Below are 144179 nucleotides of genomic sequence, written 5' to 3' on the forward strand. Positions count from 1 at the left end.
GCACAATGCCAATTGGCGTTTAGCAGCTGTAGTACCGCTGCACAAGGACGTAGCAACGCTTACGCCTGCCTAGTGGCACATCTCCATCCCGACGACTAACGTCCATGACCTTGACTTCACGCATGTGGTAGCTGAAGCAGTGAACATGTACACGTACATAGGGTGAATCCCACGTAAATATGCGATCAACAAAGACGTAATGAACACTTGCACTCGATATACACCCATTCAAAGTGTCCTCATCTGAGGAGAAAAAACGCCAAAACGCGAGGTCCAGAGTAATAGGATAACCTACGCCTGCACTCGTGCATATACCACAATTCGCTCCAGGAACGCGAGAGGCCGAACTTGTAGCTTGAGCTGTAAACGGGGGAAGCATTACGCTAACTGCTGGCGTCTCTCTCGCTGTCATTCCTTGCGAAGCATTCGCCCGTCGATTTCATTGCCTTCCTGTGCAGCTTATTGCAGCAGTTTTATCAGCTGTGCTAGCGCACTCCAAACAGTTAGCCGCGGAGAAACGTCGTTGGTGCACGTGGAAGACGCACTACTCTAACAAAGAATTGTCACGCTAACACGACGCGAGAGGCAGAGCGCGTACTGCGTCGTCACCCAACAGAATCATTGAGTACGGCGCATTGCACAGACCGTATAGTTTCCTACGATAATACATTAAAAGCTTCCGTTGCGCGGAAACTACGGAAGCCGTTCCTATCGGCACTCGTTAATCTCGCGATGCAGTGCTTCACTTCACCGCTTCTAGACGGCGACACCGCCGAGCCGACGAAGATCACTGAGAGGAAGGGGTGTGAGAGATATAAGGTGCGCTTGTAAGGCCTCGTGCACGTGTGTCGGTGGCGCAGCGGGCTAGGCACCGGGCTCTTGTCGTCGCCAACCGAGTGGTCATGGGTTCAATTCCCAGGTCATTCAAATCAGCCTGATTTTTTCTCGTTTTTCTTTGTCTTCTGTTCGTGTACATTTTACCCACGTGCCTTCCGTGACGAAAATACTGTCAGTGAAATCTTTGTGGACACGGGTATAAAACACTTCCACGTTAATATAAATGTGATGATTTGGACAGCCAAGTAGTCTACTTTTCTATTAAATTGGAGGGATGTTTTCGTGTTAATGACACAAGGTGAACGATTGATGGTGCTATGTAGCGCTCATCCCAGGGGCAGCACTGCAAATGGAGCCAGTTCATAATATTTCCAACAGAGGCTTCTTCTTTTTCAGCAGCACTAACAACACAGGTATCACCTGTATGTTGATAAGTAATACTATCATAGGATATGATTACTTTGTATATTTACCTTACATGCTGGCGATTTTGTAATAGACGCGCAACATCTTATAATAATCTCCTAAATCTGAGGAAAATAAAAAGGGATATTCCTTAAATGCAGGAATAGGGGAGCTGTCGGCACTTTTTTTGTCCTGTGCAATAAAACTCACAGTGTCTCATGCATTCACTTAAGACGACTTCAAGGCGAAAGCCATCTTAAGAAGGAAGTGTTTTATGCCGAAGTCCACCAAGATTTCAGTGATGTATTTCCGTCACGGAAATGACGTGAAAAAATACACGTGATCGAATGGCAAAGACAAAAGATGGTTGATCCCTGTGTCATAGGAATCGGTACAACACGAAAGTGAAACGTGTCGTCACAGAAGTAGTATATTCTTTATAGTGCATTAGTATATGAGAGCTTGTACAATGTCTACTGTTATTGGGCAGATATACCACTGCTTGATGTGGACGCCTAGTGGCACATCTCCGTACCGACGACTAACGCCCATGATCATGATTTAACCCTAGCGGTTGCTGAAGTTCTTAACATATACGTGGACACCGCAGATGGTAAATCCGGCGCAAATATGGGATCAACAAGCATATTTTTTTTTCATTGCCATTTGATGGCGTTCATTTCGCTGACGGAAAATCTTTGTGGACCCCGGCATCAAACACTTTCGGGTTAAAATGGAAAACTGAGCGCCTTTTTCTCTCTTAGCGTTTCTTGTCTTTTTGGTGCACTTCGTGACGCCAGAACGGTGATCCACGTGACATCATAAGGGCACATACTCTCCATTGGTCCATACACGAGAAATATTAGTTGTGAACTTTCTCCCACTCTGCTTTGTCATGCAGTCGCCCACCCGTTCTTTCTTGTCTCACGTGACTAATGTGCGCAACCAACTGATTTCGCTCCATTTTCTGCGTTTCCAACTGCGCATGTGGAGATAACAGGGTGTAGCCTAAAAGCGCGAAATCCTGATAGGCTCCACGCTTTGTGCTGACATTGTACGCGTGTTTTATGAAGAAACATGCGGCGAGGAGATATCGACTGTAAGACGGGTAGTGAAGGCGAGAACGAAACCAATGGAAAAGGCGTCGGCAAATTTTATTCTTCCAAAGGAGGAACTCTTTACAGTGGAGACGATGCAGCTTCCCAGAAAAAAGGCACGCCCGCTTCCACGGTTTTTGTACATTTTTTATTGCGATAACAAAAAGATTGTTGATCCCTCTGTCATAGAAATCGGTATAACACGAAAGTGGAACGTGTCGTCACAGAAGTAGTTGATTGCTTTAGTGCATTGGTATATCAGAGCTTGTATAATGTCTATTGTTGTTAGGCAGATGTAGCACCGCCTGATGTGGACGCACCCACGTTGACGCCTAGTGGCACATCTCCGTACCGACGACTAACGCGCATGATTATGATTTAACCATTGCGGTAGCTGAAGTTCTTAACATATACGTGGACACCAAATATGGTGAATCCCGCCCAAATATGGCATCAACAAGCACATAATAAACCCTGATACTCGCCATGCACTCCTCCAAAGCATCGTGAAACGCGAAGACAAACGCTACGCGCGTTGTGTCTTCCCTCTAGCCTGGCAGTTATATCTGACAGGACGAGCGGGGAACGCGGTGCGACAGCCAGGCGAGCGTCGGAGAGCTATTTTTCGATATGAATATATGCTATGAGCGAGGGTTGAACTAAAGCCACCACCTCGCGGTGTGTTAAACGAAATTGCACTTCCAATGGAAACGCGTCGAATGGAACGGTCGCAGCAACGGGTCGTTTTTTAACACGAAAGTGTTTTATGTCGGGGTCCACCAAGACTTCAGTGACGTATTTCTGTCACGGAAATGACGTCGAAAAAATATACACGATCAGGTGGCACGGAAAAAAAGTTCCGCCAACAGGCATCGAACCCACGGCCGCTCGGTCCGCAACAACAAATGCTGGGCACGCTATCCACTGCGCCACGGTCACAGACTCTAGAGGCTTTACAAAGGCGCCTTTTATATCTACCATTCTCTCAGTCGTCGGGGTGGTGTGGCCCTCTGGGAGCGGTAAAGGAAAGTAATTCGTCATTACTATGGCCTCCGCAATTAGCACCTGCAACGCGTTACACGTCCGTACCATTCGGCGCGTTTTCAATAGAACGTCAATTTTGTCAATGCCTTAACACACCGCAAGGTGGCGACCTTAGCCAAGCGTCGTAAAAGCGTCGGCCTCGCTCATAGCTCTGCGACGCGCGCCTGCCTCACCTGGCTGTAACGCCGCGTTCCCCGCTCACGCGCTCGCCCCTAAAAAAATCGTGGCCGGGCTACCGGGGCTGCACGACGCACTTTGCGTTTCCCTCTTGTCCGGCCGTGGTGATCAATCACATTTTAGCATGCCGCGGGACGGCGACCAAGTTCTGCGTCCAATATGCGACGCTCTTCTGGCTATCACACCTAGTTCTTTGATTACGCTTTCACCGTTAACTGTTACAGCTAACACGAGGAAAGACAGGGAGGTTAGCCAGGGTTTATTTAATCATTTAGCAGGGATGTTAGTCGTCGGGATGGAGATGTAGCACCAATCATCAAAGTGGGCACATCCATGTGAAACGGTGCTCTAGCTGCCAGAAATCAATGTACATTGTGTAAACTCTCTTATATCGATGTGCAGTAAACATTCAGTTACTTCTCTAAGGGCACGCTTTACTTTCGTGTTATTCCGATTCCTATGACGGAGGGATCAACTATGTTTTTTTTTTGTTTCTCGAGCCTGGTGGCACACATAGCATCCAACCATTCAACCATCCATGCAAGAGCACTGTCAGAGGAAAGTGTGAAATATAAAAGGTGCGTTCATGTAGCCCCTGTTATGTTTTTGGCGGTAGTTCAGTGGGCGAAACGCCCGCCAGCCATCGCCGCGGACCGAGAGGTCGTGGGTTCGACTCCTGTCAGCAGATCGTTTTTTATAGTTTCTTTTTCTTTGCCATTTTATGGCGTTCATTTTGCTGACGTATTTCCGTGACGGAAATACGTCATGAAAATATTGGTGGACCCCGGCATAAAACACTTTCGTGTTAAAATGTTCAGTCACCAGGAGTCGAACCCACGACTACTCGGTCCGCGACAACAGATTCCGGGCACGCTGTCAACTGCGCCACGGTCATACAGTCTGAATAATTTACAAAGGCGCCTTTTATATATCACACTTTCCCATCGCAGTGCTCTTGGCCGGCGGGGCGGTGTGGGCGTCCGGGAGCGGTAAAGCGAAGTAATGCATCGTGACCGTGGCCTCCGCGATTACTTCCTGCAACGCGTTGTTGCTATGCGCCCGTCCCATTCGGCGCGTTTCCATATGAGAAGTGCACACCTCAACACACCGCGAGGTGCCGACCTTACCCTCGGCCTCGCTCATAGCATAGATTCATATTAAAGATAGCTCTGCGACGCGCGTCTCCCCTGGCCTGCCTCGCCTGGCTGTAACACCGCGTTCTCCACTTACGCTCGCCCCGAGAGAAATCGCGGCCGGGTTAGGGCGGAGACACGACGCGCGTTGCGTTTCCGTCTAGTCTGGTCGCGGCGACCATAGCCCCAGTTGTTCCTCCAATAAGCGACGCTCTTCTGGCTGTCACACCGCTTTCTCTGAATAAGCTCTCACCGTTGACTACTGCAGCTACCACAAAGGATTGTTTATTATTCATGATGAATGTTAGTCTTCGGGTTGGAAATGTGCCATCAAGCGTCAACGTGGGCGCGTAAGCGTGGAACGGTGCTGTTGCTGCCAAGCACCAACAGAGATCGTGCAAGCTATATGATATCAATGTGATATGATATATGACGAGCCTTAATCGATCTCCCACACAGCAGTGCGGCGAAACACGGCAAGGTGTGGCAAAAAACTAATCCCAAATGGTCATTTCCCTGTGAGCTTGTAGTGTTGAAGCCAACCCGGTGAGAAAACAAATGCAGCTGTATTCGGTTCCGAGCTATTTATTGCTAGAGATATGGGGTGTGACTCTGCATTGCCTACTTACGCGCAAATCTACACTGCAAACGGGTTTGAGCCTTTTAGGGAGTTTTGGGCTCGTTGCGCAGCGTGCATCCGAAAGGTACTACGCAAAACCCCCTTCAAAAGGAGGTTCAAAAGGAGGTTTTATTTACATCCTTTAAGGGAGTGATTAGACGGAACTAAGGAGGTAAATTTGTGTTTTTATTGAACTCATTTTGAGGGCTTGAACGGAGCGCATTGGAAGTTTTTCTGGTTCTTTTGAGAGCTTTTAAAGCCTCCTTTTGGAGGTAAAGTTGGTGTTATTATGTAAGCCAACTTGGGGTGCTTGAACAGAGCGCATTGAGAGTTTTTCTGCTTCTTTTGAGAACTGTTAAAGCCTCCTTTTATACGAGGCCCTAGAGCGGTCGCGAAATAAAAAAAAAAGTATATTTTAGGCAGTATATTACGTTTACTGGCCAATTTCCGCTACTATTCATCACTAGGACATAATAGAAAATGGACATCAAAGTATTTATGCACATTCATGACATTCGCATACAAGTACGCACGACACTGGAATCGAACTCGCGACCACACGCACTCAAAGCAAGCACTATAACCACCACAGCGCCACGACTTGCAAGCTTGTTTTTTTCGTGGGCTTGTATATGTACCAATGTACGTACAAAGCGGCTGGTAACCCGTCGGCACAACTTCGAACTTTTGTTCCTATACCATCGGCGTGTGTTTGCTCTTGCGGAAGGTTAATACATAATTTGTGGGGCGTCATGCAGGCCGAGCCGATCGACGTAAACACCCTCGGCTCCGAATTCTCCGGTTCACCGTGTCGTGCCGCTAGAAAAATTATAAACGTGTGCCCTTTTCGCTCGCGCTAAATTAGTGAATACAAGCGTGACAAAGGTATCTTCAGATGAGCGAACGTATGTGCATTCCGTGAGCGTATGCTGTGGAGCAATTTTCGTTATTTCTGCAGCCGCGAACTGCGCGCGTCCAGATGCGGCAGCGTGTTATGAGCGGTTCGAAGACCGCCTGCGTTCTCATATGAAAGTTACACACGCAGTCGCAGAGGCCCAACTTAGAACAACATTGTAACGCGCCTACATTAAGTGCATTTAATGCGCGCGTACTGCCGCGATCTGCACGCAGGGACAGCAGCGCGCTCTGAGCAGCTGAACAAAAATCTGTTTCCGCAATTAGCGCTTATTCGCAATGCACCCTTTAGCGCGGACCGCCTGCGTTCGCATATGAAAATTACACACGCAGAAAATTTCAGAGTTACAAGGACATTGTAACGCGCCTACATAAAGTGCGTTGAATGCGCGCGTACAACCGCGAGCAGCGCCTTCCGAGCAGCTGAACGCTTATCTATTTCCGCAATTAGCGCTTATGTGCAATGCACGCTTTAGCACGGCATTCAGTGATTCTCTATAACGCATATTCAGTATTTATTTGCTTTCATACTCGGATACTACCTACATTTCTTACTAATTAGCTTTTATTGTTACGCACCACGCCACCGCGTTAAAGCGAATGCCTAACGCGTGCCCCAAGGTCAAGGACAACCTCCCCAGTTTACCAGTGACAGGTCTCCCACAAAACAAAAAAGTTAATGTACTTGCACTTCTCTCTTGTGAACGTCCATGTGTACTTGGCCCTCCCCTCAGACAGATGATGCAGTACCCATTAAAAAAAAGCATTACCCTCTTCCTCAACGGAACAGCTGTTCTTGAGAAAATATGGTTCTGTTGAATTACTTCACCACAGCAGCAGAGAGGTTGGCTTGTTTGCAATTCCGAATTTGACAATTGTAACACAGAAACACGAGGACTGTAGCAAACATGCAGAAAACTGGAAAAACTATCATATGTGCACTCCCTCGTCCACCTGCACACTCCGTTAAACTTTATACAACAGCGACCTTCAATTATGCTACTATTGATAAAAGATCACCCAATCTACGTTAGAACACAGTGATTACTTTCTGTCTTTCCGTTGCCTATCTTCTACAATGTGTCATAATCTGTGAATCATCTGTTCAATGTGTTTGGTAATAAAACACAAGCAGTTACATTGAGCAGGCAGTGTTTCAGCAATTTGTTTTGCAAGCACAAATTCATTTCTTCAATTTGCATGCACGACAAGTAGTCATACTTCAATTGATACAAGAACCAGTGGCTGCAACATTTTATTGGAATCAAAACAGCAGCAGTTCTCGTGTCAATGTAAGGATATAGGTATATATTTCCATCGTCGTGCACAGAACCTACTCCCAAAACTGTACACGTGGAACAACATATACAGTACAGCCTAAGCACTATACATAATTCACAGCAGTAAAGCAATACGAAAGTAGGGTGTAAAATCTCATCATGATGCGCACTAACCTGTGCACTTCACCGTGCCAGTATGTAGGTATAATCCAAAAAAATAAGCTACCTAAGGAACTTGGTGTCAGCCTACACACGAAGGCAACTAATTAGTACAATAAGGCTAGCATCACTTTTGGGAAATATGAAACCGTGTAGACAGGCAGTTGTACAGTTTTTTATTGCATTAGTTTGCCCTATGCCATCAAAACATGTCGCACATGATTTTGGAGTTGAGTTTCCTACAAAAAAGCCCAAAATAGACCTGTGGTGTTGACTGTAGGTCCACTTACCAAGGTGCATAAAAGCATTCAGCAATGCCCACAAAATTACAAGGTTGCCTTCATATGTTGCTGTACATATTTACTCACAGATACCTGGAAGCCATCGTAAATTTCTGGAAGTGTGCTTGGGAACTTGTCGGCATAATCACATGACTGCAATGTACCAATACTTCCAATATGCATAACAAGTACAGCCATGCTTCAATGTTTTTATGCCAGCTAGTGCCATCTGTAACTCAAAAGTTCATCCTTAATTCCTCACTTGATGGCTTACGCATAATTACCACATTGAAAATAATCCAAGCACCATGGCTGCAACGTCAATTTGCAACTAGGCAATCACAGGCACTAAATAGAAAAATTCCTGTAAATAGTGACTGGTCGCTTTGCACATTGGATCCTAGGACTTGATATGCCATGAGGATGAATAAAAATTGACCACACATATATATAGACTGTGAAACAGCCAGGAGTTCAGTTCATAGGTAAGGAAAACGTGAAAACGAAATCAGAACACATAGCAACAAAGGGGACGGAACAACACACTAATAGCAACTGAAGTTGAACATGTGCGGCTTTTTTAGTCGTGTGTTTGTATCTTTCTGTGGTTTTGATTACACTTCAGTTACTAGTAGCGCATTGTCCTGTCTGCCCCCTTCATTCCTCTGTGGATGTGTGATTGTTTAGTCTTGTAATTTTTTCGTACTGTGTGTTTACATCTTTCTGTGGTTTCGATTAAACTTCAGTTGCTAGTAGCGCGTCATCCTGTCCCCTTCATTTCTCTGTGCTGTGATTTTTTTTGCACCCTCTTTAACTATGAATATACACCAACTCGCCCAACAGCCCCTGTTAAGACTTATGTTTGCTGAATAACACTGGGTCCACTCAGCGTCTTTTTAAACAATGCGAAATTTTCAAATGCACACGATATCAGAAAGGTTGCACGCAGTATTGCGCATAACACTCTGCATCAATACCAGTGTTGGCCTAAATGTGGTAAGATGTACGAGCTGTTCGACATAATGTAAAGTGAGGCACATCAGGGTGTTCCCACAATCATGGGTGTCGGCAGGGGTTTGCACAAAGGGCACCTGCCGCCATCAAGACACACCAGCACTTGACCTCACCCAAGCTACACCAATGCTCTCCTGCTCACCAGGCCGACACGTTACGCCGCCTTGCACCCCCAAGAAAAAATCCTGCCGACACTCATGCCACAATACACTTGTCTTGAACACAGACTGGTGGGCAAGCAACACTTGCTGCTTTGCCAGAAGTGTATTCCTGAAAATTACACAAAAAAGAATTCCACTAAGATTTCTGTATACATAAATATGAATGTCTTACCGAAGATTCGCACTTGACTATCCTTATTGCAGACATTTTGTCAAAACACGAAATACATACAAAATTGAGATGCTGCTAAGTATTTCCTTGTGAGCGTATCACTCCGTGTGCACAGGGCGAAAAACAAACGGATGTAAAAAAAATGCGAAACACCACCAGAAGTGTACTCTTGCCATGTTTACCATTATGTGGGTAGTTTCTGATGTCAGTAAAGTTATCATTATAAGTACACTTTAAAAGGGTTGTGAATGTTAGCAAGGTCTTGATTAACCGCACCTACTCTGTTTAGGAGTGAAGATTGGGCAACTTGGCACTGAACCATGGCAAAATAAACAGCGCACTTCTAGTGAGGATGAACTAAGGCCTGGGCACAATAACAGCGCTTTCACCTTGTCAAATTGTGTCAACAGTCATGATACTATGTAATGACCTTGAAAACTATGGCAACATAATGCAAAACAGCAAATTAACGAGGGGGAATAAACAAGATGATTCAACAATCTGGTTCAACAGACTCAACAGCTGACTTATATCAATGCGATTAAATTAGCCTTGCACATCTAATGGCTAAGAATATGCACATGTAACCTTGGCAAATTCCACTGTTGATACGTGACCAATGAAGTTGCATTCCTTCCATGCCACTGAATGCCGTTCCTTCTTTTCTGTTTTCACTGTTTTCTGATTTTCATTGTTTTCACTAGCGTAAATGTTCACCCTTTTTGATTTTGTCACTTTGCAGATGGCGTAGGTGTTTTGCCTTTGAATGTGCACGTTTCTTCTGCTTTGTCTTTCCTGTTTCTTTTTGTATGCGTATATGTTTTGCCTTTGAACGTGCACACGTTTCTGCTGCTCTGTCTCTCTTTTTGCTCTACTGGGCCTTGTGCACTTCTCAAGCTACCATTGTCGCTTTTCACTTGAGGCCCATTTCCTGTATTTTGCTGGAATAAACATTTATCCATTCATTCAATACCATAAAACGCATGTGCTTCACAATACACACTGCACTTAGCAGATGTCTGTCACATGATATGGCCGTCATTGTATAGCTTTAACATGATTTATTCGTTCTAGCTCAATGAATTCAAGCTAATGATGTTAATGTACCTTGATATGCTATTTCACTGTTCCTTGATGCATATGTATGAAGGTACAGTGCTTATGTACCTTAATATGCTATTTCAGGAGACGGGCAGAGTGCGCAATGCAAAATTGTTGCCGAAAACTCTTTTCACTTCCTGACAATCCGTGCTTCGGTGGGTTCTCACAGTTGCATGGCGGGAGAAAGATGTCCAGGGTAGTTGACTGCATCCAAGGTAGATGCTGCAAAATGAGAGCGCACGGTCTTGTCACATGTCAATGTGCGCAAATTGACACGATGACGAAGGATTAAAACAAACAAATGAAGTTGGAGAAAAGAATAAATCGAAAACAAAGTTATCCTTTATGCCCATTCCATCATGTGACAATGTGATAACCGTGGCCTTTTGCTTTAATGTATATTCCCTGAAAGCATCATGCCTCATTCATGCTTTATTGCAGGCAAGAAAATTATATCGTGCAAACAGCTTTATCAGGGCGCACTCCTGGGTCGATTGACTGGTCGTATGAAGCATGAGTGATATTCACAGAACTTCCAAAACATGCATCACACATCATTGCTATCCGAGTTTAACGACTTAAATACGAAGCATTTGTTAAACACTTCTACGACTTTGAACGGATCTATCTACCTATCTATCTAACCGCCTACGACTCATAGCTCGTGTGGGTGTTTCGTTAATGGGATGTATGCCGAAATTCGTGTGGCATGACACGACTGCATGAAGAACATGAATGATGGGTCTTAACTTGAAAATCATGATATGCATTTCATTAACGACATGATTTACACGTCACTCTTTTGGTTCTCTTGCGACTGTTTCGTTAACATGATATTTACCAAAATAGGTATGGCGTCACAAGAGTGTATGACACACATAAACGACAGTTTCTAATGTGCAAATCATGACACGCTTGTCATGTATGGCGTTATTTTGACAACATGGTCTCGGGGGCGCTAGTGGCCGTTTCGCCTGCTTCATATACACCAAAATTGATATTGTGCAGTGTGACTGTACGTCCAACATAAATGACTGCTGGCAGCATGAAAATAATGACATGCATGTCATGTATACACAAGCCACGCTCATGCTGCGCTCGCGGCCGGTTCGCTAGCTTGACATACGCCTAAATTGATATAGCGTGACGTGATTGTGCGACGAATATAAATGACATATAGTAACATGAAAATAACGACATGTATGTCATTTACGGCATGGAGCCTGGTGCACTCGCGTCCGGTTCTCTAACTTGATATCATACCAAGATTGGCATAGCGTGACGTGACTGTATGACGTACATAAATGACAGCTGGTAACATGGAAACAGTGAATGACATGCGTGTAATGTACGGCATGGGTTACATGCCACGCTCATGGTACGCTGGCGGGCATTTCGCAAGCTTGACATGCCGATTTTCTTTTCTTTCTTTTTTTTGTGTTTCATTGCATTTTTCAAGCGACGCAATGTGCAGAAGGCCATCTACAGGTGCATAAGCGACGATAAGGGCTCGCAAAGAGAGAGAACATCAGTATTACTTACCATTTCTGTTCCTGACTGTGCCGAGCACGCAGGGTGCCCATCATCTGCTTGGTAATGCACAGCGGCACGCTCGCTTGAGTCGACAGGCCGTCGCGATTATCGCACTCGCAGCACAGCATGTCGCACTGTCGTCAAACCACGCATATCACACCCAGCGGCGAGAACACAGTGAGGCTGCAGGCACAAAACGCGCACACACGACCGACACAGCTGATCACTTGAGAGGTGGCGTTCACAAAGCCTAGCAGGCCTAGCTACGACGATCGCGCCGCCGCGGGAACGACTCCCTCCTCACGTTTCTTTCTTTCTTTCTGTTTTTTTTCTTCGCGCGCGCGTGCGGCGCGAAGGCTTGCTTTTGACCTGGCGGGGGCGGGCCGCAGTAGGCTGCAGCCGCCAAGGCCAAAGGGCTGCCTCGCCTCGTCTCCAGCCGTTCGGAGGGTCTCGTATATCTCTTTCTCTGGGCTATCTGTGCAAGGGATTTTTAGTGCGCTGAAGCATGCCGCCTCTTTCTTTTACTTCTTTCCCCCGCGCAGCTGCATGCATGCCCGCCAGCACTGAAGGCTATATGGAAAGCTTCGGGAAAAAAAAGAGAAAACATGCCAGAGGTAATGAGATGGGAGTTTTTTGTTCCTCTAACTCCATTCGACGAATGGCGTCAGATAGTGAATTTACCTCCTTTCTTCCACATAATTTCTTAACGAAGTAAAATTGAGGACGAAGAACTTTATTACACCCGCCTCATTACACCCTAAGGTAGTACTGTCCAGATGAAGGTAGTATTAAGGAGGATTGTAGCCCTTAAAACGCCCAATTCGGCTAGTTTGCGTTTGCAGTGTACGGCATAAAGAATGGCGAAGCAATAATAGCGGTTCATGCATATGCACGAATGAAAGCACGCGGGCCCGGCGAAAGGCTGCTTGCAGCTATAACCATTACAAAATCACTTACTTCGCATAGCTGGGTGTTTTCTGTGGGCGCAATGTTTTTGCGACTGATTTTGTTGGGCATACTTTCCTTCAGCATATCAGTTTTGTCACCGCGAGGAACGAAAAAAAAAAGAAAAACTTTTTCCATCCTCCGCGCGGTGAGGCAACCAAAGGCATAGAGATACAATATACTAACACGTCACGCTCAAACATGAAATTCACGCGCAGAATTCCTGCGTCCACTCAACTTTAGGTACGTACACGCTTCTAGTTTGCAACAACAATGCGACAGAGGCGCGTGAAGTACTCTCTACTTGCTGAAAATCGCCCAACTCCACGCTTGAAAACACTGCAGTGATCCGTACCTATCGCCGGCACAACGCCGCCGCCGCTGGACCCTTTGGGCGGGGCGCGAATGCGAAAAGGTCCCGTCTCGCCAACCGGCCTATCGCAGGACGCGGCGGCTGGATCAAGACGTTTCGCTGCTTTTGAAAGATAGAGCGACTTTAGCAACGGTGATATCGCAGCGACAACACGATGGTGAGGCGGGAGGTGGAAACAGACGCATTGAGAAGGCCGTAAGACGGAACACTCGCGCGTCTTTCCAGTCCGGCCGTGGTGGGACTAGGACTTCGTCTTCATTGGAGCACGACTGATGCTGCCGTTAGTTGGGCGAATATTCCGCATAGGGAAGCGCACTTGAGGATCGCGGAAAGGGTCTATCACATGCCGTGCGGTGCTCGCAGCCATTACTATATATACTACTAGTACTAGTACTATCTAGTAGTCTAGTACGCTCGTGTCGTCTCTTTGTCCCTCGCTTGTGGTATATTGCGCTACGTGATCAAGAATGCATCCTTACAGACTCGCCCAAATTCAGTGCTCGTACGCTACTAATAGTATTTCAGGAGCAGACAACGCCAGCGGTCACTATAGTTCGCATGCATTGTCTACTCGTAAATGCGTGGCAAGGCGAAGGGAGAGTACCACAAATAGAAGAGTATCGGCCAGCGGCTGCATTAGAATTTCAAGCCTGACGTTCGTAAACACGGTGCTCTGATCCCTACACCACAGACGAATGTCTCACCAAGAGGAATAAGAAACCCTTAAAAAGAGATATCAAAGGGGAAAAAAACTATTGCTTCTGCTGTATTAAAATCCGCTCTCAAAATACAAAACGCCAAACCCTTGTCGCGGGAAGGCGCTTGGACTCAATGCGAAAAAAAGTAAATGCAGCCGGCTAAGGCACCTCCAATTTCGCCCATCAACTCATTGTGACGTTATAAATTGTGATGGTATTTTCTAATGCCGACATCGCTCTTCAGGGGCCCCTAAACCGCCCAGAGGTCGAAACTCATTTGTGGCGTTGCAGCTGTGCATAAGTGTGCAACAGATATGTATATAGCTGTGAAATTTTTTCGGAATGTTGACGTATTAGCGGAGTTACACGCGTTTGGTGATACAAAAGAGGCCCTCGCTCGTTGCTCTCTTTCCTTCTATATTCTCCGTTCGTCGGCTTCTCTTTCCTTCGGGCCGAGTGCTCCTCCTCACAGTGTGAAAAGGAAAAGCGGCGACCGTGCATACCTGCGAGCAGACAAACATGCTATTTTTGTGGATGACATCAGCAGACGGCAATGTTGACGTCACGGCGAACGCTGAGGGGCTGACGATTGCCGAAATACCCGTAGAGGAGTGATGATTGTTTCTTGCAATTTGTGGGGTGCCCACGGCTCGTGACGCTGCCGTGTTTGGCACTCTTGATCGTGACGGCATTCTCAACTCGATGCACACGTTTACTTGAAATGTTAAAAAAAAATATCAGAGGTGGTTTAGGGGTCCTTTAACGTGCACAATTCAACTGAATTGGCCCCTGAGGCGACCAGAGAGTTAAAGTACAATGTTTCAGCAAATTACGTTGAAGAAATGCGGCAAAAACACCAAGAAAAACATTGAAATAGGTGAGATAAGGCTGACATAAGATTTCAAAGAGAAATATAAAAATTGATCTCTGACCTTCATTTTCTTTCCTATTATTAAACACATGATGACGAATTTAGAAACGACAGAATTCCGAAACAATAACGCATCAATGTTAGTCGATTCATAATTACACTTTACCGTCCACCTAGAAATATCCGCGTGAAAGCGACCGCTTTCACAACGCTTGAAGAGTTTTCCACAACGATGATTGTTTTCCTACCAATTCAACGCGTGCAAATCGACTCATTGACATGCCTTGCACGCTTTGAAAACGATGACGGCCTGCCGTTGGTCTCACTCAATACGCATGAACTACAGTACACTGTAGGATGAAGCCTACTGGTGCGAGCCATGTACTTCCACTGGATGTGTTGCCAATCGTTGTTGTACTCTGCTCAAATCTCGTCCCTTTGAAACAAAGCCCAAAGATTCCTGAGCGCCAAACTCTACTTGGCTATGTCGCCGAAGGTCATTCACCGCGTCACTTGCCGCAGTGCGAGCCGACGAACCACGTCGTTCGCATGACGTCGCGCCACGTGATCTACAGCGGAGAGGCGTCGCAGCTGCGCTCTTTCGGAGCCTGGCCGCTGCGGTACCACGTGACTATGAGAACGTAAACCACCAATCGAATCTCGCGTGCTCTTCTTTGTGCATCTCTGTTGTCCTCAGCCGCCGTCGCGCTCTGCGCTATTTCTCCTCGCTCGACGAGCCGACCAACGGAGCGTAACCATGGCAAGAAGGAAACGAGCGAGGGCAGAGTTTCGATTATTGAACGCGTGTAGCTACGGTTGCGTTCACTGTAGACTAGTGCAAAAGTGGAACGCCAGAACTAAGTTTAGGCGAAAGCCATTTCGACCTCTGGGTGGTTTCGGCGATCTTTAGCGGCTACTTCACCGGCGCTTCGTCCCTCAGTCCCGTCATGGATGGCGTGCCGGCTGGGCTCCCTGCACGTTCACTTCTGCGCAACTGGTAGGCTCAATTCAGTCATCCAGCAGATGTAGCTAGACGGCATGATGCGAAATCTCAAGCAGACGCTAAGTTTCCTGCTGAAACACTGGGGCATAGGAAGGCCTGATTACCACGTTTTAAAGAAGCTTACCAAGCGCGGAAGTGTGCCAAGTTGGTAGCTCGTTCAGCCGCCGCCTGTGTTTATAGCATTTGCGAAACAAAGCCAAACACACCTTTAGCTCGTGATACCTAGGTTTAGAAGAGTTCAACCTTGGCTAGATTTTTTTATAACCTGCGTACATAACCGACGTTTTTGCCCACACCAGAAAGCCGGCAATACGTCTTACTATAAAGTAGCGTTTATAGACCTTATGCAAAATTGCTGCCATCTGTCGGAGGTTTGACGAAGCTACCCATTCGGCGCCATGTTGGAGGCTTGTGTCCGAATCGTATAGCTGTCGCTGTTATAACTTCTTCTTTGTATCTGCTTCGATAGTAGGCAACCGGGGCATAAAAGTGTAAGACGAGTGTGTAACGGCATGTACACGTTACCGGCATTTCCTAGTTATCGTGTTGACGGTTTTTACGTGTAAAGAACTGCCTCACAACGAGGAGAAGGTACAAGTCTGTCACCGAGTCACATGTAGGCGTGCCGTCGTGAGAATGAAACTTTGCTCTAGGTCATAAATTTTGTTTTCAGTGTAACGAATAAAGCGTTGTTAGCTATCAGAATACCATGCATGTAGTGTAGGATGGTTGGGAGGAGGCATTGGCGCGCGACACGGCTAAGCAAAACGATGACGGTAAGAAAGTGCTGTTGACCCATTTCAAAGCGGACATGTGCTCATAAATAACTCGATACTCCAAGAATATTCGCGTTCACATCGTCACTTTCGGGGCCTACTGGCGCCTTACAATTTCAACCCGTTTCCGCAATGCTTTCTACGTCGCCGACTGAACGTTTCCGAAACCACCTCAGAGCGTAACCAACGATAGCGCGCCCACGGTCGAGTGTAACACATTTGCCGGAACAGCATTTTTTTCAGTTTCACACGAAAAGTGCCACACACAAGCATCTGTTAACATTTCATAGCACACAGGGGTGGATACAGGATTTTTTCGAAGGAACATCAGCCTCTGGGAGAGCCTGATACGTGCTCTTCTTGGGGTATAAATTAAAAAAAAAGAGAAGAAGGGGGGTGGGAGGCGGGCGGTCAGGCCATCCGGGCCGCCCCTCTGAATTTGGTAGCAATAGCACATGAAATGCTTGAAAAATACCCATACTGAAGCAATACGCGCGCAAAGCATCCCACCAAATGCTACCTTGTCAAACTCCACAATCAAAAACCAACTACAAACAACACGCTCCAGCACAATCGGTCCGTTCGCGGAGAATCGATGACGCACTCGACCGACCTCTATAACGTGTAATTGTTATCGCAATGTAATAAACAAAGTAATGTCAATAGCAGCGCAGGCATGCGCGAGTAGCTGCGATGCATCTTTGAAGTTCGTACTCGAAACTGCGGTTTCTCCGTACCTGCAAGCACACGGCGCGCAAGCTTTGTTCCGGCATGACACGAAAAAGTGTTCTCTGATGAGTGCCGATGCTAACGCATACCGCATCTATTCAGAACGGCGAACGTAAACACGGCGTTAGTCGTGAGCAGTAGCCGTAGCAACGGACCGATCTGCCGCTTCTCGTCGGCCGCGAGGAAATCTAATAACATGGAGGTTAGTTTCCTTTAAACCTTTTTTCAGCACCCCAATTTCCTCAGTCTGAGCAACACGGCACACGAAAATATGTTGGCACTGCCGTTCCTATCAACCGCCACACGTTGATACGTACGCTCCTTGTGTGCACATGCGGACCGCGCTCAGCCTTCAACATGGCGGAAATGCGCACGGCGGCCGCTAGATGGCAGCAGATTTTGCATAAGGTCTATAGGCCTAATGGCGTAGACCCAGTGCGCTTGCGTCACAAGCTCGACAAATCGATCTGAAAAAGTTATGTCTCTATCTATTTACGAAATACGCTTGGCTCAGCGTCAAACAATGTAGCTATAGGGGCTCCTTTTTGACTGCCTGGCATAAGATTAGACGGCTTTAGAATAGAGCACCCAAAGCTTCTCGGGCATCGTCGCCTTGGAAGGTCAATATTTCAGGCGCGTCGTACGCTAACAACCTTTTAAGTAGGCATTCCGGCCGCTAATTTTCTAAACTTGCCTGCTTACCAGAGGCCCCCTTGTTCTCGGGAAGCCACGAGAAAGGTTCACTCACGTTTGCATTAACGGCTGACAAACGACATTTTAAAGCTTCTAAGGTGCGCTCATACGCAAACCCAAAGAACTCCTCCTCTGTTTTTTCAATGCCAACCAGATACGCATGATCCAGTCGTTCCCCACCCTCTCCTCTAGCCCTTTCCCACTCTCCCCCGTCGGCTAGCCTTCGCGTCTCCATTGCGTACAAGGGGGAGAGTAGCCTTTAGGGTGTGCCTCACGAACGAAGTCGGATGAGGTAATTTTCAGTTCAGTAGTGCTCCGATCTGGGGGCCGGAGTCTTGCATGCCTCATGATTAGTGTGCCTCGATGCGTGCGCATCAAAGTGCGCACCAAGGCACCCTACTCACGATCGCTGTTTGCTGTCATACTGGCTTTTTAAGAGACGCGGTGTTTTGAAATGGAGCGTCTCCGTTCGTGGCGCTGTACGGGCTACCAACAGGAACGCCTCACTACATCTATCGCATCTCCATGGGAACGCACTCAGACACACGTGTGAGACAAGCAGTCGTACCCTGTAGGTGTCGTGGCACCACGACAGCTCCCTTAACTACGGTGGACCAACAGTTCCCATTAGGAAGCGAGCGCTTGCACTGGCGTTTCAAATGATAGAGGAGGCTTTGACCGAACAGAGGATGACATGGGTGGCCAATTGTGGAACTCTCTGTCGATTCCAACAGCGCGTTGGGTTAACCTCAGTTTCTTAAGGCAAAAGCCTTAGATGCCTCATCGAACGCGAAATTTGACCGTCGGCGTGTCGCGTCCCGCGGCGTCGGGTACGAGTGATGCAAAAAGTCATCATCACGAGATGACGTCGCCGTTTGTCGTCGCGTTTACGTCACAGATCGTCAAAGTGCAACATCATTACGACGTCATCATGTGACGTCACGTGACGTCCTCTTGTGACCTAACATGACGTAGCGTTACATGGTGACGTCATCACATCGGACCATAGCTTGGTGAAAAGGGATTTGATCACGGAGACAATGCAGACAAAACAAGGTCCGGTGCCTCCGATCCTGAAGGCAGTGCAGAACCACGTTAGGTGGAGAAAGCTTTTGAAGCGTGGACGGGCAGCTTCGATACATCGGCTGAGAGGAAAAAGAAGATGGCTTGCGCCTTCGAGCCGCCTTAAGTGAATGCACATACTCCATCTCCCAAGCTCGTTGCAGCAGGGTGGAAGCTACGAGGTGTAAGCGAATCACAGGCTTGCGCAGCAAAACACAGTTTTGCTTGTAATTGCATTTTAATTGGAGAAGGTTAAGAAAACTGCCTTTGTCTGGCACATGCTGCGTCACAGCAATACGAGATACACTGATGACTATTCGCATGTACGTCGTAAGCATATATTTATTCTATAGGCGCCCAATGTGGATGTTGACTTCTTTTATTTGTTTGACACAGCGTGTCGACTGTAGTTAGTTGTTCCTGTGTCGTTTTTGATAAGATGCGTCTCCTTTAAAATAAATGTTTTGGCAGTACTATTTTGTATGCCCACTCCTGTACGAGTCTTCGGCTTACAGTGTTAATAAATAAATAAGTAAACCAATAAATAAATAAATAGGTAACTGCCGATAATTGTGTCGTCGAACCAACATGGCAGCGCCCATGCAGGCGCGATCACCCGCTTCGATCCGAAGTCGCTCTTGCTACTTGCCCACTGTTCTGGCAACAATAAATGAATGGTGGTAGCGGTTCTCGCTTTGTGTCATCTCAAGCTGAGCACAAACGATTCGGTAGGTTTGGTCCTTAATATTGAGATTAGCTGTTTGTTCAGCCACACCTGCTGAGCCTTGTCCCCAAGGACTTGAGAGTAAATATTAGAAACACCGCCAGAGAGATACGAATACTTTGATGTCGAAGCGTCAGGACGCATATGCAACGCAAACACAAGCGTCGCTTTAGAACTTAAGGGCCACACTGCTCAGGACGGCGACTTCATAATTTCGAGGCGCAGGGAACCAGCGTCGATGTGTACGGCCGTTTTGTCGTTTCTTCCGGCGCTACCGTTAATGCCCAGCGCTGAGAGCGTTGATCGCTACCGTATACTGGCTCTACTCGCCCAACGCGCAAGGGCTACGGGGACGCTACGGGCAGGGTTGCCAATGGTGGCTACTTTTCGCCAAATTGGCGAATTTGAGAGGCCCGTGGCAACCTAAAATTATGAATGGCGACATGGCGAATTTTTGGCGATTTTCGGCTTAGGTCTCCACCGAGTTTTGAATCCTAAGCTCAGTGTCTTCCCAACGAATGAGCGGCAACATTCTCAGTATTTTTCTTGGTTTTAGACCCACGAGTAGAATGTGCACATCACGCGTCATTCGGTATGTCCGTCCTGTAACTCGTGTGTACCTCCTCAATACATCTAGAGAGATAATAAAACGTTTATTTGATGTTCTGTGAAAATAAGATCAGTGAGTGGGATCCTTAGTTCGGGATGCCATCTAGATGCAGGAGGTACTGGAAGAACGTCCCCCAGCGACATTCTAGCAAAATGTAAGTCAGCGGACTGCCTAGCAAACCGCGAGGGGGCAGTGATTGACTATAGGTTTATGGCTTTAGGTACTTTAAGCTTATCTGAAGTTTCGCATCTGAAGGGGCAAGACGACGGGTTGGCCGCGTGTTCCGACCATTTGTTCCGCCAAAGCTCCAACTGCTGTGAATAGCTTGGCGACTTACTCGCTGTGGCAGTGCCCCCAGTTCAGCTCGCAAAGACTGTTTTGGAATAGCGAAGAGAGGCGGATACGCGGCTATTTCTGCAATAAAAATTATTTATTGAGGCATTTTTCACAGTTCTCGGTGAGCGTGTGCAATAAAAACAATTGCTATATAACATTTTACATTGTTATACAGCAATAACGCATCGGATTGACGCGTGTAGATATAAGTAACTATAAGAAAGGGTCGGTGATGTCCGGTATCATATTAGTTCACACTGAAAAGGTGTAAGACTCACTAATGATCGGTTCCTGTAAGAATTCTGTCGTGTTACCTTCAATAAACCTTTTAATCTTTTTAATTCATATAAGGGTACGTAAAGCTGTCTACAAATAATGCTTTCACGGTTTTCGCCCAAGGTTTATACCACACTTTTAGCTTTGAAACGAGAGGACAGGGATGGAAGGATATCATGAGCGTTTCGTTCATTAACCCTTGCGCCACCACGCACATCTTGCGGCTAGTCGGAGAAGCAGCACCATGCACTCCCATGGTGAAGCGGGCGATACGACTGGCATCGAGAAACGTCAATATAATTTAAGGGTCTTGGATGGTACTGTGTTCTACCGGGCTATACTTGAGAGGAAATTTTTATTACTGGGTATGCCGCACATATCTAGAATGGCTACTTTTTTGGCGAAATTTGTAAAAAAATGGCGACTTTTGGCGACTTTTTGCTCGTCGTTTGGCGACATTTACTCGAAAGTCAGTGGCAACCCTGGCTACGGGGACGCCAAATAGACGACGCCGCGCGAATCAATAAATCGTCAGTGCTCCCTGTTCGTATCGGATAAGCATCCCCGTAGCTTCCACAATGCTATACAGTGCTGCAACCAGCTTGTCAGATGGAGAAGGGACCCTGTAAGTTTTATTGCACAGGATGCATAAAAACAAAAGACTGCCGACAGCTGCCCTTTTCCTACGTTTAAGGAATAGCCCTTTTTATTTTCCCCATATTCGGGACATTATTATAAGATTCTGCATTCTTTCTGAAAAATCGCCTGCATGTAGGTTAAACATGCAAAAATAATCAGTTTCTATGATAGTATTACTTATCAACATGCAGGTCATACCTGTGCTGTTCGTGCTGCTGAAACAAATGAAGCCTATGTTGTAAATATTACTTTCTGGCTCCATTTGCAATGCTAGGGAGTCTTTTACGCAATGCTTTCAAGTGACGGCTTCACCATAACGTAAATCGTTCGCCTTGTCTCACGAACACGAAAATATCCCTCCAATTTAATAGTAAAGTAGAGCAGTGGACTGTATAAATTGCCACAGTTATTTTAACATGGAAGTGTTTCATACCGGTGTCCACCAATACTTCACTGAAAGCATTTTCATCCCGGAAGGGACGTCGGTAAAATATACACGAACAGACGACAAAGAAAAACAAGAAACATTTACGTTGATAATAATTACCTGGGAATTGAACCCATGACCAATAGGTGCGCGATGACAAGTGCTGGGTGCCCTGCCCACTGCACCACCGACACACGTGCACGAGGCCTAAGAAACGCGCTTTATCTCTCTCCCACCTCCTTCTCTCGGTGATCTTCGTTGGCGGGGTGGTTTCGCCTTCCAGAAGCGGTGAAGTGAAGCACTGCATTATGAGACTAACGAGTGCCGACAGGGAGCGCTTTGGTAGTTTCCGCGTAACGGAAGCTTTCAATGCATTACTGTAGGAAACTACACCGCCCGCGCCATGCACCGTACTCGACGATTCAGTTGGGTGACGCCGCAGTACGTGCTCTGCCTCTCGCCTCCTCTTAGCGTGATAACTCATCGAAGAGTAGAGCCTCCTCCACATGCACCAACGACATTTCTCTGTCACTGACTGCTTCGAGTGCGATAGCACCAGCTAATAAAGCTGTTGCAATATGCTGCACAGAAATGCAATGACATTGACGGGCGAATCTCGTGCAGGGAATGACTTAGTGCAGCGAGAGACACGCCAGGGGTTAGCAGAACGCCTTCCCGCGTTCGCAGTTCAAATTATGATCTCTGCCTCTCGCGTTCCTGAAGCGAAGTGTGCTATATGCACGAGTGCAGGCGTTGGCTACCCTATTACTCTGCACCTCACGCTTTGGCGTTTTTCTCGTCAGATGACGACAATTTAAATAAGTGCATATCGAGTATTAGTGTAGATTACGTGATTGTTGACGGCATCGTTGCGTGGGATTCACCCTATGCAATGTACTGGTACATGTTAACTACTTCAGCTACCACAAGAGTTAAGTCATGGTCATGGACGTTAGTCGTCGGGATGATGATGTGTCATAAGGCAGTCGTCAACGTGGCTACGTCCACGTCCAGCCATGCTACAGCTTCTCAACGCCAACTGACACTGTGCAAGCTCTCATACAACAATGTAAAATAAACAATCGAATACTCCTGTGAAGACATCGTTCGCTTTCGTGGTATGCGGATTCCTATGACGGGGGATGAATTTCCGTTTTTTTTTTTTGCACGCACACGCAGACCAACGACAAATCTCCTACGCTAAAGTACACTTCATTCTACATCATCGCCAACAGCACAGCTATGGCCGCAGGAGCGGCTATAGCCTTCCCTCGAGCCACTGAACAAGACGCACGACGTGACCTTGCCCCTACGCGACGGAGCTGTGCACTAGCACCTCCTTATATTTTCATCGTAAATTAACGCTCCCCTTTCCCCCATTATTCTTCCCCCGTGTACAGTAGCAGGCCGCAGCACACTAGCTCAAGCCAACCTCTGAGCCTTGATACAAATAAATCTCTCTCTCCTTCTATATATCTCTGTAAATCGTCTCCCTTTCATTCCCAATACACAAAAAATAGTTGTTACGCCAACTTTGGCTTCTACTGTGGAGCTGTTATGGTCGACATGGTCGACATTTGCCGTGTGTCATAGATAGAAAATTATCATAATCAACCGGCACGTGCTCATTAATCACCCAAGCACTTTATACGCATGGTTAACGAGACATAAGACAGGTTTAGTTGGGCGTCCGCAACAACGTACGGACGCAGCCTGCCAGCCATTTCCTATGGCAGGCTGCGTCCGTACGTTGTTGCGGACGCTCAACTAAATCTGTCCATAAACTGAAACGTACGGCCCCGGTGTTCTTCACTCGCTTAATCCCTACGCTTCGTTTAAGACTCCCTTAATTATTGGTTGCATCCGTATAGAAACCTGAATCGGTGTTTACCGCCCGTGTGTTCCCTTGTTATTTGTCAGTGGACCAGTGTGGCGAGTAGTGAGATTTGCCCAATTCTGGGGCACATACAGGCTATCGAAGTTCTACGGCAGATCTGTTATTGTCGAACCGTTATGGCCGTGTGCCATACATAGAAAATTATCATGATCGTGAACCGGCACGTGCGCTCTTCTTTATCGTCGCTGTCTTCTTCCTTTTCTGCTTCGCTCCCAAAACATGTTCGCCGATTTGTGCTGCGTGTTATAACCCTGGTTGGCGAGAGAGCGAGTACAGATAACACATAATTGGGTTGCGCGAAAAAACACGGACGAAGAGGAGAACACAGGACGGCCGTGTTTTTCGTCCGTGTTTCGTCCGTGTTGTTTCGCGCAACCCAATTATGTGTTCAAGAATGCACCAGCTAGCTCAAACGAAAGCTCTACGAGTACAGAGAGATAGAAAGAAAGAGAAAGAGACAGAATTGTAGGCGAAAAAAATTTCTTGGCGAGGTGAACTCGAGCCAGCGTATGCACGATGCGAAGGTGAGCGTCCTGACCTCTCGGCTATCCAGGCACGCCAGGCGAGCATATTATAGTATAGTATAGCTAAAGGGTGGGAAACAGAAGTGAGAGTTAAGAGAATGAGAGAACAAGTACCGCGAAAGAGGAAGAGAGAAAGAAAGAGCTAGAAAGCAAAAGAAAGGGAGAAAGTGATATATAAAGAAGACAAAGAAGCCAAAAAGAAGGCGAGAGAATGACTACAGAGATAGAAAATGAATGACGTAGAAAGAAAGAGAGAGAAAAATGGAGAGGAAGAAAGGGAAGAAAGAGAGAAAAAGATAGAGAAGCAGAGAAAGAAATAGACCGAAAGAGAAACAGATCGAATGAAATAGACGGACAAAAAAATGATATAGAAGCGAGCAAGCTTAGCTATAGAGATGTGAGAGGGTAGAAGCCTAGCCAAGCCAGTACCAGCTAGGTGCCCACCAGCTCGGCTGTGACCCAGCCTTGCGCGCCTTAGGGAAAGGCTGCGCTTATCTTTTTCTGTCCTATGCACATGAACGGCGATTGCGCCCAGGCGAGTGTGCCGACGTTACCTCTTGCTACAAACTACAGCCTATATGTAGGCGTCCAGGCGTAGTCCAAGGGCCCAGTGCGCTCGCGTCATTCGCGCAATTAGTCGATTTACGAATGATGTCTCTCTCTTCATTTAAGAACGAAGCTTCCTCAGCGCCACAGGGCAGCATATCAATCGGCCCCTCGTAAAGTGCTTCGTATAACAGTAGGTGTCTTTAGACTAGAGTATCCAGTGCTTTGCGTACATAGTCCCTTGGGAAGGCGCTACTTCGCACGCCTCACACGCTAGTAGCGAGTTTGTGAAATGGGCATACGAGACACTGGGTCCCCTTCTGCGTTGGGTAGGCTGCTCTTGCGTTCGGAGGATCACCAGAGTTTGAGAACTGGGTCAAAAGCAGGCTGCGTTGGGTCAAGCGCACGGGGCGCCACACGTGGCGAAATTAAGATTATGCGAGACGCGGGCCATACTGCGTCTTATCCCGCGCTGCGTCTGCGTCGTCTTGCTGGCGACCAAAAACGATTTGGGGACCAACGCTAGTTTTCGATTTTTTGGTATTTGGTCAACGCAAGCGCAACAGCCCAATAGTGGCTCGGGTTCTGCGCATGCGTCCTGGCAGCTTGCAAATTTCTTGGAGCCCCAATTTTTAAACACTCTAGTAACTCGTTCAGTTCGAGTTCCGGTCGGTAATTTTCTATAATAGTGAGCGTACCAACGCTGCCCTCCAAGCTCATTCGAGTTGTTCTCGTGAAGACACGAGCGCAGTTCACTCACGTTTATCTTTGCGGTGGACAAAAGACATTATAAAACCGAAGAATGGAGGGCATGTGTAGGCATTTCAAAAGTTTCTGTTGATTCCCACAGCGCGTGGGATTAACCCTAATTCTATTATTTCCAGGCCCACTTCAAGAAAAGAAAGAACTGCTGACAGCTTCTCTATTTCTATATTTAGGAAATGACTCTTTTTATTTCCCCCGCAATAAGGAGGTTAAGATAATGTTTCCAGCACCTTGTGCAAAATCACCTACAAGCATGTTAAACCTGCAAAAATACTCATATTATATGACACTAATATTTTATAAACAGGCAGGAGATACCTGTGTTGTTCGTGCAGCTCAAACAAAAGAAGCCTCTCTTGGAAATGTTCTGTTCTGGCTCCATTAGCGGCGCTGCCCGAGGCTGTACGTTTCTTTCGTAACGGCTACTTGCAGCTATTCTATAACAGATAACAATCGTTCACTTTTAGGGGCGAAGCTCCTTAAGGCGGCACCCGTTCGTCCCTCGTAGTCGTAGTCGTAGTCGTAGTAGTCGTAGTGCGTAACCAGTCTTACGCTTTGACCTCCAAGGTGGTGCCGGTGGGAGATTTTTCCTGTGCGTTGTTGAACAATAAAAAATTCGCAGCGTGCGCGTTAACTAAAAGCCGAATTCTTCTGTCTCTCATTCCCCATTAGCAGCCATTGGCATGTTCCAGTAGGAAACGTTAGTAGAAGTAGAAGTGTAAGTGTTAGCTAAAAGCCGATTTCATCTGTTTCTCATTCCCATTAGCAGCTACTGTTTACCTCCAAGGTAGTGCCTGGTGAGATTTCTCCTGTGCGTGATTAAACAATAAAAATTTTGCTCAAAAGGCCGTTGATTCATGAAATAAACCAAAGAAAGACGCCAGATGTTTTCTAAAAGCAAAACGAAAGAACGCCAGATGTTTCTAAAGCAAAACGAAAAGACGCCAGCTGCTTAACGAAAGACGCCAAATGTTTTCTAAAGCAATGGTTCTCTAAACAATGAAAATTCACAGCGTACATGTAAAATTAAAGTGAGCTGCAAGTCGTCATAACCCATCGAACCTTTAGTATAAACGCGCCCGATCTCACGTCGGTGATGATGTACTGGGCAGAATTTCCGGAAGATTCACGGTTTACCGATGAACCTCCGCAGCTTCGCTCACTCATCATCATTCACTCCGTGGATATGCTGTGATTTTTTAAATTGCTTGCGTACCAGAGGTGGCCTCGAAAATCATTCGTGTTGTTCTCGGGAAGACACGAAAACAGTTCCCTCACGTTTGCATTGACGGTGGACAAACGACATTATAAAGCTTCTGAGGTGCGCTCTTACGCAAACCAAACCAACACCTCCTCTGTTTCTTCAATGCCAGCCAGATACGGATGCTCCAGCCGTTCCCCACCCTGTCCTCTAGCCCTTTCCTACTCCCCTCCGTCCGCTAGCCTACGCGTCTGCATTGCGTACATGGGCGAGAGTACCGTTTGGGTGGTGCCTCATGACAGATATCAGATGAGGTAATTTTCTGCTCAGTAGCGTTCCGATCCGGGGGGTGGCGTCTTGTATCCCTCATCATCAGTGTGCCTTACTCTACTCACGATCACTGTTGGCTGTCATGCTGGCTTTTTATGAGACGCGGTGATTTGAAATGGCGCTTCTTCGTTCGTGGCGCTATAGGGCTACCAACGGGGACGCCTCACTGCGTCTTTTGGATCTCCATGGGAACGCGCTCAGACGCACGTGTGACGCAAGCAGTCATACCCTGTAGGTGTCATCGCACCACGACAACTCCCTTAACTAAGGCGGACCAACAGTTCCCATTAAGGAGCTAGCGTTTGCACTGGCGTAGAAAATAACAGAGGAGGCGTTTACCAAACACAGGATGGCGTGGGTCAGCAATTGTGGAATTCTCTGAATATTCCCACAGCGCGTGGGGTTAACCCCAGTCTCTTAAGGCAAAAGCCTTAGATGCCTCACTTAACACGAAATTTTACCGTCGGCCTCTCGCGTCCCGCCGCGTCCGGTAGCGTGATGAAAAAGGCCATCATCATAAGAAGACGTCCCCATATAACGTAATCATGACGTCACAGATCGCCCAAATGTGTGCCATTATTACGACGTCATCATGAAGTCAGGACGTCAGGGTGACGTCACGTTATGTAACACCAAATGATAACGCCATCACATCGCATCCTAGCTTGGTCCAAAGTGTTCTGATCACGGAGCAAGGCAAAAGAAGGTCAGATCTCTCCGATCCTGAAGGCAGTGCAAAACCACTTTAGGGGCAGAAAGCTTTCGAAGGGTCGCGGGGCAGCTTCGATACATTGGCTGAGAGGAAAAAGAAGATGGCGTGCGCCTTCGTGTCGTTTTAAGTGAATGCATATACTCCATCTCACAAGCTGGTTCCAGCAGGATGGAAGCTACGAGGTGTAAACAAACGACATGCTTGCGCAGCAAAACATAGTTCTCTTTGTTAATGCATTATAATTGTACGAGGTTAAGTAAATTTTGCGTGGCACATGGTGCGTCAAAGCAATACTTGATACGCTGATCGCGATTGTCGTGTAGGTCATAAGCATTTACTTATTCCATAGGTAACTGCCAATAATTGTGATGATGTACCAACATGGCAGCGTCCATGCAGATGCGACCGCCTGCTTCGATCCGAACTCGCTCTTGCTCCTTGCCCACTGTTCTCGCAACAATAAATGAACGGTGGAATCGGCTCCCGCTCTGTTTCATCTCAAGCTGAGGATAAAGTATTCGGTAGATTTGGTCCTTAATATTAAGATTAGCTCTTTGTTCAGCCACGCCTGCTGAGCCTTGTCCCAAAGGACTTGAGAGTGAATCTTGAAACACTGCCAGATAGATAAGAATGCTTTGATTTCGAAGCGTCAGGACGCAACTACAACGCAAACACAAGCGTCGCTTCAGAACTTACGCACCACAACGCTCACGACGGCGACCTCATGGTATCGAGGTTCACGGAACCAGCGTCGACTTGTGCTGCCATGTTGTTCTTATTGCGAGAGCAATTATACGGACACTATCGGCTCATTTTGGCGCCACCGTCTCGGTTGCAGTCACCGTCATGCCCCAAATATGTCTGTGTATGTATATATAAACCAAACGAACAAAGAAAAAGAAATCAGAAGAAAGAGCATATCCACGGAGTGAATGATGATGAGTGGGCGAAGCTGCGGAGGTTCATCGGTAAACCGTGAATCTTCCGTAAATTCTGCCCAGTACATCATCACCGACGTGAGATCGGGCGCGTTTATACTAAAGGTTCGATGAGTTATGACGACTTGCAGCTCACTTTAATTTTACATGTACGCTGTAAATTTTCATTGTTTAGAAAACCATTGCTTTAGAAAACATCTGGCGTCTTTCGTTAAGCAGCTGGCGTCTTTTCGTTTTGCTTTAGAAACATCTGGCGTTCTTTCGTTTTGCTTTTAGAAAGCATCTGGCGTCTTTCGTTGGTTTATTTCATCAATCAACGGCGTTTTGAACAAAATTTTTATTGTTTATTCACGCACAGGAGAAATCTCACCAGGCACTACCTTGGAGGTAAACAATGGCTGCTAATGGGAATGAGAGACAGAAGTCGGCTTTTAGCTAACACTTACACTTCTACTTCTGCTAACGTTTCCTACTGAACATGCCAATGACTGCTAATGGGGAATGAGAGACAGAAGAATTCGGCTTTTAGTTAACGCGCACGCTGCGAATTTTTTATTGTTCAACAACGCACAGAAAAAATCTCCCACCGGCACCACCTTGGAGGTCAAGATCTGGTACTAGCGTTACGACTGGTTACGCACTACGACTACGACAACTACGAGGGACGAACGGGTGCCACCTTAAGGAGCTTCGCCCCTAAAAGAGATTTCGAAGTGCGCCATCGGGATTGGAACCTGCGACCCCTCGTTCCTCGGCTGGCGGTATGCAGATCGCGGAGGTGCCTCCGTGTGTGCAGTATCAACCGCGAGATTGCCTGCAGGGTGCGCTTTAAAGCAATGATAGATCTTGCTTCTGTTTGAAAACTGCCTTTGAGACGCGCACTAAAATGTGGCCCATTTCTGTACACACACGCGATGTTGAACGCCGGGTAAACAATGCGTTGAAAGCCACCGAGCGGCAGGAGACGCGGCGGAGCCACTCCACGAACCGCAGTTTTCAAGAAAACAAAAGATATCTAATAGCGTTGGGTTGGAGCGCGCCGCTCAAACACGAATAAGTAACTGGGGCAGTTGTTAGTTCGCGCTCGTCCTGTGTATACCTGTGCGTTCTTTTCGATCGTCCTTCGTTGTGCTTGAGCAGCGCAGCGCGTTGCAAGTGTCGAGCTGTTACCTTTGTTAGTTCACGGTCATCCTGCGCGTGTTACTTGCGTGAGTCGTTTGCGGTTGATGAGCGTGCTGCAAGTATCGAGCTGCTTCGTGTCCTTCTTGCGAATTTGTAATTTGTTACTATCGCATTCATTGATTCGGCTTTGCGGCCAAACTGTGACTTTTTTAGGGGCGAAGCTCCTTAAAGCGGCACCCGTTCGTCCCTCGTAGTCGTAGTAGTAGTCGTAGTGCGTAACCAGTCTTACGCTTTGACCTCCATGGTGGTGCCGGTGGGGTATTTTTCCTGTGCGTTGTTGAACAATAAAAAATTCGCAGCGTGCGCGTTAACTAAAAGCCGAATTCTTCTGTCTCTCATTGCCCATTAGCAGCCATTGGCATGTTCCAGTAGGAAACGTTAGTAGAAGTAGAAGTGTAAGTGTTCGCAAAAAGCCGACTTCTTCTGTCTCTCATTCCCATTAGCAGCCATTGTTTACCTCCAAGGTAGTGCCTGGTGAGATTTCTCCTGTGCGTGATTAAACAATAAAAATTTTGTTCAAAACGCCGTTGATTGATGAAATAAACCAACGAAAGACGCCAGATGTTTTGTAAAAGCAAAACGAAAAGACGCCAGCTGCTTAACGAAAGACGCCAGATGTTTTCTAAAGCAATGGTTTTCTAAACAATGAAAATTCACAGCGTACATGTAAAATTAAAGTGAGCTGCAAGTCGTCATAACAAATCGAACCTTTAGTATAAACGCGCCCGATCTCACGTAGGTGATGATGTACTGGGCAGAATTCACGGAAGATTCACGGTTTACCGATGAATCTCCGCAGCTTCGCAAACTCATCATCATTCACTCCGTGGATATGCTGTGATTTTTTAGGGGCGAAGCTCCTTAAGGCGGCACCCGTTCGTCCCTCGTAGTCGTCGTGGTCATAGTAGTGAGTAACAAGTCTTACGCTTTGACCTCCAAGGTGGTGCCGGTGGGAGATTTCTCCTGTGCGTTGTTGAACAATAAAAAATTCGCAGCGTGCGCGTTAACTAAAAGCCGAATTCTTCTGTCTCTCATTCCCCATTAGCAGCCATTGGCATGTTCCAGTAGGAAACGTTAGTAGAAGTAGAAGTGTAAGTGTTAGCTAAAAGCCGACTTCTTCTGTCTCTCATTGCCATTAGCAGCCATTGTTTACCTCCAAGGTAGTGCCTGGTGAGATTTCTCCTGTGCGTGATTAAACAATAAAAATTTTGTTCAAAACGCCGTTGATTGATGAAATAAACCAACGAAAGACGCCAGATGTTTTCTAAAAGCAGAACGAAAGAACGCCAGATGTTTTTCTTAAAGTGTAGTAGTAGTAGTTCTATGTAGCCGCCTCGCCCGATCGTCAACGGGCGAGGTGGACCGGCAACGGCGCGAGGACCCTGCCGTACGAGAGTTAAATCACACTAAAAGACATACTTTGCGGGCGATACACTCTAGTGAGCTTTCAACTTTTCGTCTTAGTGTACATGATAAAGAAATTATTTCTACGAAAAACGCAAGGCACACCTTGAGCAATATGTTTGGTTTTGGGACGCTAAATGGAACCATGAGGCGATGCGAAGCCGGAGCACTTGCACGATCGCGTTCCGTTGGCTTTCGTTGGGCTACCGACCTCGCGTCGTGGAACGCGCGTCCTGTCTTCCCTCTAGCCTTGCCTTTAATTCGCACAGGGCGAGCGGGGAATGCGGTCGCTCTTGGCGCTCTTTCGCTCGGGAGCGGACTTCTTTCTTGCATTTCACCGATCACAAGTGATAATGAAGGGACCACGTAAACCAACAGTACACTAAAAGTTTGATGTTTAATATATGCACGATGTTTCACACTCTTTATATTATGTACTGGGCGCATTTCACGGAAGAGTTTCACGGTTTACAGATGATTCCCTCCGTAGCTTCGCCCCACTCATCATCATTCACCCCGTGGATATGCTGTGATTTTTTCTTCCAGCGCTACCGTTGCTCATTGTTGGTCGCTACCTTGTGCTCGCTCCACTCGCCCAAAGCGTGACGGCTACGGGGACGCTACGGGGACGCCGAGCAGACGAGGCAGCGTGGATAAATAAACCGTGAGGGGTGCTCACTCTTGGTATTGGCTAAGCATCCCCGTATCTTCCACAGTGCTAAACGGTGCTGCAACCAGCTTCTAAGGTGGAGTATAAGGGACCCGAGTTTTGTTGCACAGGATACACAAAATAAAAGAGTGCCGACATCTCCTTATTCCTACATTCAAGGAATAACCCTTTTTAATTTCCCCATATTCAGGATATTAATATAACATTCTGCACGCCTTTTGTAAAATCGCCTGCACGTAAGCTAAACATGCAAACATAATCACATTTAGTGATAGTATTACCTATTAACGTGCAAGTGATACCTGTGTTGTTAGTGCTACATAAACAAAAGAAGCATCTGTTGGAAATGTTACGTACTGGCTCCGTTCGCACTTCGTGCTGTCGGTCATATGGCTTTGTAACGGCTACAAAGCAACATAAATCGTTCACCTTGTCTCATGAAAACGAAAACATCCCTGCAATTTAATAGAAAAGTAGAGTGCTTGGCTGTCTAAATCGTCACATCTATATTATCGCGAAAGTGTTTGATACCGGTGTCCACCAAAACTTTACTGACAGTATTTTTGTCACGGAAGTGACGTCGGTAAATTGTAAACGAAGAGACAACAAAGAAAAACAAGAAAGAGTTACGTTGATTTGAAGGACCTGGGAATTGAACCCATGACCACTCGGTTCGCGATGACATGTCCCGGCACCCTGCGCACTGCGCCATGAAGTGAAGCGCCGCATCATGAGATTAACGAGTGCCGACAGGGTGTGTTGCCAAAGTTTCCGCGCAGCGCAAGCTTTAAATGTATTATCGGATGATTCCACGAGAGATCGAACATGCCTGTGCGGTCGCAATTTTTGTTGTGCCTGGGCTTTTTATATGTTATGTGGGCACATTCAAAGTGCATGGAACTGAAAATTTTATTTTCAAGAAACGCTCCCAGCGCCAACAAAATATTTGAAGGTGGCGGCGCGTGCCTCCCGTTTTTGCTCACTGCAATGTTTTCGGATTTCACGGCCGAATTTAGCGCGAACTATAAATGATGTGTCAAAAATTTCTTTTGCTGGTTTTAATACGCATTGCTGTGAATTACATCCATGCTTTTTTTATGCCGTCCTCAAAAAGAAGAAAATGTGAAAAAATGGCAAACACCGGCCGAAGTAAAAAAAAGGGTCCTAAGTTTGAGGCGCCTTGGCGCCTTTACTATTTCAAACAGAAACTTGAAAACAGTGTCAACTATAGAAAAGAGCATTTGCAACATTTGTACGGAAGATCATTTTCCTAAGGGCAGCGCAAAAAAAGAAAAAAAATAGTTAAAGAAGCGAGTTTTTTCAAAAAAGTACATTTTCAAAAAATAAAATAAAAAAAACTCCGGTCTCAATTTTGACGGCAATTTTTTATCGAAGAGCGCTTACGTCAATGAACACACGGTTTTAATATCATATGTCCTCATTTGCTTTGTTTACGAGATATAACTGGCCAAATTGGCCCTTGCTGTGAGTGCTCACTTCAGTGCGACTGATGGTTGTTAATAGCTTGTATTGTGCGTAAATCGCGGTTTTAATTATTCTGCTGCAGCAAAACCTTGCTCTGGTGGCTTTTCGTCAAGAAAAATGTGTTCTCAGATTTTATTTGTGTCCAGCGTGTGCAAAAGTGGGCTGCTGGCGCCCTCTAAATGGCTCACGTGTAAACAGTTTGCAGCCTACAACCTCGCCTACAATCATCAGAGGAAAGATGGGCGCGCCTGTTCAAGATATCGACCGCTTCTTCTTCCTGAAGGAATGTCTGCTCTACCTCATCGCGGTTAAATGTAGACAGGTTTTCATTGAGGAGTCTAAAGCAATGCAAGCAGACCTCGAAGGTGTCGCGAAGATCCTCAGCCTATGACAGTAGCTTCTGGAGGTAGGCAACAACAAAAAGAGCAAAGAAAAAAAATTTGCGCAACGAAAACGTTTTTCTCAGCAATCTTCTTTTTGTGAACGCGTAAATGATCGGCACAAAATAATCGGACGTAGCCATAGGCCGCGCGCATCGCGTGTAGTGAACAGCTAGACCTAGAGCGAGCCGAAACGTTTATACTGAACGGCGCCGCACAAATTATCTCACATCTGCGCAGCTGTCATGAATGCCTTTCCAGAACTGCTTACGGTTTAACATTTTATGACTAAGGGTGTCTAAGCGCTTCGGGCTGTAATATTTAATTTGTAGGCCGCACTCATTGTCAAAACTAAGAGTAATGTCCGTCTGGTGCCACCAATGACCTCTGCTGTCCTCGACGTGGGAAAGCACTTTAGTAAAGTGGCAACAAAACATCATAAATTGGGCAGCTTCGGCCACTCATGGCTTAATCATGCCGTACCGCACGTTTTCTGGCTGCTGAAATGCTGAGGTAACGGTCGAGATGATGCAGGAAGACGTTATCTGCGACGACGAAAACATGTGATAGCGGGAAGTGAAATAAACGGCTCGGAAATCATTGAGCTAACTTTTTTACAAATGTTGTTTAGGCACAGTGTGCGTCGAACGGGGAAGATGGTTAGAGCGTACAATGCATGTAATGGAAGGGAAGCAAGCAGGCAGTGAGAAAACAACTGCATAAATGCGCGCCTGCTGATTGTGGCATTTAGTTACAGATTAAGTTGGCCTTCGCTGCATACAGATGCTTTATTCTGTGTGCAAGGAGAGTTTTGACAAAGTGACCTAAACCATGTGTTCGCGGTGTCTCGCGTGCTTCTGATTAGCGAATACTGGCGGGGTAAGTTGAGGTTGTAAGCCGCAAACTGCGTACGCGTTCGGCCTTTAGAGAGCGGCAGCAGCCCACCCCCACCCACGCTAGACACAATTAAAGTTTGAGAATACATTTTTTCTTGACAAGACAAGACACCAGAGCAAGGTTTCACTGCAGGAAAATAATTAAAACTAGATTTAAGTGCAATGCTAGCTGATGACAACTATCTATCGCACTGAAGTGAGCACACACAACAAGGGTTATTTTGGCCCGTTATATCTCGTGAAAAAAGCAAATGAGGACATACATATTAACACGGTGTTTTCACTGACATAAGCGCTCTTCGACAAAAAATGTCGTCAAAATTGAGGCCTGAGTTTCTTTTTTTATTTTTTGAAAACGTACTTTTTTGAAAAGAACTCGCTTCCTTAACTATTTTCTTCTTATTTTGCGCTGCCTGTAGGAAAACGATCTTCCGCATAAATGTTGCAAAGGCCCTTTGAAATACTTGGAAAAAAGCATGGATGTAATTCACAGTAATGCGTATTAAAACCAACAAAAAAATTTTCGACACATCGTTTATAGTTCGCGTTAAATTCGGCCGTGAAATCCCAAAACATTGCAGTGAACAAAAAAAGGAGATCTGCGCCGCCACCTTCAAATACTTTTTTGGCACGCTGGGAGCATTTCTTGGAAATAAAATTTTCGGTTCCGTGCACTTTGAATATGCCCACATAACATATACAAAACCCAAGCAAAACAAAAATATCGACCGGACAGGCATGTTCGATCTCTCGTGGAATCACCCTATAGAGGGCGGCAGCTGCCCACTTTTGCACACACTAGACACAAATAAAATCGGAGAACACATTTTTCTTGACGAAAAGCCACCAGAGCAAGGTTTTGCTGCAGCAGAATAATTGAAACTGCGATTTACACACAATGCAAGCTATTAATAACGATCAGTCGCACTGAAGTGAGCACTCACAGCAAGGGTCATTTTGGCCAGTTATATCTCGTAAACGAAGCAAATGAGGGCATATGATATTAAAACCGTGTGTTCATTGACGTAAGTGCTCTTTGATAAAAAATTGCCGTGAAAATTGAGACAGCAGCTTTTTTATTTGTTTTTAAATGTACCTTTTTGAAAAAACTCGCTTTTTAGCTATTTTTTGTGTTTTTTGCGCTGCCTGTAGGAAAATGATCTTCCGCATAAATGTTGCAAAGGCTCTTTTCTATATTTGACATTGTTTTCAAGTTTCTATTTGAAATAGCAGAGGCGCCAAGGCGCCTCAAACTTAGGACCCTTTTTTGATTTCGGCCGTGTTTGCCATTTTTTCACATTTTCTTCTTTTTGAGGACAGCATAAGAAGAGCATGGATGTAATTCAAAGTAATGCGTATTAAAACCAGCAAAAGAAATTTTCGACACATCATTTATAGTTCGCGCTAAATTCGGCCGTGAAATCCGGAAACATTGCAGTGAGCAAAAACAGGAGGTACGCGCCGCCACCTTCAAATATATATATTTTTTTTTGGCACGCTAGGAGCGTTTCTTGGAAATGAAATTTTCAGTTCCGTGCACTTTGAATGCGCCCACATAACATGTAAAAAGCCCAGGCAAAACAAAAAGTGCTACCGGACAGGTATGTTCGATCTCTCGTGGAATCACCCTATCGTAGGAAACTATACGGTCTGTGCAATGCGCCGTAGTCGTCGATTCGGTTGGGTGGCGACGCAGTACGTACTCTGCCTCTCGCGGCGTGTTAGCGTGACGACTCTTCGATAGAGTAGTGTTTTTTCCACATGCACCAACGACGTTTCTCCGCCGCTAACTTTTTCGAGTGCGGCAGCACCACCTTATAAAACTGCTCCAATAAGCTGTGCAGAAAGGCAACGACATCAACGGGCGAATGTGGCGCAGGGAGGGATATTGTGCAGCGAGAGAGACGCAGCGGATAGCGGAACGCCTTCCCTCGTTCACAGCTCAAGCTACGATCTCTGCCTCTCGCATTCCTGATGTGAAGTGTGGTATAGGCACGAGCTCAGGCGTAGGTTACCCTATTACTCTGCAGCCCACGCTTTGGCGTTTTTCTCGTCAGAGGACGACACTTTCATTCACTGCATATCGAGTAATAGTGTCCATTACGTGCTCCTTGATGGAATCTTTGCGTGGGATTCACCCTACCTATGTACTGGTACGCGTTAACTACTTCAACTACCACAATGTTTAAGTCAAGATCATGGACGTTAGTCGTCGGGATGGCGATGTGCCACTACGCTAGCGTAAGCGTGGCTACGTTCATGTCCAGCGGTGATATAGCTGCTGAACGCCAATTGATATTGTGCAAGCTCCCATACAACAATGTAAAATAAACAATCAACTACTTCTGTGAAGTGATGGTTTAGTTTCGTGGTATACCGATTGCTATGACGGGGGGATCAACCTCCTGTTTTAGTAAACGCACACGCACGCCACTGACAAGTCTTCCACTCTAAAGCACATACCATTCTAAATCATCGCTTGTCTTTGGCTTGACCTCAACAGCGCAACTTTGGCCGCAGGACCAGCTATAGTCTTCCCACGAGCCACTGAACAAGACGCACGACGTGGCCTTCGCCCCTACGTGTCAGACCTGTGGATTAGCACCTCCTTATCTTTTCATCGCCAATTAACGCTCTCCTTTCCCCATCCCTCTTCCCGGCTTACAGTAGCAGGCCGCAGCACACTATAGCTGAGGCCAAGCTCTGAGCCTTGCTGCAAATAAATCTATCTCTTTCTGTATCTCTCTGTAAATCGTCTCCCTTTCATTCCTAATACACAAAAAAAGTTGTTACGCCAACTTTGGTTTCTAATCGCCATGTTTAGTCTCTAACCTTAATCGGTGTTCACCGCCCCTGTGTTCCCTTGTTAATCTTCAGTGGACCAAAATGGTGAGTAGTGAGATTTGCCCAATTTCTGTGGCACATACCCGCTATTGGAGTTTTACAGCAGAGCGGTTATCGTTGAGCTCTTATGGCCGTGTGCCGTAGATAGAAAATTGTTGGTTGGTTGGTTGGTCCCTCAGTATCTTGGCGGAACCCTCCCTGGGGGGCAGGCCATGACTGATTGTCTTCATCATAACTCGCACGCGCGCACTTCGTGTTCTTCATCGTCACCGTCTTCTTCCTCTTCTGCTTCCCTTTCAAAACTGGCGCGCCGATTTGTCCGGCGTGAGATAACATGACCCTTATTTGCGAGAGAAAACGTACGGAGAGAGAGAGAAAGAAATATAAAGAGAGAAATTCAAGGCCAAAGAAATATTCTTGCCGTGGGGAGGTTCGAACCCGCGTGCCCACGATGTGAATGTGAGCGTCCTGACGACTCGGCTATCCAGACATGCTAGCCGAGAATATTATAGTATAGTATAAGAGGGGGCAGGAAACGGAAGTGAAGGAGAGGAGGAGGGAAAGGAGGAGTGGAGAACGAGTACTGAGAGAGAGAGAGGGCGAGAGAGAAAGAAAGTGCTCGAAAAAAACAAAGAGGGAGCGAAATAGAAAGAAGAAAAAACAAAAAAGAAAGCGAGAGAACGACTACAGAGAGAGTGAAAGAGAGAGAAAGGAAGACATAGAAAGAGAAAACGAGAAATAGAGAGAAAGACGGGGAAGAAAAAGAGAAAAAAAAAACGTCGGGCCTGCGCTGAAACCGCTGCACAGTCACAGCGACAGCTGGAAGAGCGGCGTTTCTAGAGCCCATTGTAAGCTCTCTTGGGGCTACAATACAAGTACACTAGAAAGGTACCCACTACGCCATAAATCACAATGTTTGTAAAGTTGGGAAGCACCTGCTAAGCCATTATTCGTCATTCTGCGGAGAAGCGAGGCACCAGCTACACGTCTGTAAGGCATTATGTGCACTTTGTTGACGCGACGACTGATGACGATGAAGAATTATGGCTCAGCTCTTTGTAATGGGTTGGAAGTTTTAAACAGCCCACCAGTTATGTAATTTGCATTGGGTGACGCCCGGTCGCTATTTCCCTCTCCCGTCATGCTGTATAACATACATTGACGTGGAAGAGAGACGGGGGGGGGGGTGGCGAAGACCTTTACTGAGACCCCGAGGAAATGGATCTTGCGCTTTGGGCTTCCTTGGCAACCAAAACAAGTGCACTTGCGAGGAACCCACTACGCTATAAATCATTGTGATTTTACTGAGACCCCGAGGAAATGGATCATGTGCTTGTGGGCTTCCTTGGCAACCAATATAAGTGCACTTGCGAGGAACCCACTACGCTATAAATCATTGTAATTTTTGAGAAGTAGGGCAGCAGGCACTGTGCCATTTTTCGTCATTCTACGGAGAGCCGTGGTACCTGCTTAACGCATGTAAGGTATTATGCGTACTTTGTTGATGCTGTGCCTGGTGACGACGAAGAATTATGGCAGAGCCCTTTGTAATGGGTTGGAAGCATTCAACAAGCTAGCTTACTCGTTGCGCAATTCGCATTGTGTGACGCCTGGTTACAGAATTCGCGTTGTGCGACGCTTGGTGCTTATTAAATGCGAAGCATTTCTTAGCGAACTTCTGCGACTTCGAGCGTATCTATCTATCTATCTATCTATCTATCTATCTATCTATCTATCTATCTATCTATCTATCTATCTATCTATCTATCTATCTATCTATCTATCTATCTATCTATCTATCTATCTATCTATCTATCTATCTATCTATCTATCTATCTATCTATCTATCTATCTATCTAGCCGCCTACGACTTTGTGCTCTCCTGGCCGTTTCGTTAATCGGATTTATACCAAAATTGGTGTGTCATAACACGGCCTTATTACGAACACAAATGACAGGTCATATCATGAAAATCATGACGCGCATGTAATGAACAGCATGATTTACATTCCACGGCCTTTGGCCTCTTGCGGCCGTTCCGTTAGTTTCATATATACCAAAATTGGTACGGCGTGACAAGAGTTCATGACGAACATAATGACAGGTTCTAGCATGCAAATCATGACGCGCATGTCATCTGCAGCATGATTTACATGACATGGTCTCGGGGCGCTCGCGGCCGTTTAAATGAAGGGATACATACGAAAACTGGTATGACGAGACATTTCTGTATGACAAACATAACTGACACGTGGTAACATGAAAATCATGATATGCATGTCATGCATGACGTGATTTACATGCCACGCTCATGGCGCACTCGCGGCCGTTTCGCTAGATTGATATACACCAAAATTGGTACTGTGCGATGTGACTTTATGAAGAACATGAATGAGAGGTGGTAGCATGAAAACCATGACATCCATGACATGTATGTCATGATTTACATGCCACGCTCATGGTGCATTCGCGTCCGTTTCGCTTGCGTGATATACACCAAAATTGGTGTTACGCGACACGACAGTATGACGAACGTAAGTGAGACGTGGTAGCATGAAAATCATGATATGCAAGTCATGTACGACCTGACTTACATGCCACGCTCATGATGCGCTAGCGGCAGTTTCAGTAGATTGATATACACCAAAATTGGTATTGCGCGATGTGACTGTATGAAGAACATGAATGACAGTTGGTAAGATGAAAACCATGACATGCATGTCATGTATGTCATAATTTATTTGCCACGCTCAAGATGCATTCGCGGCCGCTTCGCTAGCTCGACGTACACCAAAATTGGTATTGCGCGAAGCGACTGTATGACGAAGGTAAATGAGACGTGGTAACATGAAAATCATGACATGCATGACATGCACGACATGATTGACATGTCATGCTCATGACGCACTCGTGCCGTTTCGCTTGCTTGATATACACCAAAATTGGTATTGCGCGAGGCGACTGCATGACGAACGTAAATGAGAGGTGGTAACATGGAAATCACGACATGCAGGTTATGTATGTCATGATTTACATGCCGCGCCAATCGTGCATTCCCGGCCGTTACGCTAGCTTGGTATACACCAAAATTGGTATTGCGCGACGCCACTGTATGACGAACGTAAATGAAGGGTGGTAACATGATAATCATGACATGCATGAAATGTACGAGATGATTTACATGCCGTGCTCATGGCGCACTCGTGGCCGTTTCGCTAGATTGATATGCACCAAAATTGGTATTGCGCGATGTGACTGTATGAAGAACATGAATAACAGGTGGTAACATGAAAACTATGACATGCATGCCATGTATGTCATGACCTACATGCCACGCTCATGGTGCATTCGCGGCCGTTTCGATAGCTTGATATACACCAAAACTGGTATTGCGCGATGAGACTGTATGATGAACATTAGTGACAGGTGGTAAGATGAAAAACCATAATATTCATGTCATGTATGGCATGATTTATATGCTCTACTCATGGTGCACTCGCGGCTATTTCGCTCCTTTGATATACACCAAAATTGGTATTGCGCCATGTGACTGTATGACGAACATAAATGAGAGGTCTTAACATGCGAATCATGTTAGGCATGTCATGTACGGTATGATTTACATGCCAGTGTCATGGTGCGCTTCCGGCCGTTTTGTTAACGTGATATATACCAAAATTGGTATGGCATGACACGAGTGCGTGATGAACATAAACGAAAGGTCATGCATTTATATACCAGAATATGCGTTTCATTGGCATGGTGTACACTAGATTGTGCATGCATGCGTGCATGGCAAACAGGCGATATATGGTGGACTAGATGCCATGGCATGAATGATTTCATTTGGCTCAAAGACAGACAAGGCGATGTATGCAGCTCTTTGCTGGCTGCTTCGCATTACATCAATTCCCACAGTGCGTGGGATCTGCCGAATTTTTTTTACTCTTCTACCGGGCTATATTGCATATGCTAATGGAGTTCCTTCCCGACATGAAGCCTGTATAGGACCTTTTTGCAAAGCAGTTTCTAGGACCGGCATGGCTCAGAGGTTGAATAGTGGACTCCCACGCAGATGGCCCAGGTTCGAACCGCGTTACATCCTGGAATTTTTTTCTGATTTCGTTTTTTTTTATTTCGAGCGATACTGGTTACGGACACCGGAGGCGGCGGCGGCGGCGGACAACTACGGCGCCAAAAACGGCCAGTGAAATAATTTCATAACAGCTTTCGCAGCAAAAAACGAGAGTCTGAGAAAGAAACAGACCGAGAGAGAAACAGATTGAAAGAAAGGGACACAAAAAAGGCATACAAAAACAGAGAGAGCATACATAAGCTTATTATAGTATAGTACAGCAACGAGTGGGAAAGAGACAGGTGACAGTGTAAAAGCCTAGCCGTACTTGTGGCGGCTAGGTGTTCACCAGCTGGGCTGTGACCTAGCGTTGCGCGACTTGGGAAAGGTTGGGCTAATTTTTTTCTGAGCCTTGTACGTGTCGTCCAAATATGGTACGAACGCGGCTTCGCGTGGCTGCGCTCCACGGGGCGCCAGCGCTAGCTGTGCGGCCGCCCATCGAAGCTAATCGGTACAGGCGATTAGTTTGTGCCGATTAGCTGCGATGCGCGGCCACAACACGCTGCGCTGAGCGAAGCGCGCTTTCCTGCAATGCTTCGTGCTTTCTCAGGCGCTTAAGTTTGCTTCATGGCAAAACACGCACGGCGCGCTCCCGCGCTTTTCAATCGAAACGATGCCCCGCCTCCAAGCTCTTCTGCGCCTGTGCCGATTAGCTTCGATGCGCGGCCGCACCGCTAGTCCTGGCGCCACGCGGAGCACAGCCACGCGGCGCCGCGTTCGTACCAAGAGTGGACGACACTGTACATAAACGGCGATTGTGCCGACGCGCGTGTGCCGACGTTACGTCTTACTATACAAAAAATTGGCCGCGTATCTGCGTGCTTCGCTGCAAATGTCGTCTAAAGACGATAGAAGAGGCGCTGCGTGACATATGGACGCCATCTGGCAATACGTCGGGAAACCCGAGTGCTGTGTTGCGGGCTGGTAGTCCCGGCGCAGCAGCAGGCGAAGACCGGCGGTGACCAACGCGACCGGCGGGGACGCCAGGCAGCCCGAACACGCGGTTTGGCGCGAAGAGCTGAAGAAACGTCCGCACTCAACGAGTACTCTCCACACACTCTTTTCTTTACACGTCGCCCGGATACAAGAGGAATGCCAGAGCGGCGCCCCATGGCATTCGTACAGTGCAATACAGAACCGAAACCGAAGCACAACAATGAGCTCGTGCAGAGGGCACGGAGGAAGGCAAGTTTCAGCGCAGCTTAAGAAACTAGGGTTTTTAGAATTACGTATGGATGCATTTTCTATTAAAGGAACACACCATCTAATATTTACCTAGTGATGTTGCGCCTCAGATATGCGTGATATTTACTTTTTGATCGACAACGTTCACAAGTATGAACAGCAGTACCAGTTCAAGATGGCTGGCCCTTGGGCAAGTGGTTCAACTATGGCCGAGTGGCTGAATCGAGTGACGTGCCGGCAAACAGAAAGACAGACAGACCAAAATTTCTCCGGTTAAGTATCCCAAGGAGACTATCGTCTTTAAAATAGCCGACACATAGGCGTCCAGTCGTAGTCGAAGGGCCCACTGCACTTGCGTGATTCGCACAACTATTCGATTTACCAATGATGTCTGTCTAGGTTTAATAACAAAGCTTGGCTCAGCGCCAGTAATAAAAAAGTTATCTGGAGTTTCACGTCTCAAAACAACGACATGATTATGAGAGACGCCGTAGTGGAGGGCTCCGGAAATTTCGACCACCTGGTATTCTTTAACGTGCACAGGCATCGCACAGTACACGGGCCTCTAGCATTCTCCCTCCATCGAAATGCGACCGCCGCGGCGGGGATCGAACCCGCAACCTTCGCGTCAGCAGCCGACCATCATAACCACTGCTCCACCGCGGCGGGCTGGTTCAGCGCCACAGTGCAGCACAATCGGCCCCTCGTAGACTGCTTCGCATAACATTAGGCAGCATTAGAATAGAGTACTCTGTGCTTTGCGTACATACTCGGCTTGAATGGGCGCTACTTCGCACGCGTCATACGCTAGTAACTCTTTGAGTATTGTTCGCGGTCGGTAAATTTCTATAATAGTGAGCTTACCAAAGCCACCCTCCAAGCTCACTCGCGTAGTTCTCGGGAAGACACGAGCGCAGTTCCCTCATGTTTATCTTTGCGGTAGACAAAATATAGCATAAAACATGCAAGGCGCGCTTATACGCAAACCCACGAATGGAGTGAACGTGTAGCCAATTTTAAAACTCTATTGATTCCCACAGAGCGTGGGATTAACCCGAATTTATTTATTGCGCAGGCCCACTTCAAGAAAAAGAAACTGCCGAAAGCTCCCATATTTCTGTATTTAAGAAATAACCCTTTTTATTTTCCCTGCAATAAGGAGATTACGATAACGATACGAGCTTCTTGTGAAAGATCCCCTGCAGACATGGTAAACTTTCAAAAATATTCATATTGTTTCACAATAATACCTATAAGCAGGAAGGAGATCCCTGTGTTGTTCATGCTGCTGAAACAAAAAAAAAGCCTTTATTGGAAATGTTCTGTTCTGGCTCCATTAGAGGTGCGCTTCAGGGTCTCAGGTTCGTTCAGTGGCGGCTACATACAGCTATTCCATATTAGATAACATATAAACGTTATTCATTCATCTTTTCTCTTAAATACAACATCTCTGCAACTGAATAGAGCTGCAGAGTACTTGCGCGGCCGCTGAATAAGAAAAATTACACCAATTACCGCTAAAGGGCACCATGAGGCGATACGAAGCGGGAGCATTTGCACGGTCGCGTTCCGTTGCCGTTCGTTGGGCATGCTACCGACCACGCGTCGTGGAACGCGAAGAGGAACTCTACGCGTGTCTTGTCTTCCCTCTAGCCTGGCCATTAATTTTCACAGGGCGAGCGGGGAACGCGGTCGACAGGTGCGCGACAGGGGGGCAGCGCAGGAGAGGAGAGGGAGGGGAGAGGGGAAGCGCATGCGCTGGCGCTCATCGCGCCGTTGCGCAGGAGAGATTTTCGGCATGTCTAGCCCGCGTTTTAGAGGAAGAGTGGAGAGGGGGAGGCGAGAGGGAAAGTGGAGAGGAGGAGTAGAGAGAGGGAGTGGAGAGGGTATGCGCACGCGCAGTAAGGGTGGTCGCGCCGCACGCCACCACCGCCACCGCTTTGAACTCCGCTATATGATGCTTCGCATCTAAAAAAAGACAGCTGCGGCCCGTTGCGCGCCCAGAATAGTCACAGTTTTGCCGCAAGGGCGAAGCATTGAATGCGATAGCAAGAAATTGGAATGTCACACGAAGAACGACAAGCAGCTCGATACTTACAGCGTGCCTCTGAAGCACAAAGAAGGACGCGTGAAAAGAACGCACAGGAATACGCAGGACAAGCGTGAAGAAACAACAAGTACTATCACAGTTGCTACGTCTTTGTTCTAATGCAACGCGCTGCAAGTGTCGACAAAGGAGAATCAGACGCTCTCAGATATTTCTTTTTCTTCTAAACTGCGGCGCGTGGAGTGACCCGGCGGCGTCTTCTGCCACACGAGGGCGTCTGACGCAAGGTGTGCCCGGTGTTTTTTCTTCGTTCCACATCAGGAGTGGGTATAGAAAGGGGCCACTTTTTCGTGCGCGGTTCAAGGGCAGTTTTGAAACTGAAAGAAAATGTAGGAGCGTTACGTGACAGAAAACATGCTTAAGCTCCTCCGAATCGGCGTACCACCAGCGGTAAATGGTGTATATGAAAAATTACACCAACTCCCGCTAAAAGGGACCATTAGGCGATGCGAAGCCAGAGTACCTCCACGATCGCGTTCCGTCGGCGTTTGTTGCGCATGCTACCGACCTCGGTAACATTGTTATCGAACCAAAGTCAGTCGCGCACGTTGCAGCTGTGCCCGAAGCTCCGCTCGAGGAATTCGCGCTGGAACCGGACGTCGGCACCGTCGCCGCCCGGGCGTTGAAGTTGTCTAGTGAGGCGTTCTGCACGGGCGTTGGACTCGCGTCGTCTGTCCGCAGCCGACGCGTTGGCTCGACGCTGGCGCTTGGCTTCGACGTCGGCATTGCGTGCGGCGGGGTTTGCTTGCCGACGCTGCCATTGTGTTTCGGCATGTCGAGCCCGCGTTCTATTCGTAGCAGTTTCCCGCCGACGTTGCCGTTTGCGCAGGGCCTCCCTAGCCTGGAGCTCGTGGTCCGCTTTCCGACGTTTACGTTGCGCTTCGGCGAGTTGAGCCTTTCGCTGCTCCGCGATCTCGGCAGGCGTTAAGGTTTTACTGCAACTGGCGCCGACGTTGACGTTGGAACTCATGACACCGGCGCAGCCGGCGCAGTGACAGAGCGTGTGTACAACCTAACGCGAGCCTTTAATACGAGGAGGGGGAGAGGAGAGGGGGAGCGGACAGGATTTGTGTGGAGAGGAGGTGTGTGGAGAGCGCTTGCGCATGTGCAGTAAGGGTGGTCACGCCGCACACCGTTTGAACTGCGCCATAAGATGCCTCGCATCTAATAGCTCGCCGCTATTTCGCCGGCGCATGCATGGCGCGTAGTTGAGTTGTCTAAAGCAGCACGCTGTGTAGCGAGAGGTTGCACCCCTGCGCATTTATCGCGCATTGATCGAATTTTGTCGTGCACTTACACTCTCCACAATGTAAAGATAGATTAGATGGGGAGCCTCCGGTTAGCGATCGCATATGTTTCATTTTGTACCGGCACAGGAATGAACAAACGCGTTTAATAGCTGAGACCTGGCATATCGATGATGGTGGTAGCGTATGCGTGAGCCAACGATCGATTAACCTGCATGAAGAAGAAATCAAGTGTCTGAATAGTTATCTCTCACGTAGACCACCACGCGTACCGGATTGATAGGTTCACCTTTTGCTTCGGCAGATAAGTTTTTATGCCTTCTTTCTTTTCCGCGTTGTGCGCATTTTCTGTTGATAGTCGGCGTTTTTGGTGTCTTGACTTCTGTCTTGTGTCCGTGTTTGCACTGCCTCTCTCTTTAACCTAAACTCTCTTTCCGCTCTTACGCTTTGGCGGGTTCTCTTAGCAAGTTGTGGCCGACGTTTCCTGGGGGTTGCTCTGAACAAATAAATAATTCTTGCATTAAGACGCTCGCTATAGTCGTAGATGTCGGGTTTTGACCAGTGCGTTGCGCGGTTCCTCTGAGCACATGTTATAAAAGTCTCACTATTCGACGAAAAGCATCACTCACCAGACAAACCAAGAACATCCCCCTGTCACAGCTCCTGTTTACTACTTTTACGGTTAACCGAATTTCCTCCATCACAGTGCAGGGTATATGATATGCGTGACTCTCATCTGGCTAGCAGTCAGGCCTTCCCTTCCCCTTTACCTCTCTCTGTGTATATTGTAATGCAATGCCTTCCAAGCAAGAAATATCTCTGAACTCTAGATCTACCATAGTATTAAAAATAAAGAAGAAAATGCGTAGTTTTCATTGCTAGACACAAGAGTTTTTATTTTCTCAATAGGTCAGTCACCTCTGTTTGGATACGGAGCAAAATGAAGTCAGGGCGGGAAGAGAGATACCAGATTCCTTACGACCTCGAAAAGAAAAAAAAAGAAAACTCTCGGTGACCCTACAAAACTTACGCCATTTCTTGAAAGTCGCAGGTGCATAGCGACAAAAATCAGTTACGACTTCTTACGGCGTTTTGAACTGGAAAAAAGGGAATCTATATTTTGTGTGAACCGGGCGCATATTCGAGGGGTCTGAAAAACTTGATAAGCAGAGGTAATAAAATGTCTGCTTGCGATAGCTGAAAAAGACAATTGAAACACAATATTGCAATTGCTGGGATTTTGAGAAGATTATTCCTCCGAAGTTTATCTGCACACCATAGCGCATACTGTTGTAAACTTTATTTTGGCGTAACTTCCTTATAAAAACTGAACTTTATGTGAAGTCAGTCATTTTGATAAAGAAATATGCTAAAACAACATGCAACTATATTGTTTTTGCACTGGACGAACATTTTTTGGTGCGCAGGACAGGGGCGAGGCATACTTGCTGTTGACCAACCTTTGTGAAACTTTTTTGAACGCTACTATTAGAGCTAACAAGTAATGAAACCTAACGTATTCTCTACGCCTATTTCATATCTAAGACTTTGCATTTTCGCTTTAACATATCTTAAGAATCAAACAATATCATTCCCCCTACAAATGAATGAGCCCTAGTTTTTTTTGCGCAGTTATTGCATGGACACACCGATATGGAGAATTCATTCCTGCAATTTTAACCCCTTATATGGAAACTACTGTCGATACCTGGTTGTCTCTATGAGCTAATGCCAAGAAACAAACGTTGAGATTTTTTTTACAACAATGCTCATGCAATCTGAGATTTGCTGGAAGCCCGTCTGGTCAGCATGAAACATGGCCAGTGTATGCGCGCTGCCTGCGTCACTGGTTTAAAACTATTCAAGGAAACAGCTCGAGCACTATATTTTTTTAATCGGCGTAATGCATCAGCTTTTTTCTACCTTTTATCCTGATGCGTAATGCAGTCACATGTTTTACACTACTGAAATTAGTTTTGTTCCTATGTGTGAAGTGTCTCAATGCAGGTTCGCAGGAAGGAAGGAAATAGAAACGCACAAAGCAGGGAGCTTAACCAGGCATCTGTGCGGTTGGCTACCCTACGCTGGGGGAACGGGAAAGAGGAATGGAAAGGTTTGAGAGAAAGGAGTGCAACAAACAATGAAATGAGCAATAAAAGCGCTGACGCGTACGTGGCGGTGGCAGTATACAACAGTAAGAGGCGTTCACTCAGGACCATGACCCCAAGAAGCAAAAAAGTACCTTCACTGCCATGTGGGCCAACGAGCGATTGCGGCGGGGCTCCAGCAGCACCCGCATGCCGATAAATGTGACTTCTTTGTAAGTGCTAAACATAGCCCTGAACCGTGTTCAATGAAAAGAGAAAAAGAATGATTCGATATGTGAGGCAGCACTACGACCGAAGACATCCCACCAACCCGATGGCTGCTGAATATTCAATACCTTCCATGAATAGGTCTAGTCGGTCAGCCCATCGCTACAGTAAACGCAAAGATATAGCGGAGGCCACTGAATCGAGAATATGTTGAGGACGCTGGCGACGAATCGGTTTCGTTATATTAAAGGAACTCACGCTTCAATTTGAGATATTATATCGTGCCGGTCGTCCGCTGCATACGTGTGATACACTGCACGGAAAGGACAAGACAGCTTAGCATAAGGTAGCGTATACATTGTGGGCGGTCGTTAAAAGTCAGGAAAGCACCAGTGAGAGGAGCACGCGTCTTTTGGGGTCTTTTGACCTATTCTTAAACGAAATGATTTCAGGTTGCATCGCTTATATGTGATTTCACCGCCCCTACAGCCTTAATCAGGTCCCGCTTAAAGGGGTTCTATATAGCGAGGAAAGCGGACATTTTTCGTCTGGTTTCCAGGATATAGCCAGTATTTAACCAGGACCTGATTAAGAGTCTACTGCCCGCATTGCAGGGGCTACGACGTGAAGATGCTCAGCTTATGCAACTTCAAGGTGCCCACATTTCGTAAACAGCAAAAGGAAAAATTACACCACTTCCCGCTAAAGGGAATCTTCTGTGGATGTGAAGCAGCGGGGAGCTAGTGTCAGGGCCAGTGTCAGCGCTGACGTTGACACTGGCGGTGACGCTTGCGCTTTTGCTGGCGGTAACTCTCACACTGGTGGCGGCGTTGACGCTGGCGGTCATCGCGCCGTTGCGCAGGAGGGAATGAGGCGCGCGCGCTCCGTCATTTTATACCGCGGAACTACCGTGCCGCGCGCACCGGAGTATGCAGCTGTCACACCACCTGTTGTGCGCGCCTCTCCGTAGAGTAGAGGATTCCTAGAGGAGAAAGAGGGGAGCGTAGGAGAGGAGAGGGAGGGGAGGGGACGCTCATGCGCAGTGGGGGGTGGACGCCGCGGGGCGCGGGAGGGAGGGGCGGACAAAGCCCCCGCCATGAGCTGCTTCGCATCTTTTAGCGGGGGCTGCTCCCTATCCCATTCCTCTCTTCCTTACTTTTATGTCTCCCCTTACCCCTTCCCCAGTGCAAGGTAGCAAACCAGATATTTGTTTTCTGGTTAACCTCCCTGCCTTTCCGAAATACATTTCTTTCTCTATCTCTCCAGCCTCTCCTGTCACATGAAGCACGCAGCGGGGAAGTGCTGCATGCTGTGCGTGCGCTCTGCATATTTAAATAATAAATTGCTGCGTAAAAACCTTCGCGAGCAATGTCAGCCGACATGCGTCTCTATAGTTCACGAACCACTTCATTTCAACATCGCGTAAAATTTAGCGAAGTTGTTTATTTCACCGAATTCAGAAAAGTCGTCTCCACAAAGGCAGCAACTGCCTTGACGAAGATGAAACCACTTGTCGAAACGTTGGCTTTGCGTTTCTGTCCACGGCATTTTATTGCGTACGTTGCGGCGCCCCACCCCTAGTCACTTTATAACTTCATGTCGAAGCGAAGCGCGAGGAAAAACAGGACACAGTAAAGAACAGTAAACACACGGAACAGGATAGCGCCCGTGCCGTGCGTTCTTTACTGTGTCCTGTTTTTCCTCGCGCTTCGCTTCGACATGAATCTATACCAACTCGCCCAGTACTCTACGTTACTTTAGTTTATAACTAGTACCTGACTCAGAGTGTGTGTACGTGCGAACATAATCGCGTGTATTTATGATCGCGGATTCTTTGTGCATGTCAGAGGTTTTCGTCGCGATAAGTTGACGAGGAATGTATCGCCGTCATTTCATCGATTGAGCGACCGCCAAAGATATTAGACTGCACGAACTTTTCTTTACAGCTCTTTATATTTGGAGGGGTGCAAGATTAAAAGAAGCTCTGAAACACGCTCTTACATGGGAAGAGAGCAAAACAACGTTTTACTCTCTCGTGGGATGCAGGAGTACAACAGGCACTTTACTCTGTTTCGCCAGTGAAAGGCCTTTTCTCTCCTCCTGGCAAAAGAGAGTAAAGCGGCTCTCTGTAGAGAGAGTATAGTGAGATCTGCGGTAGTGACACAGCTCTTTAACTCTTACTAAGTTTTAGATGTGAAGCATCTTATGGCGGAGGTCCATCCAGTGGTGGTGGTGTGCGGCGCGACCACTGTTACTGCGCATGCGCAAGCCCTCTCCAAACACCTCCCCTCCACACACCGCTTCTCCACTTCCCATCTCCCCCTTCCCCTCTCCGCGTTTCCTCCTCTTCTCCGTCTCCCCTCCTCCTCTTTCCATTGCCACTTTCCCCCTCTCCACTTATCCTCTCCCCTCCTCTTTTTCACTTTGCCCATCTCCACTCCCCGTCTGAACGCGGGCTCGACATGCCGAAACGCTGCTTCGCATCGCCTCATGATCCCCTTTAGCGGGAGATGGTGATTTTTTGGAGTGTGGGACAGTTGTTCGCACTCGTCCTGTGTATAGCTGTGCGTTCTTTTCGAGCGTCTATCGTTGTGTATGACGAGCGCAGCGCGCTGCAAGCGTCGAGTTGTTACTGTTGTTAGTTCGTGGTAATCCTTTGCGTGTTCTTTTCGTGAGTCAATTGCGGTTGAGCGACCGTGCTGCAAGTACCGAGCTGCTTGGTGTTCTTCTTGCGATTTTGTAATTTGTTACTATCGCATTCATTGCTTCTTTTTTGCGGCGAAACTGTGGCTTTTTTTATTCCGGCGCTGCCGTTGCTGCCCAACGTTATGAGAGCTGGTCGCTATATATAACGTGTGCTCGCTCTACTCGCCCAACGCGTTACGGCTACGGGGATGCCGAGCAGACGACGCGGCGCGCATAAATAATTCGTGAGGGGCGCTCACTCTTCGTATCGGCCTGGAGTGGCGATTATTGCGAAATAGTGAAGCCGTGCCCACCAAAAGATGGCGGCTGCACCCGCCATCTTAGTAGGGGCGCGATAAGCCATCGGCGTTTGGCGAAGGAAAGCGAGCGTTCTCCACGCACGCCAGAGAAGTTTAATGGGACAACTTTTACGGGTGAGAGACTGCTGCAAGTGTGTCTTTGTGTTACTAGGTTTCGTAAATAAGCCTCAAAGTCATGGCAAATTTGATTTGATATCAATCACCAATACTCCTCCCGACGGGTTAGATTTGTCGGCAACAACGATCTTTTATTTCATAATTAACGTAGCTCTTACACTAACAGATCAAAGCCATTTGATCTCTAAGTAGGCACCACCAGAAAAGAGCATCTTTCCGAGCTCTTTGGTGGGCAAAAGCTGGCTTCACTTTCGCTGGCAAGGCGTTTTGAGAGCTTCCACTCCAGAATATTAGATGCGAAGTATCTTAAGGCCGAGCTCAATCCGGTGGTGTGCGGCGTGACCACCCTTACTGCGCATGCGCATACCCTCTCCACACACCTCCTCTCCACTCACCCTCTCCACGTTCCCTCTCCCCTTCCCCTCACAACTTTCCCTCTCCCCTTCCCCTCTCCCATACCCCTCTCCCCTCCCCTTTCCACTCTTCCTCTGAAACGCGGGCTAGACATGCCGAAATTCTCTCCTGCGCAACGCCGGGATGAGCTCGAGCGCATGCTCGACCGCGTTCCCCGCTCGCCCTGTGAGAATTAACGGCCAGGCTATAGGGAAGACAAGACGCGCGTAGCGTTCCTCTTCGCGTTCCACGACGCGAGGTCGCTAGCATGCCCAACGAACGCCAACGGAACGCGATCGTGCAAGTGCTCCGGCTTCGCATCGCCTCATGGTCCCCTTTAGCGGGAGATGGTGTAATTTTTTTTAACCTCCTTGGTATCGGCTAAGCATCCCCGTAGCTTCCACATTGCTATACAGTACTGCGAGCAGCTTGTGAGATGGAGTATAAGGGATCCTGCGAGTTTTATTGAGCAGGATACATAAAAACAAAATCCTGCCGACACCATTCCTAAATTTGGAGAATAACCCTTTTTATTTTCCCCATAATAGGGAGATTAATATAAGGTTCTACACGACTTTTCAAATATCGCTTGCACAAAGTTAAACATGCAGAAATAATCATTTTCTATTATGGTATTACTTATCAACAAGCAGGTTATACCTGTGTTGTTAGGGCTGCTTAAACAAAAGAAGCCTCTGTTGGAAATGATACGTGTTGGCTCTATTCGCACCGGTGCCACGTTCCGCCAGTTCTCTTAGTGACGGCCACATAGCAACAAAAATCGTTCACCTTGTCTCATGAACACGGAAACAACCCTACAATTTAATAGAAAACTAGAGTACTTCGCTGTCTAAATCGTCACATTTATTTTAACACGAAAGTGTTTTATGCCCGTGTCCACCAAGACTTCACTGACAGTATTTTCGCCACGGAAGTGACCACGGTAAAATGAAAACGAACAGACGACAAAGAAAAACAAGAAAAAGTTACGTTGATTTGAATGACCTGGGAATTGAACCCATGACCACTCGGTGCACGGTACCCTGCCCACTGCGCCACCGACACACGTGCATGAGGCCTTACAAGGGCAGCTTATATCTGTCACAGCTCCTTCTCTCAGTGATTTTCGTTGGTGGGGCGCTGTCGCCCCGTCTAAAAAGCGGTGAAGTGAAGAACTGCATCATGAGAATAACGAGTGCCGACAGGGAGTGCTTCAGTAGTTTCCACGCAACGGAAGCTTTCAATGCATTATTTTAGGAAACTACAAGGGCTGTGCAATGCGCCGTACTCGACGATTCGGTTGGGTGACGACGCAGTACGTGCTCTCCTTATCGCGTCGTGTTACCGTGACGACTCGTCGATAGAGTAGTGAATCTTCCACATGCACCAACGACGTTTCTCCGTCGCCGACTACTTCGACTACGGTAGCACCGGCTAATGACACTGCTGCAATAAGCTGCCCAGAAAGGCCATGACATTGACAGGCAAATATCGCGCAGGGAGTGATTTAGTGCAGCGCGAGAGAAGCCAGCGGTTAGCGGAACGCTTTACGCGTCCACAGCTCAAACTACGATTTCTGCCTCTCAAGTTCTTGAAGCGAATTGTGGTATATGCATTACTGAAGGCGTAGTTTATCCTATTACTGTGCAGCTCACGCTTTGGCGCTTTTCTGCTCAGACGACGACACTTTGAATGAGTGCATATCGAGTAATAGTGTTCAATACGTGTTTAAGATGGCATCTTTGCGCGGTATTCATCTTATGCTATGTGCGGGTGCATGTTCACTACTTCAGCTACCACAAGCGTTAAGTCAAGATTATGGACGTTAGTCGTCGGGATGGCGATGTGCCACTACGCAAGCGTAAGCGTGGCGACGTCCACATCCAGCGGTGGTATAGCTCCTAAACGCCAATTAGCATTTTGCATGTTCCCATACAACAATGTAAAATAAACAGTCAACTCTGCCTGTGAAGACACGGTTAGCATTCGTGGTATGGTGATTCCTATGATGGGGGATCAACGTCCTGCTTTTTTAAATGCACACTCACAGCGCCGACAAATCTCCCATACTAAAGTGCATACCATTCTAAGTCATCGCTTGCCTTTGGCTTGACGTCAACAGTAAAGCTACGGCCGAATGAGCTGTTGTAGCCTTGCCCCGAACCACAGAATTAGACGCACGACTGGGTCTTCGCCCCTACGTGTTAGACCAGTGCACTAGCACCTCCTTACCTTTTCATCGTCAGTTAACGCCCTCATTTCCCCATAACTCTTAACCATGTACAGTAGCAGGCCGCAGCACACTATAGCTCAGTCCAAGCTCTGAGCCTTGCTACAAATAAATCTCTCTCTCTCTCTCTCTCTTTATATGCCTCTCTGCAAATCGTCTTCCTTTCATTCCTAAGACGCAAAAATGTACTTGCGCCAACCTTGGTTTCTGCAGCCGAGCTGTTGTGGTCGACGTTTGCCGTGTATAGAAAATTATCATCATCATGAACCGGTACGCGCTCATTAATCGCCCAAGCCCTTTGTACTAGAGAAGCCGAAACGTGCGGCCGCGTTGTTCATCAATCGTTTAATCTCTACTGTTCGTTCAAGCATCCCTTAATTATTGGTTAGGTCGGTACAGAAACCTCAATCGGTGGTTACCGCCCGAGTGTTGCCCTTGTTAATTGTCAGTGGACCAGTGTGGTGAGATTTGCCCAATTTATGTGGCACACACGCGCTATAGGAGTGTGTCCTAGATAGAAAATTATCCTCATCATGAACAGGCATTCTTCATTGTCGCCGTCTTCTTCCTCTTCTGCTTCGCTCCCAAAACATGTGCGCCGATTTGTACGTCGTGGCATAAAATATCCCTGATTGGCGGCAGAACGATAATAATAATATCTCGGGTTTAAAGTCCCAAAACCACGATATGATTTTTAGAGACGCCGTAGTGGAGGACTGCGGAAATTTTGACCACCTGGGGTTCTTTAACGTGCACCTAATTTACAGTGCTGGGCAGTATCGAAGATACATGTATCTTAGATACTATCTTAGATACGCCTTGGGTATCTTGTATCTGTATCGCGATAGACGAAAATCTGTATCTGTGTTTCCGATATATTCAATAATATATCGTGTATCTTAAGATAGAAGATACTGCTATACAAACAACACCTAGCGAAACAATTAACGGTGGCTGAACTACGCTTCTCAAGTTTATACTGCTGCTACTAAGCTACTTGAATGAAACTAATGACAGTGACATTCTTTTATATACTTGCCAGCGTTCTGCAGCGAGGGCAGGCGATGAGGTCTGCGCGTTCCTATTGGTGGAGCAAAGTCACATGGTTGCGCTCGGGCTATATCGACAGAAACAAGCCCGCGAATGTCTACAAGCAGTCGAACTTCGCTTTCTCGCTATTTTTTCTTTCTTTTTACTTGTGTCAGTGCCATGACACTTGCTCTTAAACACTGTGTTCTAGTACACAAACGCGTACGGCACCTTTCGCGAAAATTCTAATGCTCCTATACTGTCGTTATCGAAGTTTCCCTTGCGTGGTGCTTCGTTACGAAGTCTGAAGAATGCAAGAATGGGGTTTCTTTCCGTCTCGCGGCTTTCACACGACAGCGATTTAAAAGATCTCGTCGATGTAACTTTGACTTATATACGATGAGATTTACTTATATGCAAATAAGATTCTAAAACTGTCGCTGCACCGATGCTCATGCTTGATGCCGTATAACAAGCATTTACGTAACAATAGGGTATCTTGGCGTACTGTATCGTTGTTCTTCCTGCTCAATTATTCAACGGGCTAATTTGATCATAATTTGATTGTCAGCATGAGTGCTATTTTTGCTGTCCTCCGTTTGCATCCCATTTAAATAAATCCCGCGAAACATGACCACGTGACTGCCCTCGGGCGCTGACGCGCTTCGAGCGAAACAACCAGCCCGTCGACCATGGCGAAATGGCCGGCCGCGGCTTTATGCATCGGCTTCACAGTGCGTAAACATTTCTGACGACCGCACACGGCAAGGAAACGCCGTCGTCCTCGTTGTGCTGACAGTTCGCACGCCGGTTGTTTCGCTTGAAGCGCGTTTGAGAGCGCTGCAGTACGGTAGCGCACAAGCGGCGCAGTCACGTGGTTTCGTTTGATATTTCGTGCGCTTTCTCTTAAAATCGAAAAGAAACCACCACGCAGCATGTACGTCGCCACCAAAAATTGGACCAGTCGTTTTGGAATGACTTCTACGACGTGATGGCACCCACTTGTTCCTAAATGAATATTAGAAATGCTGCATAATTGACCTCGGTTAATCAACGAATTAGGCGCAGTATAAAACATGTTATAATGAGCGTCACATGACGGCGAACCATACTACATTGGTTTCATTCGGTCGCGGTTAACCACTTTTTTGGATATTTGGTTCTACAGTTACTTGTAAACGTATTCACTGTGATTGATGCGGAACCGCCTATCTATTTGACTAAGATGTATCGGTTTTATCTTTTTTTGGTCACCGTAAAGTTTTTCGCTGTCGCAAATCACGAGACAGTCGGAGCTACAACTGGCAAAAGTGTGAATATCAGTGTTATCCTGGAACGCTTTGTGCCTCTACAATACGCCTGAGACAATTCTCGACGGCACTAGTTTTCTCGGAGAAGAAATTTCAAAGAGTGCACGTTAGTGAATATGTTGCTAACGAACGCTTTACACCAGCAGGTAAGTAAAATATAAAAATTATTGTAGTTTTAAGCCCTCAATGTAAACATGATGAGTCACAACAAATATCTCTGCCAGCGTTGTTGCTGTATTTCGGGTGACCCGGTATTGCGAAAACAGTAATACGCTTACGCGCAAGGTAGAACAGCACAGTTGTATTTGCGCCATCGCGCGGAGGACTCCTATTGACGTTCTTGTATTCAGATGTCAACACGCTAGTTGGGCGGCAAGTAGAGAAGCGGCATTCATTAATAACAAAAATGTCAAACGAGAACCATTGACAGCGAAGCGTATAAAGAGCTCTCATGTTAAGCTGAGTTGTTTGGGAATGAAATTATTATATCTTGAGCAAGTAAGACAGAAATCTGGGGGCACAAACAGATATTTTCTCGAAATTAAACAAAATTGGTCGCAGTTAAAAAAATGCCGAGGAAAGTTTTTTTTGTTCATAAGCGTTTCCTGCTTTATTATATTGACACATAAGAGCAAATTTGCAAATGTATCCAAGTATCTTAAGATATAATTGGAAAGTATCGTATCGGATACAATTGTTGCGGAAGTATCTGTATCTCAAATACTTCTTGCGTGGGTATCTTGTATCGTATCGCGATACAATTTCAAAGTACCTTTGCCCAGCCCTGTACCTAAATATAAGTATACGGGCCTCAAAAATTTTCGCCTCCACGGATAATGCAGCCGCCGCGGCCGGTATTCGATCCCGCGACCTTCGAGTCAGCAGTCGAGCGCCATAACCGCTAGACCACCGTGGCGGAGCTTGGCGAGAGAACGAGTACAGAGAGATAGAAAGAAAGAGAAAGAGATAAATTCTAGGCGAAAAACATTTTTTTGGCGCGGCAAGATTCGAGCCAGCATATACACGATGCGAAAGCGAGCGTACTGACCTCTCGGCTATCCAGGCACGCTAGGCAAGCATATTATAGTATAGTATAGCGAAGGGGTGGAAAACGGAAGTGAGGGTTAAGAGGAGGGGCTAAAGTGTACCAAGAGAGAGAGAGAGAGAAAGGAAAAGGTAGAAAAAAAGAGAAAGAGAGAAATAAATGGAAAAGACTAAAAAAGCCGAAAAGAAAGAGAGAAAACGACTCCAGAGATAGAGAGAAAGAGAGGGAAAGGAAGACATAGAAAGAAAGAGAGAAAGATGGAGAGAAAGAAAGGGAAGAAAAAGAGAAAGAAAGATAAACAGAGAAACAAATAGACGCACAAAAAGATATAAAAGAGAGAAAGCATAGCTATGTGTTGTATAGTATAGCAAGGGGTGAGATATAGAGATGAGAGAGGGTAGGAAGCCTAGCCAAGCCAGTACCAGCTAGGTGCCCACCAGCTCGGCTGTGACCCAGCCTTGTGAGGCTTATGTTAGGCTGCGGTAACCTTCTTCTGTCCTATGTACATGAACGACGATTGTGCCCACGCGAATGTACCGATGTTACGTCTTGCTATACACTATAGCCTACATGTAGGCGTCCAGGCGTAGTCAAAGGGCCCAGTGCGTTCGCGTCATTCGCGCAACTAGTCGATTTGCCAGTAATGCCTGCCTCTCGATTTAAGAACGATGCTTGGCGCAGCGCCACAGTGCAGCATAATTGGCCCCTCGTAGGCTACTTTGTATAACAATAGATAGATTTAGACTAGAGTACGCAGTGCTTGGCATACAAAGTCTTCTTGGATGGGCGCTACTTCGCACGCACGATACGCTAGTAACTCTTTGAGTAGAATTTCCGACCGGTAATTTTCTAAAATATTGAGCGTACCGAAGCTGCCCTCCAAGCTCATTCGCGTAGTTCTCGGGAAGAAACGAGCGCAGTTCACTCACGTTTATCTTTGCGGTGGTCAAACGTTCATCTTTGCGGTGGATAAATCATTCAAAGTGCGCTTATAGCAAACCAAAGAATGAAGGGCATGTGTAGCCAATTTTAAAACTCTTTGTTGATTTCCACAGCGCGTGGGATTAACAGAAATTTTATCATTGCGCAGGCCCACTTCAAAAAGAAGAAAAAAACTGCCGACAGCTCCCCTATTGCTGTATTTAGGAAATAACTATTTTTATTTTCCCCGCAATAAGGAAATTAAGATAAGGCTTCGGGCTTCTTGTGAAAAATCTTCTGCAGGCATGTTAAACAGGCAAAAATAATCCAATTCTGTGATAGTAGTGCTTATAAAAAGGCAGCAGATGCCTGTGTTTTTCGTACTGCTGAAACGAATGAAGCCTCTGATGGAAATACTCTGTTCTGGCTCCCTTAGCGGTATGGATGCGGGCGTACCACGCTTCCTGACTTGCATTGATGGATATACGGTCCGTGTCATAACTCCCTCCTAGATTTTATGGTTGAAACGCAGCTGCACAATTTTGAACCGTTGGGCGAACTAATGCAATAAAAAAACAGGGTGGCACATTCGTTCAGTGGCGGCTATATACAGCTATTCCATAATAGATAGCATAACACCGCAAATCGTTCACCTTTTCTCCTAAACACAAAATGACCTCTGCAACTGAATAGAACTCTCGAGTACTTGCGCGGCCGCTGAATAAAAAAAAATCACAACATCTCCCGCTCAAGGGGACCATGAGGCGATGCGAAGCAGCGTTTCGGCATGTCGAGCCCGCGTTTCAGAGGGGAGAGGGGGAGTGGAGAGGGAAAGTCGAGAAGGGGAGTAGAGAGGGAAAGGTAGAGTGGGGAGGGAAAGTGGAGAGTGGATATGGGAAAGGGGGAGTGGAGAGGACAAAGGGAGAGTGGAGTGGAGAAAGGGAGAGGAGGAAGTGGGAAGGGGAGTGGAGAGGGGAAATGGGGAGAGGAGGTGTGGCCAGAGGGTATGCGCATGTGCAGTAAGGGTGGTCACGCCTCACACCACCACCACCACCGGATTGAACTCCGCCGTAAGATGCTTCGCATCTAAGAGGGCTGTGGCCCGTTGCGTGCCCAGAAAACAGTGGGAGCATGGCCGGACTAGAGAGGCGCACGGGAGTTCCTTCTACAAGTAACGCCCGCGCGCTTATGCAATCCGGTCGTGTCGGGAGCTACCTAGATGAACTTATTGCCGCTGTGGTGCCGAAAGCTTTGGGCACCTAACGTGGTTTGGCTCTGCCTCCAGGATCGGAGGCACCTCGCCTGGTTTCGCACTGCCTCTGTGATCGGCACACATTTGACCATGCGATGATGTCAAGTGGTGACATCATTATGTGAATTCACTTTACGTGACGTACGCTGACGTCATGATAAGGTCACAAATTTTGGCGATCTGACAGCATCAAGTGATGATGGTTTTTTGCATCCCTCGTGTTGGCGCTGACGCTGTGGGACGTCGGTGAATTTCCGCGTTCGATGAGGCCTCTTAGTCTGTCGCGGTTATATCTGCGTGCAAGCAAGCGCCTCCACAATGCTTGGAGGTGTGTCCACAACGCTGATTGTTTCATTACGAACTTCACTCGTGCAAACCGACGCATTGTCGCTTGGCACGTTTTCACAACGTTGACGCCTTGCCGTAGGTCTCACCTATTGAGTATGCACCTTCCAGGTGCGTGGCCTGCGCTACAACTAGCCGCGTTGCCTACGACAGCTGTACTCTGTTGAAGCGTCACCCCTTCGGAACAGAGAGCCGAAACATTTGTTTCTGTTTTGTGTACATAACTGACGTCTGCGCCCAGTCGAGATTGCCGTAATTGCATCTTACTATAAACTAGCCTTTGGAGGCATCACGGCGTCGTCAAAGTGCCCAGTGCGCTCGCTTCACGCGCACAACTACTCGAATGACAAAACATATCTGTGTCGGAATTTACGAAAGACGCTTGGCTCAGCGCTTAATAATGCAGCATAAACGGCTCATCGTAGGCTGCGTGGTGTAATATTACAGAGCTTTGCGTACACAGGCGCTTTGGATGGTCGCTACTTCGCACGCATCATACGCTAACAAAATCTTTGAGCAGGGGTTCCAGCCGCTAATTTTTTAAAATTGCGTGTGTACCAGAGCTGGTGTCGAAGCTCGCTCGCGTTGTTCTCGTGAAGGCGCGAACGCACTTCACTCCCGTCTGAGTTTATTGTGGACAAGGGATAATATGAAGCATCCACGGCGCTCTTACGCGAGCCCAACGAAGAAAACGCATCAAAGCATGGGTACACTCTAAGAAAAAAATCGAGTATTTGGCGAGTATTTCTGCCGTACGACTCGTACAATCGTCATCCACCTCGCGTACTTTCCTTGCATTATCACCGCGGTCCCGGCACTTCACGGTTATGAACGGGCAGAACGGCGTGCCCGCTATCAGCGTGACATAGCATTCTTGACAGTAAAGTGGCGAGAGCCGGGTTTTCAAGCAAGGAAATGTGCGCAACCGAGATGACGGTTAGAGTTGTGTGGCCAAAATACTCTACGAATACTTCTTTTTTTTCTTAGAGTGCAGGCAATATTAAAGCTCTCTGTTGATTCCCACAGCCACAGCCGCTACATAAAAAAACATTGCTTTTTTTTTCCAGCGGCCGTGCAACAGCACGTGAGATTAACACGAATCTTATGACACACGTCGGCAGCTTCCCTATGCCAGAAGGTTCTATATGACTAAATTTAAAAAGTAGCACATTTTTGTTTATCTCGCAGCAAGAACATTAAGATAACATTTGGCGCCTCTTGTGAAAAATAGCCGGCACATGTACTAAGCATAGAAAAGTAATTGTATTCTGGCATAGTAATTCCTTTAAACAGGCCGCGGATACCGGTGTTGTTCGTCAGGCTGCAACAAAATAAATCACTGATGGAAATGTAACGTTCTGGCTCCATCAGCTGTCATCAGATTTCGTGTCCTTCCATTCAGTGACGGCTAGGTCGCCTATACACCCCGTCGGGGAAGCGGTGAGCCTTCGCGAACCTAACATAGACCTTACTCAGAAGAATGAAAAGCGGCCACGTGGCACGTGTTTATGTTTAGAAGAAATGCTTAACTATTTAGGGTGCTATACGTACCCTACTGTTGGACATAACCTTAAAGAAATCTGCCTGATTAACCTTAACCTTAAGAAATGTGCCCGCTGAACAAATGTGTCATTGTTAAGAAAAAAATGAGCACGCTTTAGAGTACTAGGTACTCGACTTTGGGAGAGCAGTAGGCTGTCCCTAGAGCGAGAAAAAAGGTCTGTGTGATGTTACATGTCCATGTCCTGTGTTTAAAATGAAGTGTAGATGAATCGGAGTACTATCAGGAGGGTGCTGGTATACAGTCTATTGGATGTCTTAATTCAGGACGTCAGAGCCGACAGCGCCTTCAGCTACGGCTCTTGCAGATGGGCGGAATTCAAGGTAGCGGCGCACGTGGTGTGCGTCGTTATGGCAACAAGTACAGAAGGCGCGCCGTGCGTTCTCTCCTCCTTCTCACCGGCCCCTGTCCCCTTACTCGCCGCTCTCTTGCCGCGCGCCATGCGCTTTTTTTTCTTTTATTAAGTGCGGAGCACTTTATGGGGCCGGGCTATCGTATGCTGTCATCGTATGCTATCGTATCTTGGCGTAACCAAGGCTAAACCACGAATATCATAGCCATCTCTAGCATATTGGGCGCGCGCTCGCGCCACTGAGAGGTCTTCCTGTCGTTTTTCGAGCACCTTGATGATGATAAGTGCGGAGAACTTTAGGGGCCCGGTAAAACCACGTATAAAAATAGAAAAAAAAGAGGAAGCAAGCGAGAAATAGAGGAGAAAGAAGGGGGACAAAATAGGAAGAAGAATAGAAAGAGCAAGAAAGAGAAAGAAATGGATAAAGAGATAGGAAAAAATAAATAGAACTAAAGAGAGGAGAAAAGACAGAAAAAAAAACGAAAGAAGAGAAAAAGAAATAAAGAGAAAACCGAAGTGAAACAAAGACAACCGCCCAATCCCGCACTTCCTTCAGGCTTTCCACCCCTATAGCGCGAAGCTGTCTTAATTTTTTCTGCTTGCTTGTCGCGTCTTTGTTTATGTGTCGTTCGCTTCACAAGCACAACTACTCGTCTGAGAAAATATATCTGTGTAGCAATTTACGAAAGGCGCTTGGCTCAACGCTTAAGAATGCAGCCTAATCGGCTAATTATAGTCTGCCTGGTATACCATTAGACAGATTCAAAATAGAGTATCCAGAGCTTTGCGTATGCACAGTTGCCTTGGATGGTCGCTACTTCGCACGCGTCGTACTCTAACAAACTCTTTGAGCCGGGGTTCCGTCCGCTAGTTTAGTTCTAAAGTTTGGTGCGTGCAAGAGCCGCTATGAGAGCTCGTTCACGATTTTCTCGGGAACGCTGTTCACTCACGTTTCAGTTTATTGCGGGCAAGGATTATCATCAAAAATGTACGGCGCGCTTACGCGACCCCAACAAAGAAAACGCACTAAGGCATGGGTCATTGCCAGGGAGTGGCACATCGAGCCCGTGCCTCCCCTCCCCGATCTTCTTTTTTTTTTTTCTTTTTTTTACGATGGCATAACGCGCAAGCAGAAAATGGCACACGACCACATCTGGATGCCCGGCCTCCAGTAAGGATCCAAAATATGCCCCCCTCCCCCGGAAATTAAATTCTTCCTGCAGCCCTAGCATGGGTACACTCTTCTAAAGAATAATAGTGTATATGGGGGGGTATTTCTACCAAACAGCTATAACCGTCATCTACCGCGCGTACTTTTTTTGCGTTATTACCGCGGTCCCGGCACTTACCGGTCACGAAAGGCATGCGCCCTATCAGCGTGACAAAGTATTCTACATAGGCAAATGTCAATAGCCGGTTTTTCAAGAAAGGAAGTGCGAGCAAGCCAGATGACTAATATTTTTGTGTGAAAGAAATACACCCCAAATACTCGGTTTTTTTTCTTAAGAGTGTAGGACATTTTAAAACTGTTGGTTCATTCACACAGCACGTGGAATTAGCACGAATCTTAGTACGCACACTGGCATCTTCCCTATCCCGGCGGGTTCTCTGTGCCTAAATCTAAAAAGTAACACTTTTTATTCATCTCGCAACAAGGAGACTGAAGCAAAATTCGGCGCATCTTGTGAAAAATAACCTACGCGTGTGCTAAACGTAGAAAAATAATCATATTCCGGGTTGGTAATCTCTTTAAGCCGCAGATACCTGTTTTGTTCGTCAGGCTGAGACAAAAGAAGCCACTGATGGAAATGTTTGTTCTTGCTCCATCAGCATTTCGCGAGAGGACGTCGTTTCAGTGACAGCTAGGTCGCCTCTAAAGATAATATTGGCTCTGGTCTACGCGTTCAATTCAAAATTATGGTGATATCAGCGGAACTGAAGGCGGTGGAGACAGAAGTATGCGCGTTCTTTAACCCAAAATTGTCCTATTTCAATCCCTGAGTACTATACATTAAATCGCCGAACATTTGCTCTAAACGCGCAGCTCTCCCATAACAGACGACGCAATTCATTCACCTCTTCTCCTAAGCACAAAATGATTTCTGCAATCGAAAGCACCACCAGAGTACTTGGTTTTCTATAGCGTCCCATTTTGTAACAGCGAAGCTGTTCTTGTTCGAGGCTTCGCCGTCCGATGGCGTAGCGCCGATCACGTGGCATGTCAATGTGGCGAGAGTGAGGCTCCGTAGGAAGGGGAGGTCTGCGCCGTGCCGAGAGTGGCGAGGCGGAAGCGTGACGGGTGAATGAATGAGTGGCATGCCAGGAAGAGGGAGAGTGAGGCCTTGCGGAAAGCGTGAACCAATGAGAGGCGCGTCAAGAGGGGCAAGAGTGAGGCTCAGCGGAGCTAATTCGGTGAATATATGAGTCGAGTATATAGGGGGGCATTGGTTCTTTGTGAGTATGCACTTACATAATGGCCAAAACTTTGCCCGATGAACAAGCCCCTCGACGGGAGCATCAGCGAGAGCTGACGCGGGAACGGGCATGTCATCGCCGAGCCAACAGCGATGTTTGAGCAAGAGAGGTCGAAGCGAAGCACCAAGGCAGGGAAGACTTTAAAAGCGTAGAAGTACGATATAGACTGATGAAAGGGGGTGGGGGGCACCAGCGTCGCTGTTTCGACAGTACGCGCGAAGTGGAGCTGGCTGGATTTTTTTTTGTCTAAGCACACACATACACACGCACACACACGCACAAACACGCAGACACACGCAAATCTCTCACACTAGATTGCGTATCATTGTATTTCGTCCCTTGTCTTTGGCATTACGCCAACAGCGCAGCTGTCGCGACGAGAGTTGCTGTAGCGTTCCGTCAAGCCACCGAATTAGACGCACGACGCTGCTGTTCCCCTACGTGACGTAAACGTACACACGCACATCCATATGTTATCATGATCATTTAACGCTCTGTTTTCCCCATCACCCCTCTAAGGGTAGAAGAGCAGACCAGAACAAGCTGTATTTTAATCCGACCTCCCTGTCTCCCTGCAAATAAATCTCTCTCCCCTTTTCTCTCCCTATCTATCAATTTCATCTGCCTTTTATTCGAAACACACAAACAAAAATCACAGTTTCACCGCAAGGACGAAGCAATGAATGCGATAGCAACAAATTGTAATATTATATGAAGTAAGACTGGCAGCTAACTCTTTCGTATCCGATCTCGCGTAACTCATAAAACGCTGGTGTAAGGGAATACGGCCGCTCCAGGGAGTGAAGGACTTTTCCCTCAGTCTCTTCGCGTTGACAGCACAGCATGTATAGAATTGTATACGAGCCATCTGCTAATGCCTGCCGAGATAGCGCGCGCGCCAGCGATCGCGACCGCGCCCTTAAACCAAAGTTCGCAGTTGCTGCCCGAGTCAAAACCCCCTCCCGTACTCTGCCGCGTTCTCTCATGTTCCTTGAAGATGAGCGCGGCGTTTCCTCTCTGCTAGAGTAGCATTCGACGGCAGGCCTGGCACGCAAGGTGATGCTACCTCAAGGGCTCTCCGTGCAACGGAGATGGGTCGGCTCGTTTAATCTATGCTTCAACCACGTTCGTCGCCCCCACTCACGCTCTTCTAACCGCGGGTAAAACATGCGATGCGCGGGGGGATGTTATTGATTTAGACTTTATACGGAAAATGACGGCAATGGCGATACCCTGTGGAGAATGCCCATATAATTGATATCGCAGTGAAAGTTGTTACGCTAACTTTGATTTCTACGTTAACCGTATGTAGCCCTCCCACTGTATAGTCCATGGTACTGGAGAAGCATGTCAGGCGCATAGCCAGGCTAACATCTCCAGCTTTTCATTAAAACATTTTTTTTCTCTCTCTCTCAATCGTTTGCCGTTTTTGTGGACGCCACAGACGATTTAAGCCTAATCACTGCGTCATATAATTGTATAGTTATGTTACCGCTCTGTTACAGTGGGCCTCCTCTGGCTGGTGTCCTTTTTTGGACGCAGATACGCGGCCAATTTTTTTTATTTACACGTCGTCTGGGTAAAACATGAACGCCAGAGCGGCACCCCGTGGCATTCGTACAGAGCAATACTGAACTGAAACCGAAACACAACAATGAGCTCGTGCAGAGGGCACGGAGAAAGGCAAGTTTCAGCGCAGTCGCATTTTTAGCACAGCTTAAGAAACTAGGGTCTCTAGAATTACGTTTCTATGTATTTTCTATTAAAGGAACACACCACCTAATACTTACCTAGTGACGTCGCGCCTCCGATATGCGTAATGTTTGCTTTTTGATCAACAATGTACACAAGTATGAACCTAGTCAGCCGTTCAAGATTGCTGGCCCTTGGGCAAGTGGTTCAACTTTGGCTGGGTGGCTGAATCGAGTGACGTGCTGACAAGCAGAAAGACAGACCAACATTTCTGCGTTTAAGTTCCCTAAGAAAGACTATCGTCTTTAAAAACGTGAGGGGTGCTCACTCTTCGTATCGGCTTTGCCTACCCGTATCATCGACAGTGCTGCAACCAATAAAACTTCCTTTGATGCAACCAGCTTGTGAGATGGAGCATAAGGAACCCTGTCAGTTTCATTGCGCAGGATACATAAAAAAAAAGACTGCCGACAGCTCCCCCAATCCTACATTTAAGGAATAGCCCTTTTTATATTCCCCATATTCCGGAGAATAATATAAGATTCTGCACCCCTTTTGAAAAATTGCTGCACATAGGGTAAACATGCAAAAATAATGATATTATGTGATATCGGAGGGGATACAGCGCAACAGACGACGAGGACAAGAAAGGCGACGCACACAGAGCACTGACTTACAACACTTTGTAAGTGTTGTAAGTCAGCGCTCTGTGTGCGCCGCCTTTCTTGTCCTCATCTTCTGTTTCACTGTATCCCCTCCGATGTCTAACCAACACGCCCAAGCTTCGATACTAAGTCGCATTATATGATAGTATTACTTATCAACATGCAGGTGATACCTGTGTTGTTAGTGCTGCTGAAACAAAAGAAGCCTATGTTGAAAATGTTTCCTACTGGCTCCCTTCGCACTCCGTGGGTCTTCTCAAATTAGTCGTTCACCTTGTCTCGTAAACACGAAAACATGCCTGCAACTTACTAAAAAAAGTAGAGTACTTGGCTGTTTAAATCGTCACACGTATATTAACGCGGAAAGGTTTGATACCGGTGTCCACAAAGACTTCATTGACAATATTTTCGTCACGGAAGTGACGTCGGTAAAATGTAAACGAACAGACGACAAAGAAAAACAAGAAAAAGTTACGTTGATTTGATTGACCTTGGAATTTAGCTCATGACCACTCGGTTCGCGATGACATGTGCCCAGTGCCCTGGCCACTGCGCCACCGACACACGTGCACAAGGCCTTACAAGCGCACCTTATATCTCTGACACCTCCTTCTCTCAGTGATCTCCGTTAGCGTGGCGGTGTCGCCGCCTACAAACGGTGAAGTGAAACACTGCATCATGAGACTAACGAGCGCCGACAAGGAACGCTTCAGTAGTTTCCGCGCAACGAAAGCATTCAATGTATTATCGTACGGAGGTATACGGTCTGTGCAATGTGCCGTACTCGATGAGTCAGTTGGGTGACGACGCAGTACGTGCTCTGCCTCTCGCTTCGGGTTGCATGACGACTCTTCGATAGAGCAGTGCGTCTTCCACATGCAACAATGACGTTTCTCCGCCGCTGACTGTTTTGAGTGCGTTAGCACCAGCTAATAAAACTGCTATCGTATGCTGCACAGAAAAGCAATGACATCAGCGGGCGAATGTCGCGCAGGGAGAGGTTTAGTGCAGCGACAGAGAGATGCAGCCGATAGCGGAACGCCTTCCCGCGTTCACAGCTCAAGCTACGATCTCTGCCTCTCACTTTCTTGAAGGGTGTTGTGGTATATGCGCGAGTGCAGGCGTAGGTTACCCTATTACTCTGCATCTCACGCTTTGTCGTTTTTCTCGTCAGATGACGACGCTTTGAATCAGTGCATACCGAGTACTTGTGTTGATTGCGTGTTTGTTGATGGCATCATTGCGTGGGATTCACCCTATGCTATGTACTGGTACGTGTTAACTATTTCAGCTACAACAAGGGTTAAGTCAAGGTCATGGACGCTGGTCGTCGGGATGGAGATGTGCCACTAGGCAGGCGTAAGCGGGGCTACGTCCACGTCCAGCGGTGCTATAGCTGCCAAACGCCAGTTGACATTGTGCAAGCTCCCATACAACAATGTAAATTAAAACCCTCAACTATCCCTGTGAAGACACGGTTCGCTTTCGTGGTATGCGGATTCCTATGACGGGGGGATCAACGTTCTGTTTTAGTAAACCAACACGCGCTCCACTGACAAGTCTTCGACACTAAAGTACACATCTTTCTAAATTATCGCATGTCTTTGGCTTGACCTCAACAGCGGAGCTTTGGCCGCAGGAGCAGCTATAGTCTTCTCTCGAGCCACTGAACTAGACGCACGACGTGGCCTTCGGCCCTACGTGAAAGGCCTGTGCACTAGCAGTTCCTTATCTTTTCATCGTCAATTGCTGCTCTCCTTTCCCCGTCCCTGTTCCCGGTTAAAGTAGCAGGCCGCAGCACACTATTGCTCATGTCAACCTCTGAGCCTTGCTGCAAATAAACGTCTCTCTCTTTCTATATCTATCTGTAAATCGTCTCTTTTTCATTCCTAATACACAAAGAAAGTTGTTACGCGATCTTTGGGTTTTAACCTAATCGGTGTTTACCGCCCGTGTGTTCCCTTGTTAATTTTCAGTGCACCAGTGTGGCGAGTAGTGAGATTTGCACAATTCTGTGGCACATAGACGCTATAGGAGTTTTACAGCAGAGCGGTTATGGCCGTGTGCCGTAGATAGAAAATAATTGTCATCATGAAACCGCACACGCGCTCTACGTCTTATTCATCGTCGCCGTCTTCTTCCTCTTCTGCTTCCCTCTCAAAACATGCGCGCCGATTTGCCCGGCGTGAGATGAGATGACCCTTATTGGCTAGAAAACGAGTACAGAGAGAAAGAAAAAATATAAAGAGAGAAATTCAAGGCGAAAAAATTATTTCTTGGCGAGGCGAGATTCGAAACCGCCTACCCACAATGTGAATGTGAGCGTCCTGACGACTCGGCTATCCAGGCATGCTAGCCGAGGATATTATAGTGTAGTATAGCGAGGGGGGCAGGAAACGGAAGTGAAGGCGAGGTTGAGGGAAAAGAGGAGGGGAGAACGAGTACTGAGAGAGAGGGGGCGTGAGAGAAAGAAAGTGCTAGAAAGAAAAAAAGAGAGAGAAATAGCAAGAAAAAAAAAGAAATGTAGGGAGAAAACGACTACAGAGAGAGTGAAAGAGAGAGAAAAAAACATAGAAAAAGAAAGAGATAAATAGAGAGAAAGACGGGGAAGAAAAAGAGAAAAAGAACGAGGGACGGAGAAAGAAATAGACCGAGAGAGAAACAGATTGAAAGAAAGGGACGCAAATAAAGTATACTAAAAGAGAGCAAGCATAGATATGCGCATTTTAGTATAGTATAACAAGGGGTGGGAAAGAGAGAGGCGAGAGTGTGAGAGCCTAGCCGTGCTAGTGCCAACTAGGTGTTCACCAGCTCGGATCTGACCCAGCATTGCGTGACTTAGGAAAGGTTGGGCTAATTTCTTTCTGCTGTATGTACATAATTCGCGATCGTGCCTACGTTACGTCTTGCTATACAACTATAGCCGACACACAGGCGTCCAGGCGTAGTCGAAGGGCCCAGTGAGCTTGCATCATTCCCACAACTAGTCGATTTACCAATGATGTCTCTCTCAGTTTAATAACGAAGCATCGCTCAGCGACACTAATAATAAAGTTATCTGGGGTTTCACGTCTCAAAACAACAAAATGATTATGAGAGACGCCGTTGTGGAGGGCTCCGGAAATTTTGACCTCTGGTATTCTTTAAAGTGCACAGGCATCGCACAGTACACGGGCCTCTAGCATTCTCCCTCCATCGAAATGCGACCGCCGCCGCGGGGATCGAACCCGTAACCTACGGGTCATCAGCTGTGCACCATAACATCTGCTCCACCGCGGCGGGCTGGCTCAGCGCCACAGTGCAGCATAATCGGCCCCTCGTAGACTGCTTCGCGTAACATTAGTCAGCTTTAGAATAGAGTACTCTGTGCTTTGCGTACATAGTCGCCTTGAATGGGCGCTACTTCGCACGCGTCATACGCTAGTAACTCTTTGAGTATTGTTTCCGGTCGGTAAATGTCTCTAATAGTGAGCTTACCAAAGCCGCCCGAAGCTCATTCGCGTAGTTCTCGGGAAGACACGAGCGCAGTTCCCTCACGTTTATCTTTGCGGTGGACAAAAGAGCATAAAGCATGCAAGGCCCTCTTATACGCAAAACGACGAATGGAGTGCACGTGTAGCCAATTTCAAAACTCTATCGATTCCCACAGTGCGTGGGATTAACTCGAATTTAATTATTGCGCAGGCCCACTTCAAGAAAAAAAAAAAACTGCCGACAGCTCCCCTATTTCTGTATTTAAGAAATAACCCTTTTCATTTTCCCTGCAATAAGGAGATTAAGATAAGGATTCGAGCTTCTTGTGAAAGATCCCCTGCAGATATGTTAAACTTTCAAAAATATTCATATTGTATCACACTAATATTTATAAACAGGCAGGAGTTCCCTGTGTTGTTCGTGCTGCTGAAATAAAAGAAGCCTTTATAGGAAATGTTCTGTTCTGGCCCCATTAGCGGTACGTGGTAGAGTGTTCGGGTCGTTCAGTGACGGCTACATACAGCTATTCCATATTAGATAACATATTAACATTAATCATTCACATTTTCTCTTAAATACAACGTCTCTGCAACTGAATAGAAATGCAGAGTACTTGCACGGCCGCTAAATAAAAAAAAGAAAGGTGCGGCCCGTTGCACGCCCAGAAAAGTCATAGTTTTGCCGCAAGGGCAAAGCAATGAATGCGATAGCAACAAATTGGAATGTCACACGAAGAACGACAATCAGCTCGATACTTGCAGCACGCCTCTGAAGCACAAAGAAGGACGCGTGAAAAGAACGCACAGGAATACGCAGGACAAGCGTGAACAAACAACTGTCACAGTTGTTACGTCTTTGTTCTTAGGCAACGCGCTGCAAGTGTCGACAATGGAGAATCAGACGCTCTCAGATATTTCTTTTTCTTTTAAACTGCGGCGCGTGGAATGACCCCGCTGCGTCTCCGGCCACACGAGGGCGTCTGACGCAACGTGTACCTAGGGTGTGAGGCACCCTAGGCACACATTGAGACACCCAAGGCACACCGAGGTGTGCCCGGTGTTTTTTTTTTTTTTAATGCGAAGCATTTCTTAGCGAACTTCTGTGACTTTGTGCGTATCTATCTACCTCTCTATCTAGCAGCCTACGACTTTGTGTTCTCCTGGCCGGTTCGTTATAGGGATGTATACCAAAATTGGTACGACACAACATGACCGTATTGCGAACATAAGTGACAGGTCATAATATGAAAATCATGACATACATGTCATGAACAGCATGATTTACATGCCACGGTCTAGGGGCTCTTGCGGCCGTCTCGTTAATTTGATATATACCGAAATTTGTATGGCGTGACAAGAGAGAGAGATAAAAGCGAAGGAAAGGCAGGGAGGTTATCCAGGTTGCACCCGGTTTGCTACCCTACACGGGGGAAGGGGGAAGGGGAGAAAAAAGAATAGAGAGAGCAAGGAGGAAAGAGGGAACAAGTAATACGCGCACAGTGTTCACCGCACACACACAGATAGTCACAACCGCAAAATATTTGACATCGCTTCCTCTGCGGTTGTCTAGAAGTAGGCGTTAAAAAAGGCTTGCAAGGACTGGCTCCAAGGAATCCAGAACTTGCAGAGCACATTGAGCTGACGGAGTTGTCATTCCGTTGAGGAGAGTGCGCATCGTGGTCATGAGAGACCTCAGCACAGCGAGGACTTGTAGGTTTTTGTCGTGGCAATCATCTGTGGACGATGATGTACATTGCGGGCCATTCTGCATCGGCTCTTTATGACTGCGCAGTGGTGGCAGTGAGGGCCACGCGACATCCGCCGCCGCTTTCAAAGCCTCTGCGTCTTTCCGGCTCTCCGATTGTGATGTAGTGGGCGGTGGTGGTGGCGGCATTGGTGGTAGCTGTCGCTTCGGAGAAGTCTGACGGTCTGTCGGAGTAGGAGATCGCGTTGTCCGTCCAGATTGAGCAGCAGTAGCCTTAGACCTTCGTCGCCGACGCGAGCGTCGTTGTCTATTTCTCACCACATCAGCGGCCTCTTTGTGCGTTGAGCCGTCCCGTACCATCTGTTTCATGACGCTCCATTCCTTTTTCACCAATGGACAGTCCCTTGATGAGGCTTCGTGTGATCCATGGCAGTTGGTACACTTCAGGGCAGTTGCTCGGCAGGATTCCGCATTGTGTGGCTCTGCACAGCGGGGGCAAATCGCCACGTTTCTGCAAACTCCGCTCACATGACCCATTTTTTGACATTTACGGCACTGGAGTGGTCTTGGTGTAAATGGACGGACCACGTGACGAAAGTGTCCCACCTTCACGTGGGATGGCAATATGTCTCCTTTGAAGACAATCTTTACGCAACGCGAGTTGCCCAGACGTGAGACTTGGACTATGTTGCTATGATCACTAACTTCCTTGATGAGCATTGGAAGGTCGCCACAAGGAATGGAGATGTCGACATCGTATATGACGCCTACCACCATGTCCTTGTTAAGTGGAAGGTGAGCTCGAACCTTCATACCGTCGAAGTCTGTGACCCTGGTCAGAGCAAGCAGAGATGCCTGGTGTATAACGTCGATGGCCAAGACATTCTTGCGGGGGTTGACTCGAACATCCTTGATTTCGTTTGGAGCCAGAGACTCGAGTTTCCTCGAGATGGTCTGCCGATTCAGGTGCCTCAGATTGTCCGATGGCGAAACAGGCACAAATAAGACGGTGTAGTTCATTGAAGCCACCTTCGGCTTCACAGTCGATGCGGTTGAAGCTGGTGAAGCACCCATAGATCTTCGTTTTGGTTTACGACTGTAAACGGGCGTGAATCCATCGTCGGAATCGTCGCTGCTCGCCGAGTACAGTTCGGTGGACTCACTGTCGGCGTCGCTGAGTTCGCTGTTCCGTTTCCTCGAGGGGCCCGCCGACGGCGGAGGCATGCCTGGAGGGTGTGCAGGCCAGTCTACTTCCAGTGTAGCCAAATAAAATACCGATGGCTACGCGAGGAACATGAAAAATTACCAAAAACTGTCGCCCGGTAGACAAAGCGCTGTGCAAGAGGCACACTTCGTCGTCGTCCTCCTCATGGCGTGACAAGAGTGTATGGCAAACATAATGACAGGTCCTAAAGCGCACATCATGACAGGCATGTCATGTACAGCATGATTTACATTACATGGTCCCGGGCCACTCGCGGCCGTTTAAATGAATGGATACATACCAAAACTGCTATGACGAGACATTTCTGTGTGACAAACATAACTGACACATGGTAACATGAAAATCATGACATGCATGTCATGTACGACATGATTTACGTGCCACGCTCATGGTGTCCTCGCGGTCATTTGGCTCGCTTGATATACACCAAAACTCGTATTGTGCGACGATACTGTGTGATGAACGTAAATCAGTGGTGGTAACGGGAAAATCATGACATGCAAGTCATGTACCGACATCATTTACATGCCACGCTCATGGCGCACTCGCGGCCACTTCGATCGCTTGATATTCTCCAAAATTGGTATTGCGCGAGGAGACTGTATGATGAACGTAAATCAGAGGTGGTAACGTGAAAATCATCACATGCAAGTCATGTACGACATGATTTACATGTCATGCTCATGGTGCCCTCGCGGCCATTTGGCTCGCTTGATATGCATCAAAATTGGTATTGCGCGACATGACTGTATGGCAAACATAAATGACAGGTGGTAACTCGAAAATCATGATATGCATATAATTTACGGCATGATTTACATTCCACGCTCATAGTGCGCTTCCGGCCGTTTTGTTAACTGGATAAACACCAAAATTGGAATGGCATGACAGGAGTGCGTGATTAACGTAAATGACAGGTCATGTATCGTATATTCCAGAATACACGTTTCATTAGCACCGTATATACCGGACTGCACATGCATGCATGCATGCATGGCAAACATACAATATATAGCGAACTAGATGCCATGGAATGAATGACTTCATTTGCCTCAAAAACGAACAAGGCCATGGAGCAGCTCTTTGCCGGCTGCCTCGCATTACATCGATTCCCACAGTGCGTGGGATCTGCCGTATTTTTTTTTCGTTCCATATCAGGAGTGGGCACAGAAAGAGGCCGCTTTTTCATGCGCGTCTCAAGGGCAGTTTTCAAATTGAAAGAAAATGTAGGAGCGTTGCGTGACAGAAAACACCCTCAAGCTCCACCGAATCTGCGTACAACCCACGGTATATGGTGTATATGAATAGCTCACCGCTATTACGCCGGCGCATGCATGGCGCCTGGTTGAGTTGTCTAAAGCTGCGCGCTGGGTAGCGAGGGGTCGCACCCCAGTGCATGTATCGTGCATTCATCGAATTTTGTCGTGCACTTACACTCTCGACAATGTAAAGATAGATTAGATGGTGAGCCTCCGGTTAGCGATCGCATATGTTCCATTTTGTACCGGCACAGGAATGAAGAAACGCGTTTAATGATTGAGGCCTGGCATATCGATGATAGTGGTAGCGCATGCGTGAGCCAACCATGGATTAACCTGCACAAAGAAGAAATCGGGTGTCTGAATAGTTATTTCTCACGTAGACCACCACGAGTGCCGGATTGATAGGTTCGCCTATTTCTTGGGCATGCGCAGATAAGTTTTCGTGCCTTCTTTCTTTTCCGCCGTTGTGCGCAGTTTCAGTTGATAGTCGGCATTCGCGGTGTCTTGACTTCCCTCTTGTGTCCGTGTTTGCAAGCACTTCCTCTTTCACCTAAACTCTCTCCGCTCTTTCGCTTTGTCGGATTCTCTTAGCAAGTTGTGGCAGACGTTTCCTGGGGGTTGATCTGAACAATGAATTAATTCTTGCAATAAGGCGCCGGTTATAGTCGTAGATGTCGGGATTTGACCACTCCGTTGCGCGGTTCCTCTAAGCACCTGTTACAACAAGTGCTTAGAGGAACCGCGCAACGCACTGGTCAAAATTCGACATCTACGACTAGTGATGGTTTTCGCCGAGTAGCGAGAGTTTTATATATAAAACTCTCGCTATTTTGCGAAAACCATCACTCGCCAGACGAAGAAAAACATCGCCCTGCCACCGCTCCTGTTTACTACTTTGACGGTTAGCCAAATTTCCTCCATCCCAGTGCAGGGTATACGATATGCGTGGCTCTCACCTGGCTGGCAGTCAGGCCTTCCCTTTCACTTCACCTCTCTCTGTGTATATTGAAACGCAATGCCTTCCAAGCGAGAAAGATGTTTAAACTCTAGATATACCATGGCATTAAAAATAAAGAAGAAAATGCGTTGTTGTCATTGCTAGCACATGACTTTCATTTTCTCAGTAGGTCAGTCACCTCTGTTTGGTAAAGGAGCAAAATGAAGCCATTGTAGGAAGAGAGATACCAGATTCCTCACGACCTCGAAAAGAAAAAAAAAGAAAGGAAAGCTCTCGGTGGCCCCATGAAATTTACGCCATTTCCTGAAAGTCGCAGGTGCATAGCGACAAAAATCAGTTACGAATTTGACGACGTTTTGGAGGGGGAAAAAAAGGGGAGGCGTGAATCCATATTTCGTATAAACCGGGCGCAGATTCGGGGGGTACGAAAAACTTGATTAAAGTTTTCGAAATCAAAATATAAGCAGCATTCATAAAAAAGTGTGCTTGCAATAGCTGAAAAATGGAATTGAAAGAGAATATTGCCATTTCTGGGATTTTGAGGAGTTCATTCCTCCGAAGTTTATCAGCACACCATAGCGCATACTGTTGTAAATTTTATTTTGGCGTAACTTTCTTATAAAAACTTAACTTTATGTGATGTCGGTCATTTTGATAAAGAAATATGCTAAAAAATGCAACTATTTTGTTTTTGCACTGGACGAACGTTTTTGGTGCGAGGCACATTTGCTGTTGACCAGCCTTTGTGAAACTTTTTTGAACGCTACCATTAGAGCTGACAAGTAGTGAAACCTAACGTATTCTCTACGCTGGTTTCAATACTAAGACTTTGCATTTTCCCTTTAACATATCTTAGCTGAAGAATCAAACAATATCATTCCCACTAAAAATGAATGAGCCCTAGTTTTTTCAAGCAGTTATTGCATGGACACACCGATATGGAAATTCATTACTGCCATTTCAACCTCTTATATGGAAACTACCCTCGATACCTCTTGTCTCTATGAGCTAATAGCACGAAACAAACGTTGAGATATATATTTTCTTACAACTACGCTCATGCAGTTTAAGGTTTGCCGGAAGCCCGTGTGGTCAGCACGAAACATGGCCAGTGTATGGGCCCTGCCAGCGTCACTTGTTTAGGACTGTTCAATGAAACTGCTCGAGCACAATTTTTTTAATCGGCGTAATGCATCAGGTTTTTGCTACCTTTTAGCCTGATGCATAATGCGGTCACATGTTGCACGCTACTGGAATTAATTGTCTTTCTATGTGCCAAGTGTCTAAATGCAGGTCCACAGGAAGGAAGGAAACAGAAACGCACAAGGCAGAGAGCTTAACCAGGCACCTGTGCGGTTGGCTACCCTAGGCTGGGGGAATGCGAAAGAGGAATTGAAAGGTTTGAGAGAAAGTAGTGCAGGAAATAATGAAATGAGCAATAAAAGCGCTGACGCGTACGTAGCGGTGGCAGTACACAACAGTCAGAGGCGTTCATACAGGACCATGACCCTGAAGAAGCAAAAAAATCCACAGCATATCCACGGGGTGAATGATGAAGGGTGGGTCGAAGCTCAACAGCGAGCGGCTTTTATTACAACGGTACCCCTAGCGTACGTCGCCGCACTAAATCGAATGATTGACTTCCACCAATGACACGCGCCATATGTGAATCTTCCGTGAATTCTGAGCAGCTTAAGTTGTCCACGTGCGCATCGTTTGTTTCACGGTCAGTCAGTCTGCCACTAGAATTCAAGGCGCATTTCTCAACGCGGTTTATCGGACTTGTTGTGTATATTTTCTATCGATATCGTAGGGTGCGCGGAAAAGTGAGGCTGGCACCTCCCTGCCGCTGAAGCGATGCGCCCGCATGCGTGATAACTCGCGTGGGATATGGAGAATTTCAGGGGCATGTGCTTTAGTAATTTCCTTTGCGCATCAATCAATATATGTTTTAATTTATTTATTTGTGTGTGGTGTCAGTACCATGAGGGACCGTACTACCAATGGCGTCCCTGCAAGTTATGCAACACCACCAGTGTAGGTGCTGTAGAAATATTGCCACACCGCAGTAAATGTGCTGAAAAATTTAAGACTGGTCACATAATTGTACAAATCCACATCTCGTTATAAATTGCTAAAAATATCAGAAAATTATCGTAAAATGTCAGTATCTTGAAAATAAGAAAGAAGAAAACAATCATTGAAGTTAAAAAGGTATAATGTTCGTAGAGAAACATCAATAGGCGTCGTAATAAAGGTATTGCAGAGTTCGTCAGCAGAAGCTTGGACACACCAGGAGAAAAATGAACGAATATATTGGCGCGAAAAAAGTGTAGCGAGGGACATCTTACACAGGCTATTTTTTATCGTGATTAGTACAACTAGGGCTTAGTTTGGTACTAGGACTCATAGGCGGGCGAGTTGGAACTTATCCATCTTTGCGCAACTCGCCCGCCTATCAGTCCTGCTACATTTTCTTGCCATTTCTTCGTGCTTTCCTATGTGCCTTGTCAACTTTGTGCGCTGCGCAAAGATGTAAATTTCTTATGTGCGTCCATGATGTACTACTTTTTTTTCTTTCTTTACTCTTTCCTTCCTTTCGCATCGCGCAATGCCCCCTCATAACTTCTTTCTTCCTCGATGCCGAGAGCTGGACCTCCATCCACGTGCTTAGCAGCGCGAGACTTCGGTTGCTACAATTAACAACTACGGTCATGCTTGAAACAATGAAATGCAACAGCGGGAATAATGAAATGTGGCAATTTCCAGATTCCGATTTCGATATCAGAAACAGCTGATCACCGACAAGCTCACGATTGAGGCAGCATCCGTGATTGGAAACTGGCGCATGCAAATAGGCATGCGGCCGGCTCACCTTCGAGAGCCGATTTGTGCACACCCGCGTTTCTATATCTCGCCTTCGCCGTGGTGTTGGCGTATTGCGCCGCCGCCACCGCCGCCGGTGCAGCCGAAAGCTCTAACTCACAGAAGCTTCACGTGAAGAGCGGCGTTAATGTGAGCTAAGTACAGTCGCGCTCAATATTACTCGCAACACGGGAGCGCGTGGCCTCCCGAGTTCGAAAACTGCGCATGGCTTCCACTAGCCCTTATTTACTTATCTAAACGCAGTACTCTCACTTGGGTATGATGCAAAAACATAAGAAAATATCATTTAGTCATGCGCGATCTTTGAACTCATGATGCCATACACTCCCGTGTTCCAAGTCATATTGAGCGCGACTGTGCATGTCAAGATAGCCACACCGCGAGGGTTTCGCCTTGGGTCGTCGTAGACGAATGCGTTAGGGACCCTGCGAGTTGCTCTACGCAACATAGGTTGTCAGTGCAAGTGTGTCGCCAAGTAACTGGAACATGACTCTAAGTAAGAGAACACGACTGTTGAACGATTTCCAAGCCACGAAAAAAGACAGAAACACATGTGGCATTTCCTGGGTTGTTCTTGCTTCTGTAATTGAATGTTTAAAAAGCCGGAGCACTTGCACGATCGCATTCCTTTGGCTTTCGTTGGGGATGCTACCGACCTCGCGTCGTGGAACGCGAAGAGGAACGCTACGCGCGTCGTGTCTTCCCTCTAGCCTTGCCGTTAATTCTCACAGGGCGACCGGGGAACGCGGCCATCAGGCGCGTGAGGGGGGAGCGTAAGAGAGGAGAGAGAGGGAGAGGGGATGCGCATGCGCTGGCGCTCATCGCGCCGTTGCGCAGGAGAGGGGCGATGCGAAGCAGCGTTTCGGCATGTCGAGCCCGCGTTTCAGAGGCGTTAGTTCGCGCTCGTCGTGTATACACCTGTGCGTTCTTTTCGATCGTCCTTCGTTGTGTTTGAGCAGCGCAGCGCGCTGCAAGTGTGAAGCTGTTACCGCTGTTGGTTCGTGGTCATCGTGTGCGTGTTCTTTTCGTGAGTCTTCATGCTTGTAGCGCGCTGCCAGTCGACACGGACGACAAAAAAAAACGAGGAAAACAACACAGGGTGGTGCGCAAACTCACTACTTTATTTCGATCATGTACAGCCTTATGTACGAACACAAAAAGTAAGATAAATAAACGTATCAGGGCTTCAAACAATGTCACCGAAAACATGTCAAGAAATTACGTATGCGTTGATATGGTTTCTTTCAAAAAGTTAATTTCACCGTATACGTAATTTCTTGGCACGTTTTTTTTTCATTGACATTGTTTTAAGCCCTGATATGTTTATTTCTTTTATTTTTTGTGTTCTACATCCTAGCCCTGAACCCCCCTCCCCCACCGTCATTTCGTGTTTCTTTCTTTCTTGTACGTACATACGGCTGTACATGATCGAAATAAAGTGGTTGTGAGTTTGCGCATCACCCTGTGTTGTTTTCCTCGTTTCTTTTTTCTCGTACGTGTCGACTGGCAGCGAACTACAAGCATGACGACGGTACCAACTAGCCCCTGTTGCCGCCTTATTTCGTGAGCCGTTTGCGGTTGATGAGCGGGCTGCGAGTATCGAGCTGCTTGGTGTTCTTGTGACTGTAATTTGTTGCTATCGCATTCATGCTTAGGCTTTGCGGCGAACCTGTGGCTTCTTTTTTTCTTCCGGCGCTACCGTTGCTGCCCAACGCTAAGAGCGTTGGGCGCTACCGTGTGCTCGCTCTACTCGCCCAACGCGTTACGGCTACGGGGACGCAACGGGGACACCGAGCAGACGACGCGGCGCGGATAAATAAATCGTGAGAGGTGCTCACTATTTAGCATCCCCGGCTATCCATCGCCCTAGCTTCCACAGTGCTATACAGTGCTGCAACCAAGGAGGTTATACCCCAGTCACACTGGGGTATAACCCCAGTCACACTGGGGTTTCCGCTACACAGGAAAAAGTAATGTCATTAGTTCATGATACCAATGTCGATAATTCAGAAAAAAATGGCCTGAAAAGTTGAGGAAGGTCATGTAGAGTTGTAGAAAAGTGAAGTTATTTATTTTAAAAGACATGTGGGAAGTCGCTTCACAAAAAAAATAAACGGTTAAAATTTTGTATCGCACAATATCTGGCCACAATTAGCCAAGACGACGCTTAGCCAGTAGCAACATGAACACAAGCAACATGGCTGACATGGCAGTGCCGCTGAACAACGACGCTAAGCTGCAGCAAATAAAGCATTTAGTTGCGTTGTACTTCACGTTGCGAGAAAAGCGCATAAGACAGTGGAAGAGACTCATTGATCTTGAGATAGAAGAATAATCAAGACGCAGCCTATTGGGTATGAATACGAAACAAGGCGGAGTGCGTTCGCCTAAGGCATGCGCGGCGTGACGAAAAAAAAAGATGTGCCGCGTCTACTGAAGCTTTCCCCAACGCGAAGTGACAGAGGCACCCGTGGCAGTTTGCGGTGCGACAGCACCAAGGAGGTTAAAAAAAATTTGCTGGAGTGGCGATTATTGCGCAAGAGTGAAGCCGTGCCCACCAAAAGATGGCGGCTGCGGCCGCCATCTTAGTAGGGGCACGATAAATCATCGGCGTTTGGCGAAAGAAAGCGAGCGTTTTCCACGCACGCCAGACGAGTTTAATATGGCAACTTTTACGGGTCAGATACTGCTCCAAGCGTGTCTTTGTGTCACTAGTTTTCATCAGTAAGCCTCAAAGTCATGGCAAATTTTATTGGAGATCAATCGCCAATACTCCACTCGACGGGTTACTTTTGTCGGCAACAACTACCTTTTATTTCATAATTAACGTAGTACTTATACTAACAGATCAAAGCCATTTGATCTCTTAGTAGGTACCACCAGAAAAGGGCATGTTTCCGAGTTCTTTGGTGGGCAAAAGCTGGCTTCACTTGTGCTGGCAAGGCATTGCGAAAGCTTCCACTCCAGAATTTTTTTTAACCTCCTTGGACAGCACACACTCAGAAACCAAGAGCGTTCCACGTTTATTCGCTTTCAAAACTCAGTCTCACATGCGTCCATGCGGGAAAGCAGTTTGCACAGGAACTCCGCAAAATTGTCTTCCCATAGCCTTATGAGAGCAAACGCCTCCGCTTGGATCCAGTGCGCTCGTGGAGCTGATGCGATCGCTGCAGATACACGTGCACACAGGCGTCTGTTTGTTTACGCTACGACCGACAGCGCCGGCAGCCAGACGCCACTGAGTGGGAGAGTAAAAAAAAACACAGCATATCCACGGGGTGAATGATGATGAGTGGGGCGAAGCTACGGAGGGAATCATCTGTAAACCGTGAAACTCTTCCGTGAAATGCGCCCAGTACATAATATAAAGAGTGTGAAACATCGTGTATATATTAAACATCAAACTTTTATTGTACTGTTGGTTTACGTGGTCCCTTCATTATCACTTGTGATCGGTGAAATGCAAGGAAGAAGTCCCCTCCCGAGCGAAAGAGCGCCAAGAGCGACCGCATTCCCCGCTCGCCCTTTGCGAATTAAAGGCAAGGCTAGAGGGAAGACAGGACGCGCGTTCCACGACGCGAGGTCGGTAGCATGCCCAACGAAAGCCAACGGAACGCGATCGTGCAAGTGCTCCGGCTTCGCATCGCCTCATGGTTCCATTTAGCGTCCCAAAACCAAATATATTGCTCAAGGTGTGCCTTGCGTTTTTCGTAGAAATAATTTCTTTATCATGTACATTAAGACGAAAAGTTGAAAGCTCACTAGAGTGTATCGCCCGCAAAGTATGTCTTTTAGTGTGATTTAACTCTCGTATGGCAGGGTCCTCGCGCCGTTGCCGGTCCACCTCGCCCGTTGACGATCGAGCGAGGTGGCTACATACAACTACTACTACTACACTTTAAAGGGCCCCTCACCAGGTGACCTAACGAATTTTAGTTAGACATTGCAAGTTGTTGCGAGCCCAATTAAAAGCATTATGCCACAAGAATATTTCTAATCGGTCGGTTAGAAGCTGAGAAAAACAATAATTTGTAGCGGCGCGAAACGATGATGCGAGGAGGTGAGCTGCAAACCCTTGCCGATCGCCCCGCGTAGCCTTCGCAAGCCAAATCCCTTCCCTGCCCTCTTCGGCACGCGAGCAGGAGGATCACATAACGCATACGCATGAACACGTCATGCGCACAAAAATGTCACGAGCGCATGACGTGCCCGAACCAGCCCGAGCCCCTGAGACGCGAGCGGTGTTGTGGCGGCGTTCTTTGAGTTTAATCTCTGCAAGCTATGCCGAATGCACCCTCGCCGATCACTTGGCTTTTCAACCTATTACTGAGCACGAAAGCTGCAATATTTTTACGGACGCGAGACTAGCGGTGTGCCGCATGAACATCTAGTTAGACGCGGGAGGATAAATGAGCCTAATGAGCGCTGGAACGCGGTAGAAAATTAGTTTCGTTGTAAATGGTGGCGTCTGCACGATGCTCAAAGCGCGAGAACACGAACGCGTGCGAAACGGAGGTAGATTAGTCTCGAATCTCGCTGCGATTCGCAGCAAAAATTAAAACAGAAAACGCACACATTCCGTTTGTTTGTTTTATTATTGCTCTCAAGTTTTATTGATCCATTCAAGCAACAAATTACACCAACTACACGTCGTGTCAAATAATTATCGCAGTGTCACGTGCTACTGTTGGCGACGTCAGAGCACAGTCGTCTACGTAGAGGAGCGACGTCACAACACTACCATCTACGTAGGGCCATTCTCTCATGTACGTCATCCCCTCATTCTCTAAAGCGCGCGCCCGCGAGAAGAAGGGCAAGCGGCGTTCAGCTTGAAATTTGGCCCATTTACGTGGCGCGTAGCGTTGAAAATTTTGGCAGACGTAATCGTGAACGCCCAGTGCATGCATTGCGCTCGTCAGCTCAAAATTGTCAAACCTGGTGAGGGGCCCTTTAAGAAAAACATCTGGCGTTCTTTCGTTCTGCTTTTACAAAACATCTGGCGTCTTTCGTTGGTTTATTTCATCAATCAACGGCGTTTTGAACAAAATTTTTATTGTTTAATCACGCACAGGAGAAATCTCACCAGGCACTACCTTGGAGGTAAACAATGGCTGCTAATGGGAATGAGAGACAGAAGAAGTCGGCTTTTAGCTAACACTTACACTTCTACTTCTACTAACGTTTCCTACTGGAACATGCCAATGGCTGCTAATGGGGAATGAGAGACAGAAGAATTCGGCTTTTAGTTAACGCGCACGCTGCGAATTTTTTATTGTTCAACAACGCACAGGAGAAATCTCCCACCGGCACCACCTTGGAGGTCAAAGCGTAAGACTTGTTACGGACTACTACGATGACGACGATTACGAGGGACGAACGGGTGCCGCCTAAAGGAGCTTCGCCCCTAAAAGATTTTGCAGCAGCCTTGCGTACACCTGCTCTCGTTAAAATGAGGGATGCCTTAAGAAAAAAAGCAACGTTAATAGCGAGTTTGTATGAATGCGTGTCAAATTGGGATGCTGAATGCCACATTTTAAGTAGTCTATGGGGTAGAGAGTATACATTCGGTTCGGCTGCGACGGCGAATGAGTTTTTCGAACTCATTCGATTTCTTAAGGCATTCGATTCTAATGACATGAAATATCACTGTGTAGCAGCCGCATAATGTCATTAGATGCGAATTTCATTCCATTCGAATGACATTAAAACGTCCAGTGTGACAGGGGTATTACAAACCACAGACCTCCTTGGCTGCAACCAATATGCGAGATGGAGTATAAGGGACGCTGTGAGTTTTATTGTGGTGGATACATAAAAGAAAGGCTGCCGACAGTTCCTTATTCCTACAGTTAAGGAATAACCCTTTTTATTTTCTCCATATTCAGGAGATTAATATAAGATTCTGCACGCCATTTGAAGAGTCATATGCACCTAAGTTAAACATGCAAAAATAATCATTTTCTATGATAGTATTGCTTATCAACATGCAGGTGATACCTGTGTTGTCAGTGCCGCTTAAACAACTGTAGCCTCTCTTGGAAATGTTACGTGCTGGCTCCGTTCGCAGTGAATGAACAGGCCATCTGTTTGTTTACTGACGGCTACATAGCAACATAAATCGTTCAACTTGTCTTATGAACACGAAAGCATCCCAGTGCCACGGCCGCTCGATGAAAAACACACGGTGCGGCCTGCCGCGTGGAGCGGATACTGCGTGGCGCGCCTAGTACTCTGGGCTGCCGCTGCGGCGCCACCGGTTGGGGAAACTCTGTGGAGACCAAAAGCGAGAGCGCCGAAATTATTGCGGCGGATAGCGGCTTGACAGCGCAGCTGCTATGCGCTTGTTAGTTTTTAAAGGGTTACACTGAACTTGCTATAGCGTTAACTATATTGGTGATCGTCCTACCGAATGTGCGGTAATATTTCCGGAATGATTGTTGCTGACACCTTAGAAACAAAAGCATTGTTGAAGGTACTTGAGTGTCCCAATTACAACGGCTGAGAAAACTTGTGTTGGCTGCTGACTTTAATTTATTCTAGATTGTTGGGTTCTACGTGAGACCTCGATAGAAACCTAACTGGCTTTACCAGCAGATGAGCTTGAATGTCGAGCAGTTTTTTCAGATACGTCCCTTTTCGTATTGCTTCGTTGCCATCTGTTAGTTCTCTCTCCAGAAAAATAGTCCGGATATTCTTTATCAAGTGATCAAATGACAGATAGAGAGGAGCACCTTCTCGCAGAGGGTGCGTGATATAATAGGCTCTTTTAGCTGAGCGTCGCTGACGCTCAGCCCCTCGCAGATGTAGCGTCCCGATAGAGTGCAGGGAACTGCATAGATTTCGTGTTTTTTACGAGCGCGTCTTGCGGAGACGCGGAGCTTGGCTGCAAAACGACGGCGAAACCAAGTGGACGCACCTTCACGCTCCGGTCAATTGGCTTCACGAGCGGAGCGAGAGATGCGTTCTACGTTCCACCGGTCGCACGATCGTTCTGCGCACGCGCACTACAGTTTTTTCAACATGTTTGTGTGTTAATGGGGTCACGCGCACTACAGTCCTTCTACGCGTTCGTGTGCATTCGGCGGTCTGACCGGAGCGGATCGTAAATGCCCAGCTAAAAGTGCCTAATTTGCCATCTTCGTTCAGGCGTTTGAAAAGTGCTACGTTCGTCTGATGGTTATCGGTTACCATCCTCACAACACGAAATCCGACGTGTTAAATCCATACATTGTTAAGCACTTGTATAACCACTTCCATGGTCATAGAGAACACCTGGTCACTTTTCAGACATCTCGTGAAAAAATATCCGACAGGAATAATATATGATGTTGACAAGCCCCTTAATACAAAACATAGCAATCGGTTTGCCACTTGGGGTACCGCTGTTGAGTGCTCTTCTTCACCAGGGTCAATGAGACCATAAAGATTGTCGACTTGTCGATCGTATATGACCCTCTGCTGTATGGCCATCTCGTCAATGATCAGGGAGCAGAACGCTTCTTGCTCTACAGTGAGACCCTTCAATTCGATGCACAGCCGCTCCTTTATCAACGAAGTGACGTCGATTTCACATGTTGAATGGCCTACATATTTCTGGAGCGTTGAGCGACAATGGAGCTTAAAGAGATTTGTGGACCTTGCATGCTCATAACCTTTGTTGGAGCATGCCTTCCAAATTACACATTCCTTTAGAATGATGTCACTATAGTGGGGATTCTTCGTCGAGAAACTGCGGACTTGGTTTCTAACGAACTTGGCAGTCTTGTCACCTTGCGCAGCCCCATTGAGCACCTTCATAAAACAGGCAATGTCCGTGTTATTTTCATAAAACTGTGCACGCTCCTCAGCCTCATCCCCTTTTTCTTGAAGGGCCTGCAGTGCTCCTTTCACACGAGCGATGTTCGCTTGGAAGCAGCGCGTTTTTTTTCTAGCTTCTTCTGTCAGTTTAACAAGGTCGAATGTAGTTTGACATGATGCATCTGAAAATGATGCAATTTTCACACACGTTTCAATCACTAGTTCGGAGTTGTTGGGCGTCGTGGCTTCAGTGCTGTCACTTTACGAGCCGTTTTGGCTAATGACAGGCCTGTTTCTTGAAGCAGCATTGCCCGAGAATTCGGCACGCGACTGCACATTATCGTCGTCTATTTCCAAACGTGGCCGCTTCTTCCTCGCAGCAGGCGTTGTTATGCCAGGGCTCCCAACCCAAACTTCCTTGCTTCGACAAGGCGTTCAAGCTGGTAGAATGTCTGACGCAACCAGCGTCAACATCGATAGACTGTCTGAAGCAACCAGCGTCAACACCAGCTGATGCAACGAGGCGGGAGTCTTACGCAATCCCCGGCAACTCCGGCGATGCGTCTGACGCAACCGACGGAAATTTCTCGCGCAACGTGCGGCAAGCCCTCTCATCTGCGGATCCGGTTCGAGCCAGCGACCAACGGCGGTTCCTGATTGGAGGCTTCGAACTCCTGCCTGATGCAAGCGATCGCCCAGGGCTATAAAAGAACCAAGCTGCGCGGAGAGAGAGAGACAGCGAACGAAGAAATCCCGGGTCGTCGTCGCACCTCTGTGCGAGCCCCATAAGCTGTCGGCCCTAGTGCCGAATATGTAACGCCTTTGTTTATATGTATATAAATTTGCCTTGACTCACCGTCGCCTTGATCGCTTCGTCCATCAGCTCTGCGCAGAAGCAGTCGCAAGCTGAGACACCCGTTACGCAACAGCGTGCTCCTCGTGCTCATGTAGCTTGGATAACCGGGGAACACTGTTGGCACAGCCGTTGGCAAAAGTATCTTCAACTTCTCAGTCTTCTTGTAGTCCTGCTCCGTAAATTGCAAGGCGCACACCAGGGACCGGTCGTTCGACTTCCATACTGTTCCCTTCCCGCCGAGTCCTTCACGGGAAATGTTTCGCAAGTATGCTGCCCTGCGTTCTGTGTTACTGGGAAACTCATGGTAGCGTACTTGCGGGTCCTTCGATGCATTCGTGGAACACTACGGCACACAACAGTTGCGCGGCATTTTGCCTAACGCATAAAATATCACACATGCGCAAACTCTCTTGAGTTACACTCAGTGCGAGCGATTCATGTGGAGAAAAACAACCACTATCTCGACCTACCCGCTGAACGCGCGCTCTTGCCCGCCCGCGGGTCGCGTGGAGCCCTCCCCTACTACTGGCGCCCTCCTAGCGAAATGCGGCGACAATTGTCAACTCCGCTTCCCCGCTCTCGCCCATTACCTGCGCCGCTACGCGGCAGGCCGCACCATGTGTTTTTCATCAAGCGGCCGTGCCAGTGCTTGGCTGCCTAATTCGTCACATCTATATTAACGCGAAAGTGCTTGATACCGGTGTCCACCAAGGCTTCACTGACAGTAGTTTCGTCACGGAAGTGACATCAGTAAAATGTAAACGAACGAACAGACGGCAAAGAAAAACAAGAAAATGTTACGTTGATTTGAATGACCTGGGAATTGAGCCCATGACCACTTGGTTAGCGATGGCATGTGCCTGGCGCCACCGCCACACGTACACAAGGCCTCCTACTCCCCGTGATATTCGTTGGCGAAGCGGTGTCGCCGTCTAGAAACGGTGAAGTGAAGCACTGCATCATGAGATTAACCAGTACCGACATGGAGCTCTTCCAAAGTTTCCGCGCAAAGGAAGTTTTCAATGTATTATCATACGAAACTGTACGGTCTCTGCAATGCGCCGTACTCGACGATTCGGTTGGGTGACGACGCCGTACGTGCTCTGCCTCTCGCGTCGTGTTTGCGTGACGACTCATCGATAGAGTAGTGCGTCTTCCACATACACGAACGACGTTTCTCCGCCGCTGACGGTTTCGAGTGCGGTAGCACCGGCTAATAAAACTGCTGCAATAAGCTCAACAGAAAGGCAATGACATCGACGGGTGAATGTCGCGCAGGGAGGCATTTAGTGCAGCTAGAGAGACGCAGCGAATAGCGGAACGCCTTCTCTCGTTCACAGCTCAAGCTACGATCTCTGCCTCTCCCTTTCCTGAAGTGAGTTGTGGTATATGCACGAGTGCAGGCGTGGGTTACTCTATTGCTCTGTAGCCCACGCTTTGAAATCTTTCTCATCAGACGACGAAGTTTGAATCAGTGCATACCGAGTACTATAGTCGGTTACAGCCTAAGAATAAATATAAGCTCCGCCCACGAGGCCGTATTGCTCATATTTTGCATGCCTCCGCGCTACAAGGGAAGTAGTTCCTAAACAGTGGCAATGATTTTCACGCATACAAACACTATTTTGCAATACTGCATTAATGTTGAAATAAAGAAAGCAAATCTAGATAAAAAGAATTGTGAAGGCACGGAATTCAGCGTCAGCATAACGATATATCTGTTGTTTAAATCGCACCCCCCGCTATGGTCATCTCGGAGTCTATACGAAGACGTAATGTACATCTCAGAGGTGATGATTCTGAGCAGTACCTATTATGGCATTAAAACAAAGAATTCCAGATTTAACATAAAACTTAAAATAAAGGAATCGTTTTTAACATTTCATAAAACAAAAGAGCGACATTATTCACATTTAATAGGATCGTTTGTAATTTTTTTTACGAAACTTTCGCCGCCAGTTTCCTTGATTGGCTCCTGTAACTATGGCAACTGTGACTCAAAGCGAAGCATAGCGAAGTGGTATGTGATTGCCTTCATGAATTTCGACTCTTGTGTTGCCGTAAATACCGCATTTGCGTCTGTAGTCGCCGTGCTTGTTATCGTGTTTGAGGTAAAGGCCAACTCTTCATTTGACGTCTTGTTTCAACGGAATAAAAGCATGTAGCGCATATGGTGTTTAACTGTCGGGGTCATTGCACGTGTTGCCGTTACTCTCACGCCAAGGATATGTACCCGGCTAAAGTGGCGTTGACTAAAGTCTCTACGTGGGATTGTTTCTCGCTTCGAAAAGTTGCACGGGCGCCGCCACGACGCCTTCAGCCCTTGAACATTCAACTTATTTATTTATTTATTGTGTATTCATTACATAGCTGCATCGCCCCAGTAGGCATTACAGCAGGGGGGCCCACTTTTGCTGGAAGAGGGGCCCCTACCTTCTATGTATGTGTGTGCCTGTGCGAATATATATATATATATATATATATATATATATATATATATATATATATATATATATATACACGTAGACTGTGAAGAGGCTGTCTTCGGTTGGCGTAAAACAAAATAGGAACAGGGTATACGCTTTTAAAAAAGTTTATTTCTCAACGTTTCGATCGGAGACTGATCTTTATCAAGGTAAAATTTACGAGGCTTCAATGTGCTTTTATACCATCGTCATTCAAGCAGGTAGAGAGAGAATAAAAATAAAAATCTAAAAATGAAAAAAAAAGTAGCCAATAGACCACGCGTATACACTCGGACATACAAAGGACACGTGCATCCTCGAGGAAACAAAAGGAAAACGTAGAAATGTATACATAGATAATCCCGGTGAACACAATCAGTAAGTACATTCCTTTCGTCAATTGTCAAGCCCCACCTCTCCGGCTCCCCTTCCTCATTTGTTCGTGAAGCATAGTGAGGGGGTGAGGCTTCATAAGAAGGGATAAGCGTTTTTATAAAAAAAGGGTCTACAGACTATAGGCTTCACGAGAGTCTACTGTAGTTTAATATAAACAAATTATCACTGCGTAATGCACAGAATACACGCGAAATGCAAAAAACGCACGTTAGACAAAAGCAAGAATTCCAAATATGATATCGTGAAGTATGATGCAATGCCATTAACAACAAAAGCTTTTTAGTTTTTCACTCAGTAATAGTTCTGGCGGCGTCACTTCAGTTAACATCATTATCCATGCATTCGAAAGTTCCTGCGTAACAGCGATATTATGTAGCGCGCATCATTTCGCGGTTTGTAGATAACGGTTACCTCGCACGGCGTTTCTCATTGCAAGGCGTTCGTGCATCGAGCGTGAGACTTACGCGACGGGCACTTCGACCTAGCACATCATTCTGGGCTGTTGGAACTGAATTCCGTTAAGACGACGCAACTGCCCCAATAGGCACACGTCACATACACACACGCACCTGCTGACCATTATCTTCTTATAATGCACACACCACTGCATATTCTCCACACCTGGTTTGTTTACTTTCGCATTGCGTTGCGCTAACGGGTTATGTTGGTCGCTTCCTTTCTCTCACGCTTCGTCCGTACATAAGTCACTCATACAGGCACAGAGCACGGCGCATATCACAGTAGATCACCAAGATTCCCATGTTGCGAGCTCCAAGTAACACAAACACACACGGACATGTGGCAACGCTGATGCCATGGCGTTTGCGGGCGGTAACTCGTACACAGACGCGCACATTCCGACTTCACTTTCACCTCACTGCACACGAATGAACGCGACGACAATCGCCGATGTGGTGACCCTAAGTCGATAAGCTTGGTGCATCCGAGCGATGGAGGGAACACACGCCGTGTTGCAACTTGAAGCTGCCGAAATGACGGAACGCGCTAAAGCGTTGTAAAACACTCCGAGCTGCTGCCGTTTCGGTGCACTGGAAACGCAGCACAGTCACAAGCTTCTACTGTATCGAATGACGACCAGCAAGGATGATGCTGGGTACGTGCGGATCACAGTAGGAAAGAGCTTCTTCTGGAAGAAACAAACACTGCAGGAAACTCGAATTGACGGATCTCGGTCTCGATGCAGCGGTACCTCGCCTCTCGTCGCGAACGGCGCCATGTTGCATTTTTCATTGGTTCGTCTTAACCATTACGTCATGGTAAAGAGCGGCCGTAGTTGGACGCGCATAATACAAATGGACAGCGGTACAGTTTACTTTTTATTCTTAGCTTGTCACCGACTATAGTGTTGATTACGTGCTTGTTGATGGCATCTTTGCGTGCGATTCACCCTATGCTATGTACTGGTACATGTTAACTACTTCAGCTAGCACAAGGTTAAGTGAAGGTCATGGACGTTAGCCGTCGCGATGTAGACAAACCACTAGGCAGGCGTAGGCGTGCCTACGTCCACGTCCACGGTGCTATAGCTGCTAAACGCCAATTAGCATTGTGCAAGTTCCCATACAACAATGTAAAATAAACAGTCAACTACTCCTGTGAAGACATGGTTCCCTTTCGTGGTATACCGATTGCTCTGACGGAGGGATTAGCCTCTTTTTGACTAAACGCACACACACACCAGCGACAAACCTTCCACACTAAAGCACAAATCATTATACACCATCGCTTGTTTTTGGCGTGACGCCAACAGCGCAGCTTTGGCCGTAGGTGCGGCTATAGCCTCCCCTCGAACCACTGAACTAGACTCATGACGCGGCTTTTGCCCCTACGTGACGGACCTGTGTACTAGCACCTCCTTATCTTTTCATCATCAATCAACGCTCTCCTTTCGCTCATCACTCTTCCCCGTGTACAGTAGCAGGTCGCAGCACACTACAGCTCAGGCGAACCTCTGAGCCTTGCTACCAACAAATCTCTCTCTTTCTTTATCTCTCTTTAAAACGTCTCCCTTTGCTTCCTAATACACAAAAAAAGTTGTTAAGCCAACTTTGGTCTCTACGGCAGAACTGTTATGGTTGTCGTTTTCCGTGTGTCGTAGATAGAAAATTATCATCATCATGAACCAGAACGCGCTCATTATTCGCCGAAGCACTCTGTACAGATTGGCACAGTGACGCTCAAACGTGCGGCCGCGTTGTTCATCGCTCATTATTTCCCTACGGTTTGTTTCAGCCTCCTTTAAATATTGGTTACGTCGGTGTAGAAACCTTAATCGGCGTTTACTGCCCCTGTGCTCCCTTGTTATTTGCCAGCGGACCAGTGTGGCGAGTAGTGAGATTTGCCGCATATCTGTGGCATATACACGCTATAAGAGTTTTACAGCAGAGCTGTTGTGGTCCAAGTTCACCGTGGGCCATAGGTAAAAAATTATTATCATCATGAACTCGCCCGCGCTCTTCGTCTTCTTCATCGCAGCTGTCTTCTTCCTCTTCTGCTTCGCTTTCAAAACATGTGCGCCGATTTGTGCGGTGTGGTGTAAGGTGCCCCTGATTGGCGAGAGAACGAGTACAGAGAGATAGAAAGAAAGAGAATGAGATAGAGTTCTAGGCGAAAAAAATATTTTTGGCGAGGTGAATTCGAGCCAGCGTATGCACGATGCTCTCGGCTATCCAGGCACGCAAGGCGAGTGTATTATGCTATAGTATAGGAAACGGGTGGGAAACGGAAGTGAGAGTTAACCGGATGAGAGAACAAGTACCGCGAAAGGGGAAGAGCCAAAGAAAGAGCTAAAAAAGAAAGAGAGAAATAGATAGAAAAAAGAAGAAAAGAAGCCAAAAAGAAGGCGAGAGAACGACTACACAGAGAGAGAACGGATGACATGGAAAGAAAGATAGAGAAAAATAGAAAAAAACAAAGGAAAGAAAGGGAGAAAAAGATAGAGAAAGAGAGAAAGAAAGAGACCGAAAGAGAAACAGATCAAAAGAAATAAACGCAAAAAAGATGATATAAAAGGGAGCAAGCATAGCTATATGTTGTATGGTATAGCAAGGGGCGAGAAATAGAGATGAGAGAGGGTAGAAGCCTAGCCAAGCCAGTACCAGATAGGTGCCCACCAGTTCGGCTGTGACCCAGCCTTGCGCGGCTTAGGGAAAGCTGCGGTAATCTTTTGCTGTCCTATGTCCACAACGGCGATCGTGCCCTCACGAGTGTGCCGACGTTACGTCTTGCTATAAACTACAGCCTACATATAGGCGTCCAGGCGTAGTCAGAGCACAGTGCGCTCGCGTTATTCGCGCAGCTAGTCGATTTACCAGTGATGTCTGTCTCTCGATTAAAGAACGAAGATTGGCTCAGCGCCACAGTGCAGCATAATAATCGGCCCCTCTTAGAGTGCTCTTTCGGTAGGATTTCCGACCAGTAATTTTCTAAAATAGTCAGCGTACCAAAGATGCCCCTCAAACTCATTCGCGTAGTTCTCGGGAGGAAACGAGCGCAATCCACTCACGTTTACCTTTGCGGTGGTCCAACATTTATCTTTGAGGTGGATAAAGCATCCAAGGTGCGCTTATACGCAAAGCCAAAAATGATGGTCATGTGTAGTCAATTTTAAAACTCTTTGTTGATTTATACAGCGCGTGTGATTAACCCAAATTTAATATTGCGCAGGCCCATTTCAGGAAGAAAAAAAAAACTGCCAACAGCTCCCCTATTCCTATATTTATGAAATAAATATTGTTATATTCCCCGCAAGAAGGACATTAGAATGAGGCTTGATGCTTCCTGTGAAAAATCGACCGCAGGCATGTTAAACAGGCAAGAATAATACTATTTTATGATATCAGGGCTTATAAAAAGAGAGGAGATTCCTGTGTTATTCGTACTGCTGAAACAAATGAATCCTCAGTTGGAAATGTTCTGTACTGGCTCCGTTAGCGGATTGATCCGTCGCATGCCAGGCTGCCCTACATGCAGCGATCGTTATACGGTCCGCATCATAGGTCCCTCCTAATCTTGATGGATGAAACGCAGCTGCCCAATTTTGTGTAATGTGTATGGATGCCGTAGGGCAAGCTAATGAAATAAAACAAAGGGGTCATATGGCATCTTTGAAAATTCGCACCAGTGTGCACCGGGGCGCCCAGGCGTTACGATGAATAGACTAAACGGCGTACCAGGGCGCCCCGGTGCGCACCGGTGCGATTTGTCGTAGATGCCATGATACATTCGTTCAGTGGCGGCTACATACTACTCCATCATAGGTAACATAACAGCGCAAATCGTTCAACTTTTCTCCTAAACACAAAATGATCTCTGTAATTTATTCGAACTGTACAGTACTTGCATGACCGCGTGCTCAGAAAACAGCGGGATCATGGCGGGACTAGAGATGCGCACGGCGCTTCCTTCTACAAGGGACGCCCATGCGCTTCGCCAGTCCGGCCGTGGCGGGAGCTGCCTAGATGAACCTATCGCCGTGGTGGTGCCACAAGACGGGTCGCATCGAGGTAGTTTAAAAAGCGCACGAGTGTCTTTGTGTTGCGGGTTTCTTGAGGAACCTCGAACTCTTGACAAATACTATTTGGGATCATGTAATGAACATTCCTCTGGATGCCCTATTTTCTGCGGAGACAACGATATTTTATTTTAATATAACTACTTTTATTGACATTCAGTGTCACACCAAAGTCGGGCTGCCTGATGTTCACGTCGTTTATTTTCCTTTAATGGCAGTATAAAACGCCCCGGCAGCTGGCATGCCCGTATACAGTGGCGGGATACAACGTCCCGCGCAGTCCACAATCCTGTTTTTTTTTCTCACTAATTTTTTTTATTATAAATGCGTGTGGCTGAACATCTACTAACGCCAGCTTTGACAAAACTGTCAACACAGAGTACCCGCTTGTGCCCACATGATTCAGCGCGACACAGCAGACAGAGAGTCAGACAATGGATTTTATTTCATCCTGAGGAGCTTTCGTGGGGGCACTTATCGGGGACCCGGTGAAACCGCTGGCCGCGTCCAAGTCGGGGCAGGAACACCGTGATGTTGCGCCCTTTCATTGGCCCTCTGGATTGCCTGAAGTTGTGTCTGGAGCGATGGGCCCCGGAGTACCTCTTCCCAGTCGGCTTCGCTGGATAGAGGGCCGTTAGGTAACGCGGGGCATCGCCAAAGGATGTGCACTAAGGAAAAATAAGGCTCATTACTGTCTGGACAGCTTGAATTGATGTCTGTGAATATATGAATGAGAAAACCGCGCGAGGGGAATGAGCCCGTCTCGAGCATTCTAAGTGTAAGCGACTGAGACCTATCTAACTTCGGTTAAAGAAGAGAGGTGGCCCTTCTACTAAGCCGTTGTGAGAGGTGACTTCGTGAAAAGTAAGCAGCGGATTGAAAACATTCTTCGCAAGGCGGGATTTGAACCCGCGTACCCGCGGTCCGAAAGCGAGCGTCGTAACCACTCGGCTATCCGGAGACGAAAGCAGAGCAAAGCGCAGCCTTGCATAGTATACTAATCAAGGCAGCGCATAGTATACGGTTCGGTTTCCGAACCGCATAGTATGCGGTTCGGAAAGGGCAATCATGGTGAGGAGGAAGGAAAAGAAAAGAGGAGAGGGTAAAGCAAAGCATATATTGAAAGAGCAAAAGGTGATATACGGATAGAAAGAGACGAAAGACGGAAAAAAAAGAAAAATATAAAGCCTAGAAAGAGGAAAAAAACAATAGGTACAAGCAGAGACCAAAAGACATAGAAAAAGAGATAGATAATAAAAAAAGAAAGAATGGAAGGGAGGAAGAAAGTAAGAGAAAAAATAATGAGAAACAAAAAAGCCAGCCATCTCCGCATTTCCTTCAGGCATTGCGCCACTAGCCAAGGCACCTTCATTCATTTTTTCTCTTTTTGTTAGCGGTGCCCACTCAAGTGACCCACCACTCGTTTCCTGGTCTAAAAACAGGGAGCCTCCTTCGTTTTATAAAACCCCTATTAGAACCATTGCGTTTGCCTTTTAAGGATCACGACCTTTATACCTTTTAAGGATCACGACGGAACTGTATTTCTTGATAGGTGAGCGTAGCGACAAAGGAAACACATTGAATCCGTAATATTCTGGAAATACTTTTCTTTTTTACATAAGTACTGCCGCAGGCACAAATTTACAGGGCGCACACGCTCGGAAATTCACCAGGGAAGGTCGCTCGTAATACCCTGCTTTGGGTCGGAGGAACGCCGAGAACACTACAGCGCTAAGCGCCGTGGCTGTGTTCTTTTCCAATACGAAGTTTTCAATTTCAAGATGGATCACGACTATCAAGTAGAAAACTCAGAATTAGAATGAGTAACGGACAACTTTGATGAGAAGCTTAAGTTGCGCACGTGCGCATCGTTTGCTTCACGGTCAGTCAGTCTGCCACTAGAATTCACGGCAGATTTGTCAACGCGGTTTATCGAATTTGTTGTGTTTGTTTTCTAAGGATATCGTAAGGCGCGCAGAAAAGTGAGGCTGGCACCTCCCTGCCGCTGAAGCGATGCGCCCGCATGCATAATTACTCGCGTGGGATATGGAGAATTTCAGGGGCAAGAGCTTTAGCAATTTCCTTTGTGTAATAACCACTGACGGAGTGCTCATAAATATTTGTTTAGATTTATTTATTTGTGTGTAGTGTCAGTACCATGAGAGACCATACTACCAATGGCGTCCCTGCATGTTATACAACACAACCAGGGTATGTGCTGTATGATTATGGCCAAACCGCAGTAAATGTGCCGAAAAATTTAAGATTGGTCACATAAGTGTACAAAACGTCATCTGGTTATAAATTGGTAGACATTGTCAGAAAATTAGCGTAAAATCATAAAAAAAAACAATCATTTAAGTTAAAAGCTATAATGTTCGCAGAGAAACAAAATAAAGTCACAGATTCACCGCAAGGGAAAAGCAATGAATGCGATAGGAACAAATTGTAGTGTTATAAGAAGAGAGGATGGCAGCTAACTGTTTTGTATCCGATCTCGCGTAACTCCAAAACGCTGGTGTAAGATATTACGGCCGCTCCAGGGAGAGATGATCTCCGCATAGTCACTTCGCGTTGAGAGCGCAGCACGTAGAAGGGTATACGAGCCACTAACTGTAATGGCTGTCGAGATGGCGCGCGTGCCAGCGATCGCGATCGCGCCCTTAGATTTAAAGTTCAAAGTTGCTGCTCGAGTGGCACCACCACCTCCCCTCGCGTCTTTCGCGTCTTTTCATGCTTGTTTAAAGGGCCCCTCACCAGGCCACATAGCAAATTTTAGTTAGACGCCGGAAGTTGTTGTGTGCCGAATGAAGAGCAGTATGCCGCAAGAAGTTTTCAAATCGGTTCATTACGAGCTGAGAAAAACAATAATTTGTAGCGGCGCGAAACCACGATGCGAGGAGGCGAGTTTCAAACCCGTGCCACTCGCCCCGTGTAGCCTTAGCAAGCCAAATCCCTTCCCTGCCCTCTTCACTTGAAACATACGCGTGAACACGTCATGCGCATGCATGGTCACGTGCGCATGACGTGCCCGCGCCAGCCCGAGCACGCGAGCGGCGTTGCACAGCCGCTACATTTTTTTTTATCTAGCGGCCGTGGGCGTTGTGTCGGCGTTCTCTGTGGTGTACTGCCTGTTTTTGCGGGACGGGCCATGGCCGCCGGCTAATCTCGGAGGCCACGGACGGGCATGAAAGTTGCGACATTCGTACGGGCACGAGAGTGGCGGTCTCATGAGCCAGTGCCGCATTAACGTTTACTTGGACGCGGTAGAATAAATGAGCATAATGAGTGCTCGAACGCGCCAGAACATCACTTTCGTTTCCAGGGCTGGCGTCTGCTCGATGCACTAACCGCGGGGACACGAACGCACGGGAAAGGGAGGCACATTAGCCCCGCATCTTGCTGCAGTTCACGAAAAAAAGATGGAAAAGACGCACACATTCCCTTTGTGTGTCTCATTATTTCTCTCAAGTTTTATTAATCTATTCAAGCAACAAATTACGCAAACTACATATGTTGTGTGAAATAATTATCGCAGTGTCACGTGGTACTGTTGGCGACGTCAGAGCACAGTCGTCTACGTAGAGGAGCGACGTCACAGCACTACCATCTACGTAGGGCCATTTTCTCATGTATACGTCATCCCCTCATTCTCTAAAGCGCGCGCACGCGAGAGGAAGGGCAAGCAGCGTTCACCTTGAAATTTGACCCATTTCCGCGGCGCGTAGCCTTGCAAATTTTGGCAGACGTGATCGTGAACGCCCAGTGTGTGCATTGCGCTCGTTAGCTCAAAATTGTCAAACCTGTTGAGGGGCCCTTTAAGACAGACGGGTCGTTTCCTGTGTGCTTCAATGGCAGGCTTCCCGAGCGGGGTGATATTATCGCATGCACCCTCCGAGCAATCGTAATTGGCCGGCTCGTTTGATCTTTGCTTCGGCCGCGTTCAGCGTTTGTCGCCCCCGCTCGCGCGCTTTTACCCGCGGTAGAACATACGATGCGCGGGGGGATCCTATTAATTTGGACTTCATACGGGAGGAAAATGACGGCGGTGACGACGGCAAAAACCCGTCGAGACTGGCCATATAATTAATATCGCAATAATTAGCGTAGTTATAAAGGCAGTGTGGAGTTAGCAGAAGCTTGGACACACCAGGAGAAAAATGAACGAGTATTTTGGCGCTAAAGAGCGGTAACGAGCGACATTTTACACAGGCTGTTTTTTACTCTTATGTGTACAACTCGGGCTCAAGGACCTGGAAGATACCCATACTTGCGTACTACAATTGATGCGTTGACCCAAGTTTGTCCAATCCCGGATAGTCTGTCGAAAACAATCAGGAGCCCGTCCGCTACCAGGAAAATGGGGGCAAGCGAAATTTGGTATGTGCGTGCATGACGTACTACTTTTCTTTCTTTCTTTCTTTCTTTCTTTCTTTCTTTCTTTCTTTCTTTCTTTCTTTCTTTCTTTCTTTCTTTCTTTCTTTCTTTGTCTCTTTCTTTCTTTCTTTCCTTCTTTTTTTTCTGTACTTCTTTCTTTCTTTCCTTCTTTCTTTCTTTCTTTCTTTCTTTCTTTCCTTCTTTCTTTCTTTCCTTCCTTCTTTCTTTCTTTCTTTCTTTCTTTCTTTCCTTCTTTCCTTCTCTTTCTTTCTTTCTTTCTTTATTTCTTTCTTTTTTCTTTCTTTCCTTCTCTTTCTTTCTCTCTTTCTTTTTTTCTTTCTTTTTTTCTTTCTTTCTTTCTTTCTTTCTCTCTTTCTTTTTTTCTTTCTTTCTTCCTTTCTTTCCTTCTTTCTTTCTTTCTTTCGCATTACGCAATGCCCCCTCATAACTTTTCTTCCTCCATGCCGAGAACTTGACCTCCACCCACGTGCTTAGCAGCGCAAAACTTCTGTTGCTACAGCTAACAACGACGGTCATACTTGAAACAATGAAATGCAATATTACATCAGAGGGAATAATGAAATGTGGCAATTTCCAGATTCAGATTTCCATATCAGAAACAGCTGATCACCGACAAGCCCACGATTGAGGCAGCATCCGTGATTGGAAAATGGCGCATGCAAATAGGCATGCGACCGGCTAACCTTCGAGAGCCGATTTGTGCACAACCGCGTTTCCGTAACTTGCCTGCGCCGGGGTGTTCGTGATTTGTGCCGCCGCTACTACCGCCGGGGCAGCCGAAATCTCTAACTCACAGAAGCCTCACGTAAAGAGCGGCGTTCATGTGAGCTATGTACAGTCACGCTCAATATGACTTCCAACACGGGAGCGCGTGGTCTCACGAGTTGGAAAATTGCGCATGGCTTCCACTAGCCCTTATTTCCTTATCTAAACGCAGTTCTCTCAGTGGGGTATGATGCAAAAGAATAAAATATTTAGTTGTGGAAATTAAAACAAGTTGAAGCCATGCCCAATCTTTGAACTCATGATACCACGCACTCCCGTGTTGCAAGTGATATTGAGCGCGACTGTACTCTTCAAGATAGCCACACCAGATAGCTTTCGCCTTCGGATCGTCGTAGGCGAATGCGTTAGGGACGAGTTGCTCTACGCAACCTAGGTTGTCACTGCAAGTGTCTCGCCAAGTAACTGAAACATTATTATAAATAAGAGAACACGACTGTTGAACGATTTCCAAGCTACGAAAAAAGTCACAGCATATCCACGTAGTGAATGATGATGAGTGGGGCGAAGCGAACTCGCGCTGCAGCACGGCGATGGCATTGGCGCGAGCGTGGTCCTTCTTGTAGGAGGATATTGTGACTAGATTGTTTAAGAACCACAATCTGTTGCACACACCGCAACTATGGCCGAAACTGTTATCAAGGAAGTCCCGCTGGAAGCGCGCGTTGGCGCCTTCGGGCAGAGCCCGCCTCATGCGTTTTGCAGCCACTTCACGTGCTCGCACAGCCTCGAGCTCTGCCTGCCGGTACGCGCGCTTTCTTGCCGCTTCACGGTCCTTCACATTTTGAAGATCCGATTCGCGCCGCAGCCATGCAGCTTCGGCCTCGCGGGCTCGAACGACGGGGTCTTCGCGCCGCAGCCGTGCAGCTTGTCGAGCATCTTCGGCCTCGCGGGCTCGAACGGCGGGGTCTTCTCGCCGCAGCCCTGCAGCTTGTCGAGCAGCTTCGGCCTCGCGGGCTCCAACGGCGGGGTCTTCTCGCCGCAGCCGTGCAGCTTGTCGAGCAGCTTCGGCTTCGCGGGCTCGAACGGCGGAATCTGCTCCTCGGCGTCGACGTGCAGCTTCGGCCTCGTGGGCTATCACCTCAGGATTCTGTCTGCGAGCGCGCGCTGCCGCCGCCTTCCTTGCCGTCCGTTCCGGAGCCTTGTCTTCCATCTGGCGACTCCGAGCGAAAGAGAAAGCGTGCCGAGAGGGAGCCTCATGGCGCGTTACTTCTGAAATGTTGTCTTCGGGTGTCGTTGAAAACACGAGACGTAGTAAAGAAGAAAGAACGCCACACAGGCGAACACGCAACGAGAGTGTCACTCGTCAACGTCGTCTTCTTCTTCTACTGCATACCAGAACGCGCGCTTCTCACGAGCTAGAGGTGGCTACTACAACGCTACAAACAAACGGAGGATGGACAGACCCACGGCATAAGGAGCTTCGCCCCTAATAGTCAAAAACACATGTGGCATTTCCTGGGAGCCGTTCTTGCATCTATAATTGAATTTTAAAGAAAATAGGCGACTGTTAAGCTTAGCTAGAGTTCAATGTCGCCGTGCTATAGCCACGTGATTTCAGTGTCGAGTGCTTAAGGTGAGGAGCGTTGCTAAAGCAAGAGGTTAGTCTAATAACACTAACTTACGAAGATAGCTCCTCTATCTTTTTACAACCGAGCTGTTAAGCTTATCGTTATACCGTGCACCATCATGAACCGGCACGCGCTGTCTTCGTCAGCTTCTTCATTTTCTGCTTCGCTCCCAGCACACGGGCGCTGATTTGTCCTTTGAGGGATGCAATAACTCTGATGGGCGACGGAACGTGCACAGAGAGAACGAAAGAGATGGAGAGAAAGAGAGAGAAAGAAATACAAAGAAATAAATGGCAAAAAGTGAGAAAAAGATAGAAAGACAGAAAATATATAGAGATAGAAAGATATAGGAACACATACATGAAATAGATAGAAAAAAAAGAGAGAGCAAGACAGAAAGGGAAAACAAGAGAGAATCAAAGAAAGTGGGAGAAAGAAATAGAGACAGAGAACGAGATAGAAAGAAAGAGGAAGCGAGAAAGAGAGAGAGAAAGGAAGGAGGGGAAGAAGGGGAAAGATAGAATGGCAGAGAAATAGAGAGAGAAACATATAAAAAGGAACAGGCACAAAAAAGAGATTGAAAAAACAAAAGAAAAAGAGAGAGTAAAAACATAGGAACAATAGATAGAGAAAGAGAGAAAGAGAAGGAAAAGAGGAAGAAAGAAATAGAGAAATAATGACAAACAAGGCAGGCCGCCCAGCTTCGTACTTTTTCTCTTTAGCGGCTACTTCACCGGCGCTTCGTCACCCAGTCTCATCATGGAAGGCGTGCAGGCTGGGCTGCCTGTACGTTCGCTTCAGCGCAAGTGACAGGCTCAGTTCAGTCATTCAGAATATGTAGCTAGACGGCATGATGCGAAATATCAAGCAAAGGCAAAGTTCCCTGCTGAAACACTGGGGCATACGGAGAGAGAGAGCGAGAATTTATTTGAAGGCAGAGAGGGGGCATACGGAGGTCTGTTTACCACGTTATAGAGAAGCTTACCAAGCGCGGAAGTGTGCTAAGTTTGTAGCTCCTGCAGTCGCCGCGTGTGTTCATAGCCTTTGCGAAACTAAGCCAAGCACACCTTTAGCTCGTGATGCCTAGGTTTAGGAGAGTTGAATCTCAGCCAACTTTTTTTCTACCCTGCGTATATAACCGACGTTTTTGCCCACACGAGAGAGCCGACGATACGTCTTACTATTAAGCCCCAACCGCATGCACGCGATTTTCGGGCGACAGCGACGAGCGACAGCGACGAGCGACATGATTTGCTGTCGCGGAGGGCCATCCATCGCCGTCGCTTGTCGCGTCGCAGCTTTCTGGAAAACTAGAAAAAATCGCTTGTCCCCCGGAAGTGAGCGTGACGATTTCCGGCAACATGGCAGCATCACCGATCCTCGCTTCGGTTGCAATTTGCTCTTGATGCTTCCAATCGGCGCGTACTTCAATGAATGCAAGTTATAGCCTACCTTCTTTGCAACCCCATCTCACGTGGAGAGCGAGGCAGCGGCCGTATTTTGTCGTTAATTTTGATCGACGGCTCGTTTTGATGTTTCGGTGGTAGCTTGCTGCAATGATGGTAGCTTGCTGCAATGTCAGTTTAAAGTGCGTAGTAGCGTCGTAGACGTCGTAGATGCGTAGTAGATAGATAGCGTGCGCTTCCGTGCGCTCACTCGAGGTCACGGCAGATACTACTGTCGCAGTTAAACAAAACATTGCAAAAAAAAAAGAAAATCCCGTAATGCTGCTGTGACTTCCTTATCTCACACAAGTCAATAATAAATTTGACATGCTGCCATTCATCTACTCTGTAATTCTTTTTTGCAATTTACCTGCGTGCACGCAATAGTTTTAAATCTAGCAACCATGACACTTTGTCGCGAACATGTGGGTGCTCCCGTCGCGACGCGACATCGCGACGGAGCCCGTTTGTCGCTGTCGCTCGTCGCCGTCGCTCGAAAATCGCGTGCATGCGGTTGGGGCTTAAGGTAGCGTTTATCCGCATAACTGCGTAGACCTAGAGCGCTTGCGTAACACGCTCAACAAATTGGTTTACAAAAGATATCTGTCTATCTATTTACGAAAAACGCTTGCATAAGCGTCAAATAGTGTAGCAATATCGGCTCCTGTTTGACTGCCTGGCATATCATTAGACAGCTTTAATATAGAGTACCCAGAGCTTTGCGGGCATTGTCGCCTTGGATGTTCGATATTTGGTGCGCGTCGTACGCTAACAACTCTTTGCGTAGGCATTCCGGCCGCTAATTTTCTAAAATTGCCTGCGTACCAGAGGTGCCCTCAAAGGTCGTTGGTGTTGTTCTCGGGAAGACACGAGAGCAGTTCACTCACGTTTGCGTTAACGGTGGACAAACGGTATTTTAAAGCTTCTAAGGTGCGCTCATACGCAAACGAACACCTCGTCTGTTTTTTCAATGCTAGCAAAATACGCATGATCCAACCGTTCTCCACCCACTTCTCTAACCCTTTCCTACTCTCCCCCGTCGGCTAGCCTTCGTTTCTCCATTGCGTACATGGGGGAGAGTACCCTTTAGGTGGTGCCTCACGACGGATATCAGATGAGGTAATTTTCTGTTCAGTAGCATTCCGATACGGGGGCGGAGTCTTGTGTATCTCATAATTTGTGCGCCTTGATGCGTGCGCATCAAAGTGCGCATCAAGGCACCCCACTCACGATCAGTGTTGGCTGTGATGCTGGCTTTTTAAAGGGCCCCTAAACCACTAACAGACGCTCGCCTGCTCCTCTCCGTGCCTTTCCTGTATCGACGACAGCCGTCATGACGTCATCTGTATGATTACGTGACGTCGCGAGCAAGAGACGCTGTCAGTGGGCGAATAAGGGCCTGTTTTCTGCTAGCAGATGCACGAGCTTCTTGCGTTTCCACTTCGGACGCTGAGGAGGGGCACTCGGAGAGGTGGATAGACGAGCCGACGAACGCAGCCTAGCGAAGGAAAGAGAGAAACGAGAAAGCGCAGGCAATTCCGCCAGCGTTCGCTGTAGACTCGTGCACAACTGCAACGCCACAACTAATGGCATCTTCGGCTGGCGGCACTCGTGGCGTATTCTGCGCACTCGTGCGGTGCCGTACGTTCGTCTGGGCACCACGCGTGCGGTGCCGCATGTTCGGCTGGGCCGGCCACGACACGAGTGCACGCCACCGCGCCACCGTGGAGATCGACGGTGCAGCGTGGTGCAATCCCGTCGTTCAGCGCGCGCTGGCAGACGACGCTGCGACGTTCCATCAATGCAGGCGCAATTTACAGCTGGCGCTGCAGCAGAACACGGCCTGACTGGAGGTAAAACATGCGTGCGCTGTAAATCGTCCGGCCGTGCTCACACAAGGCTACTTTTGCTGTCGGGATTTCACCGGAGAGCAATGACGATGCAGAAACTACCAACCTTCGTCGAGTTTGTGCAAAACTGACGCAGCAAAAGCGCGTGTAGAGCAGGCGAGTTCACGCTGGACGCACAGCGTCTCGCAAGCGTCTCTAATCGTCTGGTTTTCTGTCGTTCGCGCTCTAAATTCCAGTGCAAATCCACCGTTGCAAAATGTCGTCTGCTGAATTTCGACTGCTGTGCGCGTCTCGCAGACGGCGCTGCTGTCGCAGATTCGAGTTCCCTGGCTCACACGTTCGTCTGGGCCGTAGCGGGGCCTGAAACTCGGGCGGTGTTTGACGTAACTTCCCTTCCACCGCCACGGTGCCAGTGCGGCTCAGCCGAAGATGCCATAAATTTCGACTTCTTTGTGGTTTAGGGGCCCTTTAAGAGACGCGGTATTTTGAAATGGCGCGTCTTCGTTCGTGGCGCTATGCGGGCTATCAACGGGGACGCTTCACTACATCTATTGCACCTCTATAGGAACGCGCTCAGACGCACGTGTGACGCAAGAAGTCATACCCTGTAGGTGTCGTCGCACCACGAGAACTCCCTTAACTAAGGCGGACCGACAGTTCCCATCAAGGTGCGAGCGTTTGCGCTGTTGTTGAAAATAATAGAGGAGCCGTTGACCCAACAGAAAATGGCATGGGTCATCAATTGTGGAACTCTCTGTCGATTCCCACAGCACGTGGGGTTAACCCCAATCTCTTAAGGCAAAAGCCTTAGATGCGTCACCAACCGCGAAATTTGACCGTCGGCGTCTCGCGTCCCGCGCCGTCGGGTATGAGTGATGCAAAAAGTCATCATCACGATAACACGTCACCCTATGACGTCACAATGACGTCACAGATCGCCCAAATGTGTGACATCATTACGACGTTATCATGACATCAGGGAGACGTTGCGTGATGTAATGTCACGTGGCATCATAGCTTGGTCAAAAGTGGTCTGATCACGGAGGCAATGCAAAACAAGGTCAGGTGCCTCCGATCCTTAAGGCAGTGAAAACCACGACAGGTGCAGAGACCTTTCGAAGGGTGGCGGGGCAGCTTCAGTACGTCGGCTGAGAGGAAAAAGATGGCTTTCGCCTCCGAGTCGCCCTAAGTGAATGCGTATACTCCATCTCACAAGCTGGTTGCAGCTGGGTGGGAGTTACGTGGTGTAAACAAAGCACCTGCTTGCGCTGCAAAACATAGTTCTGCTTGTAATTGCATTTTAATTAGAGAAAGTTAAGAAAACAGCGGTTGTGTGGCACATGCTACGTCACAGCAATACGTGATACACTAATCACGATTCACATGTACGTCATAAGCATTTATTTGCTCTATAGAGCGTCGCATCGGGCGAGGGGGACCGGACTGGTAACGAGCGCTTTCCTCCTTTCTGGCTTGTGCGCGACGGCGTGGAGTGTGCGGGCTGGTGCTTAGATAAGTGGCGTTTTTGAACAATATTTCCGTGTTTTAGGCCGACCTGCGGATTTTGCTCTCTTTTATTACAATGTCAGCCAGGAAAGGTGAACGGAAAACCACTGTGCCTTTTTGGGTGTTCTAATAACTGTAAAAAAGAAACTGCTGTCAGAAAAAGTATGCTACATGCATGACCAAACGCCGAGTGTTAGCTGTTGTGCGCACTCTTCTAGGTACATCGCTTGCGTTACGTTACAGGTTCTAAGTCGGCTAGTGCCGTAATATATATGGAATTCCCAGTGTTCCACGCAGTCAAATGTCAATCCGATGTGGCCAGATTTGCGAACAAACGTAAGCGGTCAAGTACGGCCCTGTCCGGTTAATTGCAAAACATCTCAGCACCATTCGAGTAGCCACCTCTGTTGTTTTCAAATCGTTTTATTACATATTAGAATGATGTGTTTGGTCTAACAATTAGCTTCGTAGCTGGGCTCAACACGGTGATCGCTGCAGTTGATGTATACCGGTATTAGAACGGACGAGAAATCCCTAACTTTGCAGCGGGGTAACCGGCATCATACACTTAATTATTGCTCCGTACCAGCCTTGTAAAACCCGAACATTAATGAACACTACATCAAAAGGACGTGGCGAGATCATTGTCCTGAGGTCGCAAGTTCCGTAAGACAGCGCGGTATATCGTATACAATGAGCGATATGAAAGCAGAATAGTAAAAAAAGAACAAAAAGAATTCAGTCGCTCCGTGTGTAGAACTACTACCACAGGAAGACATTTTTACGTGGTCAAGAACGGTGTCCGAGAAGTCGCGCAATGATATACAACATAGTTAATATATTCTCTTCTAAGCGCGATACAAAAATCACGTTGTTACGCTTGTCTAGCGTTTCTTGAACTGCAAATTTGGCTGCTTCGCTTTGCGAACGACAGGAAGAATTTTGCAAGAACCGTACATATGGTATGCGAAGTTATAAAGGGAAAAAAAAACGCGAATCACCTCCAGTGCCATCAAAGGGTCGAGTCCGTGTGCGCTCCGTGCCGTACCGACAGAAGGAACTCTCTAACCATCTTCACCTCATCGCCGCCGAAATCCAATCAAATATCACGACTCTTAGAAGAAAAAAAAAACGCCAGGCCTGCGCGGAGAGCGCAGCACAGTCACAGCGAGAGCTTGAAGAGCGGCATTTCTAGAGCCCGTTATAAACTCTCTTGTGGCTACTAATACAAGTAAACTAGCAACGTACCCACTACGCCACAAATCATAATTTTTGTGAAGTTGGGAAGCACCCACCACGACATTATTTGTCATTCTGCGGAAAAACGAGCTACCATCTGTAAGGCATCATGTGCACTTACTTGAAGCGACGGTTGATGACGATGAAGAATTATGCCTGAGCCCTTTGTAATGGGTTGGAAGCTTTAAAAGACCTACTACGTAATTCGCATTGTGTGATGCCCGGTCGTTATTAAACTCTCCCGCCACGCTTTACAACATACGTTAACGTGAGAAAGAGAGAGAGATCGAATTAACTTTATTGAGACCATGAGGAAATGGATCATGAGAGTCTTATGGGCTTCCTTGGCAACCTATAGAAGTGCACTTGCGAGGAACCCACTACGCTAAAAATGATCATAATTTTTTGAAGTAGGGAAGCAGCCACTATTTCATTTTTCGTCATTCTGCGGAGAATTGTGGTACCCGCTAAACATCTCTAAGGCATTATGTGCACTTTGTTGATGCTGTGGCTAATGACGATGAAGAATTATGGCAGAGCCCTTCGTAATGGGTTGGAAGCATTCAACAACCCACACGTTGCGCAATTCGCATTGTGTGACGCTTGGTTACGAAATTCGCGTTGTGTGACGCTTGGTTGTTATTTTACTCTTCTACCACGCTACATCACACGTGTTAATGTGGTTCCTTCGCGAGATGAAGCCTGTATAGGGTCTTTTTGCAACGCAGTTTCAAGCACCGGCATGGCTCCGAGGTAGAACACTGGGGTCCCACGCGGAGGTCCCAGGTTGGAATCTCGTTCCATCCTAGACATTTTTTGTTATTTCGCTTTTTTTTCTGATTTAGAGCGATAGTGGTTACGGACACCGGCGGTGGCGGCAGGCAACTACGGCGCCAGAAACGTCCCTTGTTGTGATCTCATAACAGCTTTCGCTGTAAAAGAAAAAGAAGCACGCCGGTATGTGAACATCAGTGTCGTTTTTATGTACCAGCACCTCCCTGTAAACAGCTCTAACTTCATCCACACCGGTGGGCAATACACTAGCGAGTAATAAGCGGTCACTTAAAAGCTGAGAAACAAGATAGGCAAATGTTTGTCAGCAACAAGCAGATGCCGTGCCATGAAATCGAGACTGCGTGTTCACGCACGACCGCATGTACGAGCGGTAGTTGGTGCAACATCATAAACACACCGTGAATGAAAAAAACTAACTAAAAGATTACAGTCCAATAAAAAATTATTGTACACCCTAAGAGTGGCGGAACTTGCTTGCCCTGCAAGAACGAGTCCAAAGATTGTTTTACAACAGACAGTGCCGAAAATATATGACACCGACGACTTTTGACACGTTCGCCCCGAAGTATATTAACCTCATTGACTCTCAACGGATCAAACCTTTTCAGGACGTCTTACAGACACATTTCCTACGTACACCGCATCTCTTGATACGAAATTCAGCGCGCCAGAACGAAAAGAAACCGACTGCAACTGCAGCCGCACGCATACCTTCCATACAAACGCGGAGCTTCACACATGCCAGTGGGTTGCCAGACCAGAGACGGCGCCGCCCGCTAGCCAATATGGCGGCGCCCACGAGAAAAGGTCTGTAGGCAACTGCCGATAATTCTGATGATGAACCAACGTGGCAGCGCCAATGCAGACACGACCGCCTGCTTTGATCCGAACTCGCTCTTGCTAATGAACGGTGGAATCGGCTCTCGCTTTGTGTCATCTCAAGCTGAGGACAAAGTATTCGGTGCGTTTGGTCCTTAATATTGAGATTAGGTGTCTGTTTAGCCACGCCAGCCTGGTCCCCAAGGACTTGAGAGTGAATCTTGGAAACACTGCCAGATAGATACAAATACTTTGATGTCAAAGCGTCAAGTCGCAAATGCAACGCAAACACTAGTGTCGCTCTGGAACTTACAGGCCACACAGCTCACGACGGCCACTTCATAATTTCGAGGTTCAGGGAACCAGCGCCTACTTTTGCTGCCATGTTGTTTTTATTGGATAGCAATTACATGGACACTCTCGGCTAATTTTTGCCGTGACCGTTGCCGTCACCATCATGCGCCGGATATATATGGGTCATTCAATGCTAAATCATCCACCGTTTTTCCCACCATCACAAATATGGCTGAAAAAATTTCCACTTTTTTCTTGAAGTTCGAAACTCGTTCTCCTCGTTTATTTTTGTTGCCAAAAATTTTCCCGCCTGTTTGTGTGAGTCTGTAGTGTTGCGCCGACTGAGCTAAAGGGCATCAAACAACAATTTTTTTCAAAGGACGTTTATGGGATGCACTCGTTAAAATGGTATTTCCGGCAAGCTAATGAAGTGATGTAAGTGTAAAAATAATGACCTATTTATGTATATAGATTTTTCCAGGGCTTTTCGCACGAGCGAAATTGAATAAAGTTGCAAAGTTTGATATTTTTTACAGGAACAAGGGAAACTCAAATGGTAGAAATGAATTATGTACTGGTGGCCTGTCCGACATACTACAAAAGAAAAATAATTTAGTCGCTGAAGGTGTAGCAGATCGTCTGAAAAAAATTGCGAATTTCACTTTTTTTGAGAAAAACTTTGTATTAAGCATTAAAAAACTTGCCTTGGTGGTCGGACTAAAAATATGCACTATACTTCACTTGAAAGCTATATGTATTAGCTGAACATAGGCAAAGTTAAAAAAGGGTAATATTTTTTTTTAACTTGAGAAATACTTTTTTGAAATTTTGTACCTCCACCAGCTTTTCGCCGACGTAACTCAAGCGGTATGAAGCACTCACAACGGCAATCTTCAGTCCATGCCCACTGACCTGGGATGCAGACGTCAAACATGGTACTGTCTATAAAGCAACCCCATTTACTTTTCGATTGCTTTATATTTTGGATGCGAAGTATCTTAAGGCGGAGCTCAATCCTGTGGTGGTGGTGGTGGTGTGCGGCGTGACCACCCTTACTGCACATGCGCATACCCTCTCCACACACCTCCTCTCCACTCACCCTCCCCTCTCCCCTCACCCCTCTCTCCTTCCCCTTCCCCTCTCCAATTTCCCTCTCTTCTCCCCCTCTCCTGTCCCCCTTTCCACTCTTCCTCTGAAACGTTGGCTAGACATGCCGAAATTCTCTCCTGCGCAACGCCGCGATGAGCTCGAGCGCATGCGCGTCCGCTCCCCTTCTCTCTCCTCTCCTACGCTGCCCCCCTCCCGCCCGCCTGTCGACCGCGTTCCCCGCTCGCCCTGTGAGAATTAATAGCCAGGCTAGATGGAAGATACGACGCGCGTAGCGTCCCTCTTCGCGTTCCACGACGCGAGGTCGGTAGCATGCCCAACGAACGCCAACGGAACGCGATCGTGCAAGTGCTCCGGCTTCGCATCGCCTCATGGTTCCCTTTAGCGGGAGATGGTGTAATTTTATTGCGAAGGGTACATAGAAACAAAAGACTGCCGACAGCACCCCCAATCCTACATATAAGGAATAACCCTTTTTATTTTCGCCATATTCAGGAGATTATTTTAAAATTCTGCACGCCTTTTGAAAAACTGCTGCACCTAAGGTGAACATGCAAGAATAATGATATTCTATGATAGTATTACTTATCAACATGCAGGTGATACCTGTGTTATTAGTGTTGCTGAAACAAAAGAAGCCTATGTTGAAAATGTTACCTACTGGCTCCCTTCGCTCTACATGGTGCTCCTCGAAATAGTCTAGCAGCGGCTACGCAGCAACATAAATCGTTCACCTTGTCTCGTAAACATGAAAACATCCCTGCAATTTACTAAAAAAGTAGAGTGCTTGGTTGTCTAAATCGTCACATCCATGGAGGAAGGAATACTAAGGAGAGGTCCTATCGTATTTCAATGCATTGCGAAAAGGGTGGCGGAAGTGACGTCAGATTTATGGGGCAAACAAACCGGTATGGGGCAAACAAAACAGCAGACGCCCCGCGGCGTGCTCTCCGCGGTGGTTAGCTTCTGCGCTGATTTGTAGTCCCGGCGTAAACTTATAGCGCACATTGTGCGGTTCGCACGCAGTAAAATGTTGCAAGCAGACTGTTACCAGGCTGTTCGTGCGTGGCAGGCCCGAGCGCTGCGTGCTGAAATTCTTCGTGGAGCGTTTTTGTGCAACAGAACAGAATACCGGTACGTGCCGTGATCAAAAACGTTCAGCCCCTGCATCATCGTATTCGAACTCACCTAGAAGTGGCTTACGCGTTCTGCTGGGCGTTAGGCCTTCCCTTTCTCGTAGCCCGATTTCCCGACCTGTTGCCGGATTAGCGGTTCTTTGTTCGTGTATATGGAGTGAGCGTCGTAGCTATTCGGCGCAACGCCAACCTATAGTTGACGTAACTTCACGTCGAAAAAAGTATTGTATTGTATACGCGATCGTGCACGTAAAGTTTGTAATTCCAGTACGCACAAAACAACAAGCACGCAGCGAGCGTACACCGCACAATACATACATCACGTAGTCCGATAACAACAACATAAGTTTATTGCCCTTTCGTTGAACGACACAGCCTCTAAAAACGTGCGATGCCTTCGGCGCATGTTATGTACGGCGCGTCAGACGCCAAAAAACAAAAGTTCACGTGTGTTCTGAGTTCGCACAATGAGTAAGAAGCAACAGAGCGCACATCCGAGAGCTTCGCATGCAAATACCATGCATTAGTGATCAGCAATGAAGCGAACGTGTACGTACACATGAAAAGCGACACCCGGTACTTTCCGCAGTGCACGCGATTTGCACCGGGTATACGCAACCATACGCAACAGCTGGGCATTGCGTAGCTTTCCTAAAGAACACACACAAGGAGCAGCATGAGTGAATCGACGGCGCCGCGGCGCCGCTTGCACGGTGAAAAAAAAAAGGCTCGAATCGAGCATGCGCTTGCAAACGACACGACGGAAATTTCGAAATGTTTCGAGGCTCCTTCGCTAGGAGGCGATGCGGGTGTTTGCGATGTGGAGGCTTCACGAATGTGACGTCAGGGCCTCTCCTTATATTTTCTTCCTCCATGGTCACATCTATATTAACGCGGAAGTGTTTGATAGCGGTGTCCACCAAGTCTTCACCGAAGGTATTTTCGTAACGGAAGTGACGTCGGTAAATTAAACGAACAGACGCGAAAGAAAAACAAGAAAAAGTTACGTTGATTTGATTGACCTTGTAATTGAAATCATGACCACTCGGTTCGCGATGACATGTTCCCGGCGTCCTGGCCACTGCGCCACCGACACACGTGCACAAAGCCTTACAAGCGCACCTTATATCTCTCGCACCTCTTCTCTCGGTGATCTCCGTTAGCGTGGCGGTGTCGCCAGTGTCGCCGCCAACAAACGGTGAAGTGCAACACTGCATCATGAGACTAACGAACGCCGACAGGGAGCGCTTCAGCAGTTTCCGCGCAACGGAAGCTTTCAATGTATTATCGTAGCGAACTATACGATCTGTGCAATGCGCCGTAATCGATGAGTCGGTTGGGTGACGACGCAGTACGTGCTCTGCCTCTCGCGTCGTGTTTGCATGACGACTCTTCGATAGAGTAGTGCGTCTTCCACATGCACCAATGACGTTTCTCCGCCGCTGACTGTTTTGAGTGCGGTAGCACCAGCTAATAAAACTGCTGTCGTATGCTGCACAGAAAAGCAATGACATCGGCGGGCGACTGTCGCGCAGGGAGAGGTTTAGTGCAGCGATAGAGAGACGCAGCCGATAGCGGAACGCCTTCCCGCGTTCACAACTCAAGCTATGATCTGTGCCTCTCACTTTCCTGATGGGTGTTGTGGTATATGCGCGAGTGCAGACGTAGGTTACCCTATTACTCTGTAGCTCACGCTTTGTCGTTTTTCTGGTCAGATGACGACGCTTTGAATCCGTGCATACCGAGTACCATAGTCGGTGACAGCGTAAGAATAAATATAAGCTCCGCCCACGAGGCCACATTGCTTATATTTTGCATGCCTCCGCGCTACAAACGAAGTAGTTCCTAAACAATGGCAATAATTTTCACTCATATAAACCTTATTTTGCAATACTGCACTGATATTGAAATAAAAAAAGCAAAGATAGATTAAATAAATTGTGAAGGCACGGAGTTCAGCGTCAGCATAACAATATATGTGTTGGTTAAATCGCACCCCCTCCACGTTCATCCCGGAGTCTATACGAAGAAGTAATGTACATCTCAAAGATGATGTTTCTGAGCTGCACCTATTATGGTATTAAAACAAAGAATGCCAGATTTAACATAAAACTTCAGATAAAGAAATCGTTATTTTACGGTTTCATAGAACAAAACAGGGACACGTTTGTGATTCTTTTTGCGAAACTCTCGCCGCCAGTTCCTTCACTGTCTGCTGTAACTATGGCAACTGTGGCTCAAAGGGAAGTATGGCGAAGTGGCCTGATATCGCCTTTGTCAATTTTGACTCTTGTGTTGCCGTAAATACCGCATTTGCGTCTCTAGTCGCCGTGCTTGTCATCGTATTTGAGGAAAACGCCAAGGCTTCATTTGACGCCTTGTTTCAACGATATAAAAGCGTGTTGCACACATGGCGTTTATGTGTGGTGCCATTGCATGCGTTGCCGTTACGTTCACGCCGAGGAGGTGTACGTGGCTAAATTGGCATTGACTAAAAGATTTACGTGGGATTGTTTCTTGCTTCGACAACTTGCAATGACACTGCACTTACCCCTTAAGCCCTTGAACGTTCAAGTTTTTAGTCAATTTATTATTTATTTATTTATTACATACCTGCGTCGCCCCAGTGGGCATTACAGCAGGGGGGCCCACTTTGCTAGAACAGGGGCCCCTACCTTCTATATATGTGTGTGTCTGTGCGAAGGTATATATATCTATACGTAGACTGTGAAGAGGCTGTCATCGGTTGCCGTAAGACAAATAGGAAAAGGACACACACTTCTCAAAATAAAGTTTATTTGCCAACGTTTCGATCGGAGACCAACTTTTGTCAAGGGAACATTTACGAGGCTTCGATGCGCTTTTATAGCATCGTCATCCGTGCAGGAAGGGCGACGAAAGACAAATGAATAATAATAAATGTAGAAAAAAAATCAGTAGCCAAAAGACCACGAACATACACTCGGACATAGAAAAAGCACGTGCATCCTCGAAGAAAAAAAAGGAACACATGTAGATGTCTACATAGATAATCTCGGTGAACACAATCAGTAAGTACATTCCTTTCGTACATTGTCAAGCCCGAGCTCTCCGGCTCCCCCCTCCTCATCTGTCCGTGAAGCATAGTGAGGGGGTGAGGCTTCACAAGAAGGGATAAGCGCTTTAAAAAAGGGTCTATGCACTATAAGCTTCACGAGTTTAATATAAACAAATTATCACTGCGTACTGCATGCACACAATACATGCGAAATGCTAAAAAACGCACATTAAACAAAAACAAGAATTCCAAATATGATATCGTGAAGTATGATGCAACGCCATTAAAAACAAAAGCTTTTTTTTCACTCAATTATTGTTTTAGCGGCGTCTCTTCAGTTGCGATCACGATCCATGCAATCGACGTGTCACAGCGAGCGCATCATTTCACGGTTTGTAGACAACGATTACCTGGCATGGCGTTTCTCATTGCAAGGTGTTCGTGCATCGAACGCGATACTTACGCGACGGGCACTTCAACCTAGCACATCATTATGGGCTGGTGGAACTAAATTCTGTTGAGACGACGACCCTGCGCCAATAAGCACACGTCACATACACACACGCACTGGCTGACCACAATTATCTTCTTTAAATGCCTACACCATTGCATATTCTCCACACCTGGTTTGTTTACTTTCGCATTGTGTTGCGCTAACGGGTCGCTTCCTTAATCTCACGCTTCGTCCGTACATAAGTCACTCATATAGGCACTGAGCACGGCGCATATCACAATAGATCATCAAGATTCCCACGTTGTGAGCTCCAAGTAACAAACACACACACGGACATGTGGCAACGCTAATGCCATGGCTTTTGCGGGCGTAAAACGTTGTAAAACACTCCGAGCTGCTGCCGCTTCGGTGCACTTCAAACGCGGCACAGTCACAAGCTTCTACTGCATCGGATGACGACCGGCGAGGAAGACGCTGGGTACGTGCGAATACCAGTAGGAAATAACTTCTTCTGGAAGAAATAAACACCGCAGAAAATTCGAAATGACGGATCCTGGTCTCGGTGCAGCGGTACCTCGCCTCTCGTCGCGAACGGCGCCATGTTGCAATTTTCACTGGTTCGTCTTAACCGTTACGTCAGGGTAAAGAGCGGCCGTAGTTGGACGCGCATAATACAAATGGACAACGGTACAGTTTACTTTTTATTCTTAGCTTGTCACCGACTATAGTGTTGATTGCGTGTTTGTTGATGGCATCATTGCGTGGGATTCACCCTATGCTATGTACTGGTACGTGTTAACTACTTCAGCTACAACAACGGTTAATTCAAGATCATGGACGCTGGTCGTCGGGATGGAGATGTGCCACTAGGCAGGCGTAAGCGTGGCGACGTCCACGTCCAGTGTTGCTATAGCTGCTAAACGCCAATTGACATTGTGCAAGCTCCCATACAATAATGTAAAATAAACAGTCAACTATCGCTCTGAAGACACGGTTCGCTTTCGTGGTATGCGGATTCCTATGACGGGGGGATCAACGTCCTGTTTTAGTAAACCCACACGCGCTACACTGACAAGTCTTCCACACTAAAGTACATATCTTTCTAAATTATCGCATGTCTTTGGCTTGAATTCAACAGCGCAGCTTTGGCCGCAGGAGCAGCTGTAGCCTTTCCTCGAGCCACTGAACTAGACGCACGACGTGGCCTTCGGCCCTACGTGAATGGCTAGTGCACTAGCAATTCCTTATCTTTTCAGCGTCAATTGCTGCTCTCCTTTCCCCGTCCCTGTTCCCGGTTAAAGTAGCAGGCCGCGGCGCACTATTGCCCAGGTCAACCTCTGAGCCTTGCTGCAAATAAACCTCTCTCTCTTTCTATATCTCTCTGTAAATCGTCTCCCTTTCATTCCTAATACACGAAAAAGTTGTTACGCCATCTTTGGTTGTTAATCTAATCGTTGTTTACCGCCCGTGTGTTCCCTTGTCAATTTTCAGGGGACCAGTGTGGTGAGTATTGAGATTTGCGCAATATCTGTGGCACATACACGCTATTGGCCTGGTGTGCGACCGATGGCGGCGCTGCGAACGGCGCCTGTATGACGTCAGAGCGGGGATTCGCGCGCTTTCGTCTGCTAAAGGCCCAGCGCCGTGTTGAAACCACCGTTGCGGTAAATCTCAACAAAAAAGCAGTTCATTTGGTTATCTTGCGTATGGTGGCTACTGACGCTGTTCGAACAACCGTGGGACTCCTTTAAACGTTCACTTAGAACTACAGCTCTTTGTTTCTTAGAACTGCGGCCGCTTGTCTCCGCGGCGAGCGCTGCGCAATGGTGAAGTATACTGCTCTGTGCCTCAGTGTACTTCGTCCGCTCGTGAAAAAGGCGTTAGCTTTCACAGCTACCCTAAGGACCCGAAGCTGAAGAAGGAATGGATCGTCAAGCTCAGAATGGGAATGCGCCCCACGCCTTCATCAACCGTGTGCAGCAAGCACTTCGCGGACAGTGACTTCTGCTACCCACCGTACGCGCCACTCTTTGGTAAGCTTGTGACCGTGTTTAAGCGCCTCGCCGATACTTAGGCCGTTTACTGCGCGCAGGCTATAAGCATAGGCGACTTACACCAGGTGCGGTGCCGTTCCACAACCTGCCGCGAAGGCCCCTAGACAAGGAGCCGACGACACGGCCTCCGAATCGCCTCGCACGTAAGCGCGCCTCGTGAGCTCAGCTGAGCGGCGCAGGATATCTGAGACTACGGCTGCATTTGGATGGTGTACATACGTATTTTACTTATGAAGGCAAGCGCGCGCCTAGCGCAGGCGCGTAGCCAGGGGGGGGGGGGGTGGCTAGACCCCCCCCGCCCCCCGATATTTTGGCGAAGTAGGTGTTTTTACCAAAATTAAATAATAAAAAATAGGTATTTTTCTCAAATAGTCAATGTTCTCAGCAAGTGCCCCCCCCCCCCCCCCCCCCTCGAAAAAAATTCCGGGCTACGGGCCTGGCCTAGCGGACTGCTTATCATAAAATCAGCTTGCCTTTGCCACATTAATCTCTGTGGCCTTGTGCGTAGTATAATCAGCGATTAACTATTTGTTATATTCTAATACCCATACGACGGCCCTGTGCGGTATTAATATGAACTACGACGTAATATCGTTCTCACTGAGCCAACATTACGGGACAAACTACGATCATGGCCATCGGCAGGGGGCCATCGGCAGGGGGTTGCAACAAGGCGGCACTTGCGCACTTGTTTGCAGGACGAGAGCTGCGACGGTGATGCGATCTCCGTTGACGGCCTCGACCGCGCATTCAACAACGTGGCCCGCGTCGTACACCGCCTCGCCCTCGATGAGGCACCGCGACCTTTCACAAGCTTTATCTACATACTTGTAGATGCTGGAGACTGGCACGCTTACTGAAATATCGAAAGAAACACCCAAACTAATGAGTATCGTACGGCGGAAACAAGATAACGAGCGAGAACACTCACACATAGTTTCACTTTCTTACCAGCAATGCGGTCGGTGGCATCGGCGCACTCGTCGGCCATCCGGGGGATTTCTTGGCCGTGTCGATTGGGCCGCAACTAAAACAAGTTCAAGATTACACTCGAAAACATTCGTTGGAGGCGTTAGTTGACCGTCGCGAGGCTGTTCGTTTGACAAAGTTCCCGCCTGAAGCAGACGATCCGCATACAGGAGCAGCGGCTGCTGCAGCGCGGTTGAGAGCGGAGTCCCCGCTCTGATGTCACACGCGAGAGGGCGCCACTCCAAGATCTCGAGGCCAATAGGAGTTTTACAGCAGAGCGGTTATGGCCGTGTGCCGTAGATAGAAAATAATTGTCATCATGAAACCGCACGCACGCTTTTCATCTTCTTCATCGTCACCGTCTTCTTCCTCTTCTGCTTCCCTCTCAAAGCATGCGCGTCGATTTGTCCGGCGTGAGATAAGATAACCCTTATTGGCTAGAAAACAAGTACACAGAGAGAGAAGAAAATATAAAGAGAGAAATTCAAGGCTAAAAAGTTATTTCTTGGCGAGGCGAGATTTGAAACCGCGTACCCACGATGTGCATGTGAGCGTCCTGACGACACGGCTATCCAGGCATGCTAGCCGAGGAGATTGTAGTGTAGTATAGCGAGGTGGGCAGGAAACGGAACTGAAGGTGAGATGGAGGGAAAGGAGGAGTGGAGAACGAGTAGTGAGAGAGAGAAAGAAAGTGCTAGAAAGAAAAAAAGTGGGATAGAAATAGCAAGAAGAAAAAAAAATCAAGAATTATAGCGAGAAAACGACTACAGAGAGAATGAAATAGAGAGAAAGACGGGGAAGAAAAAGAGAGAAAACGAGAGACTGAGAAAGAAGTAGACCGAGAGAGAAACAGATTGAAAGAAAGGGACGCAAATAAGGTAGAATAAAAGAAAGCAAGCATAGATATTCGTATTATAGTACAGTACAGCAAGGTGTGGGAAAGAGAGAGGTGAGAGGGTAGAGGCCTAGCCGCGCTAGTGCCAGCTAGGTGTTCACCAGCTCGGCTGTCACCCAGCCTTGACGACTTAGGAAAGGTTGGGCTAATTTCTTTTCTGCAGTATGTACATTAACGGCGATTGTGCCGACGTTACGCCTTGCTGTACAACTATAGCCGACACATAGGCGTCCAGGCAGTCGAAGGGCCCAGTGCACTTGCGTCATTCGCACTACTAGTGGATTTGCCATGGATATCTATCTTGGTTTAATAACGAAGCTTCGCTCAGCGCCACTAATAATAAAGTGATCTGGGGTTTTACGTCCCAAAACAACGATATGATTATGAGAGACGCCGTAGTGGAGGGCTCCGGAAATTTCGACCATCTGGTATTCTTTAACGTGCACAGGCATCGCACAGTACACGGGCCTCTGGCATTTAGCCTCCATCGAAATGCGACCGCCGCGGCGGGGATCGAACTCGCAACCTTCGCGTCAGCAGCCGAGCATCATAACCACTGCTCCATTGCGGCGGACTAGCTCAGCGCCACAGTGCAGCATAATCGGCCCCTCGTAGACTGCTTTGCATAGCATTAGACAGCTTTAGAATAGAGCACTCAGTGCTTTGCGTACGCAGTCGCCTTGAATGGGCGTTACTTCGGCCGTGTCATACGCTAGTAACTGTTTGAGTATGGGTTCCGGCCAGTAATTTTCTATAATAGTGAGCTTACCAAAGCCGCCCTCCAAGCTCATTCGCGTAGTTCTCGGGAAGACACGAGCGCACTTCCCTGACGTGTATCTTTGCGGTGGACAAAAGATAGCATAAAGCATGCCAGGCGCGCTTATACGCAAACCCACTAATGCAGTGCGTGTGTAGCCAATTTCAAAACTATCTGTTGATTCGCACAGCGCGTGTGACTAAACCGAATTTTATGATTCCGCACGCCCACTTCAATAAAAAAAAACTGCGGACAGCTCCCCTATTTCTGTATTCAAGAAATAATCCTCTTTGTTTTCCCTGCAATAAGAAGATTAAGATAAGGCTTCGAGCTTCTTGGGAAAGATCGCCTGCAGACATGTTTAACTTTCAAAAATATTCATATCGTACCACACTAATACTTATAAACAGGCAGGAAATCCCTGTGTCGTTCATGCTGCTGAAACAAAAGAAACCTCTCCTGGAAATGTTATCTTCTGGCTCCATTGGCGGTGTGCGGAATAGTCTTCTGGTCGTTCAGTGACGGCTACATACAGCTATTTCATATTAGATATCATGTAAACATTAATCTGTCATCGTTTCTCTTAAAAACATCTCTCCAATTGAATAGAACTGCAGAGTACTTGCACGGTCGCTCAATAAAAAAAAAAAGAAAGGTGCGGCCCGTTGAGCGCCCCGAAAAGTCACAGTTTTGTCGGAAGGGCGAAGCAATAAATACGATAAGAAGAAAGCGGAATGTCACACGAAGAACGACAAGCAGCTCGATACTTACAGCGTACCTCTGAAGCACAAAGAATGACGCGTGAAAAGAACGCACAGGTATACGCAGGGCAAGCGTGAAGAAACAGCTGTCACAGTTGTTACGTCTTTGTTCTTAGGCAACACGCTGCAAATATTGACAATGGAGAATCAGACACTCTCAGATATTTCCTTTTTCGTTTAAACTTAGGCGCGTGGAGTGACCCCGCTGAGTCTCCTGCCGCACGAGGGCGCCTGGCGCAAGGTGTGCGGTGTCTTGATGCGCGCGGAGCGGGAATCGAGACAATCTAGGTGTGTCCGGTGCTCTTTTTTTTTCGTTCCATATCACGAGGGGAAGACAGAAAGGGGCCCCTTTTTCATGCTCGTCTCAAGCGCAGTTTTCAAATTGAAAGGAAATGTAGGAGCATTGCGTGACAGAAAACACACTCAAGCTCCTGCGAATCTGCGTACCACCAGCGGTAAATGGTGTATATGAATAGCTCGCCGCTATTACGCCGGAGCGTGGTTGAGTTGTCTAAAGCAGCGCGCTGGGGAGCGAAGGGTCGCTCCCCTTCGCATTCATCGCGCATTCATCGAATTTCATCGTACACTTACACTCTCGACAGTGTAAAGATAGATTAGATGGTGAGCCTCCGGTTAGCGCTCGTTTATGTTCCATTTTGTACCGGCAAAGGAATGAATAAACGCGCTTAATGGTTGAGGCCTAGCATATCGATGATAGCGGTAGCGCATGTTTGAGCCAATCATCGATTAACCTGCATAATGAAGAAATCAAGTGTCTTAACAGTTATCTCGCACGTAGTCCATCACGCGTTCGGGATTGATAGGTTCGCCAATTGCTTGGGCATGCGCAGATAAGTTTTCGTGCATTCTTTATTTTCCGCCGTTGTGCGCATTTTCACTTGATAGTCGGCGTTTGTGGTATCTTGACTTCTCCTTGTGTCCATGTTTGCACGCCCTCTCTCTTTCTCCTCAACTCTCTTTCCGCTCTTTTGCTTTGTCGGATTCTCTTAGCAAGTTGTGGCCGACGTTTTCTGGGGGTCGCTCTGAAAAATGAAATAATTCTTGCAATAAGGCGCTCGCTATAGTCGTAAATGTCCGGTTTTGACCAGTGCGTTGCGCGGATCCTCTAAGCACTTGTTATAGAAGTCTCGCTATTCGACGAAAACCACCACTCACCAGACGAACAAAAACATCCCGTTGTCAAAGCTCCTCTTTGCTACTTTTACGGTTAACCGAATTTTCTCCATCACAGTGCAGGGTATACGAAATGCGCGACTTTACCTCTATCTGTCTATATCGAAACGAAATGCCTTCCAAGCGAGAAAGATGTCTGAACTCTAGATCTAGCATGGTATTAAAAATAAAGAAGAAAATGCGTAGTTGTCTTGCCAGCACAAGAGTTTTCATTTTCTCAGTAAATCAGTCACCTCAGTTTGGAAAAGGAATAAAATGAAGCCAGGGTCGGAAGAGAAATACCAAATTCCTTACGACTTCGAAAGGAAAAAAAGAAAGCTCTTGCTGACCCCACAGAGCTTACGCCATTTCTTGGATGTCTCAGGTGCATAGCGGTAAATATGCGTTACTTTTTATAACGTTTTGGAGGGGGGAGAAAAGGGGGGAATCCATACTTCGTCTGAACCGGGCGCAGATTCCAGGGGTACGAAACACCTGATTAAATTTTTTGAAATCAAAATATAAGCAGCACTAATAAAAAAAAGCCTGCTTGCAATACCTGAAAATGGAATCGAAAGAGCATATTGCCGTTTCTGGGATTTTGAGCAAATCATTCATCCGCAGTTCATCGGCACACCATAGCGCATACTGTTGTAAACTTTGTTTTGGCGTAACTTTCTGATAAAAAGTGAACTTTATGCGAGGTCAGTCATGTTGATAAAGAAATATGCAAAAAAAAGACGTGCAACTATTTTGTTTGTGCACTGGACGAACGTTCTTGGTGCGCAGGACATGCGCGAGGCACATTTGCTGTTGACGAGCTTTTGTGAAGCTTTTTTGAACGCTACTATTTGATCTAAAAAGTAACGAAACCTAACGTATTCTCTACGCCTATTTTATTTCTAAGAGTGCATTTTCTCTTTAACATATCTTAGTTGAAGAATCAAACAATATCATTCCCACTAAAATTATTGAGCCCCAGTTTTTTTACGCAGTTATTGCATGGACACACCGATATGGAGAATTCATTCCTGTCATTTTAGCCCCTTATATCAAAACTACTGTCGATACCCGGTTGTCTGAGCTAATGCCACGAAACAAACGTTGAGATATATCTTTTTTTTACAACAACGCTGATGCAGTTTAAGGTTTGCCGGAAGCCCGTGTGGTCAGCATGAAACATGGCCAGTGTATGCGCCCTGCCAGCGTCACTTGCTTAAGACTACTCAAGGAAACTGCTCGAGTACAATTTATTTTAGGGGCGAAGCTCCTTAAGGCGGCACCCGTTCGTCCCTCGTAGTCGTCGTGGTCGTAGTAGTGAGTAACAAGTCTTACGCTTTGACCTCCAAGGTGGTGCCGGTGGGAGATTTCTCCTGTGCGTTGTTGAACAATAAAAAATTCGCAGCGTGCGCGTTAACTAAAAGCCGAATTCTTCTGTCTCTCATTCCCCATTAGCAGCCATTGGCATGTTCCAGTAGGAAACGTTAGTAGAAGTAGAAGTGTAAGTGTTAGCTAAAAGCCGACTTCTTCTGTCTCTCATTGCCATTAGCAGCCATTGTTTACCTCCAAGGTAGTGCCTGGTGAGATTTCTCCTGTGCGTGATTAAGCAATAAAAATTTTGTTCAAAACGCCGTTGATTGATGAAATAAACCAACGAAAGACGCCAGATGTTTTGTAAAAGCAGAACGAAAGAACGCCAGATGTTTTTCTTAAAGTGTAGTAGTAGTAGTTGTATTTAGCCACCTCGCCCGATCGTCAACGGGCGAGGTGGACCGGCAACGGCGCGAGGACCCTGCCGTACGAGAGTTATATCACACTAAAAGACATACTTTGCGGGCGATACACTCTAGTGAGCTTTCAACTTTTCGTCTTAATGTACATGATAAAGAAATTATTTCTACGAAAAACGCAAGGCACACCTTGAGCAATATGTTTGGTTTTGGGACGCTAAATGGAACCATGAGGCGATGCGAAGCCGGAGCACTTGCACGATCGCGTTCCGTTGGCTTTCGTTGGGCATGCTACCGACCTCGCGTCGTGGAACGCGCGTCCTGTCTTCCCTCTAGCCTTGCCTTTAATTCGCACAGGGCGAGCGGGGAATGCGGTCGCTCTTGGCGCTCTTTCGCTCGGGAGCGGACTTCTTCCTTGCATTTCACCGATCACAAGTGATAATGAAGGGACCACGTAAACCAACAGTACAATAAAAGTTTGATGTTTAATATATACACGATGTTTCACACTCTTTATATTATGTACTGGGCGCATTTCACGGAAGAGTTTCACGGTTTACAGATGATTCCCTCCGTAGCTTCGCCCCACTCATCATCATTCACCCCGTGGATGTGCTGTGATTTTTTTTCTACCTTTTATCCTGATACGTAATGCGGTCACATGTTTTACGCCACTGGAATTAGCTTTCTTCCTGTGTGTCAAGTGTCTGAATGCAGGTCAGCAGGAAGGAAGTAAACAGAAAGGCAGAAGGCAGGGAGCTTAACCAGGCACCTGTCCGTTTCGCTACCCTACGCTGGGGGAATGGGAAAGAAGAATAGAAGAATGCGAGAGAAAGAAAGGCTGGAAACAATGAAATGAGCAATAAAAGCGCTGACGCGTACGTGGCGGTGGCAGTATACAACAGTCAGAGGCGTTCACACAGGCCCATGACCCTCAAGAAGCACAAGAGTGCCTTCACTGCCATGTGGGCCGACGAGTTATGGGGGCGGGGCTCCAGCAGCACGTGCATGCCGACAAATATGAATTCTTTCTAAGTGCTAAACATAGCCCTCAACAGTGCTAATTGAAAAGGGAAACAGAATTATTAGATATGTGAGACGGCACTACGACCGAAGACATCCCACCGACCCGATGGCTGCTGAATATTCAATACCTTCCATGAATTGGCCTATTCGGTCAGCCCATCGCTACAGTAAACGCAAAGATATAGCGGAAGCCACTGAATAAAGAATATGTTGAGCATGCTGGCGATGAATCGGTTTCTTTAGGAACTCGCGATTAAATTTGATATCTTATATCGTTGCGGTCGTCCGCTTTATACATGTGATCAACTGCACGGAAAGGATAAGACAGCTTAGCATAGGGTAGCGTATAAATTGTGAGTTCTCGTTGGGAGTCAGGGAAGGGCTAGTGAGCGGAACGCGCGTCTCTTTGGGTCTTTTCACCTATTCATATACGAAATGATTTCAGGTTGCATCGCTTATATGTGATTTCACCGCTCCTATACATCCTTAATCAGGTCCCGCTTAAACTGCTACATGTAGCCAGGAGAGCGGACATTTTTCGCCTCGTTTCCTGGATATAGCCAGTATTTAACCAGGAACTGTTTAGGAGTGTACTGCGCGCATTGGGAGGGTTACCATGTGAAGAAGCGCGGCCTATGCCACTTCAAGGTGCCCACATTTCGCAAACAACATAACTAAAAACATACGACACAGCCATAGGTACATTCTACCGGATCTGTAGTGCAGCATATATTGGGTATAGCGCAGGACATGTGCGTAGGCGTAAGTCGCTCTGAAGTAGAAAGTTCGCAGTGCTTAGAAGACGCCGAATGGCAAGAAGGAAATGAATTCTAGCGGTTTAAGAAGTCACGGCAGGCGTGCTGTTTGTTGCAGTTAAAAGAGTCTGGGCAATAAAATCAGGAAGGTATATATAGTGGATGCACGTTTTTCCATGTTTTCATAAAAAGTTCTTTCGAAGCAGTCAAGAACCTTTAAAGGGGTCATGGCACCAGTTTATTGGGGATCAATAATTTACTGTAATGTTAACCCGCGCGCGTTCCTCCTGAAACTCGCAAACTTTGAGGTCATTCGGCGAGGTGCAAAATTCGTATCTGAATTTTTTTTTAAGTCGCAGTTGAGCCGTACAGAAGTGCGGTTATCACGAGTGGCGACCAACTAAACGGTGATTTTCATGGAGGCTTCACCATATTGCTTTTTTAGCGCAAGAAACGACACCGCAAGAAAGAAGACGGAACACAGCGCTGTGTTCCGTCTTCTTTCTTGTGATGTCGTTTTTTGCGCTAAAAAAGCAATATGGATTCTCACCAACTAGCCCGCCAACGCATTCTGTTGAGGCTTCACCAGATGACCAAAATTTCCGGAGATCTCCACTACAGCGTGTCTGATAATAATGTGCGGGCTCTTGGACGGGAAACCCGAAAAATTACTATTAGAAATAAACAGCCACCCTTGAAAATGACACCCTCGGGTAACAGAAGGTAAACTTAACAAGACATCATTTTGTGTCATTTCGAAAACAGAAATTGATTTCAAGGACTGCAGAAAAACGTGATATTTTGTTTTTTCACGTGTGCCTGAGCGGTTTGCTGCAGCATCATCGCATGAGTGAAGGGATTCAGAGCACAAATAAATGGCGACGCCCTATCTGTGCCTTTGGAAGTCAGCGTATGCCGCGAAATACGCCAAATGAGGCATATCAATGGTTCAGAGCAGACGACCAAGCGGTGGCTGCTCATGTCTGACGTCAATTTGAAAAAAACTAAAAAGCAAACCGGTCTTCTAGATGCAGCTTTAACGGCCTACTATTTGCGTATGCTTATTCAGTGTATTGTAGGATAAAATCGGAAGCTAAGAACGATGTTGCGCGGTTTAGGCCGCACAGCCATTTCTTGGGCTAACTGCTGCCTTCTTCAGTTTTAGTGGACCAGTGGGGAGTAGCGGGATTTTCTCAATTTCTGTGGCACATACCCGTTCACGATGATAGTTTTCTAGCGACTGTAGAGAAGCATTGGAACGCTGTAATGGGTCGTACTCTCGAGCGCCTTCTAGTGGGTCGTCCTCTTCGCCTCTTCTTGGAGAGCACGCCCCTCGTGCTCGTGCGCGTGAGAGTCTGCGAGTCTGCGCTCCGTCGTGAGTGTCGTCGTTGTCCATCGTCGCCGTCAATCCCGCCGTCAATAAACTCCTTTACAAATTGGTGGAGGTGCTGGGTATCGATCCCAGTACCTCATATCGATCCCAGTATCGATCCCAGTACCGCCAATAAACGCCTGTACACGACAATGAACGTTTTACAGGCCGGCGACAGCCGCTTCGCTGTTAAAACGAATTCGGCGTTTATCAAATAGTTGCCGCGCACATGCCCGGCGCCTTGTTTCGAAAACTCTGAAATAAATGCGGGGATGCGTTCGCGAACGTGACTGCTTGGTAAACAACGATGCTCGGCATTACATGCATGATATGTAAAGATAAGCTGCCATCATTCGGAACTCTCTCTATAATTGAAATGGACCGGACAAACAGCCCAGCTTGTAATTTAGAGCGATCGCCTGCAGAAGGGCCGGTGACAGGCAGAACGTTCATTAAAACCGTGGCTGCCTCTCCCTTGTACGTGTCCAAGATAAGTAAACACTAAACCGTTTGTTTTTAGAGCTAACCTTCGGGCGGGTGGCGAAGCGCTTTGTGAGAAAATGAACCCGTTGCTGTGTCATGTCTCAGCAAGAGGAACATACTATGCAACGATTTCAGTTTCATTAAACCGAAAAACGCTTTCGTTGGAAATGTTGCAAAGACAGTTAGGAAAGTCTCTTTCATCAAAGCTCATCAACATACTGGGTATATTTCACTGCATGGACCTTTTTTTGTAATCTCGCTTTGAATATTTATCGCTGTATCTATTTCTTTTCCTTTTTTTGTTGCTATGCCTACTTAAGAAACTTTTAATCACCTCAAAGGCTATTCTCACAAAGAATAAACGCATGCATAGTGATTTCTACTCTAATCACTTGACTTTATTTAGGAGAGTGATGCGAATGTTGTTTAATAAAGCCGAGGGCTTTGTCAGTGGATTATGAAATATCATTTGTGTAGTGCCGCGATGCGAGGCGGATGGATTACGTAACGCCACACAACCTTACAAAACGGACTGACTCAGTGGCAACGTTAGCGATATTGTAAGCAAACAAATGTCTAAGTATACACGGCTATAAAGATGACGACACCTACAGAAAAACGAACTCATGGCAGATGCATGAGCAGGACTGCCAGAAATGAGTCCGTTGGCTTGCAGGTGCTTGAATACGCCATTATGCAAGAATGTGGTATATATTCACTATCATTGTGAGTAGGTTATTGTGCGGGCATACTTTATACATCATGCTTCGCTGGGTATCCGCGATGCCTGCAACGTTACTTATGTCCTTAGCTTGCAAACTTATGGGTTTCGGAGCTGCTTCATTGCTTCCGATCACAGTGGACAAACATGAAGCGTAATTTTCGTAATACAAGCCACCCACCATCTGGCAAAAGGAACAAATAAAGCTGAAAGATGAGCCTGCCCTTCGGCCGTGCCTCATTTTATTTGTACCGGTTATGGTTACCAATTCCTGCATCACCCACCGTTTCCTAAGTGTTGTCAGATAATGCGCGTTCTTACAAAAGCCATTCGCAGGCTTCTGTGTTTAATACGACTGCTTTATGGCGACGCTTGACGACAAGTGAGCAGCGCGATACGTGCAGGTAATTTTTTAGAGCTTTTGGTGGATAACTTGGTATGACGAGCTTCCTACGTGCGCGTGAATGATCGCCGCCAGCCGACGTACATAGGGCGTGTGTCTAGAAAATTGCCTGCTTTACAACTCCTGTAACTCTCAGAATAACCACAGCGCGAACTACTCACTCTTCTTAGTGTATGTCATACAAAGTGGCGTTATACTACGTTACGTTCAGAAATTCCTTGCGTAAGCTCTGGAACTAAATCATTATTACCAACTGAACAGCAGTACCATAACATGATTTAAAACCTACTCGAGCAAGACATGTTTTCAGTTCTCCCCAAATGCCGTACATTTGTCGCTATTCTGGAACTTTCGTTGCGTCTCTTTTGACTCACATAGAACACCACTAGCCGACAACAACGCCAGTTTTGTTAAGGGATAGAGTGCAATAGAGTTTCCCTGAGGCAGGAGACCACATTCGCAACTGGTTGCTCCACAGTACCAGGCCTAAATCTTACGAGCATTGCTAACGACCTGACAAGCAGCACTGCCAGAGGCGGGTGAGCGTTTCCACAGCGAACCTATACATGGCTTGCACTGACGTCACTGAAACAGACACGTAGGAGCACCAACATAGTGGAACCGGAAGTTCATGATGTCACGTTAGTGTTGTCATACATCGCGTGCTGTTTCTTTCGCTGTTCGTGCGCAGATGTCCAATAACGTTCCAGTGACGTCGTTATGAGACTGCAGCAGGTTAATCGCCGCGTGATTATACTGCCTTGACATCATCTACGCCGCCACGGTGGAGCCATCATGTGCGTGTATGGTGTCACGTGCAAGATATCAATACCGATGATTTCCGCTCCGATTAAATTGCGTTCTAACTGACTCTGCTGAATCAGATGATAATGCGCACGAATAGTGATCAATGTGATCAGCAACAAAGCGTTGAAAACGTGAAAATGAATGGCCTATGGGACGATGATTCTGGCTACTTGGTGATTCGTATTCGCTTAAGACAGCGCAGAGGCAAGGGACGAACAAACAGAGTCCGCATGTATCTTCTCATTTGTTCGTTATTTGTGCATGCGCGCTGTGCTAAAACGAGCGTGTAAGATAATCGAACACTATACAAACGCGGCTTTGTTAGCGGGTGCGCTGCACGGACACGCAACATGGATCTAGTATATATTGTTAGTTCACAAGGAAGGGTGCGTAGACAAGCGCTTGTCCCCGTACCCTTCCTTGTGAACGTGTCTTTTTTTTTAGCGCAACCTTTCACTTTTAAGTACGCATTATAGCATTCATATACTGACGAGACCCGAGCGTACCGCAGCAAGGTGTGTTCACATTGACCTGAGCAAAAGGGGCAGCATATATCTTAAACCATGCCTCGTCAATTCTCTCTCACTTAACGTCGCCTCTGAAGACCCTTAGAACACTTAGCGGATATCTCCAAGGTCAAGCAGACTTAGCTAGCACTCTTAATTCTTCACCTTCATTCAAAACACCCACTAAGCGGGAACCATTCTATGGCTACTTACGCAGCAGGTTCCGTATTCATGGTGAAGAGGTGTGGCAGCTCAGCAGATAAGATGTGGCGCTACTAAGCTCGAACACGCAGGTTCGATTCCTGGTCACCGCCGTCGCAATTTATGGGAGAAATGATTAGACACCCGTGTTCTAAGATTTACATGCATTTAAAGAAACCCAGGGGGATAAATACCTAATACGCAGTGCCTTATAACCATGTCGTCGTTTTGCGACGTAAAATCATATAAACTGATTAATCTTTTTCAAGGTCATTTTAAAACTTCTCAACTCACCTCAACATATCATAGCGTGGCTAGAAAGGAATAAAAATGAATTGAGAAATCGGAAGTTGGATGGAGACGTTACGCAACGGAAACGTAGTCAATCTTTCTAGTTTTTATTGGTAATGAGACTGACTGATGTTTCGCGCACGTGTTTTATTAGTTTCACTCGGATAAGGAAGTTCGCATTGAATTATTCACGTTTTTGTTGTGGTTTACGGCCTTCTAAATCCTTTTGGCAAGTTTAGTACTTCACAATTACATTTTAAGTCTTCACGGTGTCAGAGTCACACAAGTACAAATTACCGGAATTAAAAAAATTGGTCCCGCTTTTTAAGTTGTGACAAGGACTGTTTAGACGTGAAGGCGCAAAATCCCATGTGTTCTGTAGATACAGCAATAAATTAACAAGCGTAATCATTCAGAAGGCTGGATTTGAAATCTTGATGTCAGATGCCCTAACCACAACGCTGCTAGGGTATCCTCACAGGGTGGAACACAACTTTTTTATGCGACTGTCCCGCGGGCCAACAAATGCGTTCAGGCGCTTCACGCGCTTTAAACAACGCTTGCAGATTCGTCAAAAATTTCACTCGTGGATGGAGGCGAGTGGAGACGCTTGGCGCATTTTTACATGGGTGAGGGTTTGCCTTTGGCCTTATCTCGTGCCTACTCCATCGAGGGCCCGGTGTAAGGTAAGAATACATCTTACACTATGATCGGGGGGTGTGATGCGCACGACCCCTGGCGGCGCTATTTATTACTCTCTTCGTCTATTCGCCGCGAGGTTTTTGAGTGGCGCCCTCTCGCGTGTGACGTCGAAGAGAGGACTCGGGTGCCGCTCTTCGCGCGGGCTCTCGTTACGCGAAGGCTGCTCGACGCCGCCGGTAGGTCTCTTTTGCTCGAGTTATTGAAACATTAGTGGGCAAGTTCATAAAGCAATTTCTACTGAATGTTCAAACAAAATACCTAGCGAAATCAAGCGAAGTTGCTGTCAGGAACACGTTCAGTGTCTATTGCTCCTGGTGTCGTCTGCTAGCCATCAATGTGTACATCTGCATGCATGGCGAGCATTTCTTTTAGCGACTGCTCTATTGCCGTGGCACACTAAAAAATGACTTTCCGGCCCGTTTTCGATCACTGACTTCAGCGTTCAGGCTTCCGTGTCTGCGGTAAAGCGCAATAAACGTATACCGCATGCTGTGCGTGTTCGGTTGCCAAGCCTGCTTCTTCAGGTCAATTACTTTGTTCGGAGATCTAAGAGCACAGAAGGCTTTACCAGCATTAGTGCGCTTCTTGCGGACAACTGGTCTTAGAGACAGACTCTAAGCAGTGTCATATTCTCGTTTACTTTTTTTCCTCTCCATTTTTTTCCCTTTTCTTCTCTCCGTTTTATTTGTAACATCTCTCCTCTATCATCTTTTATCCCTACTTCCCCCAGCACAGGGTAGCCAGCCGGTCTAAGAACTGGCTAACCTCCCTGTTTTTCCGCTTGTTTCTTCCTTCCTTCCTTCCTTAAGAGCATAAAAATGACGTGTGATGTCATTCAAATAAATTAAGTGGTTGTAACAGGAAACAACCTTTGATTAAATGTATGTTTTCAGCAGCTGCCGTGAAAGCGCGTCGTAAGCACTAGTAATTTACACAAGAAATAAAAAGGTTGAGAGCACGTGTCAAAAGGGGATGCCCTACGGGGTGATGTGAAATTTTGTTAAGTTGCGCGGAGTTAGTATTTTTTTGCAGCATATTTTATTCCCTACGTTAAGAAATCAACGCTTCCTGAGTCGTTCGCGGTGGCTTGAAAATATGCTGAGCAGAATTAGTGTAATAACACTAACGTAGAAAAATACAAAGCTTTCGCATCGAACGTCGTAATAAGACGTATTTTGCAACAAAATAGTCTAAATCACTGTCAACGGTCGACTCCTGATAGCGCGTGATGTATACTGAAAAAATTACACCATCTCCCACTCAAGGGAACTTTGAGGGGATGCGAAGCAGCATTTGGGGCGCACAACAAGTTTCTGTTACGTTCACTCGGCGTTTCCGTTAGTATGTGAGGTCTGTATTTAATGCTTGTGTTATCATTACGTTTTGTTTGTGCGTTGCTTTTCGTTAGCGCCGAATGAACGAGTGGCTCCGACGTTGACGTTACAACTCATCTGAACGGGAGCGAAGCGAGAATGACGGAAGCCACGCTTATATACACATGAAATGGGGGAGAGAGAGGAGAGAGTGGGTTACAGACTGTATTTGGCTGCGGCGCGGCTGCATCACATGGGAGGAGAGGCTGCGCCGCGGATGCAGCGCGGAGGAGGAGAGGAGAGAAGGCGACCGAACACCTGCGTAAAGGAGGAGAGCGGCAAAGAGAGTAGGTGCATGCGCAGTGGAGCGCAGATGCCACCACCGCCGCCGGACACAGCTCCGACAAAAGCTCCTTCTCATCTAAAAGACTCACGGGGCCCCTTATGCATTGTCTTAGGATGACTCGAAGGCGAAACCCATCTTCTTCTTTTTGTTCAGTCGATGTATTGTTCTTTCCCCGCCCCCTCCGAATGCTTTCTGGATGTAACGTGGTTTTGCACTGCCCCCAGGATCGGAGGCATTGCAAGGTTTCTACACATCACCTGATTTTGCATTGCCTCCATGGTCGATCTACCGATCACGGAGGCAATACAAACCGACGATATCATGTGACGGCGTCCTCATGTGATGTGACGTTATGACGTCCCAAATTTTGGCGGTTTGCGATGTCATGTGGACGCCATAAGGTGCGGCATCATGTTATATTATTTTGCATCACTCGTGTTGACGCTTCAGACTCGGGACGCCAACGGTCAATTTTTGTGTTTCAACAGGAATCCAAGGCTTTCACTTTTATATATTCAATCTTCTTACAGCGCGCTAAAGAATAGCAATAGCCAACCAAAGGGCCCAAAAGAATGGTGGGAAAGAGCTCTCTTTCTCCTCCTCCTGAACATATTCGCCGATTTTTCCCCTACTGCATACCAAGCTGTACTATCGGTGACAAATGAAACACAAACAGCGGAGCGCGTTCTACAAGCACTAGGAACTGTATATTGCTCCCCAACCTGCCCTCGACACTGACAGGCACGCACACCCGATTAGGCAGCACTGCACAATCGAAAGCATGAACCTGGCTCACGAGCGGCAAACCTCCAGAGCGCATCTATCTCTATTCATAAGGGTGCGAACTTCACCACGCGCACGCCACAGCGGGCGTTTCATTCGGAGCCGACAGTACGCGTAACAAAATTTAATGTGCATCCAACTCGCCCAATCTACGCTAGTTGTCCGCAATAACCCCTTTGTCGACCAAGTTATCAATATTACTTTGTCGGCAAACGTTTTGTGTACGCAGGTCCTCATGATTATACAATTCAGAGTGGAGTGTGAATTTTCGTTCACCTCAAGTCTGTTTACATAACGATTACATTTTCGAAATGCCGTAAGAGTGATCGCGCTTCGCTTACAAAGCAGCGTAGACTCTCGTTAGCTCGCTTAGTGGGACGTTCGCGCTTTCACGTAAGTTATTTCAACCCCATGCAGCCAAGCGAGTGACGCTACGTACCCGAAGGCATGAACCTGGCCGCGATGGCGATGTTGTGTATAGACGATACGTTAAATGTTAACTTTTTAACCTCCTGTAATGCTAGCAGCCATCTAAAAGAACCATAAATACAAGTAAATACAGCTAGTAGTCGAGGAACGCCACGCGACGCGAGGGAACATATTATAACGGAGATGCTGCTGTTCTACCACAGCCTAGCAGACCACAAAATCCGAATCCCCGCCTCAGCGTCACCAGAACGCCGTTCGCAGCGCCGCCATCGGTGGCGCACGAGCCGGAAAGCAGCCGGGCTCCGCCGGGGCATTACCAACCGACGTAATGCCAATGAGGTTGCGTATTCAGGTGTAATCCCACGGTTCTCTAGTATCTACATTAAAAAGACAGTAACTTTTGGCACGCCTATTCCTTACAGGACCGCCGGCAAAAGTTAAACGTCAAATTCAGATAATTGTTGTGCACCTTTACATGCACACAAGAATTTGGAATGAGATTTTGTGTTTCTTGTGAAAGAAATTGCTTTGCGGCAATTTGATCGCCTAAACGAAGGAGTGTGTTAATTGCGTAGCCCTAAAGCCTTCCTGAGATACTTGTGCAATGGTGGATCCTGAAACGAAAGGGCTTTATGATGGATTCTTGCTTGAACGGCTCCATTTGCGGTATAGCGATTGCTGTAGCTTCTTTCCATGGTCAGTGCACAGTGTGCATAAATCGGCTCACTAAATTAGTAGCCCGAGCACGAAGTTACACTCATGTTTCTTTTCAAAGCACTACTGGTCGAGCATATCCTTCCGCTTTTCCGATGGGGTGGAAGGAATTAGAAAATTGCGAAAGTGTACGTAAGTAGGTAGGTAGCGAACTTTATCCTGAAGAAGTCAGCTCCCGTTTTTATTGAGGGAGGTCCGCATGCATCTCGCACGTCAGGACGTGAAGGTCATAACTGAATATACGAACAGCGCAACTGACAAGAACAGCGCTGTGTATTGTTACCTTCCTCTGTTCTTGTCAGTTGCGCTGTTCGTATGTTCAATTATGACCTACCAACTTGCCCAAGTTTCCACGTTTCATAGGACGTGAAGGCCGAGCCTCACTACCACGTTGTGGCCCTTCTGTACTGCCTGGAGTTGATGGAACCAGTCGTGACTCTTCATCAGCGAAGATAAAGTGCCTTGCGAGATCTCTTGATCCGTGTGGTGCTGAAAAAGGGGCAATGTCAGAGCGTATGGTTAAAATCTTCATTTAGGTCCACATTATAGAGCACCACATGAACGAAATTTCCGGATCCCTCCACTACGGCGTCTCTCATAATGAAACCGTGGTTTTGGTACGTTAAACCCCGAAAATTATTGTGGTTAAAATATCTGTGTCCGCCGCAGTCGGGACACTAAGTACCCCAACATTTCGATCTATAGACGTTTCACCGAGGTCTTACCGAAAAAAATGTTCAGAAAAAAAAAGAAAACTTGTAGTGTCTTAGCTGGGCTATTCCAGGTTATACCTAGCGTGAGCTAAGGTTCAGCTGATTATTCTTAGCTCTCCTGGTTGTCTAGGATTAGCTTTGTTATCATGCTTACTGCTGCTTCAATGACACACACATGGTGTACGCATTATGAGACACATATATATTTATTTTTAGGGGTGAAGCTCCTTAAAGCGGCACCCGTTCGTCTCCGTCGTAGTGCGCAACCAGTCTTAACGCTAGTACCAGATCTTGACCTCCAAAGTGGTGCCGGTGGGAGATTTCTCCTGTGCATTGTTGAACAATAAAAAATTCGCAGCGTGCGCGTTAACTAAAACCCAAATTTTTCTGTCTCTCCTTCCCCATTAGCAGCCATTGGCATGTTCCAGTAGGAAACGTTAGTAGAAGTAGAAGTGTAAGTGTTAGCTAAAAGCCGACTTCTTCTGTCTCTCATTCCCATTAGCAGCCATTGTTTACCTCCAAGGTAGTGCCTGGTGAGATTTCTCCTGTGCGTGATTAAACAATAAAAATTTTGTTCAAAACGCCGTTGATTGATGAAATAAACCAACGAAAGACGCCTGATGTTTTCTAAAAGCAAAACGAAAAGACGCCAGATGTTTCTAAAGCAAAACGAAAAGACGCCAGTTGCTTAACGAAAGACGCCAGATGTTTTCTAAAGCAATGGTTTTCTAAACAATGAAAATTCACAGCGTACATGTAAAATTAAAGTGAGCTGCAAGTCGTCATAACTCTCATCGAACCTTTAGTATAAACGCGCCCGATCTCACGCCGGTGATGATATACTGGGCAGGATTCACGGAAGATTCACGGTTTACCGATGAACCTCCGCAGCTTCGCCCACTCATCATCATTCACTCCGTGGATATGCTGTGATTTTTTTGCTCAACGTCATTTCTCTAATGCCGCAAAGACGGCTCGGTGGTCAGTGTAGTAACACGCTGCCGTCTCTATCGCCCCAACGCCCGGAGCAGCGCCGGCGTTGGGGCAATAGAAACGGCAGCGTCTCGTGCCCGGTAGAAGGCCTGCGCACTCCCCCGGTGACGTCACAGACCTTGCCCGACGGAGAGGGACGATATCGCCCGTGGCGCAGTTTGCGCGTTCGTGCAGTGGCAGCAGTGGACGCACTCGGTCAGTCGACGCTGCACACGCGACAGGGACGCGATCAGCCGCCCGCATACGCGGGCTCATAGGGAACCCAAGCTCAAGTTTGCGGCGCGACGACAGCGCCGCGCTGGCCGCGCTGCGGCTCTGTCGGAACGCTCTGGAATGCATGCGCGGCCGACTCAGCCCCTTTCACGGTAGCGGTAGCGCACGTGCGCACGCGTTCTTCTGTCGGTGCGGGTAACTGGGGGGCCGTCAGCTCGGCACGTTGAACCGAGCGGCTTGCCGTGCGAAGCTGCGCATTTCCGCGATGGCAGAAGCGACCCCGCGGAAGCGCAAGCGAGGTCCGAAGTATTACGGTTTAGTGGCTTGCCACAACAGTGCAGACAACATTAAGGCACACGATTCACGTGTGAAACTGTATCGGTTCCCGGGCGTGTCGCTCGAGAAATAAAGGCGGTAAGCGTGGACAGCTGACAGCGCTGTCTCGCCTTCTATTTTGGCTGTCTGAGTTCATTGCTTTCGTTCGTTTCGACTACCTGAATCGGTAAGTAACGCGGCGCATGCACGCAGCGACTAGAGTAATGATTACTCTCTGTCTTCTCGCATTGTGAAAGTCCAGTTACGGTTGTAGGTGAAGCAACTTTGTGTTTTGATTCCCCGTGTTCGTTAGACCTACCCGTCATTGTTGAACGTTCTCACTCGCGCTATACCATTAGCGTTGCGCGGTTGGTTGAATTCAACTGAACTCGGCACATTGTCAGAAGTTCGGCGCCTCCAATGTACGCGTCGGGAAGGCTTCTTTATCACACCAGAACTGACGTCTGTGCATTTTCCGCAAGCTTTGACATTGTTCTGCAGGTTTGCTTTGTTTTTTCACTTTATTAGGGTGATATATATTTAAGCCGCTAAATATAACTGGCACTTAATACATGCTTTGCAATTGCAACTTTGAAGTAACCACCTTCTGACTTCGTGCGACTTTCTAGCCGCGTGAATTCTGGTTGCTATAGTAACGCCGAGATAAAATCTGCCTTGAAGTTTCGTCGTACCTCCGATAGATGCAGCTGTCACTGGAATGTCAATCGCGCGGCTTTGTATATTTTATCATCACGCCTAACGAGTTGCACCACCTAAATATTACGTAATTGTCATACACGGCGGTTTTTCTCAGGTTATTTTGTTTACCATAACCACTATAACCATCCTTTTATGAGCTTCCGAGAGCTGCGCCGACAGCTGCGGGCGGGTGTTCGAGATTAAGTGCATGGATTTGCTCCGAACGATGCGTGAGAGCGAAATATTCTTATGTATGTACGGTCCCTATTCCCGTCAGCACTGTCTCAGTCACAAAGCGTCAACCATCTCGAGCAGCGACAGATAGCAGGTCAAGTGCCGTCGCCGTTACGCAGCATTTCAGGATGTCGCACGGCCGCGGCAGCTTCGTGCCCGCGTTGCAAACGCTTATTTTCTGGTGTGTTTCGCACCGATATATTCTTGAAAGGACAGCTTCATATCAGTGAAACACTGGAAGCTTTCAAGCTCTCCGTCTTCAGAACGGTTTCCGATGCGTTGATTCACTGCCGGCATTTGATCCGATATTTCCGCCAGAATTTCTAGGACAGCCGCCCACAAGCTTCGCTGCATTGGGGATTGCAAATGGTGAAGGAGCATTTCATCTATATCAGCGGTCGGCAACCTGCGGCCCGCAGGGCAGTATAATGCAGCCCCCGGCACGACGTCGGACCTCGCACCCCCACCCCCCCACCCCTCTTCAATTTCTCTCTGAAGGCCGACTTGGCAGCTTTGGCTTGAAATTGGGTTAGATGTGAAGGCACTGTGAAGGGAAGGCACTGTGAAGCTTCACGCTGGCGTCACAGACTCAAAGCGCCTCCAAAAGCCATAATAAGTGTTCGGCAGTGCAGTCTTCTGCGGACAGCTTTTCTCGAGAATGAAGTTCATCAAATCAAACTTGCGTTCCCGACTGACCGACAAGCACCTCCACGACATTCTGCGTCTATCAGTGAGAAACCTTGATGTAGATATTTGCGGCTTAGCTAAGTATGTGCAGCACCATGATTTGCATTGAAAGTGTTCGTTTTTTTTACACGTAACGTATGTTTGCAAACTGTAACGTTATTGTCATGCGTAAACAAACATGATTTCTAATTCAGTTTTGTCCATTATTGTCAATTCGCCGAATAGTTTCTCTTTCTCCACGATCCCCCCTCCCCCCCCCGATCTGCCGTCCGGCCCCCGCCGTGTGGGCTTCCTGCAGCTCGGCCCTCCGCCTGAAAAGGTTGCCGACCCCTGGTCTCCATTATATGTATCCATTTTCGCCGCTTAGGAGATTGCAAAAGCTATGCAACAGCACGTGCCATTTATATATGACTGTCAAACTTAGCACGTGCCACTTTCGCAGTGAATGACAAGCTAATATGGCCTTCCGTTGTTTTTCAGGCGCGTTAACGAAGAACACGTCGGACTCCCATTGTTCACTCCGGCTCACTCATGCCTACGGTCGCCTGACTCCGTGAATTGCAAGTTCCCGTTTCTCCTAGCCAGAAGTGAGAGACAATGCGCCGCTGTCAAGGTGCGGCTCGAGGTGCGTACTGTCACTGTTCATTATGTTGATTTTTGCGCAGAATATCGTATGGCTTGCGTAAACAAAATCCAATTGGCAGAGCATAGAAGTGAACCTACGCATGAACTTTACTGAAGCATGTTGAGGGTTAAAATACGCAAGTTAACGGTTACAAAAAAGAAAGCAATGTTGATTTCTGAACAGTTCTTTCGTTTTGACTAATAGCAGTGCGTATATTGAGGAAAATGAACACGGTAGAGCAATTACACGACACCTCATAGTTTACACGCGCAAAATGTTGCATATCGACAGTGGTTCAAAGGTGCCGTCCTTTTATTGCGATGCAGACTTGCCAGTAAGGCCCTATGCTTGGTGTGTACTTGCTTGGTGTAGCCATATGCTGGGTGCATATGTGTGTCGCGAGGCCCGTGCTGTGTAGGACCCGAAGCGGTGTTTAGTGGCATCCGCTGTCGTGTTTCACTGAATGCCGGTCCTGGCACTGTCACTGAGGACGATTTGTAATAAGAAGCGGGAGCGTTTTGTTTGAAAACGTGCCCATGCCAATATAAGTTGGTCTTCAGCTGCCCCCATCACTTAACTAAACAATATATACGTGCTTCGACTCCTAGGGCTCAATAGCTTCGTGAAATTACCTCACTGCTTCGAAAACCTGTTACTTTTATGGAGGAGTACGTAGAACACTGACAAAGCTCTCGGTGTGCCTTACGCGTTCTCCTAAAATGACTGGGAGGCGAAAGCAATCTTCTTCACCTTCTTTTTCTTCTCAGTCGACACTCCCCCGCCCCCCTCCGAAAGATGTGTACACCACACATGGTTTTGCACTGCCTCCGTGATTGGCCCACCTTTGCAAATCGAGGGTGTCATGTCACCATCATGTGACGTCACGTAATAGTGACGGCATGATGACCTCAACCATTTTGGCGCTTTGTGACATCATGACGACGTCATATGGGGAAGTGATCACGTGATGATGATTTTTTATGCACCAGTGTTGCTGACGCGAACGCCGCGGGTCGCTGACGCTGACAGCCAATTTTCGCGTTTAAAGAGAGATCTGAGACATTCGTCTAAATAAATCAGATATGAGAACAGGTTAATGAATAAACGTGAAAGTGAACACTTCAGTGTAATGGCAATTCCGGAACGTTATCAACCTTTTTGCTTAATGAATTGCCCGGTGAGAAACTAGATCTCAACCTTCCCTCTCCGCGTCTGTATCGCTTCTTTAAACAACGTAGCTGTTTATGTCGAGCGTTTGTCCGTCCGTCGCGAAGACAAAACTCCGCGCAGACTCGAAATTATCGTGCGTCGCCTAGCAACCGGTGTCACAGCTTCATGTCTGCTTCGCGATACCACACAAGGCTCCACTGAGCTCCTGCAAACTACGCGCGACTGCGCATGGGCCGTGACGTCACCGCGGCGCTCCTGCGCTTGGCTCGCCCTCCCGACTTGACACTGCGAGCAACCGACCTGTTCCGCCACTCTTGGCGAGGCGATTTGGCAAGCTCGCCAGGCCGTCCTTGACGGGGTCGCGGAAGACGAGTTTAGATTGGCTTTGCTCAACGTGACGTCGCTGCAGAGCTACGCCGCGGGTGTTAATCCCGACGAAGTGCTGCGGAGGGCCACGTTGATATGCATTACCGAGACGTGGAACAGCGGCATGTAGATCGATGATTCGAAACTTTGGCATAACCTCCAAACGCCAGGACCAGCCAGGTGCCGATCGGCTGCAGTGTGTCATTAGCCTTGCGCCATTAGTGGAAACTACGCGCTCCTTTTTTTCTTATTTGTCTTCTTCTGTCTTTGGTGCGTCAATACACCTTCTGGAACCTGCAGGTTTGATTAGAAAATACGGAAAAGCAATGCTTGGCTCGGCTGCAGGCCAGTTAATGCTTTCTTCGGCCTTGAACCCCAGTGATTATCTTCGATTTACGCTCGGTGGATACCTTGGAATTCCAATACAATGTACTGCATACGTTCCAGATGTTTTGCCGCAGCACACACATGTCTCCTGTGACATTACTCGATTGCAGGATCGCAACGCAGAACGAGCGCGAGAAGTACAAGTGCGTGATGCTGGACCTGATCGAGAGCAAAGAGCTCGTCACCCGCTTAATCTGATACCCGCGTCACACGGGCGTTTGGAAGGTCTTCCAACCGGTAGTATATTGACTCTAGGTCACGCACAATCTGCTTCACGGGGGGTTTCGAAGGCTATCGAGTCAATAGTCTATCGAGTCAACGGAGCATCCAAACTTCGATGCCGTTGAACGACGGAAGCGGAAAGAGCGCAAACGCACCCTTTCATTCACAGTGTACTCGTACTCTCGATTAGAAAAATGAAATGTAACCAGTATGCTCTAAAAGCAGTGGGCGTGAGCGTTATAAGTTATTTAATAAAGTATTTATTAACAGCAACCTGCTTGTCTTCATCGCGCCGTCTTGCCATGTCTCAAAGTTTCGCTGCGTAATTTAAAAAATAAATATGCATTCATAACTACGAATAGGCAATAATTGAAAGTTTAAACAAGAACAGACGTATGTAGAAATTTAAGGGAATTTATATTATTTAACTTTATAATGTCTATAATATTTAAGTGACATTAATACGAAAATAATGATCTGCATGCAGTGCCACAATATGTTTGCGAGAAGCGCCCTACCACTCAATGGTTGTAGAAAACTGCCGTGTTGCAGCACGACAGTTCCATCGAGTCGATTGAATTTTGGCGGTTCGAAGTGTCCGCTTCTCCGTTTCGGGATTCCTTACTCCGTAATTCGTCATTTTTCAAACTAGCGGACCGCCCACTACGTGTCCGCAAGGCATTACGCGCATTTACTCATCTGCACACTTCATTGGTGCTTTTGCTGATAATTAAATATGCCTGAGCGCTTTGTAGTGAGTGAGCCTTTAAACCACTCACTGGTTTTGCGTTCAGGTGGTGCGATGCCTCGTGCATTTTTACGCTTCTGTCACGCTATTTTACATGCGTTAAAGTCATTTCTCGCACTACGTGACACCTGCACGGGGTTCTTTCTTTGTTTTTTTTTGTTTTTTCGAAGCAGTTTCAAGCGCTCGCGTGGCTCTGTGGTAGGACATCTGTTTGCAACGCAGAAGACCTGGGATCGATTACGGCTTGGAGCCACGATTTTTATCGTTTTCATTCTTCGTGACTTTTACGCTCAGAACCAACGACGCCGAAACGGCCGCCGAAAAGGACGCCGACACCAGCCTTTCTGCAAAACGAGTTTTTTAACGCTATCGGATTAATAGATATTCGCATCTTCTTTTTATTGCGATGGCGATTATATGGACAGTCTCGGCTGGAAAATGTCCGTCCCCGTCACTTTTTTTTATTCAAGCTGGTTCATTTTGTTATTCCTTTCTAAATAATCTGAAATAAATTACATCATAATGGGACAAGCCTTTCTCTTTTTTGCGATATGGGTATCGAAGCGTTGATTATCGTTTCTTTTTTTTTTTCCTTTTTTAACTGGCAAATCTTGTTCATGTCAACAACGTTTTCACTGAACTACGTTTGTTTCCCATGATACGCGCGTAAAGCATCATTTTCGCCCGTTCAGAGAAACAAGAACAATGTATGCGAATATTTGTCAAAAACTATATACGCCGCGTTCAAGAAGGCGCCGAGTTTGGTTTGTACCGTCAGCATTACGGGGTTGACGTAAGCATACGCGTGGGCTCTCCCGTAAACAAGCGTTTCTACCCCCAATAACCTGGGTTGCGGAAGTCATTGCGTTATTGCAGATGTGTTAACAAGCGTTGACTGATAACTTAATTGAACGACAAGGCAATTGAGAAAGGAAATACTTCGGGTGTGGACAGGGTAATCACGGCCAAAACCCGGGACCAGGACTAAAGCGGCAGGTGGTTATGTACCACACACCCTATGCCATACGATATGGGGATGCGTACGAAAACCTGGCACCGTAGCAATCGAGCAGTCGAGTACCGTAGCGATCGAGCAATCTCCGAAGAGCAGTGGGAGGCCAAGCTATCAGACACGGACCTGAACGATCAGCGCAGCCTGATAGAACGTGCTTGAGAGATGACCGTGGCCCGCGGCTACGTGGAGAACGGAGGCCGCCCACCTAGGGCGCGCAATGCGCTTGATCAGAATAAAAGTCTGTTCTAACCCTACTAAGCCCAGACCTCGATGACGTATGTGTCAGGGACTGAAGGAGAACATCTTCCGTAGTCGATGGCGGTGCACCGATACAGGGATATTGGGCAGAGCATCCCGGGAGCTCATCCGGAGGTGCGACGCGATTTGTCTTCATTGCGTGCCTTGATTGCGCTTTTGTGCTATGCCCTACTGCGCATGTGCGAGAGTCGGCGCAGACGGAACAAGAACAGCACCAGTATAGTCGAGACTTGCGTGAAAGCAGACATAGTGAAAGCGATTAATAACCGACGCATGGGTAGTTCCGAGAATCGTGCCGCTGATTGAGAAGTACGCCCGGCGGGTCGCCATATTGCCGTCCAAAGCCGGAAGCCGCTGCCGTCGCACAGCCGGCAGTAACCTGCACTGTAACGGAAGCGTGTCAGCGTAGGCGGTGTTGCTCTTACTTGTTCGCTAAAACTTCACGGGTCTGCTATTTTTTACAGTAGAGCTGTTACACGCGACGTTTGTCGTGTGTCGTAGATAGAAATATATCATCGTCACGAATCGGCACGCGCTGTCTTCTTCCTCTTCTTCCTCTTCTACTTCGCTCCGAGCACACGTGCGCCGATCACTGTGTAATAAATCTTATGGGAGAGAACAAATACAGAGCGAGAGAAAGAAAAGAAAAGATGGAAAGAGAAAGGGCGAAATTCTTGGCGAGGCGGGATTCAAGACACTGAGGCGAATGAGATTTACTGCATGGTAATGTCCCTGTCGTTTACCAAAGGGCCACTGAAACAGCGACTCACTAAATGGCTTTACGCTGTTATATAGCTCGTTAGCTCACTGGCGTACTTTTTTTCCTTCAGTGGCAAAGTACGCGATTATGGAAAGCATTGAAGCGTCGTTGCATTCTCCGAAAGTAGAGAATGGGCTGTAAACTTGTGGGACGGTCCTCGTGGCTTTTGGCGAGAGGCTGCAGTAATCGTTGAACAGAAGCACTAACGCTTCCGTGCGCAAGCAGCGCAAATTCAGCGGTACTCTTTGCGAGCACTGATATCAATGCCCTAAACGCTTATTGCAGGAGAGGGCTAAGTACCGAGCCGCAAACACTCATGCGTAGCCATTATGTTGTAGCATCAATTC

The sequence above is a fragment of the Rhipicephalus sanguineus genome, chromosome 9, assembly GCF_013339695.2.
Source record: "Rhipicephalus sanguineus isolate Rsan-2018 chromosome 9, BIME_Rsan_1.4, whole genome shotgun sequence".
Classification (NCBI taxonomy): domain Eukaryota; kingdom Metazoa; phylum Arthropoda; class Arachnida; order Ixodida; family Ixodidae; genus Rhipicephalus; species Rhipicephalus sanguineus.